Here is a 144179-nt window from a genome sequence, read left to right on the forward strand (position 1 = left end):
AGGATGGCCCAGGTCCTTGGGCCCTGCAACCATATGGGAGACCAGGAGGAAGCACCTGGCTCCTGGCTTCAGATCAGTGCAGTGTGCCAGCCGTAGTGGCCATTTCGGGGGGTGAACCAGCGGAAGGAAGACCTTTCTCTCTGTCTCTCTCTCTCTCTCACTGTCTAACTCTGCCTGTCAAAAGAATTAATCAGTAGTCTTCTTTTTAGTAACCTCATTTCTGAGAAACTACTCTGTCTCTGAAGATGTTTGTAAGCTATGATATTCAAAAAAAAGGACTCTCCCATCTGTGAGAAATTTGACCCCACTTACATAATCCAAACATATTGGGCCACACTAACAGATGTTCAAGTGTAACAACAAATGCAAATTTACTCTCATAAAATAAATCCTGACTAGATCACTTTGGAAAATTTCCTAAAACTGAATAAAAGACACTGGTATTGTATCGCTGTGACCTATGTCACTCATACTCTTCCCTAAATAAAGTTGATACCAGCTTTATCACATAGCCCTATTTATTTTAGTTAATGTTCCATTTTCCTAAAATGTTCCAATATATGTAAGTAATGTTAAAAGCAGGTATAAGGACTGAAATTGTAGTAAAATAAGTTAAGTCACTGCTTGAGATTCCACTATCCCATACAGTAGTGTCATGTTGACTCTTGGCTAAGCCACTTTTGATCCAGTTCCCTATTAATGTGCCTGGGAAAACAGTAGAAAATAGCACAAGTACTTTGGTCCTGTGGGACCCATGAGAGCAACTTGGATGGAATTCTGGACTCCTGGCTTGGCCTGACCCAATCCCAGCCATCTTGGCCATTTTGAAAGGGAAGTAGCAGAATGAAAATCTCTGTGTGTCTTCTTAATCTCTTCCATTGCTCTGCCTTTCAAATAAATTTTTAGCAAAATGAAAGCAGGTGTTCTAAAACTCACAGCATTATTTTATGATTAACTGTGTTACTTACACTCAAACCAGTAACAAAAGGAAATTTTCTCATGGTTTTAGAGCTAATTTTTAGGTATAATGGAAGTTAACAGCCAGCAAAGAAGCAACCAAATAACCATGTGCTGAGATACCGGGGATGTGGACTGGTTCCAATGAACACATGGAAGAGGAAGGAGAGGTCACACAGTGCTAGAAATTAATATGAGGGATTTCTGAGGAGTTGACACTTAAACCTCAGACTCAAGCACAGTGTACCTGGGGTGGGAGTAAATCTGTAGACAGCAGGGTAGAAACGAGCTGTGACAGCAGTGCTCCTGGAGAGAAGACTCTTGGACTTGTTTGTGTGGTTCTGAGACTTCATTCCACAGATTCATGCCTGGAGAGCTAGTGAAGCCACTGTCCAAGACTGCAGAACAGTGAAAGGACTTTTATCTGGGGGAGAATTTGATCTTCTGGACTTGATATACGACAGCATGTTAAAAAGTTCAGGTAAAATGTACAGATTAGAGACTGAAACTATCTATTTTAGTACAAGATTTTGAATTGCTTGAAGATAAAGAACCTTCAGAAAGTCCAAGAAATATATATTTAAAAAAATCAGCTGGCGCCGCGGCTCACTAGGCTAATCCTCCTCCTAGCGGTGCCAGCACACCGGGTTCTAGTCCCGGTCGGGGCGCCGGATTCTGTCCCGGTTGCCCCTCTTCCAGGCCAGCTCTCTGCTGTGGCCAGGGAGTGCAGTGGAGGATGGCCCAAGTGCTTGGGCCCTGCACCCCATGGGAGACCAGGAAAAAGCACGTGGCTCCTAGCTCCTGCCATTGGATCAGCGCGGTGCACCAGCCGCAGCGCGCCGGCCGCGGCGGCCATTGGAGGGTGAACCAACGGCAAAAGGAAGACCTTTCTCTCTGTCTCTCTCTCTGTCCACTCTGCCTGTCAAAAAAAAAAAACAACAACAACAACAACAACAAAAGAACAAAAAAACAAAAACCAAAGACTTCAAAGTATTCTGTACTAACACAAAATATTCATTTTTGGAAGTGCAGCGAGGCAGTTGATATACTACTAGGGTTGCCTGCATACAGGTCAGAGTTCCTGGGTTTCAGTACTGACTCTGCTTCTGATTCCAGCTTCCTGATAATGTGCACCCTAGAAACAGCAGGTGATGGATGAAGCAGCTGAATCCTTGCTACCTTGTCAGAGCCCAGGACTGACTACATGGCTCCTTTGACCTCACCCAGCTCTGCCTATTGTGGGTTTATGATGAATAAATCAGTGGATGTGAGATCTCTGTCTCTGAAACAATGTCTCTCAATGTCTTTTGGGCTTTCAAGTAATAAAATGAATGTTGAAATCCATGAATATATGGGATCTTCAAATACTCCATGAAATATGCAAATTACAAAAAAGTCATTTATTTAAAATATTTCATTTTTTTTGACAAGCAGAGTTAGACAGTGAGAGAGACAGAGACAGAGAGAAAGGTCTTCCTTCCGCTGGTTCACCCCCTAAATGGCCACTATGGCTGGCGCGCTGCGCCAATCTGAAGCCAGGAGCCAGGTGTTTCCTCCTGTCTCCCATGCGGGTGCAGGGTCCAAGCACTTGGGCCATCCTCACTGCCCTCCTGGGCCACAGCAGAGAGCTGGACTGGAAGAGGAGCAACCAGGACAGAACGGGCGCCCCAACCGGGACTAGAACCCGGGGTGCCGGCACCGCAGGTGGAGGATTAGCCTAGTGAGCCATGGCGCCGGCCTAAAATATTTCATTATTAACAAAAACATTTATATTTTCTGTAAATCAGAGAGGCAGAGATGTTCCACTTGCTTGTTTGCATCACAAATGTCACGAAAGCTGGGGCTGAGCCAGGCCAAAGCAAAAGCTTAAAACTCAATCTGGCTCCCCCTAGTGGACAGCACGATCCAAGCACTACAGTCACACTAACTTGCTTCCTGGGGTTTATATTAACAGGAAACTAGAATTGGGAGCTAAGCAGGAAGAGAGCCTAGGTATTCTGATATTTGATGTAAGCTATCCCAAATGATGTTTTAAATACCAGGCAAATTGCTTAACCCTAAACCTACCATTTTATTTGCTTATTTTAAAAGAGTTAGTTATTACTTATTTGAAAGAGAGAGAAAAGTAAGATCTTCTATTTCCTGGTTCACTCCCCAAATGGCCACAACAGCCAGAACATGGCCAGGCCAAATTCAGAAGCCCAGAATATCATGATGATCTCCTACGCTGGTGGCGGCATCCTAAGTACTTGGGCCATCTTCCACTGCAATCTCAGGCATATTAGCAGGGAACATTTTGGAAGCTGAGCAGCTAGAAGTCAAACTGGCACTCTGATGTGTGATTTCAGCATCACAATAGGAAACTTATCCAATATACCACCATGACAGTCCCTAAATTTTCCTTTTTATAACATTTTCAATCAACCTTTATAAGGGCCATCATTCTTATCCTAAGTTTGGAGTTAGAGGGAGGTAGTGAGTAATACCTTTGACAATAAGAACAATTAACATATAAAACTATAGTTTTCAGTTTCTTATATATAGAATGGGGGTGTGGATATATTCTCTATCAGTAGCAATACCCCAATCCTTCTGAATTTTGACAATGGGAGAGGAGAGTGTTCCCCTGGGTTTCTTGGAGCATGCTGTTCATGTGGGCTGGGGCAGGGGTAAACCCGAGGTGAAGATCTGGGGATTCCTGCCTGATGTGCCTGGGAACTGTGAACAAGCCTGGACCTCAGGCCTTCTTCTACTCTGCCTGCTCAATGCTTGAAATGTCTCTGAATAAGGATGAGGAGGAACACAGGTTGTAACTGAGTTCCTGGCAGTGAATCCTCAGGGCTAGAGATCTGTTTTTCCTAAAATGGTATCTGTGGATAGCAGATGGACATGTTTCTTCTCTTGGCTGGAATCTTCCACTGCACTCAAAAGACATTCAAGGGTCTGAATTTTTTCAGATCTGTCTGATGATTAGTGGATTCACAATGGCTCTAAAATTAGGAAAATTCCCAATTTGTATGGATTGACATATTTACATGAATTATTCTGGGCTCTATTAAAGTGATTTTGTACAAAGAGATTTCAATAATTGGCTTTTTCTTAGATCAGTTTTGATGGGGAAGAAATCTAACTAAAGAAGCAAGTTTGGGGTTGTTCCTCTCATGTAGCAGGTTGTCCACACCATATAGGTGCCAGTATGAGTACTGGATGCTCCTTTTCCAATTCAGCTCTCTGTTTCAACCTAAGGAAGCAGTAGAAGATGGCCCAAGAGTTTGGGCCCCTGAACCTGTCTGGGAGACCTACAAGAAGCTGTTGGCTCCTGGCTTTGGATTGGCCCAGCTCTGGCCACTGTAGCTATTTGGGGAATAAACCAGTGGATGGCAAACTTTTCTCTCTGCTTGTCCTTCTCTGTGTCAGTAGCTCCATTTCTCAAATAAACAAACCTTTAAAAAAGAAGCAAGTTCATAACTGGAGTGGGGTGAAGTATGTGGCAAGCACAGAATATAGAAATGAGTAAGAGAGATGAAGCCCAAGGTCCAGGTGAGAGGAAGCTACTTCAGCAGATGAGGCAGAGCAGCTCCTGGGGTGAGGGCCCTGAAGGGTTGATGAGGGCATACGGTTGGCAACTTAAATTTGAGCCAACCAGGGCTGTGATAGCTTAATTTTTTCTGTTTTAAATCTATTAAAATTTTGATAAAATATACTCAAAAGTTTTCAAAACAAAAATCATGAAATTCTCCTAAACATTCAAGTCACGTCTTTGTATGAAGAGATTTATGAAACACGGGAGACAGAATTCCAAAGATTAATCATAGGATTACTCAGAAGCATGAGAAGCAAATCCATGAATTAAAGAAATCCATGCATGACATGAATGAAAATTTTTCCCATGAAATTGAGTTTTAAAGATAAATCAAAATGAAATATTAAATGAAGAATTCAATAGATCAACTTGAAAATGTGAGGAAAAGCCTAAAAAACAGATTTGGTCATTGAAAAAAATTATCCTGGGGATTCCAAGATGGTAGATTAGAAAGCAACATTAAGGGAAGAACTATAGAAAGTGAACTCTTTGGGGAGAATTGGCGAGAAAACCACTCCGGAGGTCCTAGGAGAAGGAGAGGAATGCTGAGGACCTGTGTGGAGGGAGTAGATGCACGGCACAGCATGAACATAGCTGCAGCAGCTGAGAGCCAGAGCGGGCAGCAGTTTGAAATGTCAATGAGACTAGATTACAGCAGAGGTGGAAGGAGAGCATGGTGTGAGTTCAAACTGGAGCCCTGGGGGGCTGGTGGTTGCTAACAGCTGCCCACAGACCCTGTGGAAATAGAGGGAGCACATTTATCTTGCCCCAAGTACCCCACAACAGCACCCACTACCTGGCTGAGAAAGGGCAGGCACCATTTTCAGTCTGGGTAGAAGTTGCTGAAACCTTTGTGCACATACACAGCAACTGGCTGGGAAAGGAAGCCTTCTCGGCAGTACCAGTGGTGGTGCTGCGCAGGGAGCAGCATTCTGCCAGTGGCTCTTGTGTACACGAGTGATCCAGATATTCTAGTGGAGGTAACAATCCACAGTCTCCACTGATTTTGATCCTGGCTGAGAGGTAGCTGGGTGACCACACTGGATGTTGAGGTGTCCACAGGCACCCAGGATCAAGACACCAAGGTGGAGCTGTCTTTGGGACCATCTGCCTCTCTGTTGACAGGATGGGCTGGTGGGGCAGAGAAACCTCCAGACCACAGAATTCAAGGATGCCTTCCAATTGTTTGACCAGACAGGTGATGGCAAGATCCATTAAAGTCAGTGTGAGGATGCAATGAGGGCCCTGGGTTAAAGCCCCACTTTTGCTGATGTGCTAGGTCCTGGGGAACCCCAAGAATGATGAAATGAATGTGAAGATGTTGGACTTTGAGCGCTTCTTGCCCATGTTGCAGACTGTTGCCAAGAAGAAGGACCATGGAACCTTTGAGGATTATGTTGAAGGCCTTTGGGTATTTGACAAGGAAGGGAATGGCACTGTAATGGGCACTGAAATTTGTCACATCCTTGTCACATGGAGTGAGATATACAGAGAAAGTGACAGGGATGCTGGTGGTAGGACACAATGACAGCAATGGCTGTATCAACTATGAAGAGCTTGTTTGAATAAGTGAAGACACTTGCAGTATCCCCTGAGCCTATGACTTTTCTTGTGTTAGACTGTTTTTCAGACTCTCTAGCACATTTCCAAGCTTGCCTCTCTCTTGGATAATGTCTGCCATCAGAATTGACTAAATAAACTTGCTCTCTGTGCCCCCACAAAAGAAAAGATACATATGAATTTGTTGAGACTTGTTTTGACAAGATACATATGATTTGTTGAGACTTGAGATCTGTTATATGGTGCATCGTAGAGAAAGTATCATATGCTGGTGAAAAGAATGTGTATTCTGGAGCTGTGGGATGGAATGTTTTGAGATTATCAATTAGATCCATTTATTTTATAGTATTAGATAAGCTCTGATTTTTATTGATGATTTTTTAATCTAGGTGACCTCTACATTGATGCAAGTTAGGTGTGTTGAAGTCCCATAGTATTATTGTATTGGAATTTATGTCTCCTCTTAGATCCATTAACATTTATTTCATAAATTTTATGCCTTAGCCTTGGGTAAACATGTATTTACTCTAGTCATCTCTTGTTGAGTTAATCCCTTAAGCATTATATAATATTCTGTTCTTTGTTTCCTTTAACAGTTTTTGTCTTTTTTAATTTTATTTTTTTAAAAAATTATTAATAGAAAGATAACAGACCTCATATATTTCATAGATACAATTCTAAAACAATAACCATACTGTTTTGTCTGATATGAGTATATATATTCCTCTTCACTTTTGATTTTCATGAGCATGGAATATATTTTTCCATCAGTTGACTTTCAGTCTGTGTGTATCTTTATTGATGAAGTGTGCTTGTTGTAAGTAGAATATATTTGAGTCTCATTTTTTCATCCATTCAGTCAGTCTATATTTTTAGTTGGGGAATTTAGACCATTTATATTCTAGATTATTAAAGATTAGTAATGACTTTCTTCACCAATTTTTTCCCATAAACATTCCTATGGTTTTTTTGAATTGTCATTTTTCTTTTGGGATTCTTCTGGCTTCACCTTTCAAGATGCTGATTTTCTGTTTCTGTATGTACTACATCCTTAACTATCATGTGTAAATCTGCCCTGGTGGTGACACATTCTTTCAATTTTTGCTTGCATTGGAAGGTTTTCACTTTCATTTATAAATGAGGGCTTCATTGGGTAAAGTATTCTGGGTTATGAGATTTTTTTTTCTTTTAGAACCTGGATTATATCTCTCCATTATAGCCTGGTCTGTAGAGGTATTGAGAAATCTGCTGTCAATCTGGTGGGAATTTCTTTAAGTGACCTTGCATTTCTCTCTTGCAAATTTTAGGATACTATGTTTATGTTTTAGTTTCGAAATTTTGAATATACTGTGCCTTAGTGAGGATCCTTTCTGATCATGCCTATGTGGGGTTCTGTGCTCTTTCTGTATTTGGATGTCCATATCTCTCTCCAAATTAGAGAAAATTTCTGCCATTATTTCATTGAATAGGCTTTCCAGACCATTTGTTTTTTTCCTTTTCCATCAGAAATTCACAAGCCCCATACATTTGCACATTTGATGATATCCCATAGATTCTGAACGCTTTTTTGTTCTAATTTTATTTTATTTTTGTTTAAGATATTTCAAGAGACACGTCTTCTAGATAGAATATCCCTTTTTCCACATATAGTTTGTTGCTTTAGACTATATTTTTAAATATGATATTTTGAGTACTTTGTTTCCAATATTTGTGCTTGGTTGTTTTTCAATATTGTATCCCTTTGCTGAATTTCTCATCCATGCCAATTCCCAATTTTATTTAGTTGTTTCTCTATTTTTAGTATCCTTATAATTATTATTTTGAGATTTTTCAGGCATTTCATTAATCTCCTTTTCTTCTCAGTGCAATATTATGTTCCTTTTCTGGAGTCCTATTGCCTTCCTTGTTCATGTTCCTTCTGTTTCTACATTGGATTTTTTTGCTCCTCTGGGAGATGCCTTGTTTCTATCATTTCTGAAGGGTGGCTTTGGTTGATTGAAGACTTTATTCCTGGAGATTTGTCCATGGATATCGGTTTGGTGAAGTGCCTTATCTGTAGTACTGTTTGGATTTTATAGTACATTCTCTACATGCCATTATTCACTGTATGTGGTGGTAACTATAGTAAGGATCTGGGCTGTTCCCATGACTCAATGTGTTTATTGAGGTTCCTGTTACACAGGTCCCTAGCTATCTCTCAAGAGGTGCACTAGTGTGATGAGCTTCTCACATGTTGGGAACATGCCTTGCTGGTGTTGTGGATATCCAAGGCAGGCACTGGTGAGTGGAAGGGTTTTGAAGAAGCATCAGGTTTCTTGGGTCTGAGGAAGGAGCAGTATATAATAAAAGATGCTGGATATGTGAATTTTGACAGTGTGTATATTTTTTATTTTATTTTTAAAAGTTTATTTGTTTGAAAGAGTTATAGAGAAAGGGAAGGAGAGATGGAGAGGGAGAGGGAGAGAGAGGGGGAGAGAGAAAGAGAGAGAGAGAGAGAGAGAGAGAGAGAGAGAGAATTTCCCATCCACTGGTTCACTCCCCAGAAGGCTGCATTGGCCTGAGCTGGGCCAGGCTAAAACCAGGAGCCAAGAGCTTCTTCCAGATCACCCACATGGGTGACTTGGGCCCAAGAACTTGAACCATCTTCTGCTTTTTCCAGGACATTAACAGGGAGCTGGATAGGAAGTAGATCAGCTGAGACTCAAACTGGCAACCATATGAGATGCCAGCAACACAGGTGGAAGTTTTACTCACTACACCACAACTCTGGCCTTGACAATGTGTATATTTTTGAGTGTATTGATGGGTTTGTCTATTTGACTTAGAGGTCATTTTGAAGATATATAGCATGGAGTTTCTGTACTCCATTGACCTGGGATATTGTATATGTTTTGACCAGATGCCCAACTTTGAAAGGGCATCTTAGATTTAGGTGGACTTCTGCATCCTACATAGCTTTGGAGATGACATATCCTTACTATAGGATTTGTGTCTTTGTAAACAGACTGTAGATGGTAAGCGTGGGCATTTTATAATAGAAAACTTCAGGGCTCATCTTTTTGTGTTTGTCAGATTGTATTTTAGTACTTTGAATGGCAGAGTTTTATAGACATTCTGATACATACATATATATATATATATATATATATATATATATATATACAGTGTGTGTGTGTGTTCTCTCCATGAGAGGTATTGGGATTCATCTGCTTGGAGTGGTGTAGAGACTATGGGAAAGAGCTAATTTTTAGAGTGGGTATGAGTTCTTTGTATGATTTAAGAAAGTTTTGTGGATACCTGTATAGCTTCCACACAAAATCAGTTCCTGTGCTTTTGGATGCACTTTATTTTATAAAGTTGTTTTGGATTGAAGCTTCTTTTTTTTAGTTTTTTTTTTTTATTTTTACAGGTAGAGTCATAGACAGTAAGAGAGGGAGACAGAGAGAAAGGTCTTCCTTCTGTTGGTTCACTCCTCAAATGGCCGCCACGGCTGGCGCTGCACCGATCTGAAGCCAGGAGCCAGGTGCTTCCTCCTGGTCTCCCATGCGGGTGCAGGAGCCCAAGCACTTGGGTCATCCTCCACTGCCTTCCCAGGCCACAGCAGAGAGCTGGACTGGAAGAGGTGCAACCGGGACTAGAACCTGCTGCCCATATGGGGTGCTGGCACCACAGGCGGGGGATTAACCAAGCGAGCCATGATGCCGATGGATTGAAGCTTCTTTAGAAATAAGACTGTCACATTTCACAAGCAGATGTATCTTCATACAATAGATACTTCATATAAGCTTCAAAATGACTAAATTTGCATACAAGCTGAAACTCTCCTTTGTTCTTTTCTTCACAATTTTCCAATTGTATTGTCACTGTTTGTTAGAGACTATCTCTTTTCTACAGCATTGCTTTTGTTCCTTTGAAAGAGAAGAGTTGACTTCATTTGCATGTATCTATTATCTGTGGATTTTGTCTTCTCTTCTATTATTAATGCATCTATTCATTGCTCAAGCTCACTCTTTAAATTACTGAAGCTTAATAGATAAATATCAAAATGGAAAACTGTGACAATTTCAAATTTGTTATTCATGATTGTGTAGGGTGCTGTAGGACTGTAAGCCATTTGTAAATTTTTATAAAATAGCTGAATGGAAATTTGGTTGGGATTGCCCTATATATTAAGTTGAGAAGAAAAAATTGACATCTATTACTCAGTTTACAGGACCTAAAACATTAGTATCCATTCATTCATCTAATTTTGTTTAATTTCTTTCCACACTGCTTCATAGCTTTCCTGACATGCTTTAGGGCATATTTTGCTGGATTTACAATTTTTATTTAGAATGGTATTGAAGGCATTTAACATTAAAATTCTAACTCTTCATTGTTAGCTTAGAGAAACTCATAGAACTTTGTGTGCTGGCACTGTACATTGCTTCATGTTTCCTCCATCTACTGTAATTAAAACACAAGCTGTGGGGCCAGCACTGTGGCATAGAGTGTGAAGCTGCCCTCTGCAGTGTCGATCTCCCATATGGGAACTGGTTCAAGTCCCGCCTGCTCCACTTCCAATCCAGCTCTCTGCTATGGCCTGGAAAGGCAGTAGAAGATGGCCCAAGTCCGAGGGCCCCTGCACCCAAGTGGGAGATCTGGAAGAAACTCCTGGTTCCAGTTAGGCACAGCTCCAGCCATTGTGGCCATCCACAGAGTGAACCAGCAGATGGAAGACCTTTCTCTCTCTCTCTCTCTTTCTGCCTTTCTGTAATTCTGCATTTTAAACAAATAAATAAATTCTAAAACACACACACACAATCATGGCATTTTATGAATAACATTTCCAGTGATTCCATCAAATGTCCAGCAGGCGGCTTCCAGGAACCACTAAATAATGAGCTCTGTGCAACCTGTGCTATATGAGGTAGCCTTTGGAGGAATGTGAACCATGTTCAGGCCAATGACAGTGCCTCTGCATTCATGTTGATAAAAGCCTGTTTCTCTTAGAACTGACCTGAGGATGCACTTCCACAGCATAAAGGTAACTTGGGGATATGTCTGCTTTCAGATGGCTGAGGAGGGGGGCGTCCATGGTCTGTCCTGGATGTTTCTTTTAAGAAGCAGAACAGTTCTCATTTTCATAAATGTTGACAAATAAGTTATTATTTAAGATTTATTTATTTTTTTGAGATTTATTTATTCATTTATTTGAAAGGCAAAGTTAGAGAGAGAGGGAGAGATAGAGAGGAGAAGTCTTACCTCCACTAGTTCATTCCCCAAATGGCTATAATGGCCAGGATTGAGCCAGGCCAAATACAGGAGCCAGGAGCTTCTTCTGGGTCTTTAGCATGGGTACAGGGGCCCAAGTATTTGGGCCATCTTCTACTGCTTTCCAAGGCACTTTAACAGTGAGCTGAATCAAAAGTGGCAGCCATAGGGGCCATCAAAAATGAGGTACCTCTTTCTGAAGGGAGGGGAGAACTTCCACTTTGATTATGGCCTTGTCTAAATAAGGTCAGAGTTAGTGAACTCAAGAGGCTTCCACAGCCTTGGCAGCTCATGACAAGAGCCTAGGGTGATTACTGACGTCATAAATAAGAGTGTCAACTGTTAAATCAACAAGAGGAGTCACTGTGCACTGCTCCCCATGTAAGACCTCTGTCCTTAATGTGTTGTACTATGAGAACTAACGGTAAAACTAATCTTCAAATAGTACTTCATACTTTGTGTGTCTGCAAACTGTTGAAATCTTTACTCAGTATAGAGTTGATCTTCTATATATAAAGATAATTAAAAATGAATCTTAATGAAGAATGGGATGGGAGAGGGAGTAGGAGATGGGATGCTTTGCAGGAGGGACGGTGGTTATGGGGGGAAGAACTGCTATAATCCAAAAGTTGTATTTTCAAAATTTATATTTTAAATAAAAATTTTCTATTAAAAAAAAAAAAGAAGTGGCAGCCAGGACAAGAACCAGTACACACATACCCAGAGCTATGAATCTTATACACAAGTCAGCTTGACTTCAGTGATACTTGCTTCTTCTCAGCTTCTGGAGCAGCTTTACCCAGTACTTTGTTCTTTATCTAAGAGGTCATTGTCTGTTCCCAGAAATGTCCTTTTAAAAGTTAATCGTGGCTTTAGAAGTGAAATTGACATTTGGAGATGCAATGACTTTGAGCAGCCCTTGCTTTGACTTCTGAGGAACAGTTTTTTTTTTCTTTTTTTCATACTACTTGTTGAACTCTTTGTGTAGGGTGAATATTATGCATATAAAGTTAATTAATAATAGATCTTAGTACAAAATAAGAATGGAAAACAATAGGGAAGAGAAAGAAGAGTAGGAGTGTGGGTGGGAGGGAGGGCAGGATGGGAAGAATCACCATGTTAATAAATTTGTATATGTGAAATGCATGATGTTTATATACCTTAAATAAATAAAAGCTTTTTAATAAAAAAAGTAATCAAAAGATAAGTTCATTTTGGTACAAAGTGATTGCAAAATCCATGCATAGAGGGGTCTTCAGAAAGTTCTTGGAAAATGTGTATTATGAAAAAATAATTCATAGATTTCAAAATGTTTTTGCACCAAAATAAACTTACTTTAATTCTATTTTCCATAAAGTTCTTTGAAGTACCTTCATATTCAGTTATTATTATTGTTATGAATTCTCATTGTCAAATATCTGAGTCTTCTAATCCACACTTTTAGTTTTCTAATCCATACTTTAACTGCTCTCAGATAAACACTACTTTGCTAGTTATTTTTGTATTCAGAAGCCTTTAATAACTGCCCAGTAAAATCTGAACAACATAATTTCTATAGTGATGTTTTCTTATTTTTGTTATCATAACAACAGAAATGAGAACTCTGTTCAATGAGGACATTGCTTGCACTGTGAAACAGCTTGAAAACCATCCTTAGGGTCATTAAGGAATCCCGTGAGTGTGGATGGAAGGTCCTCTATGAAGCAAACTGCCAGGGACCACAGTTCATTGAGAACCCACTCAGAACATCAGAGCTGGCATCGAAAATACCTTAATCTAAATATATATGCGATTCAATAGTTGCACAAAAAAACCTTCTGGGAGCTTCCCTAATCAGACAAAAGGCAGGAACTTCCAGGAAATAAGATAGGCATACATTCCAGCTTCAAGATGGCTACTACTGGGAAGAAGACCAAGAATAAAGCTATCAGAAATACCCTCTCCACAGGGAGAGACTGTGAAGAAAGGAGCAGTCATCTGCATAAAAGAACATTCTCAAAAACTGGCTCACATCTCATTTGTTCTCCTGAAAAGCCATATGCCTTTCTTAGCAAACTTTTGTTCTTCCAGTGCAACACTCCCTGCACCCCTTCCTCTACTGAAGTAGATACATCAGCTCACTTCAACCATTTATCTGTCCTGCTATTTATTTTGCTAGCTCTCTTACACAATAAATACATGTTATTTTCCCCTACTAAAATTAATAATGCCAACCAGCAACCCAAGTCAGAGAGCTGTTTTAAGACTTTGCCTATGCTAATGTCTTCCAGAGTTTCCCCAATGTTCCCATCTAGTAAGTTGACATTTTAAGGTGCTAGATTTAAACCCTTGATCTATTTTGAGTTGATTTTTGTATAGAGTGTAAGGTAAGGGTCTTGATTCATATTTCTGCACATGGAGATCAGGTTGACGCTTTTGCTGCAGCAATAATATTGATTGAATGGGATCTTGCCACAGACCCTTTCAAGAAATGATTAGATTAAGTTAAAGGCTGCCAAGAAACTTGTTATGTAAGAGAAACTTTGGAAAAATAATGATCCCCAAAGGTGCTCACAATTCTCTTTCTTTTGTTCCAATTGAAGTAATATAGAAACACTCAATAAACTTCTTTAGAAATAACTTTTCTTATCAAAATTTATTAATATATAGATCAGCCATGTAAAGGGGAAAATCACTGAGGAGTATTGTAAGTTAAAAATGAGATGGGTTTGGGACAGGCATTGTGGCAAAGTGGCTACAAGCTCATCTGTGATGCTGGCATCCCATATGGGGGTCAGTTCAAGATGTGGTTGTTACACTTTCAATCCAGCTCCCTGCTATGTGCATAGGGAAGCAGCAGAAATTGACCCAAGTACTTGGTCCCCTGCAACCAAGTGGGAAATTCAGAAGAAGTTTTGAAACCTGGCTCAGAACTGGCACAGCCCCAGCCATTGTGACCATTTGAAGAGTTAACAGCAGATGGAGGTTATCTCTCTCTTTCTCCCCTCTCTCCTCATTCTCTTCCTCGCTCTGTGTAACTCTGATTTTCCAATAAATAAATAACTCTGTAAGACACTGGCATAGGCAAAGACTTCTTGGAAAAGACCCTAGAAACAAAGGCAATCAAATCCAATGGAATAGAACAGAAACTCGAGAAATCAATCCACACATCTACAACTTTTTTTTGACAGAGTAACTAAAATCACTCCCTTGTTCTCTTCAACAAATGGTACTGGGAAAACTGGATCTCTGCATGCAGAGATATGAAACTAGGTTCTTACCTTAGACTTCAGATAAAAACTCACTTAAAATGGGTCAAAGATCTCCATCAATGACCTGACACCATCAAATTACAGGAGAATATTGGGGAAGATCTGCAAGGCATTGGCATAGAGAAACACTTCTTGAAAAAGACCCCAGAGGCACAGGTATTCAAAGCCAAAATTGACAAATGGGATTACATCAAGCTGAGAAGCTTTTGCACTGCAAAACAACCCTGAGCATAATGAAGAGACAACCAATGGAAAGAGAGAAAATATTTGCAAACTATGCAACTGATAAAGGGTTAATATCCAGAATCTATAAAGAGCTCAAGAAACTTAACAACAACAAAACAAACAATCCAGATAAGAAATGGGCAAAGGCATTTTTTTAAGACAGAAAATTCAAATGGCCAACAGACACCTGAAAAAATGCCCAGGATCACTAGCCATCAGGAAAATGCAAATCAAAAACACAATCAGATTTCACTTCACTCCAGTTAGAATGGCTGTCATACAGAAATCAACAAACAACAAATAATGGTGAGGATGTAGGAAAAAAGGTACCAGAATCCATTGTTGATTGGAATGTAAACTGGTGCTGGTGCAGCCACTGTGGAAGATAATATGGAGATACTTCAGGAATCTGAATATAGATCTACCAGCTCAATTCACAATAGCTAAGATATCAATCAACCCAGATGTCCATCAATTGAAGACTGGATAAAGAAATTATGCTATAGTTACACTTTGGAGTCCTATTCAGCTGTAAAAAAAAAAAAAAAGAAAGAAAAGAAAAGAAAAGAAAAGAAATCCTATCTTTTGCAACAAAATGGATGCAACAGAGAATCATTATACTTAGTGAAATAAGCCAGTCCTGGGGCCTGACACTGTGGCTGAGTGGGATAAGACTTGCCGGAGGAGCCAGCATTCCATATGGGTCTTGGTTCCTGTCCTGAGTGCTCCTCTTCTAATCCAGCTCTTTGCTTATGACCTGGGAAAGCAATGGAAGATGTTCCAAGTGCTTGAACCCCTGCACCCAATGGGAGACCCAGAAGAAGTGCCTCACTCCAGGCTTCAGATGGGCCCAGGTCCAGCCATTGTGTCTGTTATGGGAGTAAACCAGTGGATAGAAGAACTTTCTGTTTGTCTCTCCTTCTCTCTGTACTCTGCCTCTCAAATAAGTAATTAAAAATTTTTTTAAAAAAGAAATAAGCCAATCTCAAAAAACCAGATGTCATATGTTTTTCCTGATCAAGGGTAATTAACAGAGTACCTAAAATGTAATGTATTGGAGTGAAATGGAAATTATGGAATTAGAGGATTCTTTACAGCCCTTAAATCTTCGGTTGAGGAACAGTAGTTTGTTTTGTTTTCATAATATTTGTTGCACTCTTTTACTTCATGTAGGGTTAATCTTTTTTTTTAACTTTTATTTAATGAATATAAATTTCCAAAGTACAGAATATGGATTACAATGGCTTCTCCCCCATAATGTCCCTCCAACCCGCAACCCTCCCCTCTCCCACTCCCTCTCCCCTTCCGTTCACATCAAGATTCATTTTCGATCCTGTTCATTAAGCAAACTGAAAGCAGATCTTTGTGAAAATTAAGAGTGGGAATGGGAGAAGGAGGATAAAGAACGGTTGGAGCATGAGTGGGAAGTTGGAATTATCACTATGTTCCTAAATCTGTATACATGAAATACATGAAACATATATAACAAATAAAATTTTTAAAAAATCTTTAAAAAACAAAACATGATCAAATACCACATGTACATGACAAAATATGTTTATTAATGATTAATCAGAAAATACTGACTTCAAGTCTTAATTCTGGTGAAATTTGGAACTGATCAATCTCATTCCCTGGCTTTCACTCCCTTTGTATTTACCACAAAGATTGTTCATCTGCATTAAATACAAATTAAATATTAGAAATTGTCACTAAGTCAGTGCTCAAAATAACTACAATTTTTCACGTAAGGTTTTGCTAAGATTCAGAGAAAGGAAGTGAGTTGATATAGGTCATCCAACAGTAAGTAAATCTATGTGGCTTTCTCTGTATTTATTTCTCTTCTAAGAACTCCCATGGAATCCACTTCTCCAACCCCAGTAGGAACAGTTCCTGCTGCAAAAGGTGTGTGACCATCAGTGCAAGAGAAATCATTCCTGGGAAAGCATGAGGACCCACAGCTCCATAGTATCATGGTTGCTCTTTGATTCCTACAAGTTTATTTTCTATATCAAATAAAAGGACTTTCAGACTTATGTTTTTAGTATACAATTGGTCTGAGATCTGAGGTCTGAGATCTGAGGTCTGAGGTGGATGTACCTGGGCTTAAAAGATGAAGACTGAATTTCCTGATTTACAGAATAAAGTCACTGAAGAACAATGACAGGATCAGAGAAGACACAGGAATTTGAATGGGGCAAATCATATCTTAGGCACAGAATAAAAACAAGGATAGATGTGAGCCAAGAGCCATTATAGCCATCATACACTCATTTAAGCCCACTTTAACTCTGACAGTAGAGTGATACCCAGCCCCATTTGGAGAGGAGCAGCAATAGCAGTGGAAGTTATATGAAACCCTCATGTTGAACTTCTTGCCTAGTTTGTAGTAGAAAACAGAAAGCTGAAGAGAAAGTTGAGGCCCAGCTCTGAAAACAGCAGGTGAAGATTGTTACATAGTTAGATGGACATATAGATGGATAGGTAATTTCACAAGTGATTAGGTAATAATTACCACACAGTGGAACTTCTATATGTGTACAATGATTTTGGAAGGTACCTACCCTAGGAACTGGGTATTTTATCCCAATATATGTGCTAGAATAGTTTCCCCAACTAGTAGAATATGAAATATGCATGACTTACGAATTATTTTGATAGATGAGAGTAAGTATATTTTTACAGGGTTAGCCATGCCTGGACATAAAAACATTAGTTTCTTTTTTAAGTTTCTTAAGTAGTCATTGTGATTTTTCACCATGCAGAAAGCATCTGTCATAAGTAGATATGAATTCTATGGCTACAATATTATTAGCAGAATTAAAAGTAAAAATAAAGAGATAATTATATCAACATTCTGTCCACATTTAAATTTCTCCATTCTTATAACATTTCCTTCAAATGTGAGTTTTTTAAGCCAAGAATTAATCAGAATTCTTCATGGTTAGCACAGGGATAGAAACCAATTCCAATGAACCACATCTGGCTTTCTTGCAGTTGGGTTCAATACCCAAGAAATATACAAATAATTCTTCTTGTTTCTACTGGAGAGGTGTAGCCATCTTTCCCTCCTATGACATTGCCAGCACAGAAAATGGGTAGGGATTTTCTTGGTTCCTTCTTGGCATGGATCATTATGGCCACTCTTACCCTCTGTTCAGAAATTCCAGGGCTCGCAGCTCTCCTGATGCTGCTCCCAGACTTTGAATGGATTCTGCACCCCTGAAGGTTGGTGTCAGAGGAAAAGTTGGGCCCTTAAGGCCTAATCAAGCCCTGGTGAGCAGTGTCCTCCATGATTTAGTAGCAAGAAAATCAATATATCTCAAGTGGGCATATCCTGATGAGTCAGAGGTGAATCAGAGACCCACCCTTAGCTGGCACTGGATCCTCGGGTCTGAAGCCGGGGAAAAGATACCATGAACTATATTTTCAATGATCGCTTTGTCAGAGTTGGGTGCTCTGCTAGAGGTCTAAGTGTGCTTCCAGAAATGCAGATGATTCCAGAAGCCCCTCAAATGTTATGATCAATCTAGGATGGCAGTGGGCAGTGGGCCAGCTCATGTGCTGCATGAGCTGACAGTTGTATGGTATGAGCCCAACAGGGGGGTTATTGAAATGCCCCTAAATTTACAGAGAAATCATTGTGAAATGTATGCAGGCTCTCTTAAAATGTGGAAGTTGTATCAATTAAAATGTTTAATATATTTACAGAAATATTTGTCAAGGAATTATGTACAAATGTCCAACAGGAACATTAAGGAATGCTCAACACCATTAATATTCAGAGAAATGCCAACTAAAGGTATAAATGTACCCAACATCCTTTGAGTTACAGTGGATATTATCAAAGGCAAAAAAAGAACAACTGTGGAGGAACAGGGTTTTGTATTTTTAATTTTTTTTCTCTTCATACTACTTGTTAAACTCTACTTAACAGAGTTAATCATATGTGAATAAAATCAATTGAGGATAGATTTCAGTAAGAAATAAGAGTGGGAATAAGAGAGGAAGGAGAAAAGTTTTGTAACTGTAAAGCTGTGTGTTTCTGCATACATTCCTAAGGACTAACTTCTAAGGCTGGAGTTTAAAAACTTGCCATGGGACCCCAAATCTTATTAAACTGGGTGATAAAATGTCATCTTAAGTATTGAAGTGATCATATTAAGTGTTAAAGTGGGATAGCAGGATAGCGAGGGAGCTTACTGATCTAGTCCAAGAGAAGATAGTTTAATAAAAGTGGGGATAGTATAGTCTCAGGGAAGAGTTAGGGAAAAAGCAGCAGTGGAAACTCTTCCATAATTAGGACACAGTGAGAGGCAGGAACTGTGGTGCAGTGGGTTAAAGCCCTGGCCTGAAGCGTCAGCATCCCATATGGGTGCCAGTTCTAGACCTAGCTGCTCCTCTTCTGATCCAGCTCTCTGCTGTGGCCTGGGAAAGCAGTAGAAAATGGCCCAAGTCCTTGGGCCCCTGCACCTACATGGGAGACCTGGAAGAAGCTCCTGGCTCCTGGCTTCAGATCAGCACAGCTCCAGCTATTGTGGCCATATGGGGAGTGAACCAGTGGATGGAAGACCTCTCTGTGTGTCTCTACCTCTCTCTGTAACTCTGTCATTCAAATACAATAAAATAAATCTTTAAAAAAAAAAACACAAGGACATGGTGGACCTAGGTGGAGGGCGTGGGTGCCCATGGCTCCGGACTCCAGCTGCCGAGAGCCTCCACACCAGTGCTGGAAAGTGAGGTGAGATGAGACTGCAGTAGCCCGAGACACTGGCAGAAAAGCAGCAGAAAAAGCCTAGAGGGAATGAGGCTTGAAGCCCTGTGGGAGAAAGTACACCAGCCTAACTAGAGGAGAGAAAAAAATAAAAGTAACGGTATGGACACAATTCTCTCTCTCCAATCATCTTACAAAGGTGTTCAAGCTGAAACAACAGGTGCCATTTTGGACATATGTAACAGCTGTGCCAGCTCATGTCTGTGCCCAGCAATCAGCCGAGCAGAGAAACATGACCTTGGTGGGAAGTAATAGAAGGATAAGACCTAGTGACTGTGTGGAGATTCTGAACTGGGACTGTGAAAAATAAAAATGAGGGTGTGTGGGAAAATGCACAGTGTGGTTGAGACTTTGAATAGTCCTGGTGGGAGATGCCACAAGCTTGGGTATCTGATAAATCTAACACCCTTTCATGATGAGAATTCTAAGGAAATTTGGTATAGAAAGAACATTCCTCAACACAGTCAAGGCAATTTATGACAAACCCACGGCAATCATCATATGGAATGGGGAAAAGTTGGACCCATTCCATTGAGATCTGGTACCAAACAGTGATGCTCACTCTCACCATTGCTATTCAATATGGTACTGGAGATTTTAGCCAGAGCCAATAGCTCTGAGCCATTTAGCCATTTATCCAGAGCCATTAGTCATTTCTAGAAAAAGAAACCAAGGGAGACAAATTGGGAAGGAAGAAATCAAACTATCCCTCTTTGCAGATATTAAAATTCTTTCTTTAGGGGATCCAAAGAACACTATTAAGAGACTATTGGAACTCATAGAAGAGTTTGGTGAAGTAGCAGGTTATAAAATCAATGCACAAAGATCAAGAGCCTTTGTATACACAGGCAATGCCATGGCTGAGAAAGAACTTCTAAGATCAATCCCATTCACAATAGCCACAAAAACAATTAAATACCTTGGAATAGACTTAACCAAGGATATCAAAGATCTTCAGGATGAGAATTACAGACTTTAAAAAATGAAATAGAAGTGGTTACCAAAAAATGGAAAAATCTTCCATGTTTATGAATTGAGAGAATCAATATCATCAAAATGTCCATCTTTCCAAAAGCAATTTATAGATTCAATTCAATAGCAATCAAAATGCCAAAGACATTCTTCTCATATTTGGAAAAAAATTATGCTGAAACTCATATGGAGGCACAGGAGACCTGAAATAGCTAAAGCAGTCTTGGGCAACAAAAACAGAACCAGAGACATCACAATACCAGATTTCAAGACATACTACAGGGCAGTTATAATCAAAACAGCATTTGTACAGGTATGAAAACAGATGGATAGACCAATGGAACAGAACAGAAACACCAGAAATCAATCCAAACATCTACAGTCAACTTATATTTGATCAAGGAGCTAAAACCAATTCCTGGAGCAAGGACAGTCTGTTCAACAAATGGTGCTGGGAAAACTGGATTTTCACATGCAGAACTATGAAGCAAGATCCTGACCTTATACCTTTCACAAAAATCCACTCAACGTGGATTAAATATTTAAATCTATGACCTGACACCATCAAATTATTAGAGAACATAGGAGAAAACCTGCAAGATATAGACACAGACAAAGACTTCTTGGAAAATATCCCAGAGGCATACAAAGTCAAATTAACAAATGGGATTACATCAAATTGAGAAGTTTCTGTACAACAAAAGAAACAGAAAAGTGAAGAGGCAACTGACAGAATGGAACATTTGAAAACTACACAACAAATAAAGGATTAATAACCAGAATCTACAGAGATCAAGAAACTCCACAACAACAAAACAAACAACCCACTTAAGAGATGGGCCAATGACCTAAAAACAGACAATTTTCAAAAGAGGAAATCTAAACGGCCACCCTACACATGAAAAAATGTTCAGGATCACTAGCCATCATGGAAATGCAAATCAAAACCACAATGAGGTTTCACCTCACCCCGGTTAGAATGGCTTACATATAGATATCAACTAACAACAGATGCTGGCGAGGATGTGGGGAAAAAAGAACACTAATCCACTGTTGGTGAGAATGCAAACTTGTAAAGCCACTATGGAAGACATTTTGGAAAAACCTCAGAAACCTGAATATAGCCCTACCACATGACCTAGCCATTCCATTCCTCAGGATTTACCCAAGGGAAATTCAACCAGCAAATAAAAGAGCTGTCTGTACTCAATGTTTATTGCAGCTCAATTGACAATAGCTAAGACATGGAATCAACCTAAATACCCATCAACAGAAGACTGGATGAAGAAATTATGGGATATGTTCTCTATAGAATACTACACAGTGGTAAAAAAAAAAATGAAATCTGGTCATTTGAACAAAATGGAGGAATCTGGAAAACATCATGCTGAGTGAAATAAGCCAATGCCAAAGGGACAAATATGTGTTCACCTGGTCTGTGACAACTGAGCACCTAAAAGGAAACCTGTAGAAGTGAAACTGACACTATGAGAAGCAATGACTTGATCAACCCTTGTCCTGACAGTCAAGGAACAACTTACTATTTTATTCTTTTTATTTCTTTTTCTACTTAACACCATTGGTTGAACTCTTTAATTAACACAGACTTATTCTTAGGTATTTAAACCCAACTGAAAATTGATCCCTGTTAAAATAAGAGTGGAAATAAGAGAGGGCGATGTACAGTTTGCACACACTTCCTCAGTCTTACCCCTAAGGATAAAGCTAAAAACTTGCCATGTTAATCAAAATTCCATTAAGTTGGCAGGTACTAATGCTACGTTACTAGTTAAAGTGATCGATTTAAGTTCATAACTGATCATAAAGATACAATTAAGTGTCAATGGGATCACATAAATAAGACCAGTGTCTGCTAATAATAATTTATAGAATTAAAAAGGAGGGAATGATCTTACATGGAAAGTGGGATACACAGCAGTCTCATAGTATGACAAATGCCCTAAACAGCACTTTGGCCTCAGAATCAACCCTTAAGGCATTCATTTGAATCTGGCTTAAAAGCTCATGAGAGTATTTCAGGCAAGGAAAGCCAAGACATTGTGGCAAAAAAAAAAAAAAAAAAAAAAAAATGACCTAAATGAAAGACCTCTGAGTGAGATCCCAGTGGAAAGAAGGGGCCATCAAAGAAGAAGGTACCCCTTTCTCTGAAGGGAGGAGAGAACTTCCACTTTGATTATTGCCTTGTCTAAATAAGGTCAGAGTTTGTGAACTCAAGAGGCTTCCATAGCCTTGGCAGCTCATGACAAGAGCCTCGGGTGATTACTGACGTCATAAATAAGAGTGTCAACTGTTAAATCAACAACAGGAGTCACTGAGCACCTGCTCCCCATGTAGGATCTCTGTCCTTAATGTGTTGTACTATGAGAATTACTGATAAATCTAATCTTCAAACAGTACTTTATTCTTTGTGTGTCTGTGTGGGTGCAAACTGTTGAAATCTTTACTCAGTATAGAGTTGATATTCTATATATAAAGATAATTAAAAATGAATCTTAATGAAGACTGGGATGGGTGAGAGAGTAGGAGATGGGATATTTTGTAGGTGGGAGGGTGGCTATGGAGAGAAGAACTGCTATAATCCAAAGGATGTACTTTTTAAAAATTTTATTAAATAAAAGTTTTCTATTAAATAAAAAACAAGTGGTTTGACAAAGATTTTATATATATATATTTTTTACAGGTAGAGCTATATACAGTGAGAGAGACAGAAAGGTCTTCCTTCTGTTGGTTCACCCCCCAAATGGCTGCTACAGCTGGAACTGTGCCGATCCAAAGCTAGGAGCCAGGTGCTTCCTCCTGGCCTCACATATGGGTGCAGGGGTCCAAGCACTGGGGCCATCCTCCACTGCCTTCCTGGGTCACAGCAGAGAACTAGATTGGAAGAGGAGCAACCAGGACTAGAACCTGGTGCCCATATGTGATGCCAGTGCCGCAGGCAGAGGATTAACCAATTGAGCCATGGCGCCGGCCCCAACAAAGATTTAAAACAAAATTTTACAAAACTATATATGCTGTTCTTGCAAGTGGAAAGTGAGACTGTTTGAGTCTCATGGGTGCTGGAAAGTTTGAAACCTAGGTCAGGGACAAATGACCAGGCTACTCATATCCAGCACACAACTTTGATGCCAGCAAAATCCCTTCCATCTTCTATCACAGAGGGTCCACACAAAAGTTGCTTGTGTATCCCAGAACTCTAGTCCAGCACCATAAGCAGCTGTACACATCACAGCAGGTAGAAAATACTCAGCTGGGTTGCCCATGCATCCAGGAGTTGTAACTGTTCTGTATCAGGATATAGACCATACAGCCTAGACACGATCTGAGACACCTGCCCTGTCCTCACATATAATCCAATTTTTGTGGTCTCATTCCTGATACTTGCAGCCTCAATAACTTGGAACCACAAAAAGGATGTACAGTGACCTCCCTCTCTGTGAGCAAGTTCCCAGCTATACTCAAATGCACACTTCTTTCATCAATTGATAATACTCTTTGGAGTTTGCGACATGGCAAGTAGTGGAGTTACCACAGCATGTAGAAGGCTCCTGTGTTGGAAAGCAGCTACAGGGATGGAACAGCAATAAGTCTGCAGACTGGATGGTCCTGAAACTCTTTTGTGATTGCAGGAGCTAGGTTTTGGCAAGCTCCCCAAATTCAATTTCTCCTGCACTGGGCAATGTTACTTGGTTATTTTTCTGGTTTGGTGGAAAACATTAATGAAAAGTAATATTTAGGGCATTTTGTTTTGAAGGCTACTAATAACTCAGAGGCTTCCATGTGCATTTATTCCTTTTTGTTTTACCTCTATTTCTATTCCTCCTTCACATTCCAAACCCAAAAGAGGTGACTATATCTCCTACTATTTGCTCCTTTATACTGCTTAATTTTTACATTATATATAGTAAGACTGAATTGGGAGGAGTGCAGACATTTAAATTGTTACATCACCCTGACAGATTGCTTTTTTTTTTTTTTTTTTGACAGGCAGAGTGGACAGTGAGAGAGAGAGAGAGAGAAAGGTCTTCCTTTGCTGTTGGTTCACCCTCCAATGGCCGCCACGGCCAGCGCGCTGCGGCCGGTGCACCGCGCTGATCCGATGGCAGAAGCCAGGAGCCAGGTGCTTTTCCTGGTCTCCCATGGGGTGCAGAGCCCAAGCACTTGGGCCATCCTCCACTGCACTCCCTGGCCACAGCAGAGAGCTGGCCTGGAAGAGGGGCAACCGGGACAGAATCCGGCGCCCCGACTGGGACTAGAACCCGGTGTGCCGGCGCCGCAAGGTGGAGGATTTGAATTCTTTATCAGTATTGTACTTCTGTCTCTAACAGTGCTTTGACCTCAAGTCAACACTTCTTGAACAAGTACAACTATTTTGCCCTTACTTTGGCTATTTTTTCAATAAAATGCACATAAGCATTTATCTGACTTTAGATATTTATCTTGGATTAGAGGTTTGCATGTTATGAATGGCACTTGTATGATCCCCAGGTGGCAGGTCCAAGGCCAACGAGCAGTTGTCAATGGGTAGCAATGGACAGACAGAATGACTTGCAGGACTGTCTTCAGGGAGGGATTTTGAAAAGCAGTCATTGCAACTATGATGGATCCAACATCATATTTGTAGCACAATCATCTAGGAATAGCCATGCTGCCTGAGTGAACTCTCTATCCAGAGTGGGTAAAAACTGAGATCTCACTATAAATCCAATCAGAATCCTGAAAGCACATTCTAGATGGGTAAGAGAAGTAAACACTTAAACTTGTTTTTATTTAACTTATAAAACTGAGGGGGTACCTTAGGAGGGTGGTAAAGGAACAAAAAATAATATTAAAATCAATGTAAAGCTATAATAATATCATACGGTATCGAGGTAGATAAAGGGGAACAGAGGAGCAAGATTCATTTAAAGGGACAGTACATACTCTGATAGATGGTGTGAAAAATCTCAGGAGAAAACAAGTGCTGCAATGTACAAGATTTGGAGTTATCTTTTTATAGGAAGAGGTTGTGCTGGTACCTAAATGAATATTCAAACAGTGTGAGTGGGGCATGGCTTGATTACAACCCAATCCATGCTTCTTTTTTTGAAATATGAGAACTCTCAGAGCAGCATTTTTAAAAGTATTTTTTTTTATATACAGAATACAGGAAAGTTTCTGTAAAGTCTAAAACATAATTACTATGTACATCAGTACTAGTTGTGAGGATGGGAAGAGAAGAGGGAGCCAGGGTCAAGAGAGAGAGGAGAGAAGTGGTCAGAGAATAAAAAGGAGATAAAACAGATTTATGACAAAAATGTTTTTGCTACAATAGACAATTTAAAAACGCTCTACTACATGTAGTACAGTTTTTAAAAACATTGAAAAAATGTCATCACTAGATGTATTACAACGAAGATGGTTAACTTTCATAGCATCATTTTCACATGTGCCATCCGGTACATATTAAGAGGTGAGGCTTAGCTGCCTTATAAGTATTAGGTGTACTGAGCATGCAGCCACACATATTTGTAGCTGACAAAACAACAGCAGGGTTTGGGTACATAGGAGCAGAGTTTGGGTAGTGCATTGGGTGTGATCCAGATGTTGCTTACAGTCCATTCCTAGTGATCACTAGCTACCTGTCTATATCATTTCCAAATTGCTCAATGGAGTAAAATGGGTCAGAACTGTGTCAGGTAAATAAAAAAAAAATTCAGGGTACAATTTCAAACAGGAATAACCCACAACAAAGTGGAAGAAAAGCAATACAAGAAACAAAGCAAAAGTAAACACTGGCAGAGACTTAATCTCAGGAAGAGGACTTGGATTTTAGGCCACTAGAGCACTTTGCTCACATTCCTCTTTACCCTATAAATTACACCTCTAGCAGTGTGGGTAAATTCAAACATACACACAGACAAGTCTGTGATTCTCATGAGCCGCCTGAGATTAAATCTCTAACCTGAATAAAATAATTATCATCCAGTGCTGAGGGTACAGCACTATGGATGGAACATGATCTAGATGGCATGTGTCTGGCCACACCACTGGTTGGAATATTGTGCAGAAATCATAAGCAGACAAAAAAAAAAAAAAAGCTACTACACCAAACAACAACTTTATTACTGATACAGATGGTATTTTAGATAAGTGAATGTTATAGACTGAATATTTGTTAACAAAATTCATATGTGAAAGCAGAATTCATTTACTTTCGTTGCCTTACAAAAAAGGGAGGGAAAAAATGTAGATTGTGTATCAAAGAGAAGAAAATAAACAAAACAGCACACCTCTGCCATACAGGATTACCCCCTCATGTGAATTCCCTAAACCCTGCTGATGTGGGACTTCCAGAAAGGATTTTCCCACATACCCTATGCTATCAGTTTTTATTCAGTAAAATTTTGTTGATGCTTGTTGAAGCTTGCATTTATAGTTAAAGGTGTTTCCACTTCCATTACATTTATAAGGTCTTTCTTTTTGAGTTCTTTGATAGACAGTGAGAGATTTACGGTAGAAAGTTTGTCCACATACACAGGCATTGTCATCTGTGAGGTCTTTGATTTGTGCTGAAGTCAGAGTTCTAGCAAAACAAGTTTTTGCATTCATTATGCTGATAGGTATTTTTCTTCTCTTTATGTCTTGTAATGTCTGTTAAGATCTAACTTTTGCCCAAAGGTTTTCTAACATTAATTGCATTCAATGGTATGTGTGAATTCTATGATGCCTATTGAGGCTTGACTTCTGGGAAAATGTTTTTCCACATTCATTACATTTGTAAGGTTTTTCCCCTGTATGAATCCTCTGATGTGTACTGAGGTATGACTTATGGCAAAAGGCTTTTCCACATGTATTACATTCATAAGGTTTCTCCCCTGTATGAATCCTGTGATGTGTAACAAGGTCTGACTTCCGGTGAAAGGCTTTTCCACATTTAACACATTCATAAGGTTTCTCCCCTGTGTGAATCCGCTGATGTTTAAAGAGGTCTGACTTCTGATGAAAGGCTTTTCCACATTTATTGCATTCATAAGGTTTATCGCCTATATGAATCCTCTGATGTTTAATGAAGTATGATTTATGACAAAAGGTTTTTCCACATTTATTACATTCATAAGGCTTCTCCCCTGTGTGAATCCTCTGATGCGTAATCAGGTCTGACTTCCGGTGAAAGGCTTTTTCACATTCATTGCATTCATAAGGTTTCTCCCCAGTGTGAATCCTCTGATGTATAATGAGGCTTGAATTCCGGGAAAATGTTTTTTCACAATCATTACATTCATAGCGTTTTCCACCTGTGTGCATTCTCTGATGTGTAATGAGATGTGACTTCTGACGAAATGCTTCTCCACACTCATCACATTCGTAAGGTTTTCCACCTGTGTGTATTCTCTGATGTGTGATGAGGCTTGACTTCTGACGAAAGGCTTTTCCACACTCATCACATTTGTAAGGTTTCCACCCTGTGTGTATTCTCTGATGGGTAATGAGGTTTGATGTCTGGCGAAAGGCTTTTCCACATTCATCACATTCATAAGGTTTCCCCCCTGTGTGTATTCTCTGATGGGTAATGAGGTGTGGCTGCTGGCGAAAGGCTTTTCCGCATTCATCACACTCATAAGGTTTTCTCCCTGTGTGTATTCTCTGATGTCTAATGAGGTGTGACTTCAGGTGAAAGGCTTTTCCGCATTCATCACATTCATAGGTTTTCTCCCTTGTGTGAATTTTCTGATGCTTAATGAGGCCCAACTTCTGGCTAACTAAGTCTGACTTTTGATAACTGACTTTTCCACATTTGTTGTACTCACAGGATTTTTCCCATACTTGAGTTCTGTGATGGATGGTAAGGCATAATTTACAATTGAAAGATTCCTGGTGGCATTTATATTCATAGGGCTTTCTCCCTGTATGTGGTCTCTGACTTATTTTAAGATCTGACTTGTAAGTGAGCATTTCTTCAAAAGATTCATATGGTTTCTCTTCCATATGTGATTGCTGTTGTTCAGTGACATTAGAATTTTTATGGATAGCTTTATTTTCTATCTGAGTGGCTTTTCCTACAATCACAGTTAAATTACTACAGATCTTTCCTCCATAAGCCTTTTCACATGCAAACAATAGCCTCCTTCTACTGAAGCCTTTCCATTGTCCACTCTGTTCAAAAGGCTTCTGCACAGTCTGAATCTTGTGATGCTGTCTAAGTTGCTCCCAGTGTGAGAGGGCTGTCCGGGGTGTATTACAGCCATCAGATTTCTCTTGTACTTGCATCTCATCCAGCCCACTAGTGAAATGCATATTCTGAAATGCACTGCTTGTTTCAGTTTTCCTTCCTGAACAATTTCTCTTTTTTGTAATTAGTTTTGGAATATGGCTTGAGCTTAAATTAACTGTTTTTCTTAATTTGAGTCTCTTCTGAGTTGAAGTGCTTTTTCTGTTTGCAATTTGTCCCAAATTTATGTCTTGCCTTTCCTGGTTGGACTCAATCAGATCACTCATTTTCTGGACAACTGAAATATAAGAATAAAAAAAAACAAATCCATGAACCATATCTAAGTGTTTCTTCTTGGCCACTTGTGTAACTGCCTAGCTAGTGGCATAAGATTTTAACAGCGTGGTAGACACGGAAGAAGCTCCTGGCTCCTGGCCTTGGATTGGCTCAGCTCTAGCTATTGAGGGCATTTGGGGAGTGAACCAGCAGATAGAAGATTTCTCTGTCTCCGCCTCTCTGTAACTCCACCTTTCAAATCAAATAAATAAATATTTGATCACTATGGTATCTCTCCTTGATATGTTATAATAAATTACACCAATGGATTTCCCAATGTTCAATCCTAATTTTCTATTTAAATGTTTCTTTTCATTGTGTGTGGGGGGGCGGTTATATGGTAAGGTGGGAAAGCAACTGCTTGGGATGTCTGCAACCATTAAAGTGCCAGTTTGAGTCCTGGATACTCTGCTCAAAAACAATATCCTACTAATGTATGCTGGAAGGCAGCACATGATAATTCAAGTGCTTGCATTCCTGACATACACTAGAGATCATGATGGAAATCCAGGCTTTTGGCTACAGCCTAACTCAGCTCTAACTACTGCAGAAATTTGAAGAATAAACCAGTGAATGGAAGATCTCTCTGCTTCCACTATCAACATGTCTTGCAAAAAGATAAAATAACTAAATAAGGCAGTTTTAAGATTTATTTGAAAATCAGGGTTACAGAAAGAGGAAGAGACAGCGAGAAAAATCCTCTATCTGCTGGTTCTCTCTCCAGATAGCTGAAATGGCCAGCTCTGGGCCACACCAAGGCCAGGAACCTGGAGCTTCTTCTAGGTCTCCAACATGGGTTCCAGGGGCCCAAGCATTTGGGCCATCTTCTGCTGCTTTTCCCAGGCCATTATCAGGGAACTGGATCAGAAACAGGACAGTAAGGACATGAACTACCACCCATATGGGATGACAGCATTGGGTGCAGTGGATTCTCCCACTATGTCACAACACCAGCCCAGTGTTTTACATAATATGGAAATACTTAGCGAAAATATTTCTGCATTTCTCTACTGGATTTTCAGTCATGATGATGAGACAATTTTATTGAATCATTTACTTATAGGTGTAGAAAGACTCTTGTCCCTAAGCAGGGTCACAGTTTAAGAACAGAGTCTACATCTATGGTTAATCTCATATTCAGTCTTACCAGGCAAATGGCTTTAGGCACTTATGGGGTTTGTTGGATGAAAAATCTTTTCTTTCCTGTACTCTACGATGATTGCTTTCCCTGTATTATTAAGGAAACATTATCTCTTCAGCTAATTAGAATCATAACAAAAGCAAAAATGTCTTAATACAAACATCCCAGGCATGCTTCCCCTACCAGTTTAAGAGAATTGGTTCTGCAGCCCAGGCTGTGTTCAACTTTCTAAAAAGTGTCTTCTAGCTCATTCTGAGATCAGAAGTCCTGGTATTCTCTCAATTCTTGGTACACATGTTCCTGCTTAGTAATTTGCAGTTCTGAAGACTTTTGATCTTTATGTTGGGAGCTTCAGGTGTATCCTATTTTCACAAAAACCTGAATCTCCTATGAATTTCTTATCTTCTATTGCTTTGTTCACTCCCCTAACAACAACAACAGCCAGGGCTAGGCCAGGCCAAAGCCAGGAGTGAGTAGCTTCTTCCAGTTCTCCACATGGGAGTAGGAACCCAAGCACTTGTGCCATCCTTCACTGCATGTCCAGGCACATCAAAGGGAGCAGGATCAGAAGTGGAGCAGCTGGGACTCAAAGCAGTAGCCATATGGGATGCCAGCATCACAGGCAGTGGCTTTAATTACTATGCCACAATGCTAGTCCCTACCATTTCTTATTTATTTACTTGAAAGAGGGAAAATGAGAAAGAGAAACAAAAGCAGAGAACTCCTATCCAGGGGTATATTCCTTAAATCTGTGCAATAGGCTACCATTTATTTATTTGACAGGCAGACATAGAGAAAGAGACGCAAAAAGAAAGCATTTCCATTCACTAATACAGACCTGAAACACATACAAGAATAAGGTATGGGCTTTGCTAAAATGAAGAGTATGAATACAATCTGGATAACATGTAAGAAATCAGTACTGATCAATTGAAAAAACTGAATGAACAAATACATGAAAAAATGCATAAAAAAAACCCTGAGTATTAAAGTGTAGAGAAAGAGAAGTTAGAATTTAGGGAATGTATCGAACATAGAAAAAAAAAATCCTTTAAAGTGCCAGAAAAGCATTGGATGCACAGCCCTTAAGGCATTCATTCGAATCTGGCTTAAAAGCTCATGAGAGTATTTCAGGCAAGGAAAGCCAAGACATTGTGGCAAAAACAAACAAACAAACAAAAAAAAACAACAAAAAAAACAAACCTAAATGAAAGAGCTCTGAGTGAGATCCCAGTGGAAAGAAGGGGCCATCAAAGAAGAAGGTACCCCTTTCTCTGAAGGGAGGAGAGAACTTCCACTTTGATTATGGCCTTGTCTAAATAAGGTCAGAGTTTGTGAACTCAAGAGGCTTCCATAGCCTTGGCAGCTCATGACAAGAGCCTCGGGTGATTACTGACGTCATAAATAAGAGTGTCAACTGTTAAATCAACAACAGGAGTCACTGAGCTTTTGCTCCCCATGTAGGATCTCTGTCCTTAATGTGTTGTACTATGAGAATTACTGATAAATCTAATCTTCAAACAGTACTTTATTCTTTGTGTGTCTGTGTGGGTGCAAACTGTTGAAATCTTTACTCAGTATAGAATTGATCTTCTGCATATAAAGATAATTAAAAATGAATCTTAATGAAGAATGGGATGGGAGAGGGAGTAGGAGATGGTTTGTGGGTGGGAGGGTAGTTATGGGGGAAGAATCATTATAATCTAAAAATTGTACTTTTGAAATTTATATTTATCAAATATAAAAGTTGAAAAAAAAGATTGGATTAACATGTGACAAATTAAAGAAACAGAACAGAAAGAAAAACAGAAAATGAGGTACACTGGTGTATACACAAGAGCCTTCTCTGAGACTGTAGAATGTGTGGGGTGCATGAAACCAGCTTTCCTGAGGGTTGAAACCTAAGAAACATTAGTGAGAAGAGCTCCAATCAACAATTGTCTTTCGGTCTCAGTCTCCCTGCCCAAATATGTGTTGACTTACCTGGGAGGCTCTGGTTTAGGGGTTTTTCCACTATCCATGGCTCTGCTCCTTGCTCCAATTTGTAGATCAAGTCTGGTTTGATAATGCAATGCCCTGTTAATGAGAAAGAATGACAGACTTCATCAAATCACTCTATTAAGTTTTTTTTTAAAGATCTATTTTATTTATTTATTTGAAAGAGTTACAGAGAGAGGAAGAGACAGAGAGAGGGGTCTTCCATCTGCTAGTTCACTCCCAAGATGGCCGCAATGACTGGAGCTATGCTGATCCGAAGCCAGGAGCCAGGAGCCAGGAGCTTCTTCCGGGTCTCCCACATGGGTGCAGGGTCCCAAGGACTGGGACATCTTCTACTGCTTTCCCAGGCCATAGCAGAGAGCTGGATCGGAAGAGGAGCAAGCGGGACTAGAACCTGTGCCCATATGGGATGCTGGTACTTCAGACCAGGGCTTTAACCTGCTGTGCCATAGCACCAGCCCCAGTATTAAGTTTTTTAAAGAAGGGCAACAGCGTGGTTCCAGAAGCTGGGCATCAAAAGGGCCACTCTTAATGGTCTCAAATACTATTCCTATTCAGCATTATACTTTATAAAATGTTCTTTATTTGTCAAGTAGGAAAAATGAGTTCCACTTGAGCATTACAGGGTAGTAATGGGTAGTGTCACTCACCCAAGGATAGCAGGCTGCTGTAGGTCTCCAGCATCACATCCTTATATAGGGTCTTCTGAGCATTGTCTAGGTCCTGCCACTCCTCCTGGGTGAAGTCCACAGCCAGGTCTTCAAATGACACCAACACCTGTAACAGCACATTTCTGTTCAACTCTGTTACAAAACAGAAAGACTAAAAGTGCATTCTCTGTGTGTATTTGCCACTTATATAAGATGTAGCTAATTTTGTAATTTATATGGTAACAGAAAGCAAAATCACATTGAAAATGTGTTGTACCACTTCCAGAGGGGAGTGGTTAATTAACCTGATTGGCTGGTGGGCACCCAAGTGTGGCCAGGTAGGGGCATGAGGTCACATAGGGGCATGGTGAAGGTATCAGGTAGGGCATGAGGTCACACAGGGGCGAGGCGAAGGCGTGGTCTTCCAGCTCACAAAGCTAATCAATTTTAACCTGTATGCGTGCCTACTTCAATAGGACAGAATAGATGCAGTCAACTGCCAAATGGCTCCTTTCCCCTTCCTAGGGCACACACTGCTTATTAATCATGGCTTCATTTCTACTATGCCCTCAGACTCACAGTCTTCATCAAACAGTGTTTTCTTTTGCAGCTGCTGCCATCACAGTCATATCTGACACAGAGGACTTATTTACCATCCACAATAGAAATGCCATTTATTTTACACATTGTAAAGCAAACACACTTAGAATGGTCACTTGGGGGGCAGCCGGCAGGGAGGCGGTGGGAACAGAACAGAATGCTTAAGACAATAATGAATGGACACTTTGAGACATGATTTGGCTTAAACTTAGATAAAAAATAGAGTTTCTAGGCCAGGGATTGGCCACACTGAGACAGTCTGATAAGAGGGAGGAAGTGGGAACAAGCCATCCTGCTAGTTGTGAACTAACAACTGCCTTTTAAGTACATGGGTCAGGGGCCATGGAAACGGCCAGAATTCTCACCTGGCAGCACCTCCTTGAATTGTTTAATGAGATGCTTGCAAATAGCATTGCCACAGAAGGTAACTGGGTAGTGAGGAATTTTAATTCCCTGATTTTAAATAAGTTATACTGGATCTCTTGACTTCATCATTTCAGACAAATATGAGCAATCTTTGGGGTGCCTGATTGGTGATGCTATGACTTGATTAGAACGTACAGTCAGAAAAATGACCTGGGGTTGAAATATTTAATAGAGTACAGAATTTGGTTCATACTCCTCTTTGTTAAAGAATTTTCAGAGACTGGCCCACAAAGGCTATCTAGAGCAATGCTAAGCTGTCATGGAGAATAACTGAAAAATTTCAAAATGAAATATGATTGCCTTGAGAAATGACCAACTTAATAACAGGTCATGTTTTGAAACCCCTAAGTAGTATTTATGTATTTCACTGGCTCTTGTAAGTATTCACCACAGCAGAGGAAGGGAGTTCCTATAAGTGGCCTTAAATTTTGTGATGTGTTAATTTTAAGCCCCGTTTTCTTTTCAAAACCTTTGAGATGTTACACTTGGAATATATAACAAATATAATTTCTTTGATGTCCTTTTTGACTTACTTTATTTGAAGGCTCGGGTTGTTTGAGTTCATGGAGTAGTTTTTATAAAAGGCCAAATGTAAGTTTAACTTGTGGTTTTTGGAACATTATGCAGTCCATTCCAGCAGAAATTATGCATTTTCAAATTCTTCTTTAGAGTGGTATATGAAAGTGCAAAAATGCTTTTATTTCAGAGAAAGGAAGGAGAAATAAATCTTAATTCATCTTGAGATATTTAAGAAATCATACAGTTTGCAAGATGCTTTCCAAGTCTCCAGCTTTTTTCCTAACTTTTAATATTTTCTAAAGAATTTTAATTTTTATTGGAAAGCTACTATGTATACATTCATTGCAGCAAATTTAGAAGATAGCAGAAAAAGTAAATAAAAATCTGTAAGACACCATCACCTGTAGATGACAACCATTAACATTTTGTGTACAGGTTTTTAGTTTCTTTCCTATTTCTGTGAATATTCATGCAAATATCCCCTTCCATATAATGAGTTTATATGGGATATATTATTTTTAAATATGATTTTCTCATCTGAAATATATAAATAAAATCTTCCCATGTAATTATACATTCTTTTGCATATCCTTGTAAAGTCCATATAAAACTCTGTCCTGAAAGTACCATGGTTTAATGGGTTCACTGTTCAGCACTGAATTTGGATTTTTCTTCCAGTTTTTCCTACTTCAAAAAACGTGAATAATGTTCTTGCTGCTGGTCATCTGTGATTATTGCCTAAGGATAAATTCCTAGGAATCTTGCTGAGACAAGACATTATCATATTTTAAAGGCTTTTGTCTGCCAGAAAAGTTATATCAGTTTATACTTCCATCTGCAGTGTGTGGAAATGCTTTATTTATTTTCAAATGGACTAAAAGCTTCTGCTAGTGTAGTCTAACTTTCTAACAATTTTATAGTTTTATAACATATTGTCTTATGACAGTTATCCATTGAGTTTTGAAATAGTTGCCAGTTTGTTCTGTCCACCTTTGTAGCACTGCCTTTGTTTTATTATGTCAGGTTAAAGACATTTTTGTAAACCAAGAAATTCTGAGGAAAAGGAACTGATCACTTGGTGATATTTTCCACTCATCACTTACAAGTTTATAACTCTCAGCCATGTTAAGAGGTTTTCTTGTACTTAAATGATAAACAAAGTTTTGCCCCCCCCCCAAAAAAAGAAAATGTGTTGTCTAGAATTGAAAAATTGGCCGGTGCCGCGGCTCACTAGGCTAATCCTCCACCTTGCGGTGCCGGCACACCGGGTTCTAGTCCCAGTCGGGGCGCCGGATTCTGTCCCGGTTGCCCCTCTTCCAGGCCAGCTCTCTGCTGTGGCCAGGGAGTGCAGTGGAGGATGGCCCAAGTACTTGGGCCCTGTACCCCATGGGAGACCAGGAGAAGTACCTGGCTTCTGCCATTGGATCAGCGCACTGTGCTGGCTGCAGCGCACTGGCCGCGGCGGCCGTTGGAGGGTGAACCAACGGCAAAAAGGAAGACCTTTCTCTCTGTCTCTCTCTCTCACTGTCCACTCTGCCTGTCAAAAATAAAAATAAAAATAAAAATAAAAATAAAGAATTGAAAAATTAGAGGATCAAAGATGGCAGATTAGGGAGCAGCATGCTTTGTGGGGCTAGGGATAAGCAGTGAGGAGAAAAGGGTAGGAAGTACACTCTGGGTGGAGAATTGAAGAGAAAATCACCAAGGAAGCCTCATGGGAGGGGGAAAACAATGTGAATCTGCATGGTGAGTCCTGATGTGCAGCCTACGCAGATGCCGTGGTGGAGAGCCAGAGCTGGCAGCATGTTAGAGACAGAGGGGAAGCCAGACTGCAGCAATCTATGGGGATAGAGCCAGAGAGAGTGTGGCATGGGTCCAGACTGAAGCCCTGGGGGCTGGCAGTTGCTGGTGGATGCCTGTGGTCCCAGTGAAAGTGGAGGGTCAGGACGTTTGATTTAAATCAATCTCTCCAAAACAGAACCCACGATATGACTGAGAAAGGGCAGGCACCATTTTACAATAGGGCAAAAGAATATGGAAGCTTGCAAGCATGCACATAACAGCTCACTGAGATGGGCCACATGAATGCAGTGCTGGCAGCAGTGGGGGGGGGGGGGGGACAGGCATTTAGCCAGTGGCTGTAGTGTGAGTGTGTGATCCAGAGCTTTGAGTGGAGAGAATGGCCTACATCCCCCAATGACTCAAGAGCTTGGCTGGGACATGGCTGGCAGCTATGAGAGACAGAGGGGCACCTGCACCAGCAGTGCCCTCTGGACTCTGTGACTGTGGGAGCCTTGGGTGCAGAGAACGTGGGGACTCAACAGCTACATGAGAAGGTGTAGGGTGTAGCTGGGTATTCAGTTCCACCATGACCAACTTGGGTGTTACCCTGGAAACTTGCCCCACCCTAGAGCACTGACAAGAGCACCCTGGCCACACCCACAACACACCTTCTGGTATTCACAAAGGGGAGACACTCCAAGAATCTACAGAAGCATAGCCCCAAAGATAAAAGCCATCAGAAGAAAAAATTAAAAATCAACTCCACAAATGGTGAAAAATAAGAGCTAAAATTCAAGAAACAAGAATAAGGAAGTCACCGTGACCCCCTCCCCTCAGAGGAAAACAACATTTCAATATTAGAATGCGAAGATGAAGAGATCAAGCAAATGTCACAGATTTAGAAAATTAATCATAAGATGATTTTTAAAAGTCAGAAGCAAACCCAGGAACTAAAGAAAATCATTCACAACATGAGTGAAAATTTTTCCCAGAAAATTGAGAATTTAAACAGAAATTAAAATGAATTATTAGAAATGCAATATTCAGCAGATCAAATAAAAAATGCAGTGGAAAGCCTTAACAATAGACTTAATGAGGCAAAAGAAGGAATATATAAACTAGAAGACAAATCTTTGGAAATCTGACAAAGACAAACAAAAAGACAAGAAGAAAATAGAAAACTTAAAAACATCAGAGATCTATGGGATACTATTAAACAACCCAACATACAGGTCTTAGGAGTGCCTAAAGGAGTGGAAAGAGAGAAGGGAATAGAAAGCCTACTTATAAAATAAGTACAAAAAACTTCCCCAATTTGGAGAAAGAGATGGTCAAGAAGAGGAAGCACACAGAATTCCTGACAGACAGGACCAGAAAAGATCTTCACCACAACACATTGTAGTCAAGTTTTCCAGAGTAAAATATAAAGAAAAGATTGTAAAATGTGCATGAGAGAAACGCCAAATTACTTTGAGTATCACCAATTAGACTCACAGATGACTTCTCATCAGAAACCCTATAGGCTAGAAGAGAATACTGAGATATAGTCCAAGTCTTTAAAGAAAAAAATGTCAACCCAGTATACTGTACCCTGAAAACTTTGCACTTATAAATGAAGATGAAATAAAGACCTTCAATAACAAACAGCAATTGTAAGAATTTGTCAACACTCATCCAGCCTTACAAAAGATGCTTAAGGATATGCTGCACAGAGAAAACACAGAAAGATAGCCTTCATTACAAAAGAATGAGAAGGCAGAAAACCCACCAGTAGAAGCACAAAAGAAATCCAAACTAAACAATAGGAATATTTATAGAAAAAAGGCAGGGCAAAGTCATTACTTATCAATAGTCATCTTGAATGTAAACAGCCTCAATTCTCCAGTTAAAAGATATAGACTGGCTGAATGGATTGAAAAACAAGACCCATCTATTTGCTGCTTATAGGAAACACATCTCACCAACAAAGATACATGCAGACTGAAAGTGAAAGGGTGGAAAAAGATATTGCATACTAACAGAAATCAAAAAAGAGAAGGTGTTGCCTTCCTAATATCAGACAAAATGGACTTCAACATAATAACTTTACAAAGATGAAGAGCACTATGTAACAATTAAGGGATGAATCCAACAGGAAGAAATGATATAATAACTGTATATTCACCTAATTACAGGGTGCCTGGCTACTTAAAAGAAATGTTAATGGGCCTAAAGAGACATAGACTCCAGCACAATAATAATGGGAAACATCACACTTTCAGTGATGGACAGATCAACCAGATAGAAAATCAGCAAGGAAACCACAGTTAATTGATACTATAAACCAAATGGATTCAATGGATATCTACAGAACCTTTCACCTCACAGTGGCAGAATACACATTCTCCTCATGAGTGCATGGAACTTTCTCTAGAATAGACCATATGCTAGGCCACAAGCAAATTCAAAAAAATCTAAATCATTCCATGCATCTTCTCAGACCACAATGGCATGAAACTGGGAATCAGCAAACTAAGAATCTCTTAAATCATATGCAAACACATGGAGACTGAACAATATGCTCCTGAATGAACAGTGGGTCATAAAAAGAAATCAAAAGAGAAATCAAAAAATTTCTAGAAACAAATAAAGATGACAATACATCATAGCAAAACAGCAGAAGCAGTGCTAAGAGAGTTTATAGAAACTGGTGTCTTTAAGAAGAAACTGGAAATGTATCAAATAAATGATATATCAGTGCATCTCAAGGACTTAGAATATCACCAACAAATTAAACCCAAAACTAGTAGGAGGAAAGAAATAATTAAAATTAGAGAAAAAATAAACAAAATTAAAACAAAAAATTTCAAAAAATCAGTGAAATGAAAAGCAGGTTTTTAGAAAAAATGAACAAAAAAAAATTTGATAGACCAACTTTTAGAAAAAATAAACAAAACTGATACAACCAAAAAAAGGGAAAGGACCCAAATCAACAAAATCAGAGATGAAAAAGGAAATATAATAAGAGATACCACAGAAACAAAAAGAATCATCAGAAATTTATTACAAAGAGCTGTACACCAAAATTAGGAAACCTAGAAGAAATGAATAGATTCTTAGACACATACAACTTACCAAAATTGAGTCTAGAAAACTTAAATGGACCAATAACCAAGATGGAAAATGAATCAGTAATAAAGACCCTCCCAACAAAGAAAATCCAAGACCGGACAGCTTCACAGCTGAATTCTATCAGACATTTAAAGAAGAATTAACTCCAATTCTGCTTGAGCTATTCAAAAACAATTGAAAGAGAGGAAAAGCTCCCAAACTCCTTCTATGAAGCTTTTATCATCTTAACACCTAAACCTGGAAAAAAATGCAGAGAAAGAGAGCTTTAAACCAATATCCCTGATAAACAAAGATGCAAAAATATTCAACAAAATATTAGCTGATAGAATCCAACAACACATCTGAAAGATTATTTACCCTGACCAAGTGGGATTTATCCCTAGTATGAAGGGATGGTTCAACATTCAAAAAATAATAAACAAACTGAAGAATAAAAATCATATGATTATCTTAATAGATGCAGAGAAAGCATTTGATAAAATACAACACCATTTCATGATCAAAGACTTAAGCCAAATGGGTATAGAAGGAACATTCCTCAACACAGTAAAGGCTTTATATGACAAACTCAAGGAAAACATCACATTGAAAGAGGTGGGGCCAGTGCCATGGCACAGTAGGTTAATCCTCCTCCTGCAGTGCCAGCATCCCATATGGGTGCCAGTTCTAGTCCCGGTTGCTCCTCTTCCAATCAAGCTCTCTGCTGTCACCTGGGAAAGCAGTAGAAGATGGCCCAACTCCTTGGGCCCCTGCACCCACATGGGAGACCAGGAAGAAGCACCTGGCTCTTGGCTTCAGATTGGCACAGCTCTGGTGGTTGTGCCCATTTGGGGAGTGAACCAACAGACGGAAGGCTTTTTTCTGTCTCTCCTTCTCACTGTCTATAACTCTAACCTTTCAAATAAATAAATAAAATCTTAAAAAAAAAAAAAAAAAGAGGAAAAGCTGGCAGCATAATCCCTAAGATGTAGAACCAGCCAAGAATTCTCACTGTCATCATTACTATTAAATATAGTCCTGGAACTTTTCACTGGAGCCATTGGGCAAGATAAAGAAATCAAAGGGATACAAATTAGAAAAGAGAAAGTCAAACTATCATTATCTTCAGGTGACATGATCCTTTATATAGATGCAAAAAGACTCCAATGAGAGACTACTGGAACTCATAAAAAAGTTTGGTAAAGTGGCAGGATATAAAATCAACACATAAAAATCAATAGCATTTGTATACAGACAACGTCACAGCTGAGAATTACTTTTCAGATCAGTACCATTCATAATAGCTCAAAAAAGAATCAAATATCTTGGAATAATTTAACCAAGGATGTCAAAGATATCTACTAGAAAATTACAAAACACTTAAGAAATAGAAGACATTAAAAAATGGAAAAATTTTCCATGTTCATGGAACAACCTCATCAAAATGTCCCTACTACCAAAAGCAATTTACAGATCCAATAATAATAACACCAATGATGTTCTCTACAGATCTAGAGAAAACTATGCTGAAATTTAAATAGGAACACAAGAGACCCCAACTAGCTAAAGTAATCTTATACAACAAAAACAAAACTGGAGGCATCACAACACCTGTTTTCAAAACATACTACAGGGCAGTTATAATCAAAACTGCCTCGTACTGGCACAAAAACAGACTTGTAGACCAATGGAACAGAATAGAAACTCCAGAAATCAATCCAAGCATCTACATACAGCCAACTTATATTTGCCAAAGGAATTAAAATTATTTTGACAAGGGAGGCATGCCTGGAGATAGGACTTAATTCAGTGAATATTAAGGACTGTGAACTTCAGTGGAGTATGTTTGGGGGGAATTTGAGAGCAGGGGCAGAGGTGGGGAGGAACTCACTGGCTGTTTAAGGCACCTCCAACTCTGAGCTGGTTACTCAGCCATTTCTTACTGATTGTGCCTGGCATGTCCCAGGCACTTTGCAGAAGAATTTTCTGTGGAATTTTTCTTTTTGCAAACTTGTCTCTTCATTGCTCTTAGAGTTCATAACATCACCCATGCTACAAGTCCAAGTCAGCTGCTTCCTTTTTGTAACTCCCGTGTCCAGTCTCCCAGCTGAGTCCTGTCTGTTCTACCTCAAGTCTTCCCATCCCTCCTCCTCACTTAGGCAATTTCTGTAGGCTCTCAGCTTCACTTAACCTCTTCTTAGTCCAGACTACTTTATAGACAATACTAGATTCATCTTATGGAAACAAAAGCTCTGACCATGTATCCCACGTGTGTTCTATCTCCCCACTAGACTGTAAGCTCCTCATGAGCAGGATCTATGTCTGAGTCATCTTTGTATGTCCCATAGCATCTTAACCAATAAATATTTCTTGAATGAAAAAAAAAAGGAATTAAAATCAATCCATGGAGCAGGGACAGTCTCTTTAACAAATGGTGCTGGAAAAACTGGATCTCCACATGCATAAGTATGAAATTAAACCCCTACCCTACACAAAAATCCACTCAAAATGGATCAAGGACCTAAATCAATGGTCCGATATCATCAAATTCATAGAGAACATGGGGGGAAACTCTACAAGACATCAACATAAGCAAATACTTCTTGGATAAAACCCCAGAAGCACAGGCAATCAAAGACAAAATTGACAAATGGGATTACATCGAGCTGAGAAGCTTCTGCACTGCAAAAGAAACACTCAGAAAAAATGAAGAGCAACTAACAGATGGGAGAAAATATTTGAAAACTGTGCAACTGATAAAGGGTTAACATCCAGAATCTATGAAGAGCTCAAGAAATTCAACAACAACAAAATAAACAGGTAAAGAAATAGGCAAAGAACTTAAACAGGCATTTTTCAGGAGAGGAAATTCAAATTGCCAACAGACAATTGTGAAAATACTCATGATCACTAGCCATCAAGGACATGCAAATCAAAACCACAACAAGGTTTCACCTCACTCCAGTTAGAATGACTGGCATATAGAAATCTGCAAACAACAAATGCTGGTTAGGATGTGGGGTAAAAGGTACTCTGATCCACTGCTGGTGGGAATGTAAACTGGTGCAACCACTATGGAAGACAGTACGGAGATATCTCAGAAATCTGAATATAGACCTACTATATGATCCAGCCATCTCACTCCTGAGAATTTATCCAAACCAAAAGAAATCAGTATATGAAAAAGTTATATGCACCCTCATTTTTCAATGCAGCACAATTCACAATAGCTAACATATGGAATCAACTCAGATGTCCAACTATCAACTGGATAAAGATATTATGGTATATATACACTATGGAGTACCACTCAGCTGTTAAAAAAAATAAAGTCCCTGTCTTTTGCAACAAGATGGTCACACTGGAAACCATTATACTTAGCAAAGAAAGCCAATCCCAAAAAGACAATGATCATGTTTTCTCTGATACAATGCAACTAATATAATACCTGAAATATAATGTATTGACGTGAAATAGACATTTTGAGAATGGATGGTTGCTTATAGCCATTGTATCTTCCTTTAGAAACAATCTTTTTTTGTTCTATTTTATTTTGTTTTCTTTCTCTTCATACTATTTGCTGAGCTCCTTTACTTAGAATAGGGTTAACTATATGATCACTAAGTATACTGATAATAGATCACTGTAAAAAATTTAGAATGGGAATCCAAGAGGGAGGGGGAAGGGTTGGAATGTGGGTGGGAGGGAGGGTAAGTCTATGTTCCTAAATCTATATATAAGAAATATATGAAACTTGAATAACTTAAATAAAATTTAAAAGTAACAATACCAAAATCATTACAATAAAATTTCCTTTATTTATCTGGACTTATCTTTCTCTTGATTCTGAAAGGAGTCACAGCATAACCTGTAGATATGTATACACACACATGACTGATATAACATGTTTGATGAACTACAGGGGACATATATTCAGTATCAGGGTAACAAATTTTTGCAGACAACAGAGAGAGAGCAATGATTTTTCAAATAGTTGGGTTTCTGCATTGTAGACCTGGAACAAGTTGTTATTGCCAGGATTTGTCCTACCCCAACTCCAATCACTACAGGTATTTGGAGAGTTAACCAGTAGATGAGACATTTCTTTCTAACTCTCATATAAATACATTTTAAAAGAAGAAAATGCTAAAAGGTTTGGGGTAAAGCAAAAGAAAGAAGCAAATCTGACACTTGGTGAATAGGTAGTATAAGTCAGAAAGAAATGCCTGGTTTTTTAACTAGTAAATAATTTAGCAAAACAAAAAGTCCACCACCAACAGTAACTTAAGTGAGTACAGCAATTCCCATGTATATTATCCAGGGCTACTTAGGCATTAAGTATTACTTAATATAATGGCCATTTTTGAGGTACTTAAAAAAAGGTTATGAAAAATTCAATTAGAATATAAGCTACTTTTTTTACAAAAATTTTGAAACTGATGCATAACTTTTTCACAATGCACATTTTCCATGGACTTTTTCACAACCCTTTACATGTACCTAATTACAACTGTTAGTATATAACCTAAGTGCAAATCAATTAATGCTTACCTCACTGACTTAAAGGTTTAGAAATACAGACTGGAAAACAGAATAACTGTAATGTATTACTCGGCTTGGTAGGAATAGAGGAAAATGTTGCTCTGATGAAAAAATCTCTTGGCCAGCACCGCGGCTCACTAGGCTAATCCTCTGCCTGTGGCGCCTGCACCCTGGGTTCCAGTCCCACTCAAGAGTACCAGATTCTGTCCCAGTTGCTCCTTTTCCAGTCCAGCTCTCTGCTGTGGCCAGGGAAGGCAGTGGAAGATGGCCCAAGTGCTTGGGCCCTGCACCTGCATGGGAAACCAGAAGGAAGCACCTGGCTCCTGGCTTCGGGGGTGAACCAATGGAAAAAAAGGAAGACCTTTCTCTCTCTCTCTCTCTCTCACTGTCCACTCTGCCGCCCGTCAAAAAAAAAAAAAAAAAAAAAAAAAGGAAAAGAAAAAAATCTCAATTCATACAAGCAGGAGAAAAAGGGAACAGGGACAAACTAGAAATTTTAGGGACCACAGAAATGGAAAATTCTCAAAGCAGTCTCACTTAGGCTTTTATCAATTAAGGTTGAAAAGTTTACCACCTCTAGTTCTTACAGAAAACTAATACAAGAAGAAATCATTTGAGAATCAAATGCAATCATATTCAACTCCATGGAAATGTTAAAATGAAGGTAATGAACATGGCAACTATTTTTATAAAATTGTAAATGGATTAAATTTGTTCTAAATAAGTTATTTCAACTGTTCAAAATTGCCCAAAATTGGAGAATGGGTTATATCTTTTAAAACATTGTTTACATACATAATACATAAATAATATACCTAGGAAAAAATCATGTGACATATAGTTAGAATCAATCATAAGTATGAAAATTTATAAATATTTACAGTTATACTCTCAGAAACAACCAAATTGACTTAAAACATGCTGGGGATTTAAGCTGTAAAGAGACCATCTTAGATAATAGATAATAGGCAGGAAGCATTCCAACAGGACTGATAAGTGTAAGTAGGCACATTCTTAGGGATCTTTGCTGAGTGCAGCATGGATGATAGAAGATATTTCAGAAAGCAGGCAGTAGACTTTGGATAGCAACAGACTGAGTGGCTACCAAAGTACAGAATCAAGGTCTCAGCAAAGAATGTATTCCATCCATAGGTTAGTGGCCACTTTCAACATCATTTGTCCCTATTATGGCAAGACTGCATTGAAATGATGCTCCCATTCTTCTCACTCCAGGTACTTTTTCCTTTTCAAAAAGGTATTCAAAAAAATAAAGGGGGGGGAGGAGCCTATTGGGCTAATTTTGCTAATTTTTTTTTTTGCTCAGTTTTTGACCCATGTACATTTTGTCTACTTAGGATACATGTCTAAGCATCAAGAGAAACCATATATATAACCATATGTAAACATGATATAAGTTGATGGCATCATTCAGAGAATTTGCATGTGAGGCAAAATGATGAATAGAGGAGACCTTAGATATGCCTTGGTGGGTGTGGAATAAAATTAAAGATACAGGTGGAGGGGGTCGGATCTGTGGCATAGCAGGGAAAGCCACCACCTGCAGTGCCAGCATCCCATATGGGTGCTGGTTCAAGTCCAGGCTGCTCCATTCCAATCCAGCTCTCTTTTATAGCCTGGGAAAGCAGCAGAAGATGGCCCAAGCCCTTGGGCCCCTGCACCCACATGGGAGACCTGGAAGAAGCTCTTGGTTCCTGGCTTAAGATCAGTACAGCTCTGGCTGTTGCAGCCATTTGGCGAGTGAACCAGTGGATGGAAGTCTCTCTCTCTGCCTTTCAAATAAATAAATAAATCTTTAAAAAATATATACATGTGGAAGAAGAGGAATTCTATTATGTGGGGACCACTGCCCATTCATCTTGAGTACTGCTTCTAGTGGGAAGATCACATTCCCTCTTCCTAATCTGGGAAAATTCAGACAAGGCCAGAGGATTCTAACAAAGGAAATATCAGTCAAAAGAAATTACACTGAGAAGAGCTCTACTGGACCCAGTGTCCACTGTTTTTCCCCAGTCACAAAGACAGGCAAAGTTCCAGTAAAGGGGATTCTACCAAGCTAGGAAAATCAGATTTTATACACATCCTAAAGGTGGAAGCCCTGCAGAGACTAGGAGTCACAGACTACCTAATCATAACCAAGCTCATGACCTCTGATATTCACTCAGACAAAGCATTAAAGATAGCAGTTCATCCTCAAAGATAGATGCCATTGCAAGTCTATGTGGTCACCCTGTGATTTTCAATAAATGGTGTGGAAAACATACAGAATGAAAAGTGAATACACAGTGCAGACCAAGGCCATAAAATTTTGTATGTCATATGAAGATGGAACAAGATTTGCAGGTTGAGAGGCCTCAACACAATGTCCACTCAACTAACTGCCTTGTAAAACAGAACTCATTTTTCTTCAAAAGAACAAGTAACCACAACTTCTACAATATGTGGTTTACAAATATTTCATTATCCCATATAAATGAGGTTGCTAGAAGAGAGAAATTCATCGAGATAAAGAAGAGTAGTGACTGCCAGGGTCTGTGGTAGAGGGGAATAGGATTTAGTCTTTAATGCACACAAAGTTCTATATATGGATGGTGGTAATGCTTGCAAATGAATATGAATATGCTTAATACCACTGAAATGTATGCTTTAAAATGTCCTGTGTTGGGGCCAGCATTGTAGTGTAGCACATTAAGCCTCCACCTGCGATGCCAACATCCCATATGGGCTCCAATTCAAGACCCAGCTGCTCCACTTCTGATCCAGCTCCCTGTTAATGCACCTCAGAAAACCGCAGAAGAAATCTGAAGGGCTAGGGCCCCTGAACCCATTTGGGAGACCCAGAAGAAGCTCTGGGCTCCTAGTTTCAGCCTGGCCCAGGTCCAGCAACTGTGGCGATTTGGGGAGTGAACCAGCAAATAAAAGATTTTCTCTCTCTCTCACTCTCTGTTTCTCTCTTTCTCTCTCCTGCCATTGTTTCTCTGTAACTCTGCCTTTCAAATAAAAAAACTTTAATTTTTTTTAAAAACTATCCAGTATTAGGTTATGCTTTTTATCACAATAAAATGCTTGTTTTTAAACAAGCTTGTTTTTGCAGAGTCCTCATCCATAATCATTGCTATGACTGATGCACTTATCTGTTTTCCATTACTCATTTTGAAGTTAATATATGAAATAATGCAACACAACAATTAAAACTGCATAAATCAGAGCCAGTGCTGTGGCTCAGCAGGATGCAGCACTGGCATTCATATGGGCGCCAGCTTGAGTCCTGACTGCTCCACCTCAGATCCAGCTCTCTGCTATGGCCTGAGAAAGTAGTGGAAGATGGCTCAAGTGCTTGGGCCCCTGCACCCACATGAGAGACCAGGAGGAAGCTCCAGGTTCCCGGCCTTGGCCAGGCCCAGCCACAGCTATCATGACCACTTGGGGAGTGAACCAGCAGATGGAAGATTTCTCTCTCTGTCTCTCCTTCTCTCTCTAACTCTGTCTCTCAAATAAATCTTTAAAAAAAAAACTGCACAAATCATCTTTGAGCTAGAAACATACAATTTGGTATTAGTGTAAACTGTAGAAAAAAGCATATACATATATATGAGCAAAAGGTACAAGTTATATTTAAAATCATTTACTTACATATTTAAATTTAAAGGCATAGGAGGGAGATAGAGAGGGTGACACAGGTACAGAGATAGTCAATAGAGACAGACAGAACTTGTGTTGGTTTATTCCCCAAATGCCCACAAAGGCTAGGGCAGGCTCAGTCTGAAGACAAGTGTCTGGAATTCAATCTGGTATCCCTTGTTGGTAGTAGGGACCAAGTACTTGAAGAATCACCTGTAGTCTTCTAGAGTCTACATTAGCAGGAAGCAGGAATTCGAAGCAGATTTAGGATTTAAACCCACAAGCTCCAAATGGATTCAGAAGAAGCTGGGGGTATATTTTTTGAAGTTATTTTCATTTTATTTGGAAAACAGAGAAACAGAGAGGCTAGAGAGAGGGGGAGAGAGAGAGAGAGAGAGGGAGACACAAAGATCTTCCATCTGGTTACTCCACAAATGCTCACTATTAGCCAGAGCTGAGCCAGGCCAAAACCAGAAGACTGGATTTTGATTAGGTCTCCTATGTGCTAGCAGAAATTAAAGCACTTTGGCCATCATTTCTTGCTTCCCAGGAAGCACATTAACAGGAAGATGGATGAGAAGCAGAGTATCAGGAACCCAAATCAGACAATGTGTGGGCATCCTAAGAGGCAACTTAATCTTTTGTGCCAAAGGCCAATCCCTGAAGGTAAATTATTTAATAAAAATTATTTCAATAATTAAATAATTTAGTAATTTAATAATAATAATAATTAAAATTATTAAATAAAGGTGTCTTCTCTTTCAGGTCTTTATGTTTGCCTTGACATTGGATCACATGTAACTCTCTAATTCCTGAATGTTCTCTCCCACCAAATCCTTTGGGCCAATACATCTCAGGAGGGATCAAAGCTTATCACTGAGCCAATATATTATTTCCAATTATTGACAAGAATAAAATTTTCAATATAAAAAAGAATTTTTTGTTTTTAATGAATAGCAGCTACTCATTTTTACACACTGCATGTAAGCATTAGAATAAGGATTTAAAAATAAGGAAATAGATTTAACAGGTTTTCATGCATGATGAAACTAGACATGAGAGAAAGGGAGACGTCCAGGGAAAAAACCCATTTTGGTAATGTGGGTCAAGGTTAACTGGTAGTAACACCTTACAGGTATAAAGGAGAAAAGAAGGGCTGTCACTGTGGCATAGCAGGTTAAGCTGCTGCCTGTAGTGCCGGCATCCCATAGGGGCACTGGTTCGAGACTCAGCTGCTCCACTTCTGATCTAGCTCTCTGCTATGGCCTGGGAAAGCAATAGAAAATGGCCCAAGCCCTTGGGCCCCTGTACCCGCATGGGAGACCTGGAAGAAGCTCCTGGTTCCCGGCTTCAGATCTAGCCAGCTCCAGCCATTGCTGCCAACTGGGGAGTGAACCAGAGGATGGGAGACCTCTCTCTCTCTGGTCTTTCTTTCTCTCTCTGTGTAACTCTGACTTTCAAATAATAAAAAAAAAAAACGCTTTGATTTTCATTTTAGGCTTGTTGAGCTTGAGATGCCATTGGGAAAGCTACAAAGAAGTATTCAACAGAGAGTAGAAAATGTGTCTGAAGACCGTAGAAAAGGCCAAAGCTGGAGGAAAACAGGAGCGTCAGACCACTGAGAGATAAATCTGTCAAGCAGAATTTCAAGGTGACATGATTTGGAGAGCACATGGAATATTAGATGAGTGATGATAAAGATGATAAGTGGAATTTAAAGAAAAAGACAAGGAACCATTAGTGAGCTCAGGTTGAGAAAAAGAGTATGAATTTTTTTTTCTGTTTTTTTTTGTTTTGTTTTGTTTTTTACTTTTTTTTTTATTTAGTAAATATAAATTTCTAAAGTACAGTTTCCGGATTACAATGGCTTTCCCCCCTCCCATAATTTCCCTCCCACTTGCACCCCTCCCATTCCATTCACATCAAGATTCATTTTCAATTATCTTTATATACAGAAGATTGATTTAGTATATATTAAGTAAAGATTTCATCAGTTTGCACCCACACAGAAACACAAAGTGTAAAATACTGTTTCAGTACTAGTTATAGCATTACTTCACATTGGACAACACATTAAGGATAGATCCCACATGAGGAGTAAGTACACAGTGACTCCTGTTGTTGACTTAACAATTTGACACTCGTTTATGGTGTCAGTAATCTCCCCAGGCTCTAGTCATGAGTTGCCAAGGCTATGGATGCCTTTTGAGTTTGCCGACTTCGATCTTATTCCGACAGGGTCATAGTCAAAGTGGAAGTTCTCTCCTCCCTTCATAGAAAGGTACCTCCTTCTTTTATGGCCCCGTTCTTTCCACTGGGATCTCACTCACAAAGATCTTCCATTTAGGTCTTCTTTTTTTTTTTCCAGGGAGTCTTGGCTTTCCATGCCTAAAATACTCTCGTGGGCTCTTCAGCCAGATCCGAATGCCTTAAGGGCTGATTCTGAGGCCAGAGTGATATTTAGGACATCTGCCATTCTATGAGTCTGCTCAGTATCTCGCTTCCCATGATGGATCGTTCTATCACTTTTTGATTCTATCAGTTAGTATTAGCAGACACTAGTCTTGTTTGTGTGATCCCTTTGACTCTTAGACCTATCAGTGTGATCAACTGTGAACTGAAATTGATCACCTGGACTAGTGAGATGGCATTAGTATATGCCACCTTGATGGGACTGTACTGGAATCCCCTGGCATGATTCTAACTCCACCATTTGGGGCAAGTCTGATTGAGCATGTCCCAAATTATACATCTCCTCCCTCTCTTATTCCCACTGTTATATTTAACAGGGATCACTTTTTAGTTAAAATTTAAATACCTCAGAATAATTGTGTGTTAATTACAGAGTTCAACCAATAGTACTAGAACAAACCAAAGAAAAAATACTAAAATGGATAAAGTATTACATTGTATATCAACACTCAAGACAAGAGCTGATCAAGTCACTGTTTCTCATAGTGTCCATTTCACTTCAACAGGTTTCCCCTTTGGTGCTCAGTTAGTTGTCATTGATCAGGGAGAACATATGATATTTGTCCCTTTAGAACTGGCTTAATTCACTCAGCATAATGTTTTGCAGATTCCTCCATCTTGTTGCAAATGACCGGATTTCACTGTTTTTGACTGCTGTATAGTATTCTATAGAGTACATGTCCCATAATTTCTTTACCTCGTCTACTGTTGATGGGCATCTGGGTTGGTTCCAGGTCTTAGCTATTGTGAATTAAGTTGCAATAAACATTAATATGCAGACAGCTTTTTTGTTTGCCAATTTAATTTCCTTTGGGTAAATTCCAAGGAGTGGTATGGCTGGGTTGTATGGTAGAGTTATATTCAGGTTTCTGAGCAATCTCCAGACTGACTTCTATAGTGGCCTTACCAGTTTGCATTCCCACCAACAGTGGGTTAATGTCCCTTTTTCCCCACATCCTCTCCAGCATCTATTGTTGGTAGATTTCTGAATGTGAGCCATTCTAACTGGGGTGAGGTGAAACCTCATTGTGGTTTTGATTTGCATTTCCCTGATTGCTAGTGATCTTGAACATTTGTTCTTTCTTTAAGGTTTTGTAATTTTTATCGTAGAGATCTTTAACGTCCTTGGTTTATTCCAAGGTATTTGATTGTTTTTGTAGCTATTGTGAATGGGATTGATCTTAGAAGTTCTTCCTCAGCCATGGTATTGCCTGTGTATACAAAGGCTGTTGATTTTTGTGCATTGATTTTATATCCTGCTACTTTGCCAAACTCTTCTATGAGTTCCAATAGTCTCTTAGTAGAGTTCTTTGGATCCCCTAAATAAAGAATCATATCATCTGCAAAGAGGGATAGTTTGAGTTCTTCCTTCCCAATTTGTATCCCTTTAATTTCTTTTTCTTGCCTAACAGCTCTGCTAAAACTTCGAGAACTATATTGAATAGCAGTGGTGAGAGTGGGCATCCCTATCTGGTACCAGATCTCAGTGGAAATGCTTCTAACTTTTCCCCATTCAATAGTATGTTGGCCGTGGGTTTTTCATAAATTGCTTTGATTGTATTGAGGAATGCTCCTTCCATACCCAGTTTGCTTAGAGTTTTCATCATGAAAGGGTGTTGTATTTAATCAAATGCTTTCTTGGCATCTATTGAGATAATCATATGGTTTTTCTTCTGCAGTCTGTTAAATGTGGTGTATCACATTGATTGTTTTGCGAACATTGAACCATCCCTACATATACCAGGGATAAATTCCACTTGGTCTGGGTGGATGATCTTTCTGATGTGTTGTTGCATTCTATTGGCCAGAATTTTATTGAGGATTTTTGCATCTATGTTCATCAGGGATATTGGTCTGTAATTCTCTTTCAATGCTGCATCTTTTTCCAGCTTAGGAATTAAGGTGATGCTGGCTTCATAAAAAGAATTTGGGAGGATTCCCTCTTTTTCAATTGTTCTGAAATGTTTGAGAAGTATTGGAGTTAGTTTTTCTTTAAATGTCTGGTAGAATAGAAGAGTATGAATTTTCAGATGGGGCTGGCTTTGTGCCACACTATACTAAACTGCAGCCTGTGACACTGGCATCCCATATGAGTGCCAGTTTAATTCCTGGTTGCTCCATTTCCAATCCAGCTCCCTGCTGTTGTGCCTGGGAAAGTACTTAGGCCCTTGTACCCATGTTGGAGACCTAGATGAAGCTCCTGGCTTCCACCAGGCCCAGTCATGGCCAAGGTGGTCATTTGGGGGAGTGAACCAACAGAAGGAAGATCTCTCTCACTCTCTCTGTCCTTTTCGCTCTCTAACTCTTTCACATAAATAAATAATTGAACGAATTAAGAACATGCAGTAGATTTTGTCCTCTTCACATCCTTGGTACAATCTATGAATCTAGCACCACCTCCTAGCAGGTACTGAGGATCACACTACTTCAGCAATTCCAGAGAAATCTTATTTGCTGATTTGCGTTTAGATCTGGGTAATTCTTAACCATGATAGAATGCTGAGTTTTTATTTCCAGGTTGGTACTAAACCACGTCCTCTGTGTCATCTATATGACCAATAAATGATATTTCAGACTTCATATCCTACAGGAATTTATCAAAGTCTAAGTCTCAATTTGAAACATGTAGTATGTCTTTTCATTATGGTATCAGAAAGATCAGAGACCAATTTCAATCAGCTTCGATGGCTCTAATGTCTTATAACCATGAAAACTACTATATTCTCTGAATTATAATTACTTTTACTCTTCTGTTTAAATTAACAAACCCCCATACAACTTGTAAAATACAATGTAAAATAAGCTGAGGAATAAGTAAGTAAACAACTTACTGAAGGTGTATTCATTTTCTTTGCTTTTGGAAACATGAAGAAGTCCGTAGAATTATCCTTGGAACAGAAGATGAATGGAAGGAGTTGTGAGAGACCTGGTCTGGCTTGCTCCCAGATCCTACTGTGCTAAGCCAGATCATGACAGAGATAAATGCAGACATGACAGAGATAACACACACATCAGATGAAGAAACAAAAATAATCAGTCTCTCTGTGCAGGAATAGCACTTAATGAATGAAAGAGGGCACGAAAGAACTCCTTGAAAGAGCATTCATAATTCTACTAATTGGCAGAAATTACATACAGATTATCACTAAGATACTGAAAACATTTATTTGCTACTTATTCCATAATGTATTGCAAAAAAAATTGTTAAACTGAAATATACCATAGGAAGAAACATTTTGCTATCATTAAAATCAGCACATAAAAAATACTTGGGTGTGGGGGCGGCACTGTGGCATAGCGTGTTAAGTCACTGCCTGCAGTGCCGGCATTCCATATGGGCACCAGTTGAGACCCAGCTGCTCCAATTCCTATCCAGCTCTCTGCTATGCCCTGGGAAAGCAGTAGAAGTTGGCCCAAGTCCTTGGACCCCTGCACCCGCATGGGAGATCTGGAAGAAGTGCCTGGCTCCTGGCTTTGGATTGGCGCAGCTCCGGCCGTTGCGCCAATTGAGGAATGAACCTCATGGAAGATTCTCTGTCTCTCTCCCTCTCTCCTTCCCTCCCTCTCTCTGCCTCTCCTTCTCTCTGTGTAACTCTGACTTTCAAATAAATATCTTTTAAAAAAAATACCTGGGTGATGGGGCCAGCGCTGTGGCATATATAGGACTTAACCTACAAGAACATTCCAAAAGGTAACATTTTCGGGACCCTTGACTATCCCTCTCAACTCACATCTCCCTTACAGTTCACAGAAAACTTCCCATATTCTTCAATAGACTAGAGATGAAGTGAGGTAGTGTCACTCACTCAAATCTTGATCCTTCTGTGTAGTAGAATCAGTAATTGCTGGGCCATGCAAAGCTAGGGTGTTCACCTTTCTGGGACTCCTTTGCCTCTACTGTGAAGCACTAGACAGAGTTTGGGACAGAGGAGCTGTTCCTTCTGGTGGATTCCTATTCATGCAGTCCAAGTCTTCATTCAGCATAAACTGCTTTGTTAGGAAGACAGAACCATTGTCCAGTACACTCATTTCCCTCTTAGAACCCATTTTCTTTGAAAACTAGATTGTGTACAAACTTCTACAAACTTAAAGCAGGATAGTGAGCAGGCTACACACAGGAAGCAACAAAAGGCTCAGTTCTGAGGAGGCACCACAAAACCCCAAAGTACAACTATTCCATAGTAAGAGAGGATGCATACACTTCAACTTATTTTGCTGGAATGTGGGGCATTAACTGGGTACTGTGGATGCCTCTATGCTACAGATGGATAAACCCATGTCATATAGGTCAGTAACAGGACCTACAGTGGCTGAGTTCAAACTAGACTCATACCACACACCTCCTTGCTCATGAAATACACAGACTCCCCTTGCCTCATTGCAATCTTGGACTAACCACTTCATTTGTGAAGCTTCTGGACTCAGTGCCTGCACATCTGAAAGACCACCCTTGGCTTCTGACAATATAATCACCTGAAACACAAGCCATGGTGGACCTTCCCTGATTCCAGATCTGAGAATTCTTTGCCAGTGTGTCCTCCCCAACAGACCAGGGCCTGCGGCTTACACCTGAATGTCAGGACTCACCCACCCGAGAACCACGATGTTTCTGTTCTCAACAAGTGGAGAACATACATCCCACCCACTCCCAAGGAGTCACTGCTGCCTGTGAGGCCCCACCTTTCCCCCAGGAACTATCCTTCAGGAATGCAGAATGGAACCCATGGAGCAACAGGATAGCTGCAGGGCCTGGAATTCCTGAGAAGGCAGGAGTGGGCAGGATGCTCACTCACCATGCTCAGAAGAAACCTGAAAAACCTTTCCTTGGCTCTGTGGTGGTGGTCATGGCACAGGAAGATGATATTTCACACAAGCCTCTGCACCCCTCCATTAGGAAATAAGAATGACCTGTGTAATTCTCAGGTGTTCAGCCTTGCTGTCAGACATGGTGCATCTGACTTCATCTCCATTCATGTGGAATACTAAGATTAATTCTTGGTTTGACAAACTCACATCTATAAGAGATGTGCTATTAGAGAAATTTCAATGTGGGCACAGTGTTGGATAACTATCACCACATTTAATTTCATTTTTAGCTGATAATTAAGAACATGTATCTATGTGTTACAGATGCTTGCTTAAACCATGAAGAAAGTAAAAATGATTCTACTAAAGATATCTGAATAAGAAGTTAATATTGCTACTGCAACTGAGGCCTATCCCTCTAAAAAGATGCTTGCTCTCATCTGTTAAAACGCTTGGTAATGCATCCAGGGACAACTGGGAGAACTCTTCTAGTGTATATACTGAAATAAAATTATGGATTTTAAGATGGGTACATCATTGTGCAAATACAAAACTTCCAAAGTCTTATAATGCAGGAACCTCAGTCTTGAGCTTCCAAGGCTAGGTACCCTTGAGGTAATCGCGCCTGAAATGTTAAGTATCAATGCCTTATTACTAGAAATGAAAAATGAACTTACAGGGATCGATGACCTAACTTGGCACCATGAAGTAGTAGGTCCTCATGTCCTTTCTCAGGAATTGTCCCCTCTTGTTAACATGTACCTCTACTAGCAGAAGCTGTTCCTACAGGGACTAGAGATATGGGATCGAAGAGGAGTCCTGACAAGAGAAAAAGTAACAAGCCCATACTCACTGATAATTAAGGAGTAGTAAGCAACCCATTTTTCTGTCTCTTAGGTGTAACTTCCATGTAATGATTGGAGCCCCGAATTTTGTGTTCAATCAGTGGCAAGAGTTCTAATGATTAATTTGTACTGAATGAAGAGGAATAGTCCCTGTGGTAAAGAGAAAGGAGGTGATGGCCAGAGAATGGGATAAGGCTCCCACAAGGATTATGACATGAGGTTAGTCTTTTATTTTTTCCTAAGATTTGCTTATTTATTTGGAAGCAAGAGAGACAGAGATATTTTTCTTCTGCTTGTCTAATCCCCAAATAGCGGCAACAGCCAAGTGTGTATCCAGGACAAAGCCAGTAGTGAGGATCCCTATCTGGGTTCTTTTACTTAGGTGTCAGGGACCCAAGTATTTGTGCCATCTTCCACTTGCCTTCCCAGGCACATTAGCAGGAATCTGGTTCAGAAGCAGAGTAGCCAGGCCTCCAACTGGCCCTCCAATATGAAATGCCAGCAATCACAAGCAGTGCCTTAAACTACTCTACAACAATGGTAGCACCTAAGTTTGATCATTTCTGATTCATCACAAGTAAAAATATATAGTGAGGAAACTCCAGTGCCTGACCATATTTTGTTTTGTATTAATTTACATCATATTTTTTTTTGACAGGCAGAGTGGACAGTGAGAGAGAGAGACAGAGAGAAAGGTCTTCCTTTGCCGTTGGTTCACCCTCCAATGGCCACCGCGGCCGACATGCTGCGGCTGGCACACCGCGCTGATCCGATGGCAGGAGCCAGGTACTTCTCCTGGTCTCCCATGGGGTGCAGGGCCCAAGCACTTAGGCCATCCTCCACTGCACTCCCTGGCCACAGCAGAGAGCTGGCCTGGAAGAGGGGCAACCGGGACAGAATCTGGCACCCCGACCGGGACTAGAACCCGGTGTGCCGGCACCGCAAGGCGGAGGATTAGCCTAGTGAGCCGCAGTGCCGGCCAACATCATATTTTTAAAAAGGCATACAGACGGCCGCTGCCATGGCTCAATAGGCTAATCCTCCGCCTGTGGTGTCGGCACACGAGGTTCTAGTCCCAGTTGCTCCTCTTCCAGTCCAGCTCTCTGCTGTGGCCCGGGAAGGCAGTGGAGGATGGCCCAAATCCTTTGGCCCTGCACCCACATGGGAGACCAGGAGAAGTACCTGGCTCCTGGCTTCAGATCAGCGCAGTGCGCCGGCTGCAGCGCACCAGCCGCAGTGGCCACTGAGGGGTGAACCAACGGAAAAGGAAGACCTTTCTCTCTGTCTCTCTCTCTCACTGTCCACTCTGTCAAAAAAAAAAAAAAAGGCATACAGACAAGATTAATATCTTTCCTCACAATACCATGATCCTGAATTAATCACTGTCATTCACCTAGTTTATTTGCTAGACCACTTATTGCATTTATATAAACATCAGCATATAAATATGCAATGCAGACTGCAGAGGAAAATCATATTAATATGGATTTGACTTTTAATATTACAATATTAGCTACCGCATATAAGTGTGAAAAATTCAATGCAGCATATTTACAATTAGTTGGAAATCATATTACTTTCTTAAGTAGCACAACTGACATGAATGAATACATGTATTCATTGAATAGGTATGAATTCATGAATTCAATGAATAAGCAGAACAACTGTTGTGATATTAATATAAATCATGTATTATGCAATTCATTCATTAAGAGTACACATACAGGGAATGGTGTTGTGGTGCAGTGGGTTAAGCCATCCCCCACAATGCTGGCTTCCCATATGGGCACAGTTGTGAGTCTGGCTGCTCCACTTCTTAACCAGCTCCCTGCTAAGATGCCTGGGAAAGCAGCAGAAGATGGTTCAAGTGGTTGGGCCCCTGCCACTTGGGAAATGCAGATGGAGTTGCAGCTCCTGACTACTGCAGGCATTTGGGCGAGTGAAGCAGCAGATGGAAAACCTCAGTCTGTTTCTTCCCTATCTCTCTGCAACCTTGCCTTTCAAATACATACATCTTTTTTTTAAAGAAGAGTACACATAGAATTCATTGTTTTTTCAGTTATATGTGATCATCACCAGTCAATTTCAGAGCCCATTTTATTACCTCAAAGAAAAAAGGTGAGGCAGCCCTAGAGGTTAAGATGCTGCTTGGGATTAAGACATCCAAGACTGCTCGAGTTGGAGTCCCAGCTACACAACAGATTTGATTCCACTTTCCTGCTAACGCCCACCCCGGAACCACACCATCCAAAAGGCAGGGTCTCAAGTGAATCAGAAAATGTGAGACATATTGGAGACCTAGGTGAGTTCCCAGCTCCCAGCTTTGTAAGTTTTAAAAAACTGATTAATTAATTTGAACTGCAGAGATAAGAGAATTCATCTTCTGGTTCACTCCCCGAATGTCCATAACATTTAGAACTGGGTCAGGCCAAAATCACGATTAAGGAATTCCATCCAGGTCTCCCATATGCACAGCAGAAACCCAAGTATGGAATATCATCTGTGGCCTTTCATGCACATTAACAGAAAGCTGAATTCGAAGCACAGTAGCAAGGACCTGAACTGACCCTTTGACGGGGATGTGGGCACCACAATCAATGGCTTATCCAACTGTGCTACCATGCCTGCTTCAGCAGTTTTTACTCAGTACAGCCTCACCTGAAGTGAACTAAAATAAAGAGGTGCTCTGTCTCCCTTCTTCATCTTTGTTCTTGCATCTAAAAATACATATACAAAAGGAAACTCAGTATTCTTATGCTGTTTCCTCCATATTTCCAATACTTCCAACCCAAAGCAACCACAAATGTGCTTTTCCTATACATCTGTCCACCATGGATGTTGCATGTAATGCAAGATAGGGTCCAAGTGTTCTCACACCCAGTATAAAGCTTCTGTCACTCAAGGGTAATCTGGGCCTCTTAGTAGTATTCACCAGAACATATTTCTGGTACCAGATAACTAGAGACAAGAAACGAGGATGTCTTTCCGGCCAAATGCAGCAGGCAGCAAGGGGAGCCCTGTTTTCTCAGTTGCACAGGGGAGGAAGAATCACATGTGGATTCAAATAGAACTGAGTCTCCCTGCTCTTCCAAAGTCTTAGATTGCCTACAGTTAATTTTTTTAAAGATTCATTTATTTTTACTTGAAATTCACAGTTACATAGAGAGAGGAGAGGCAGAGAGAGAGAAAGTCTTCCATCCGATGGTTCACTCTCCAGATGTCCGCAACAGCTGGGGTTACGCCAATCCAAAGCCAGGAGCCAGGAGCTTCTTCTGGGTCTCCCAGGTGGGTGCAGGGGCCCAAGGACTTGGACCATTTGTACTGCTTTCCCAGACCATAGCGGAGAGCTGGATTAGAAGTAGAGCATCTGGGTTTCAAACTGGCGCCCATACGGGATGCCAGCACTGCAGGTGGTGGCTTTACCTGCTATGCCATAGCGCTGGCCCCATACTGTTAATATTTTTTTATCTGCCATATGTACTTATGTACTTAGGGCCATTTCTAGAAACTTTACAAGAATTCTGTTTTAAAATATTTCTTATCAATTCTACTGCAAAGAGCATATACATGCTCACACTGTCACGTCAGAATTCCCTCTTGGAAATAAACTTTAATACTTGCATGTTCAGTGAATTATTAATTATGTTCATAATTACCATGTAGTAATGACATATTAGCTAAAAAAAAAGTAACAATCTCTTACAAATGAATTACATTATTACTTATGTGTCTTGGAGGCACTGCAAATGTTAAGATGACCTGTGTCATTATATTGTATAGTTTTTTATTTTAAATCCTATAATCAGGGCTGACACTGTGGTGTAGCAGGTAAAGCCACCAGCTGCAGTACCGGCATCCCATATGGGTGCTGGTTTGAGTCCCAGCTGCTCCACTTCCAACCCAGCTCTCTATGGCCTAGAAAAGCAGTAGAAGATGGCCCAATTCCTTCCACCCCTGCACCTGAGTGGGAGATCCAGAAGTTCTTGGCTCCTGCGTGTTGCAGCCATTTTGGGAGTGAACCACCATATGGAAGATTTCTCTTCTCTCTCTGCCTCTGCTTCTCTGTAACTGTCAAATAAATAAATATATATTTTTAAAAAATCCTGTATTGGTGACCCCATATTTGATAAACTGGAAATTTCAGCACATGTGTTGACAACAAATATGATGATAAGTATGAAAAACGGTTAACTATCTCAAGTGGTTGTCAAAGTTCCTAAAATCCCATAATGAGTCACTATGTAGCTAATTTAGCAGATAAGGCTGAGAAAATATAAAGCAAGAATTAAAAATTTTGCTACAATAATTCATGCTTTGGGAATGTATCTTTCCTATTTGCGATATAGCCTTAAGTATTAGTTTTTTGTTTGTTTGTTTTGATGGGCAGAGTGGATAGTGAGAAAGAGAGACAGAAAGGTCTTCCTTTGCCGTTGCTTCACACTCCAATGGCCGCCAAGGCTGGCATGCTGCAGCCGGCGCACTGCGCTGATCTGAAGGCAGGAGCCAGGTGCTTCTCCTGGTCTCCCATGGGGTGCAGGGCCCAAGCACTTAGGCCATCCTCCACTGCCTTCCCAGGCCACAGCAGAGAGCTGGCCTGGAAGAGGGGCAACCGGGAAAGAATCCGGCGCCCCGACCGGGACTAGAACCCAGTGTGCCAGCGCCGCTAGGTGGAGGATTAGCCTACTGAGCCGCGGCACCTACCAAGTATTAGTTTTAAGTAACAATAATTTGAAATTTAAGGTCTTAGGAAAACAGCCCTGATGTTGACTGGTCTGTAGTATTATAAGGTGAGTTTTTTATTTCTCATACCTCAATGTTTATCTTGCAGAAACTATAAATAACAGATATTATTCTTTGTAATTGCAGATTTTGCTATTTCTATTTTTCATCATTTTTAATGTTTGCTAATACACCATCTTATGGATTATTGTATTGATTTTACCTGTACAAACATCAAACTCATTCTAGTATGTGTATGTATATACAGGTGTATATGTGTGTATGTGTGTGTATGCATGCACCTGTTTTGACAAAGGTAAAGTGAAAATAATATTGTGAGAAGTCCTACTATTCATTTCAAAAATTAAATCCTCCTCAGAAATGGCTGCCTATGAGTAGACCACTGAGCACCTTCCCACTGTTATGAAATGAAGCATGTCTCTCTAAAATTCATATTCTGCAGCACTAACCATCACTATGACTCTATTTGGAAATAGGGTCTTTAAGCAGGTAATTAATGTTTATTAATTAAGGTCAAGTGAGATTAAGTGTGAGGCCCTAATTCAAACTGACCTATGTCCTTACAAGGAGACACACCACGGGTACACACAGAGGAAATACCATGTGAAGACACAGCAAGATAGGGAGATGGGGAGAGAGGCCTCAGGAGAGCCAGATCTGACATTAGAAATCAACCATTAGAACTATGAGAAATAAACAACCTTCCCAAACTACCAAACAGTGGATCTTTGCCAAAATTTCTTGCAGCCAACTAGAAGATCATTACTATTATCTGAGAAAGAAATTATAACTATGGCTTCAGGTGGCCAAACATCTAAAAAATAAAGAATAAAATAATTTGGAGCAGCACTGTGGAATAGTGGGTAAAGCCACTGCCTGTGATGTTGGCATCCCATATGGGTGGTAATTAGTGTCCCAGATGCTCTACTTCCAATCCAGCTCCCTGCTAATGGCCTAGGAAAAGCATTAGAAGATGGCCCAAGTGTTTGGGAACCTGCCAAACATATGAGAAGCCCGGATGAAACTCTGGCTCCAGACTTTGGGCTGGCCAAGCCCTGATCTTGCATCCATCCGGGGTGTGAACCCATGGATGGAAGATCTCTTTCTCTGTCTCTCCTTCTCTCTGTGTGTGTAACTCTTGCAGATAAATGAATTTTTTTTAAAAATACAAAGACAGGGGCTGGTGCTGTGGCACAGCGGGTTAACACCCTGGCCTGAAGCGCCAGCTTCCCTTATGGGCACTGGTTCGAGACACGGCTGCTCCTCTTCTGATCCAGCTCTCTGCTATGGCCTGGGAAAGCAGTGGAAGATGGCCCAGGTCCTTAGGCCCCTGCACCCATGTGGGAGACCTGTAAGAAGCTACTGCATTATTTGTGAAGTAATCCAATATCTGTTAATATGTCTCTCTCTCTCCCCCAAGTAAATAAACACTTTAAAAGGATACACTATAATAACACTAACTGCAAAAAGCTCAAGTGGAGGGGCTGTCATTGAAGCATGGTGGGTTAGGCTGCCACTTGTGATGCCAGTATCTCATGAGTACCAGTTCAATTCCTGGATGCTATACTGCAAAACCAGCTCCCTGCTGGTGTGCATAGGAGGGTAGTAGAGGGGTCCACTGCCACCCATGTAGAAATAAGCAAAAAATAATCTTAAACAGCATTAAAGATAAATGAAATGAACAGTTTTTTTGAAAAGAGAAACAAATTTAATAAGAAACAAAATTAATACTCCTTTAGATAGACTAAGACAAAAACTGAAGACTCAAGAAAACAAAAAATAATTATAACTGATAGCATAGAAATAAAATGGATTACCAGTAACTATTTTTTTAAGATTTATTTTATTTATTTGAAAGACAGAGTTACAGAAAGAGGTAGAGACAGAGAGAGAGGTCTTCCATCTGCTGGTTCACTTCCCAGTTGGCTGCAAAGGCCGGAGTTATGCCGATCCAAAGCTAGGAGCCAGGAGCTTCATCTGGATCTCTGAAGCAGGTGCAGGGCCCAAGGACTTGGGCCATCTTCCACTGCTACCCCAGGCCATGGCAGAGAGCTGGATTGGAAGAGGAGCAGCTGGGACTAGAACTGGCGCCCATATGGGATGCCGGTGCTTCAGGCCAGGGCTTTAACCTGCTGCGCCATAGTGCTGGCCCTGATCTCCAGTAACTATTAACAGTAACTAAAAACAAACAAATTAGACAACCAAGAAGCTACGGTTATTTTCTAGATGCATATAAATTACCAAAGTTGAACCAGAAAGATATAGAAAACCTTAATAGACCAATGAGTAAGGAGATGAAATCAGGAATTAAAAGCCTGCAAATGAAAGATCAGTATTAAATGGCCTCACTGCTAAACTCTACTAAATTAATCAAAAAGACTAACATCAATTTTTCTCAAGTTATTTCAAAAATTGAAATGGAGAGAACTTTTCCAAACTCATCCTATGAAGCCAGCACTGCCTTGACTCCAAAACCAGAGGGAATCCACAGGTAGAAGACCTCTCTTTGTCTCTTTCAAAAAAAAAAAAAAAAAACCATTATAATCATCTCAATGGATATAGAAAAGTATTCAATGAAATTAAAATTGATTTATGAGCAAAACTGTGAGCAGCATATCCACAGAAGGGGCATATTTAAACTCAGTAAAGCATATATATGACGAATACCCATTCTACTGAATGGCAAAAAGAAGCTTAAAGCATTTCCTTTAAGATATGCAATCAAACAAGGATGCCCAATCTCACTATTGTCATTCAATATCACACTGTAAAATTTGGCCAAAGAAGTAGTCAAGTGAAGAAAATAGGCATACAAATAGGGGAAAAACAAAATTATTTGTTTCCAGATGGCATAATTCTACACATGGAGAAACCTAATGATTCAATCAAGAGACTGCTAGAACTGACAAACAAATTCAGTAATGCTGCAGATACAAAATGAAAACAAAAGAATCAGGAGTACTTTTATATGCCAATATTTTTTTTTTGACAGGCAGAGTTAGACAGTGAGAGAAAGTGAGACAGACAGAAAGGTCTTCCTTTCCCCCCCCACATGGATGCTACGGCAGGCGTGCTACGCTGATCCGAAGCCAGGAGCCAGGTGCTTCCTCCTGGTCTCCCATGCCGGTGCAGGGCCCAAGCACTTGGGCCATCCTCCACTGCCTTCCCAGGCCACAGCAGAGAGCTGGAGTGGAAGAGGAGTAACCAGGAAAGAATCTGGTGCCCCAACTGGGACTAGAACCCGGGGTGTTGGCACTGCAGGCAGAGGATTAGCCTAGTGAGCCACGGTGCCGCCGGCCTTATATGCCAATATTGAGTTCATTGAGAAATCACAATAATAATTAAATCATAATACCTACAAAAAAAAAAAACCCTTAAAATAAGTTTAACCCTCTAGAAGAAAAATCACAAAACACTAATGAAAGGAATTGAAGACAAGAAAGATAGAGAGACTCCCATGTTCATGGATTGGGAGAATTTAGAAAGTTTCCATGCCACACAAAATAATTTCACATTCAACATAACTAGCATCAAAACACAAATGAAATTCTTCACAGAACTAGAAAAAAATAAACCTAAAATTAATATGGAATCAGAAAGTCCCCAAGTAACCAAAGCAATCTTGAAGAACAGAACAAGTCACAGTATCTGAATTCATGACATAGTACAGAGGTATTGTAACTACTGGCATAAAACCAGACACGGACTAATGAAACAGAACAGAGGTTCCATAAAGGAATGCACACATCTACAGGAAAAATTATCTTTACAGTGCCTTCAAAAATACAACAGAGAAAGGACAATCTCTTCACTAAATGGTCCTAAGGAAACTGGACATCCATATGCAGAAGACTGAAACTAGACTCTCTTCCTCCACACACCTTACCCTATACAAAGTAAGCCAAACATGTAAATGTAAGACCTAAATGTAACAAAACTGACAGGAAACTATAAGACACTGAAAACACAATGCTTTTGGATAAGATCCCACAAGTTTGGGCAAGAAAGCCCAAATACACAAATTTTATATCAACTAAGAAGATTTCTCAAAACAAAGGGAACAATTCCAAGTGAAGATATAATCAACAGAATGGGATAGAACATTTGCAAACTATTCATCTGACAAAGGACCGATACCCAGAATATACATGGAACCGGGAAAACTACACAATAATAGCAACAACAGCAAACAATATATTTAAGAATGAGAAAGGACCTGAATGTGCATTGCTCAGAACAAATACAAATAGTCAACAAATATGTGAAACAATGTTTAATATCACTAGTCATTAGGGAAATGCAGATCAAAACACACTGAGGTGTCTCCTCACTGCAAAAAGACAAAAATAAGAAATGCTGATGGGGTGTTGAAGAAAACCCTTGATGGGGAGGCACTATTGCTGAGCAGCTGCTATCTGTAGTGCCATCATACCATGTGGGCACCAGTTTGAGTCTCCACTGCTTCGCTTCCAATCCAGCTCCCTGCTGATGTGCCTGGGAAAGCTGTGGAAGATCGCCCAAGTACTTGGGCTCCTGCACCCATGTGAGACACCTGGAAGAAGCTTCTGGCTCCTAGCTTTGGGCTAGCCCAGCCTTGACCACTGTCACCATTTGGGGAGTGAACCAGCAGATCCTCAGATGGAAGATATCTTTCTCTCTCTCTCTGGGTGTGTGTGTCTCTAACGCCTTCAAATAAATAAATAAAATTTTTTTAAGTTAAGGGGAAAAGAAGAAAACCCTTATACACCAGTGATGAGAAAGCAAATTAGTCTGGGCATTCTGGAAAAAACTATAGTCATTCTTCAAAAATAAAATCAGGCCGGCGCCGCGGCTCACTAGGCTAATCCTCCGCCTAGCGGCGCTGGCACACCGGGTTCTAGTCCCGGTCGGGGCGCCGGATTCTGTCCCGGTTGCCCCTCTTCCAGGCCAGCCCTCTGCTGTGGCCCGGGAGTGCAGTGGAGGATGGCCCAGGTGCTTGGGCCCTGCACCCCATGGGAGACCAGGAAAAGCACCTGGCTCCTGGCTCCTGCCATCGGATCAGCGCGGTGCGCCGGCCGCAGCGCGCTGGCCGCGGCGGCCATTGGAGGGTGCACCAACGGCAAAGGAAGACCTTTCTCTCTGTCTCTCTCTCTCTCACTGTCCACTCTGCCTGTCAAAAAAAAAATAAATAAATAAAATAAAATAAAATAAAATAAAATAAAATAAAATCAATCTACCCCATGGCATAGCTAACCCACTTCTGGGTAGTTATCAGAAGGAAATGAAATCAGCATATCAAAGAGATATCTGCCCTTCCATGTTCACTACAGCAGTAGTCAGAGTACCCAAGATACAGAACCAATCTAAGTGTCTATCCATAAATGAATGGACAGCCATAAAAAAGAAAAAAGAATATTGTTATTTGTTGCAAAATGGATGGAACTGGAGTCATTAAGTGAAATAAACCAGACATAGAAAAATAAATGTCATGTGTAGTCTCTCTCATGTGCAAGTTTTAAAAATAATGTATCTGAACTTACAACTGCAACTACTAGATTGGGAAAGGTGAGGGATCTACAGAGAGGGAGATCAGCTAACAGGTACTAAAATACAGTTATGCAGAAATAGCAAGTTTGAGTGTTCCATAATACAGCATGGTTACTATAGTTCACGATATGATATACTGCATAAAGAACTGGAAGAGATGAGCTGGTATGACCTAAACAAGCACAAAAAATGGAAAGGCTAGTTGCTTGGCTTGATGAGTTTATGTTGCATATATGTGTTCAAATGTTAAACTGCATAATAATATACACTATAACTATATTATAAATAATAATATACAAGCAGTACATGTTAACAAAAATCATTTAAATAAAATTTTAAAATACCTATATACTAACAATGAGGTATCTGAAAAAGAAATTAAGAGACAACTCCATTTACAAAGCACAAAAACTAATTAGGAGTCATTATCTTATAGGACACAGATCCTATATTATATTGTCCTTAATTATAGATTAAGAAGTCAAGGTTGCCTTTCCAGTGAACTTTCAGCTCAACCCTTACATGATTTATAATTAGTTTACTTGGTATCCTTTAAATGCCAGTATTAGAAAACCAAACCTGAGGGGCTGGCACTGTGGCTTAGCAGGCAAAGCTGCTGGTTGCAATGCCAGCATCCCATATGGGCACCAGTTCGAGACCTGGCTGCTCCACTTCCAATCCAGCTCTCTGCTATGTCCTGGGAAAGCAGTACAAGATGGCCCAAGTCCTTGGGCCCTTGTACCCACTTGGGAGACATGGAAGAAGCTCCTGGCTCCTGGCTTCAGGTTGGCGCAGCTCCGGACATTGTGGCCATCTGGGAAGTGAACCAGCAGATGAAAGACCTCTCTCTCTCTCTCTCTCTGCCTCTCTTTGACTCTGCCTTTCAAATAACTAAATAAATCTTAAAAAAAAAAAAAAAAAAGAAAGAAAGAAAGAAAGAAAGAAAGAAAACCAAACTTGAACCTAGATGGAAGGCTAGTTATACTGTTTTTGTTAAGATTTCTTTGTTCAGTTGAAAGGCAGAGTGGCAGAGAAGGAGACAAAAATCTTCTGTCTACTGGTTTGTTCCCCAAAGGCCTGCAAGAGATGGGTCTAGGCCAGGCTGAAGCCAGGAGCCAGGGACACTTTCTGGATCTCCCATGTGGGTGGAATGTACCCAAGTACTTGGACCATCACCTACCTCCTCCCAGATGCACTAACATCAAACTGGATTGGAAGTGTGGAGTAGCCAGGACTTGACTGAGGCACACCGATATGAGATGTGGATATTCCAAGTGGTGGCTTAACACACTGCACCACACCACATAGTTACTTTATAGTGTTTACTCATTGTTAATACTGCTGACCAATTACAGGCAAGGTGTTCAACCCGGGATTAGTTTAAAAAACAGGCTTAGGGTTGGTGCTTAGCCTAGTAGTAAGGGTTCAACTTGTGGCTCTTCCTCCTGACTCCAGCTTCACATTAAGGCAGATACTGGGAAGCAGTGGTGACGGCTCAAGTCATTGGATTCCTGCCACCCATGTGGAAAACCTGGATTGAATTCCTATCTCCCAACTTTAGACATGGCCTCTCACTGTAGTTCTGGGCATCTAGAAAGTGAACATGTAGGTAAGACTTTTCTGTCTCTCAAATAAATAATCTACAAAAAAGAATTCATCAGACAAAAAAAGAGCAATATACATGTTGATGTCTGATCACATAAAGAGAAAAGTATTTCAAACCAATTAAATGGAAATACAACAAAATACTTTATTTCCACATGACCTAACAGAAAAATTCTAAAATATTTATTAAAATGCTAATATCAATGATGTACTGGGTTATTACAACTTCTGATCACTAAAAGGAATGACAGAAATTGTATACAGGATAGGAGGGAGGAACTGTATTATAAGGTGCCCACACTCACACTACCTAAAAAATAGTATAATGTTATCTAAAAGTGGGTTGAAGTTATCTGAAAATGTACATTGCAAACTTTAGGGAAATTGCCCAAACAATTTACAAAACACATATCCCTGATATCCTAATAGAAGAGAGAAAATGGAATCCTACAGAAATCTCAATTAAAATGAGAACAGAGGTGTTGGCATTTGGCATAGTCAATAAGAGGCTATTTTTAACTTCCATCATCATACATTACAGATACTATGTAAATAAATAAATGAATAAAGAAAGAAAGAAAAAGAAAAATAGGGAAAATTTAAAAAAACAAGCATGGGTCCTTGCTCCACTCCCATCTCCAATTTCCGCTAGGATACACCTGGAAGGAAGGAGATGATCAAGTACTTATGGCACTGCCATCTCAATCTGGGACATACATTAAGTTTCTGGCTTCTGTCGTTGGCCAGGCCCAGACCCATTTCTTGTAAGCATTTGGGAAGCCAATCTTCAAAAGGTATCTACCTCTTTCTCTTTTTCACTGTGTGTTTCTCTTTCATAAATAAAATAAATGTATAAACATTTTAAAAAAATAAAGTGAAGGGGGCCAGCACTGTGGCACAGTGGTTTAACGCCCTGGCCTGAAGTGCCAGCATCCCATAATGGGCACTGGTTCAAGACCTGGCTGCTCCACTTCCAATCCAGCTCTCTGCTATGGCCTGGGAAAGCAGTACAAGATGGCCCAAGTCCTTGGGCCCCTGCAGCCACGTGGGAGACCCGGAAGAAGCTCCTGGCTTTGGATTGGCACAGCTCCGGCCGTTGCGGCCAATTGGGGAGTGAACCAACAGATGGAAGACCTCTCTCTCTCTCTCTCTCTTTCTCTCTCTCTCTGCCTCTCCTCTCTATGTGTAACTCTTTCAAATAAGTAAATTAATCTTTAAAAAAATAAATAAATAAAGCGAGGGACTGGCACTGTGACATAGCAGGTAAAGCCACCACCTGCAGTGCTGGCATCCCGTATGGGCGCCAGTTTGAAACCCAGATGCTCTACTTCTAATCCAGCTCTCCGCTATGGTCTGGGAAAGCAGTACAAATGGTCCAAGTCCTTGGGCCCCTGCACCCACCTGGGAGACCCAGAAGAAGCTCCTGGCTCCTGTCTCCCCACCCCCATCTCTGCTTCTCTGTAACTCTGCCTTTCAAATAAAATGTATTTTTAAAAATAAATAAATAAAGTAAAAGAAAACTAGCAAAATTTAAAAACAACACAAGCATGGTGTTTGTTGCAGCAGTTAACACACCAGTTATGACCACATCCCATACTGGAGTGCCAGGTGTGAGTCCAGCTGCCAACTGTGATCCAGCCTCCTGCTAATACATACCCTGGCAGCAGGTGATGGCTCAAGTACTTGGATATCTGCCACACATAGGAGACCTGGATTGACTTCTTGGCTTCTGTCTTTAGCCTGGCCTAGCCACCGCTGTTGAAGGCATTTTAAGAGTGAAACAGCAGATGGAAGAGTTTTCTCACTCTCTGTCTTTGAATCTCTGTCTTTCAAATAAATAAAAATCCATAAACAAGACATTCTTAAACAAAGTAAAGACATAAAGTAATTAGAAGCATTTTACATATCGATCCAACTAAATTAATAATTGTTTTAAAGGTACATTAACTAAATACAACAATTGAAAGAAACTGACAGAGGAAGATTAAAGCCAAGACTCAACTCTGTGTTATCTAATGGAAAACCATTTAAATATAAAGACATATAGAGGGGATCTGAGGCCATTTTGGTCAAAGAAAAACTCATTTCATTTGCATAGGAGGAATAAGTATAAGAGGTCTGTTGAACAACATGGTAACGATAGTTAATGAAAACGGGTTTCATTGGGGCTGGCGCTGAGGCACCAACATGTCATATGGGTGCTGGTTCAGGGACCAGATGCTCCATTTTTGATCCAGCTCTCTCTGCTTATGGCCTGGGAAAGCAACAGAAGATGGTCCAAGTGCTTGGGCCCCTACACCCATGTAGGAAACCCAGAAGAAGCTCCTGGCTTCAGACAGGCCCAGCTCTGGCCAGTGCAGCCATTTGAGGAGTGAACCAGAGGATGGAAGACTTTTCTCTCTGTCTTTACCTCTCTGTCTTTAACTCCACCTCTCAAATAAATAAATAAAATCTTTAAAAAGAGAAAAAAAGCACATGAGTTAAGTACCTTTAAAAAATAGTTTCTACTATGGAAAATAACTAAGAAATGAGATTTTAAATATCCTCATTATGAAAAACAATTATATGATGTAATACACATGGTAATTGGCTTGACTTATATATCAACACTATATAAGTATTTCCAAAAATCATTTTAGTGCTAAATACATTCAATTTCTGTCAATGTAAGATACACACACACACACACACATATATATATATATTTAAAAGACAAACATAGGCCGGCGCCACAGCTCAATAGGCTAATCTTCCACCTGCGGTGCCGGCACACCGGGTTCTAGTCCCAGTCGGGGCGCTGGATTCTGTCCCGGCTGCCCCTCTTCCAGGCCAGCTCTTTGCTGTGGCCCGGGAAGGCAGTGGAAGATGGCCCAAGTGCTTGGGCCCTGCACCCCGTGGGAGGCCAGGAGAAGCACCTGGCTCCTGCCTTCAGATCAGCACAGTGCGCCGGCCACAGCGCGCCAGCCGCGGTGGCCATTGGAGGGTGAACCAATGGCAAAGGAAGACCTTTCTCTCTGTCTCTCTCTCTCACTGTCCACTCTGCCTGTCAAAAATAAATAAATAAATAAAAAAGACAAACATAAACATAGATAGACTAAAAATATGCAGAAAAACAGTCCATTATTACAGCAATCCAGTGAAGCCTGGATTGGTATCTATTTCAGATTAATCAGGATTTAAGTAACAAGGGTTATACAGTAAGACTGCAGGCCATTCTCCAAGAAAACAATGCTTTTGCCAGTAGCCCTAAAAATTTCCTATGTAAGGAAAACAAGGTTATAGAACTGTAAGGAAAAGTACAGATTCACCAGCAGTAATCAGTGAAAATAAATACAACAGAAAAATACTCAAACAACGGTAATTAATAGTTAACAGTATGTAATCATATGAATGCTACATTGGAAAAATAAATAAGGCCATTCCAAGTGTTGGCAAATCACAAAATAAATAAATACACATGAATGAATGGCACACAGTTAATTTATCTACTGTACAAACACTTCCTGATAAATTTGTATTTATCCACAACCTACAACTTAACCATATTTTCTCATTATGTGAAAAATTTATTCTGAATTAGCACATGGGGAACAAAAATCAAGAAGCATAGTGTCTCCAACATCAAAAAATAAACATGAAGTAAGGCAAGTCCCAGTGAGTGTATTGAAGCAGTGAGTGTATTGGCTGAGTCACAGCCTTAGTTAGCAGCATGTATATACACGACCAGGGAAAAGGATGGAACAAATGATTTAAGCATAATACAATACCCAATAGCAATCTCTTGAACATTCTGAATATGCAAAATCCTGTTGGGTGATATGGAAGTTAAGAAATAAAGAATATAAAAAAGAATCAGGACTTGGTCACCTCTGTGGACAGAGGTAGATTAGGAAGACATCGGAACTGACCAAGGCCCACTCCTTCTTCACCTGAGTAATCACTGTGCATGTTTACATTCATATGTAAAGAATTCAATTCTTTTTTCAGATATTATTTAATAAACAGAGGTTCAATATAACAAAATAATCCAACACTCAAGTCATGGCACATACTTTCTACCTAAGTGGACAAAGTGTACATAAAAGGCAGCAAGTTTCCACAAAGGTCGTGAAGGAGAACCAGCTCTGGGAAAGAGCCTCCCTACCCCACAGCTCACAGGGGACCCCACACTCAGGTTAACCAGATCCCCAGGCCACTTGGGCTGAGGGCCCTTGAATGCTCCCCTTCCTACTGCTTCTTTTAGGAAGAATCAGGGGCTGACACGTCACAATGCTAGGTACCTGCCCACTGGGCCATCTTTAGTCATCATCCACAACACAAGACAAGGAAAGAGAAAAGGGAGTTTCCAAGGGGAAATCTCAAGATATCTACTTTACGCACATGAAAGATGTATAAAGATTTTTAAAAATTAATCTAGTTCTATTTATTTAAAATGTAGAGTTATAGAGAGATCTTCCATCCAATGGCTCACTCCCACAAGCCTGCAACACCCAGGGCTGGACAAGGCTGAAGCCAGGAGGCTGGAATTAATCCCTTTCTCTCACGTGGGTGGTTGGGACCCAAGTACTTGAGCCATACTCTGCTTCCTCTTAGAGTGTGCATTAGCTACAAATTGGATTGGAAGAACAGGTAATCAAATCAGGAAATTCTGATAGGGATATGGGAGTCCCAGGTAGCAATTTAGTCACTAGTGCAAACACCCAGTCTGGAACAAAGATTGTTTACACTGGAGTGTCAGGTAGGCATTCTTTGTTTCTCTTATGTGAAATGTTCATAGAGAAACACTTTGAAGGGTTACTGATTTTTCTGTGGAAAAAAAGACAATATTGTTTTAAAAACAGCATTTTCACAAACTGAAAAAAATGTGTCATGGAGCAAACAGCTGATAGTGTTATGAACTTCAGGGGGCAGTGGTATTTGGGGGGTGGGGTGGGGATCTGAACATTGAGAGAGCTTTTTCCAGACTTACCGTGCTTTATTACATGGTCTATCCCCCTCTGAAACTCAAGGGGATATTTAATGCCAATTAAATTAAGAAGTGAAATTTTGCAAGGAATCGTCCATATTAGTCCATTCATAGGATTAATGTGGTAATCTCCAGGGGGTCTGTGTAGAACCCACTCTGCATCAGTCTCCAGCACGCCCTGTCTTTGGCCACGTGATCTCTGAGCCATCCTGGGCCTCTGCCAACAAGAAAGCCATCACCAGATGCTGCCTCACCTGGGACAAAAATATTGAGCCAAATCACACCGATTTTTGTATGTCTCACCCAGTCTGTTACACTTGTAATAAAGACAGAAAGACCCTAGGGAGAGTACTCTGAGAGTACTGTGTTGCAGACATCAGATCCTGTTTCCCGACCCGGGGATCGCGTCACTCCTGGGAGAGGTGGGACGGAGGCCTCCACCGCTCCCAGCTTCTCCCCGCATGAATCCCACACAGCAACCCCAGAATCTGGCTGAGGGCCCTCCCGGGCTCACCGCACAATTCGGGAAGACCGGAGGCTCGGGGACGGAGCCCAGCTCGCTGCGGCAGGAACCGACAAGACGCCAGCGTCCCGCCGCCGGCCCCGCCCACACCCTGGCGGCCTCAGGCACGGGGCCCACACTCACCATTCTCCGTTTCTGAGGCCTGCGGGCGTCCTCCTGAGGAGTCGGTCGTGCAGAGAGGGAAGTCCACAGAGCAGCAAGGACTGAGGCTCCCGGGCCGCTCCCGGGTCGGGGCTGGGAAGAGAGAATGGCTGCCGCGGAGAAAAGAGCCGTTGGCGCGGAGCTGCCAGGAGCCTGCACACAGCCAGTGAGCACGCGAGGTGGCGGAGACTCGGCCATTCAGAACGGCCCCTGCAGGAGCGGCCGCTGGGGGTTGCGCTCCGCGCGCGGATGGAGGCCGGGCTGGGGCTCAGAGCGGAAGCTGCGTCATCTTCCCGGGACCTCCCCCCCCGGGGTGAGGACCCTCTCTGATGACGTCCCGCCTCCCTGCCACTCATCCTGCCTCTGATGACGTCCCGCCTCCCTGCCACTCATCCTGCCTCTGATGACGTCCCGCCTCCCTGCCACTCATCCTGCCTCTGATGACGTCCCGCCTCCCTGCCACTCATCCTGCCTCTGATGACGTCCCGCCTCCCTGCCACTCATCCTGCCTCTGATGACGTCCCGCCTCCCTGCCACTCATCCTGCCTCTGATGACGTCCCGCCTCCCTGCCACTCATCCTGCCTCTGATGACGTCCCGCCTCCCTGCCACTCATCCTGCCTCTGATGACCTCCCGCCTCCCTGTCACTCATCCTGCCTCTGATGACGTCCCGCCTCCCTGTCACTCATCCTGCTGGGATCTTGTGACAGAGGCTGGTGGTTCACGTCCTCACCCGAGTTAGAGTTCCCCGAGAGTTTCCTGGAGTCCACGCCTTTTCTTTACCCGCGTGGATTATTTTTCTGTTGGGTTATCTGAGTTTTTTAATACTGGTTTCAAGAGTTCATTAACGTTTCTGTGTCTCATTTCTCTCATTGATATTCATTTCTTAGTTGATATTTTATGCTTTAAAATTATTCCATTTCTTGGTACTACACACTAACACCCTTAATTATATAGATTACTCTTGTACCCAGTAATCTTGCTTAATCCTCCTGTGAGTCTGTATTTGTTTTTATGTTTATATACAATCACATATGACAGTGTCATCCACATATATCGACAGTTTTCTGGCTTAAAAATTGAGCCTTCTCCCTGATATTACCTATTTCCTGTTTAGTTTTCCTGACTACACCTCCAGAACGATTTTGAAGAGAGAGTGAGAAGAGGGAACCTTGTCCAGGTCTATTCCCAGGGAAATATGTATTTCAATGTTCTGTGTTTATTATGCTGTTTGTTATGAGTTTATTGAAGGCGACTTTAATCATAATGAAATTTCTCTTTTTTATTATTCTGCAAAAAATTTCATTTGATGCTAAACACCGAATTCCATTAAATACATTGTAACATTTAATCAAAATGAGCATGTGATTTTCCTCTTGTGGTTTTCACTCACATGAATGATTTACATGATTTAAATAATTTTGCTTGTTCTGTACATATATGGCTAAACAAAACTATTTTGCTTAAAATATTTGTGTCTGTATAAAAAGATTTTTTTTATGTTCCTTTGTGTTCCATGTCCTGATCTGACCATGTCATCTATGGAATGCTGAATTCAGAAATAAAAGTCAACATATTTCCTGCTTATTGTCACTGTGAGGAAATCTGGGGAACTGAGAAAGATTTTTTTTCCCGAAAGTTTGGAAGGTTCTATAAGTCTGGACCTGAAATTTTGCTTGTGGAATTTCACTGCTTATTTCTTATTTTGATGCAAACATTGACTTATTATTTGCACACTCTGTAATAGTTTAGTAGAATTATACAAACACATTTTACCCATCCACAATATTCAAAAAAAGAGCTTGCATTTCTATAGCTTATAGAAAAAAATTGTTTATGTTCAATTATATGAAGGAGCATATTTTTCTGGTTTGAAGTAGTATGATGTACACAGTTTTCTAGCAGTTTTTCTTGTTTCTTTTTACAGCATCATCTTTGCTGAACTTTTGCAGATGGCTGCTCAATTTTAATTTATTTCCCTATTTGATAACATTAGTGAGTCTGATGTCAGCTTTTCATTTGTTTTGCTTTTGTTTTTTCTTCATGTAATATTGGTGAAGGATTCAGGAATATGACATAAAGGTGGACTGAACATTAATTTTGTGCGTTATTTCGGTTTTTGTAACTACAAAGCTGTTTTTATATCTTTATGCTGTGTTTTAACACTTTGTAGTACTTAGATTATTTTGCTAGGAAAAAAAATTGCTCAAGTATAAAAGTAGTTTCATACTGTGCACTTACTCCTCATGTAGGATCTCTGTCCTTAATGTGCTGTGTATTGAGATTTAATGCTATAACGAGTACTCAAACAGTATATTTCACTTTGTGTTTCTATGGGGGTGCAAACTGTTGAAATCTTTACTTAATGTATACTAAACTGATCCTCTGTAAAAAAAAAAAAAAAGAAAAAGAAATTATCAATTCCCAACTTGACTCTCACTGGGATTAAACATGACAATAGGTCTGATCTGATTTCATCATCATTTAAAAAAAATCATCTATTATTTTTCACTTTATGTTTCTGTGTGGGAGCAAACTGTTGAAATCCTTACTTAATGTATACTAAGCTGATCTTCTGTATATTAAGATAATAGAAAATGAATCTTGATGTGAATGGAAGGGGAGAGGGAGTGGGAAAGGGGAGGGTAGTGGGTGGGAGGGGCAGTATGTGGGGGAAGCCATTGTAATCCATAAATCGTACTTTGGAAATTTATATTCATTAAATAAAAGTTAAAAAAAAGAAAAAAAAATTTACAACATAAAAAAAAAGATCAAATCTCAAAATGCCAATTTAACCCAGCACCAGGCTGTTTGTCACTTCCATGTAGTATGCCTTCTTTGTTGTTGTTGTTTAATTGATGTGCCTATTCAGAGTCTCTTGTGTTTCAGTATAAATTTTAGCATCGTTTTTCTAGATCTGAAAAGAATGTTGTTGGCATTGCTTTGAATCTGTGAATTGATTTGGGTATTATGATATTTTAATTATATTAATTCTTCCAATCTAGAAGCATGGAAGATTCTTCCAGTTTTTATATCTTATATTTCCTCCTTTCATGTTTTGTAATTTTCATCATAGAGATTTTTCACCTGGTTGGTTAAATTTATTCCGTGGTATTTAAATGTTTTGTAGCTATTGTGAATGGGACTGATATTACAAAATTTTTCTCAGCCATGGCATTGTCTGGGTAACCAAAGTCTATTAATTTTTCTGGGTTAGTGTTATATCCTGTAACTTCACCAAACTCTCTTTGTGAGTTCTGATAGTTTCTTAGTGTATTCTTTTGTTTTTGTTTCCACTATACATAGGATCATGTCATCTGCAAATAGGGATAATCTGACTTCCTCTTTTCCAACTTGTATCCTTTTGAATCTCCTTTCTTGACTAATAGCTCTGGCTAAAGCTTTCAGAACTGCACTGAATGGCAATGGTGAAAGTGGACATCCTTTTGTGGTTCTGTATATTAGTGGAAATGCTTCCAACTTTTTCCCCCATTCCAGAGGATGCCAGCTGTGGGTTTGTCATATATTGCCTTGAGTGTGTTAATAAATGTTTCTTCTATTTTCCATTTGCTTATGGTTTTTAACATGAAGTGTGTTGGGCATTGCCTAAAATCTCCATTACAGTATGTTGCCTGGCGGATGTTTGAGGGCATGTCTGTGGCCGCTGTGGTTAAGCTATATAAGATCAGACCACTGGCAGGGATAGGTCTGCTTTAGTTCCGGACACGTGGACAGTGTGTGATCCCTGTACTTTGCTTAAGACGCCCCTGTGCATGCTCCACCCATGCCTGCTTGACCTTTTCGCTGATTGGCTCCCCTACTGTGCATGTCTTTTGTAAGCTGTATAAACCTGCATACTTCTTCAATAAAGTGGTTCCTGCTTCGACAGAAAAAAAAAAAAGTAGTTTCATTCATATTAAGACAGTATACAAAACTATAAGTAAAATGAATACAGTGAATTATCTTTAAAAAAAAAACATTGATTCAGCGTATTTAGTTCATATAGAAGTTTCCTATCATGAAGTATATGGGTTTGGTAAATTGATTTCCAAAATTTGATGGCTTTTGGTCTCTTTTTTTGAAATCTTACCCTTAGGTATTTCAGAAAATCTTCTATCTGTAAAAAAATAATTCTTTTTGACTTCTGAAATGGGTAATTGGTGTTACATTTTTCTTTAAGGGCTTTTATTATTTTTAATTAAATTTTTAAATAGCTTTTTTCCTTATTTGTTTCTGTTGAAGATTTTACTACTACAACCTTACCACAGACATTTCCTTAATGCCTGTCTCTATTTTTCCTTGCCGTTATTGAATCTTTTACTGGATAGCACATTTTCGTTCTTAAGAAGGGAGCCAGAATGATTGTTTTTCAGTCTTCTCACATATTCCCTTAAGACTATGAATTTCCTCTAAGAATTGATTTATATAACATCTCCTATTTCCAAATCCTGTACCTGCAGGCCTTGTCTGATTCCCAGGGTCCACAGTCCCACATTCCTATAGCTATGCGTGGCTTTGTGTATCTCTAATCTTGTTCTTGGAACTCATGTTATCTGTAGTTTCAACGTCTCATGAGGCTGGGACCCATGTTTGTCTTTGTATGATTTTCATGTTAAAAGTCTTTTTCATCAGGCCAACACTTAAAAGCCACTATTCCTTGTTCCAGCAGCTTGTACCAGCTGCATGAGTCTCCCTCCATTTTATCTGCAGCACTTCTTTCCTAAAGGGCCTCTTTCTCAGGTGCCTACATCCCATGCCAATCCTCATGTATCTCCAGACCCTCTGTATGTAGCTGTGATCTTTGCTGAGTGTCTGCCTCCCTGGTCCATACAGTATATGTCAGGACTCCTGTGTTGCCAATCCTTCTGTTTACAGAGTGACTTTGGTCCTACCCTGGATTAACTTAATACCCGGTTTCTAGCTTTTGGAAGCCTTTGAGTGCAACTGTGCCCTTTGCCTAAAGCTGTGGCTTCCTTCAGGTGCCTCCAAGCCATTTACCTATAGGCAGTGTCTTCCTTTGTCTCTGGAAACTGTATGATCCAGCCCCCCCCACTTTCCCTTGTACCCTGATGTCCAGTCTTCACCCTAAGGGTCTTGTGTATTATCATCCCTGTTGTGCCTTAAGTGTCCCCACTTTCTGTGACAGTTTGGTTTTCTGTTCACCAAGGACATCTTGGTTTCAGACAGGTGAAAGCTGTTATGAATAAAATTGCTACACATATATATCTTCATGCTGAATGGTGTGTAGGTATGTGTTTTCACATCAGCTATGTAAATAGATATAGACATCTTTTCTGCATTTTATGGTGATACTGTTGTAGTGTTTGCAATAACATCTCCAGATGCCTTGTGCACCACTATGCACTCTGACCAACAGTGAATGAGATTTTTGGCTATTCTGTATCCTTGCCAATTTTTGACACTGCCGTGTTTATCTGTTTATTATAGCCATCTTAAAGGTGTGTAGTTGTCAGGGCCAGCACTGTGGTATAGCAGGTAAAGCCGCCACCTGCAGTGCTGGTATCCCATATGGGCTCTGGTTCGAGACCCGGCTGCTCCACTTCCAATCCAGCTCTCTGCTATGGCCTGGGAAAGCAGTACAAGATGGCCCAAGTCCTTGGGCCCCTGCACCCACGTGGGAGACCTGGGGGAAGGAAGCTCCTGGCTCCTGGCTTCCAATCGTTGCAGCGCCAGCTATTGCAGCCAACTGGGGAGTGAACCAGCAGATGGAAGACCTCCCTCTTTCTCTGCCCCTTCTCTCTCTAACTCTGACTTTCAAATAAAATAAATAAATATTTTAAAAAAAGATGTGTAGTTGTCTATCTGTTATTTTAAGTTGCATTTTCTTAATGAAAAAGTTATTCCTGTATCTCATAATTTTTTAAAGTTCAGTATATTATGTTCTTGTTTCTAACATGTATATATTACATGTAAAGATAACTCTTCATTCATTCGCTCAATTTGAATAGGAGAATTTTCATCATATTGTTGAGTTTTAAAAGTTCTTTATACATTTTACTTTCTATCCTTAAAGATATACATTTTACAAATATTATCTCCCAGCATATGGTGTATCTTCCATTGTTTGAACAGGGTCATCTGAACAGAAAGCATTTTTAATTTAGTACAGTCCACATTTTTTTTTATGGTTCAGCATTTAGTGTTGTATGTAAAACTAATCGCTAAACTGAATTCTTAGAAATTTTCTCCTATGGTTTCTACTGGAATTCATTTATTTTTTCATTGAACATAAAAATATTTTTACCATGTTGATTGAGTTAAAAATTAGGTACAAAACGTTTGTCCTTATGCCTTTTTCTACAGTGTTATACACTGGCACCATTGTAATTTGTTGGAAGGACTTCATATTTTGAAGGGACTGCCTCTGATCTTTTGACCAAGATCAGTTAAGTATAAATAGTCACCTAAGTCTATTTATGCCATTCTACCTATCCACATGTCTATTCCTTGTCCAACATCATGGTCACTTGATTACTGTAGGTTTATAATAAAACTTGATATCAGGAATTATAGATTTCTCATGTTGCTCTTATTTATTATGTCCTAGACTTCTGAAGTTTGGAGAAGTATTTATCATTGTCTGCAGAATAGATTGCTAATTTTTATTGGATTGTACTGAACCTATTAGGAGAATGGATATCTTAATAACATTGTCTTTCAATCATTAACAAGGCATATATTCCACTGAATTAGATTTTCTTCCTTTTGATAGTTTTTCATAACTTTTGCCATAAATATGTGTATACATTATAATGATTCCTACTAGATTGTATTTATTTAATTCTTCATTATCATCTTGTTTCTCACAATATCTATATCTCTACTTATCTATCACAACGTTCTCTGTTTTTGTATTATTAATGATATTACATTCTTTCAAATTACAATTGTTTATGTCTACCATTTACAATAGTAAGCATTTTACTCAATTTTCTATGATTTCCATCATGTCTTATTATGATTGGGACTATGGGCTCTAATTCTGCTTAAATCTCAAAAATGACATTGAATTATTTTAATTTTAGTGATTTAGTGAGATGACATGGAATGAGAAGCCATAACTATCACTTAAACTAAGCCTCATATTGTCCTATACTGTGCCTCCTGCCTAGCAGAGGGTGTGCTTGTCTGGTATGGCTGGTCTGTATGAATTTGGTTTTGATCACTCACCCCATACCTAGTTGCTGCTGAATTCCTATAAAGTGGACTAAAGATTGCACCTTGTTTGCAATAATTATCTCCTACATGCAAACATTTTGAGAGTGACAATCCGGTCTGATACTTGGTTGGCGGACACTAATCTGTAAAAGTCATTCAGAAACTTAATACATTATCCCTCATAGTATTTTTTTTGTCTGTTCTACTTAATATGACTGGTTTAATTCTGTAATTATCACACAGTTATTCTTAAGTGTTGAAAATTAACTGAAATGTGATCCCTGTTAAACATAAGAGTGGGAATAAGAGAGGGAAGAGATGTATAATTTGGGGCATGCTCGGGCTGACTTGCCCCAATTGGTAGAGTTGGAAACATACCAGGGGATTCCAATTCAATCCCATCAAGGTGGCATGTGCCAATGCCATCTCACTATTCCAAGTGATCAATTTCAGTTCACAATTGATCATAATGAAAGGACTAAGAGTCAAAGGGAGCACATAAACAAGTCTAGTATCTGCTAACACCAACCGATAGAATAAATAAAGGGGAGAGTGATCCAACATGGGAAGCGAGATACTCAGCAGACTCATAGAATGGCGGATGTCCTAAATAGCACTCTGGCCTCAGAATCAGCCCTAAAGGCACTCGGATCTGGCTGAAAAGCCCATGAGAGTATTTCAGGCATGGAAAGCCAAGACACTCTGGCAAAAAGATCTCTGTGAGTGAGATCCCAGTGGAAAGAACAGGTCTTCAAAGAGGGAGGTGCCTTTCTCTGAAGGGAGGAGAGAACCTCCACTTTGACTATGACCGTGTCTAAACAAGATAAGAGTCGGAGAACTCAAGGGGCTTCCATAGCCTTGGAAACTCATAACTGGAGCATAGGGAGATTACTGATGCCATAAACAGGAGTGTCAATTTGTAAAGTCAACAACAGAAGTCACTGTGCACTTACTCCTCATGTAGGATCCCTATCCTTAACGTGCTGTACACTGAGGCTTAATGCTATAACGAGTACTCAAACAGTATATTTCACTTTGTGTTTCTATGGGGGTGCAAACGATTTAAATCTTTACTTAATGTACACTAAACTGATCTTCTGTAAAAAAAAAAAAAAGAAATTATCAATTCCCAACTTGACTCTCACTGGGATTAAACATGACAATAGGTCTGATCTGATTTCATCATCATTTAAAAAAAATCATCTATTATTTTTCACTTTATGTTTCTGTGTGGGAGCAAACTGTTGAAATCCTTACTTAAGGTATACTAAGCTGATCTTCTGTATATTAAGATAATCGAAAATGAATCTTGATGTGAATGGAAGGGGAGAGGGAGTGGGAAAGGGGAGGGTTGTGGGTGGGAGGGACGGTATGGGGGGGGAAGCCATTGTAACACATGAGTCGTACTTTGGAAATTTATATTCATTAAATAAAAGATAAAAAAAAAAGTCATTCAGAATTCCAGTTTAAATGTAGGTGCAGTCTCCTTTCAGATTTCCAAAATAAAACTTAATATTGTACAAAAATGAAGAATACATTCCCTGAAATATGGAAACCAAAATCTGTAGTTATTGAGTGGCACAACTGTGCAGAACAAGCATTTATAATACAACAAATTAGAACACCTGAGTTTAAAAATCACATGGTGTGATTCATGTTGGAAGAGTTTATTGACAAACATAAAATTTTTGTAGTTAAGTTTTACACATACACCTAAGTATGTAAATTAACTTATCATGACCTTCATATCCATATTGTTGAAGAATAAAATAGAGGGTCAAGAATGGTAGAAGAAAGATTTCAAGACTGTCATCTTTGTTTTGTTTATTTTATTTTTGCCACTACACAAATACTTGCACTTGTATAGGGAAATTTCCAGAAGGTCGCTTAGTGGAAAGTTGTCTTCTCAATAAAGGGAAATCAAATCTAAGAGAATCCTGGCACAAATATTGCACACAAATACTGCCACACATGCTCACTTTAACAAACGTACTCACAGGCTCATGCACATGATGAAGACATAATAACAGGCTAGGTGTACCCTGATGCTGTGGGTTAGTGGTGATTGTATTTGGGAGTAAATACTTAAAAACTATTTTTCGTCATAGGTGTTTGTAGTTAAGGCATGCAGGGTGATTATATGGATTCATGAGGCAGGATTATAAATGCATGTTTGCTGGGCACTGGAGTGTAGAGGGGTTATTGGAAAGGATTGGGTTTATTGTTGGATCTGAGGAGTGTGTTTTTACAGAACCAGTTAACAGGATTTTGGATATATTGATTTGACAATGTGGATGTATTGCATTGTATTATTGAGATTGAGCACATGAAGTCTTTTTAGAGATATACAGGAAAACATTTTCATATGCTTTCTAGTGACATGAGGTATATCTTTTGACAAAATGTCCAAGTTCTTTCAAACCATGTGTGGGGCAGGGGGTGGCATTGTGATGCAGCAAGTTCAAACTTGAAATGCTTGCATCCCATGTCAGAGTGACAATTCAACTCCAGCTACTCTGCTTCTGATTCATTTCCTGCTAATGCATCCTGAAAAGCAGTAGTTGATGGCTGCTTGGGCTCCTGCTACCCATGTAACAGATGTGGATTGGATGGGATTCTAGGAACCTTACTTGTTCTTCCCCAGCCCTGAATATATTTGGGTATTTGGAAATTGAGCTAGTGGGTGAGAGATTTCTTCCTGTTCCTCTCTGTCTTTCAAATAACCCAAAATAATAATTTTATTGTGGTCTAATATAAGTGTTCAAAAAGTCCATGAAAATGCACATTAAGACAGAACTATTCATGGATTTAAAAATTTTTTACCCCCACATAAGCTTACATGTCTTTGAAATATTTATTTTTTGAAAGAGAGAAAGATCTTTCAATTGCTTGTTCACTTCACAAAAAAACACAGTATCTGAGGTTGAATCTGGCCAAAGTACAACTTGAGCTACCACCTGCTGCCTCCTAGGCTCCCATCCAGAAGCTAAAATGGGGAGCAGAGCCAAGATTTGGACCAGGTATTCTGATACTGGATGCAGCTTTCCAAAATGGTGTCTTAACTGCAAGGCCAACGGCCTGTCCTAAAACTGTCATTTATTTCCATTTTGCATTAACTTTTCAAAGTGCCATCATACGTCATTTTGGGGGCCTCTGATATACACAGGTTGAGATTAGACCTTATAGTGAAAATCTCAAGTGAATCTTTAGGCATTGGCACCATAGAGATACTAAGAGACAAAACTGAAGCAATTGAGTCAGTACCTGAGAATGCCAAGATGACGTACAATCAAAGAGAACCAGAGTTGGGATTTCTCTTGTCCTGTGGCAGTAATTGATTGAGGGGACCTTGCCAAAGACACTAGGAAGGAATGGCTAGGTTAGTTAAAGAACTGGGTTGGGGTGCCAGCATTGTGGTATAGCAGGTTAAGCCACTGCCAGCATCCTATATTGGGCATGGGTTTGGGTACTGACAGCTCCATTTCTAGTCCAGCTACATACTCATATGCCTGGAAAGGCAGAAGAGAATGCCCAAGCATTTGGGACCCTGCCACCCTTATGAAAGACCCAGAGGAAGCTCCTGGCTTCATTCCATCTGTTTAGTAAAAGGGAAGCAATATGTTGAAACCAAAATATGTAGGGAGAGGTTTGAAATATTTATGCAGCATATATAATTGTTGTGGCTATCTAAATATAATATGTATAGTATATATTAAGATCACTTAGAGAATATTGAATCAAATAGATCAAGATTGATAACCTAATAAGATACTCTGTCATGTGCAGCCATGGGGTAGGCAGATATATTTATAGTCATGAAGCTCAGGTTGATAATCAGATGTGGTGAATGAGAATATGCAATGTTGGTAAATATATGGTAAAATAAGTGACTGGATTAAAATGGCAAGTAAAATTAGGAAAGTTAGGGCTGATGGAAGGAAAGTTGATCAATATAGAGGTACATCTTGGTGATGAGAAAAATGAGTCATGAGGAAGAATTGAGTGAACAATCTACTAAGTGACATTCCATGTAAGACTCAGGTCTGCTACACATCTTTCAAACTGAACTGTAATCAGTTTTGAAAGAAGGAGACCTAAATTCCGATTCTTGCCATTTCATATTGTAGGTATGTAGCTTTGTTAGAGTACAAAATCATTTTGTTAACTGCTGTTATCATTTGAAATGGGTAACTAATCCTTAAATAGCAGGTTTACTTTAAGGATTGAGTAAGCCAATGTATGTGAAGTCCCTGAGCATAGTTTGCTTTTTCTTTGTGGTATGTCAGCATCAAAGGGTAAAGATCATCTTATTCCTTATTTTGACACATGGCCATCATTGATCATGAGCACACATAATTAGTAGCAATGTATTTGAAAGAACTTTAGTTAACAATGCTTCAGACACACTGACGTGAAATGCAAAATATTGCTGCTCACACTGAATACTGATAAAGGGCAGTTTCAGCTGCGACTTCTCTGGAACAGCTTATAGAGCCAAACACATTTCCCTAGACTTCTTCACATTGCATTTATATTTGCTGCCATGCAAGGGCAGTAAGAAGAAATATAAGCTTTGAGACCTGGATGTACCCTCCATTTTCATGTGCCAGAGAATTTAGAGGTTAGACTTGCTTGATAAGATCTCTGAATTGATATTTGGGTTGTGATGCAGTGGGTTATGCTGCCCCTCGAGATGCTGGCATTCCATATTAGAGTGCCATTTTGAGCACTGGCTTGAGTCCCAGCTGTTTTGCTTCTTATTCAGCTACCTGTAAATGCAGAAGATGGCCCAAGTGCTTGGACCACTGCCACCCATGTGGAAGACCTGGACGAGATTCCAGGCTCCTGGTTTTAGCCTGGCCCCAGCTGTTCATCCATTTGAGAAGTGAACTATCAGTTAGAAAACCTTTCTCTGTCTCTCTAACACTCTGTCCTTGAAATAAATCAGTAAATCTTAAAAAATGAATCTGTGAATCTTCCAACATATTCTACCTAAATACAAACCAGATTCCATAGTTGCCCAGGCAGAAATTCAAATACAAGGTGGTGGGAAGAAGGTTGGGGTCAGATTGAGGAACTAACATCCAAACCCCCAGTATGGAAAACCAGGGTTACTGAAATCAACATTCCTCAAAAGGTAAGAACACAACTCAGTGTGTGATGGATGCAAGGCTGCAGTTCTAAGATGGATGATGGAGGGAAAATGACAGTACACGAACCCAAGAATAATGAAATCTAAAAACAGAGTAATTTCTTGGATCACTGTCCACATGTGACATTTTTCAGATTGTTCTAGGTAGGGGTTAAAGGGATGTGGTTAATATTATCTTTGAAAAATTCCTAACAGGGATAACTTTTCAGTTAAAATTTAAACACCTAAGAATAATTGTGTGTTAATTACAGAGTTCAACCAATGGTACTAGAACAAAAAAAATACTAAAATGGATAAAGTATTACATTGTACATCAACCGTCAGGACAAGAGCTGATCAAGTCACTGTTTCTCATAGTGTCCATTTCATTTCAACAAGTTTCCCCCTTGGTGCTCAGTTAGTAGTCGCCGATCAGGGAGAACATATGATATTTGTCCCTTTGGGACTGGCTCAATTCACTCAGCATGATGTTTTCCAAATTCCTCCATCTTGTTGCAAATGACTGGGTTTCGTTGTTTTTGACTGCTGTATAGTATTCAATACACAATTCTTCTTAAGTGCTGAAACTTAACTGAAAAATCATCGCTGTTAAATGTAAGAGTGGGAATAAGAGAGGGAAGAGATGTGCAATTTGGGACATGCTCAAGCTGACTTACCTCAAACGGTAGAGTTAGAAACATACCAGGGGATTCCAATTCAATCCCATCAAGGTGGCATGTACCAATGCCATCTCACTAGTCCCAGTGATCAATTTCTGTTCACAATTGATCATAATGATAGGACTAAGAACCAAAGGGATCACATAAACAAAAATAGTGTCTGCAAATACTAACTGATAGAATAAAAAAGGGAGAGAATGATCCAACATGGGAAGTGAGATACACAGCAGACCCATAGAATGGCAGATGTCCTAAACAGCACTCTGGCCTCAGAATCAGCTCTTAAGGCATGCGGATACAGCTGAAAAGCTCATGAGACTATTTCAGGCATGGAAAGCCAAGACACTCTGGGGAAAAAAAAAAAAACCTAAATGAAAGATCTCTGCGAGTGAGATCCCAGTGGAAAGAACGGGTCATCAAAGAAGGAGGTACCTTTCTCTGAAGGGAGGAGAGAACTTCCACTTTGACCATGGCCTTGTCTAAATACGATCAGAGTCAGTGAACTCAGGGGGCTTCCATAGCCTTGGCAGCTCATGACAAGAGCCTAGGGTGATTACTGAGGCCATAAACAAGAGTGTCAATTGGTTAAGTCAACAACAGGAGTCACTGTGCACTTACTCCTCATGTAGGATCTCTGTCCTTAGTGTGCTGTACATTGAGATTTAATGCTATAACTAGTACTCAAACAGTATTTTTCACTTTATGTTTCTGTGTGGCAGCAAACTGTTGAAATCTTTACTTAATGTATGCTAAACTGATCTTCTGTATATAAAGAGAATTGAAAATGAATCTTGATGTGAATGGAAGGGGAGAGGGACTGGGAAAGGGGAGGGTTGCAGGTGGGAGGGACGTTATGGGGGGGAAGCCATTGTAATCCATAAGCTGTACTTTGGAAATTTATATTCATTAAATAAAAGTTTGAAAAAAAATAATATTTTTGAAAACTAAGATAATTTACATAGAAAATTATAGTTTTTATTATGTAAACTGGGGATATGAATGTATTCTTTATAAGTAGTAGTAAAAAAAAAGCCCTTCTGAGCTTTGACATAGAGGAGGTTGAGGGTTCCCTCCGTTTATTCCTTGGAGCACTCTGCACGTGAATGCGGATTGGGGTGGGGGCCCCACTTAAGAGACAGTTTGGGGATTCATGCCTGGTACGCATGGGAACCATGGGAGGACAGGGCCTCAGGTCATTTACCTCCTTGCTCAGCTCTGCCTGCTGAATGCTCAGGCTGTCTCTGAGAGAGAGTGAGGAAGAGGAGGTCGCTGAGTTCTTGGCTATGAAACATCAGAAATTAGAGACCTGTTCATTTCCTACGTTTGCTGACAGACGGCATGTTTCTAATCTTGGCAGGAAGCTTGTAGTGCACTCAAGACATGTTCAAAGATACGAGTTCCCGTTCATTTTCTCAGGAATCTGTGATACTTAGTGAGTCACAGACGGAGTCACACTCAAAATCTCAACATTGACACTGATTCATCCTAAGTAATATAAATTTTCTTGAACACAGAATATAGCATTTGTCTTTTTCTCCTCTAGATCCATTTTAGAGGGGGAGGATACCTAAACAAATGATCTAGTTAGTGACTGTGATAGGCTGAAGAATGTGACTCTGCAGGATTCAGAGGATCAAAGATGGACACCTATACTTCTGTATGTCCAATTATTTTTCCCATTTTAAATATAGTAAGTTTTGATTTTCTAAAAACACCATAATGATAAATTAGCCTTTGCACTAATGTCATGAACAAAGTCTTGTACTAAAATTTATTCTAATTAGACACCAGAAAAATTTGAGAATGCCTTCTGGAGAATGTGTCTACACATGTGAACTGTAGGGTACAGAGATCATTTTTGAAACACCAGAAAATCTGAACCCATCAAGAGCTTTCAGTTAAAGTGTTAACAGAGACATAAAGATCCTGAAGAGATGACAAGAAATGATATTGTGAGGTCCCACAGAAAACAAGAGGAAAAGGCAGTCCAATAGTATAAGAACAGTATGGCGATCACCTCCCCTCTCTATAGCAGTTCTGGAGCCACTGGCTTGTGCTGTTACCACATCCAAGTTCTTTGGAGATGAGAAGCCTCACTTATGATCCCAAATGTGGAGGAAGCTGTTCAGGCCTGGAGAGTGATGAACAGTGCTTCAAGGTGATGACATTTGATGACGACTACATCTATCACTTGTATTTATTGAATCCTATAATATTCTACAAAATTAAAAAATTATTTTACAAATGAGAAAAGTGAAGTTGAGGCAAATTAATATTTATTAATTGTCACACTTGCTAAAAAGCAGGTAATGGTTATTGTTTGCCTATTGATTTTGTTTGCCTATTGATGAGTTTTTGGAAATTCATGGGAGATTTTAGTTATGAAATTAATCCCAAGTAAAAATTTTAAAACCACCTCTCAGGAAATCAGATATTTTAATAGATTAGGACCTGGTAAATTCAAACCAGCCCTCATGAGATTTCCTCTGTAATTGGAGCTACTTTGTGTTCAGAGTATGTGCAAGAGTGTTAACATGTATGAAAGGCAGTGTCTAAGGCAAGAGACAAACAGTTGTCTGAAATCTCAGACACAGGGGCAGATTTCAACACAAACTCTACCATCTCCAGTGCTGGCAGGTCTACTGAAATCTTCTGTGTATTGGTAGGTAAGGTTCTGTTCAAAGCAGAATGTCTGGGCCGGCGCCGCGGCTCACTAGGCTAATCCTCTGCCTAGCGGCGCCGGCACACCGGGTTCTAGTCCCGGTCGGGGCGCCGGATTCTGTCCCGGTTGCCCCTCTTCCAGGCCAGCCCTCTGCTGTGGCCAGGGAGTGCAGTGGAGGATGGCCCAGGTGCTTGGGCCCTGCACCCCATGGGAGACCAGGAAAAGCACCTGGCTCCTGGCTCCTGCCATCGGATCAGCGCGGTGCGCCGGCCGCAGCGCGCCGGCTGCGGCGGCCATTGGAGGGTGAACCAACGGCAAAGGAAGACCTTTCTCTCTGTCTCTCTCTCTCACTGTCCACTCTGCCTGTCAAAAAAAAAAAAATAAATAAATAAAAAAAAAAAAAAAACAAAGCAGAATGTCTGATCTTTCAGAAATCAATGACCTTTATGTATATAGCTGTAGACTTCACCTAAGAAGAATGGGCCTTACAATTCGCATCCCAGGGTAATGTGTGCACACTACTGTGATGCGGGACATCATCAGTCATCTTTGTGTTGGTGGGTGAGCTTGTTAACACGGATTGATTTGTCTGAATAGTACCCAAAGCAGCCTGTCTATATCCAGTTCATTCTCTGTCCAGATTCGTATTTTTATAGCACTTACAACTGCCTCCCTGTGAGTTTTCATTCAGGCACTCATGTCTGGAGCTGGCACTGTGGCATAATGAGTGAAGCCACCACCTGCAGTGACAGCATCCCATATGGGTGCTGGTTCAAGTCCCAGCTACTCCACTTCTGATCTAGCTCTCTGCTAATGTGTCAAGGAAAGCAGTAAAGGATTGGCTCAAGTACTTGGGCCCCTGCACCCATGTAGGAGACCCAGTTGAAGCTCCTGGCTCCTGGCTTTGGCCTGGCCCAGCCCTTTCTGTTGTGGCCATTGAGGAATGAACCAGCAGATCTCTCTCATTTCTGGTGTGAGACCCATTAAGATGCAGCCTCTGGATCATGACCTTGTGACTCCTGGTGACTTACCCCTTACACTAAGAACAGAGCTTGATGGGCAATGAACATTCGTTGAATGAATAAAACAAGCTGTTCAGCAAATACTTTTGTGGAGCTTAATTGGTCAGTTTTCAAAACAAAGTTCAACCACCTGGGAAGCACTTACATTACAGTGAAACACTGACGATCCTACAGTCTGCTTTTGAATTTGTACCTGAGCATCAGCAGCCAGAGTTCCTTTCTGTACTGTGAAGAATAATAAGAGTTCTTTCTGCCCTGTTTAAAGAACCCTACTGTTCTCAGCGCTCACAGATTCTCTGTTAGTGGCCTTCCACTACACCTGTTTTATCCTGTATCCATCCCTGGACCTGAGGGATATAGTTTCCAGCTCAAAAATCAAAACGGTTGTACTGGGTTATGCTCGAGTTTTCCTTTCGCTTTGTTCCTTAAACAAAAATTTGACAATGGGTAGATTAACATCTACATATGTGATTTTTTTCTCAAGGTATTGATTTCTATTTTTATTTCATTACACTTAGGAAAGATACTCTGTATGAGTCTAATTTTCTTAAATTTGTGAACATTTAATTTCTGAACAGGTGATCCCACTGGAGAATAGCAAGGAAGAGTATTGTGCTGCTGTTATGTGGAATGCTCTCTGAATGACCTAATGTGTCAAATCTGCTGTCTTACTGATTTTTTGTATGGATAGTCTCTTTTCTTTTTTATTGATTTATTTATTTATATGAAAGGTGGAGTTACAGAGAGGCAGAGGCAGAGAGAGAAAGAGCAAGAGAGAGAAAGAGAGAAAGAGAGAGAAAGAGAGAGAGAGAGGTTTTCCATCCGCTGGTTCACTCCCAAAGTGGCTGCAATGGCCAGAGCTGGGATGATACAAAGCCAGGAGCCAAGATCTTCTTCTGGGTCATCCACGTGGATGCAGGGTCCCAAGGGCTTGGGCCATCTTCCACTGCTTTCCCAGACCATAACAGAGAGCTAGATCAGAAGTAGAGCAGCCAGGGCTTGAACCGGTGCCCATATAGGATGCCGTTACTGCATGTGGAGGCTTTATCCGCTTCTCCACAGCATAAGCCCCAATGAATACTCTCTTTTCTGGGAGGTGAGGTTTTGACAGTTCCTGCTACTTAATCCACTGCTGTCTGATGGCCTTTCTTGTGTGTGAATATTCTCATTGAGTATTTCTCAAACGGCCTAGTTCTCTATAGCTGAGGTTCGGAAGGAATGTCTCTAAAGATGTATTTGTATAGAAAATGAAGTCTGTACACATAGTGGGATGTTATATAGCCACAGAAAATAGGGAATTCCTGTGACATGAACTTTGAGGACATCATGATATGCAAATAAGCCAATCAAACAAAAATTCTATAATATTCCACCAATATAAAGTATTTAAAACAGTCAAAAATCCTAGAAATTAGGGAACAGCATTGTGGTATAGCAGGTAAAACTGCTATCTGTGACACTAGCATCCCATGTGGGCACTGGTTGGCACCAGCTTCTCCACTTCTGATCCAGCTCCCTGCTAATGGCCTGGGCAAAGTAGTGGAGAATGGTCCACATTCTTGGGCTTCTGCCACCCATATGGCAGATCCAGATGAATCTCCTGGCTCCTGGCTTTGGCCTGGCCCAGTCCTGGCCATTGCAGCCATCTGGGGAGTGAACTAGTGGATGTAAGCTGTCTCTCCCTCTCTCTGTAATATATATATATATATATATATATATATATATATATATACATTTATATTTTTTTTAAGAAATTGACACCCAGAAATAGAAAGGTGGTTACTGATGGCAGGAGGGGATGAAGAGGCTCTAAGGGATCCGTTGCACTGCAGTGTTTATCTGTGTGTTTATAACTCCTGAACTGTACATGTAGATGTTATGGATGTAAAGTTAATACCATGTGCTTTTTCCACAATAATAAAGGCATGGTTTTCCTTGTGAGATGCAGTATGTGCATTCTCTTCTACCTGACCCTAGAAGAAATGACTCCCCTTGTGCTCTTAAGTTACTCTACAAGTACACGTAGGTATGGCTGGCCACAGGTCACTCCCAGGTGAATACTTGCAGATTCATCACTGGTCTATGTAGGAATATTGGGAAAGACTCTGATTCCATTTCTCCTGTTGATTTCCCAGCTTTCCTCTATTTATTTATCAAATTCTCCTTTGGTGAGGATCCAGGAAGACAGAGTGGTGTCTGCTGAGTTCTTAGCAAAGCAGCAGCAGTGGAGTAGGACTTGCTTTAACAAATGGGACCCCATTAAAAGTAAATGGGAGGGGCCGGCGCTGTGGTGTAACCGGTAAAGCTGCCAACTGCAGTGCCGGCATCACATATGGGTGCCGGTTGGAGTCCCAGTTGCACCACTTCTAATCCAGCTCTCTGCTATGTCCTGGGAAAGCAGCACAAGATGGCTGCACCCACGTGGGCGACCTGGAGGAGGCTCCTGGCCCCTGGCTTTGGATCAGTGCAGCTCCGGCCATTGCGACCATCTGGGGAGTGAACCAGTGGATGGAAGACCTCGCTGCCTCTGCTTCTCTGTAACTCTGAGTTTCAAGTAAACAAATAAAATCTGGAAGGAAGGAAGGAAGGAAGGAAGGAAGGAAGGAAGGAAGGAAGGAAGGAAGGAAGGAAGGAAAATTTCCTTAACTAGAACTTCTAAGTGCACCCAGGAATACTAGTTCTGGTTCTATGTCACTAAGGATCTGGTAGATATAGAGCAGGCCAGGGAATAATCAAGAAATGATATCCTGGCCAGTGTGGTCCATCAGTGGGTTAAGCCACTGCCTGTGATGCTAGCATCCCATATGAGTTCAGGTTGGCAGTCCCACTTCTAATCCAGCTCCCACAGCCTGGGTATGCAGTGAATAATGGCAAGTTCCAGGCTCCTGGCTTTAAAAGGCTTTACCCAATCCAGGCAATTGTGACCTTTGGAGAATGAATCACAGGATGGAAGACCTCTTTGTCTTTCCCTGTCTCTAATACTGTGCTTTTCAAATAAATAATTGTTTTTTAAAGGTAATATACTGGGACTGAAACTGTGGTGCAGCAGGTTAAAGCCCTGCAGAGCTGGCATCCCACATGGGCACCAGTTGAAGTCCCGGCTGCTCTACTTCCAATCCAGCTCCTTGCTAATGCTCCTGGGAAAGCAGCTGAAGGTGGCCCAGGTTCTTGAACCTCTGAACCCATGGCAGGGACCCGAAAGAAGTTCCTGGCTCCTGATTGGTCCTGATCTGGCCATTGCAGCCATTTGTAGAGTGAACCAGTGGATGGAAGCCCTCTCTCTTTCTGTCTCTACCCCTCTCTGTAGTTCTGTCTTTCAAATAAATAAAATAAATCTTTAAAAAATTGATATACTTCCCCACATTTATACTAACATTTCATTCTCCATTAAGGATGTTCTTACAGAGAAGGAACATGAGAGACTATGATTCTTTCCCTCTATCTCATGGCATTGGTAAGGAAATAATCCCCTCAGTGACCATGGCAGTGACATCAGTGGGTGTAGTATATGGTGAACAGCACAGACAGAGCTGAGAGAAGTTCATTATGCAGTGGGGAGGTGAATGCTCTTCAGTGAGTTAAATCAACCTAATGTTAGAGGTGTAGGGAGACGGCTGGGAAGAATTGAGTACAGAGAAATGAGAGGGTTAAATTAAAGAACAAAAAATAACATATTTATGTCCACTGATTTTTTTTTTTTTTTTGGACAGGCAGAGTTAGTGAGAGAGAGACAGAGAGAAAGGTCTTCCTTCCGTTGGTTTACCCCCCAAATGGCCGCTAAGGCTGGCATGCTGTGGCCGGCGTGCAGCGCCGATCTGAAGCCAGGAGCCAGGTGCTTCCTCCTGGTCTCTCATGCGGGTGCAGGGCCCAAGCACTTGGGCCATCCTCCACTTCCTTCCCGGGCCACAGCAGAGAGCTAGACTGGAAGAGGAGCAACTGGGACAGAATCCGGCACCCCAGCTGGGACTAGAACCCGGGATGCCGGCGCCGCAGGTGGAGGATTAGCCTAGTAAGCCGAGGCACCAGCCATATGTCCACTGATTTTAAAGTTGGAAACATCTTGTAAGGGATATAATGGAACATTTTGTTTAATTCTTAGAAAAACAAATTTACATTATCTCCCTTGTACTCAACAAACCAAATTCCCTCTTACTAATTAATGTTTATTACAATTTTAATTCATTTTACTTATTTGAGAGGCAGAGAGAAGGAGCTCCCATAATTCACTAGTTCACTCCCCAGATGTCTGTAATCACCAGGACTGAGCCAATACTGAAACTGGGAGCCAGGAACTCACATGGGCGGCAAGATCCCAGTTACTTGAGCCATAATGTCTGCCTGCTAGAATATGCATTAGCAGGAAGCTGAAGTCAGGGGCTGTAGGCAGGTATCAACCCCAGGCACTCTGGTGAAGGATTAAGGAATCTTAACTACTAGATCAAATGTTTGCCCTCAGTTATCCAATTTTTTAAAATACATGCAAGGGGGCTGGTGCTGTGGCATAGCAGCCATCTACAGCAGTGGCATCCCGTGTGGGTGCTGGTTCAGGTTCTGGCCATTCCACTTCTGATCCTGCTCTCTGCTGATGCACCTGGGAGGGCAGCGGAAGAAGGCCCCAGTGCTTGGGCTCCTGCACCCACACAGGAGACCCAGAAAGGCTCCTGGCTCCTGACTTTGGACTACTCCAGCACCAGCTGTTGTGGCCTTTTGGGGAGAGAACTAGCAGATGGAAGATCTCACTCTGTCTCTCCTTCTCTCTCTGTAACTCTGCTGCTAAAATAAATAAATGAAGTTTTTATTTAAAAAAAGTTTATGGAAAATAGTGTTTTCTTAGTTGTTGATGGGCATTTAGGAAGTAATAGAACAAAAATTGGGGTTACGTGACAATAGTTGAAATGATTAGTGAGGTGACATTGACAGCTCTCTATAACCCATTTAGCAGATAGATTAAGGTATAAGGGGAATAAAGATAACATATTTGGAACCACAGGGACGGATAAGAATGGGAGGCCTCAGCATTTCTAAACCCGTCTCTGGGGTCCAGGTCTGTCTTCTGAAATGTACCTTGTTTAGTATTACCTGGGTGGTGTAGAAATGAAGGGAGCTGGATCGGCTGCTCCCTGTGTTCTATATTTACACTGCTCAACCTGCAGAACGCTGGACACTGCTTCGTTATCCTCTGCCATCTTAACAAAAGTAGACAATGCTTGGGATGCCACCATCCCATATTGGAGTGCCAGTTTGAGAGCCAGCTTCCTGCTAATACGCCTGGTAGGGCACCAGATAAAGGCCCAAGTGCTTGGTACTTGCTATACACATGGGAGACCCACAAGGCATCCCTGGCTTCTGGCTTGAACCTGGCCCAGCTATGACTGTTGCAATCATCTGTAGAGTGAACTAGCAGATGGAGGATCTAGCCCTCTATTTCTGCCTTTCAAATAGATGAAAATAGGCAAATAAACACTAAAAACTAAAACTAGCTTTTCAGATTTTTCTTATTCTGGAGAGCTTACTTTGTGCCTGGTCCAGAGCTCCTTGTTCGTTTTCAGCAGCTGGAATAGGCACTAAAAGACTCTCTGGATGTTGTTTTTCAACTCAGTTTTCAGAAGACAAGGTTTCCATTAGAACCTTAATGACTCCTGTTTACTTTTTTTTAAAGACTTATTTATTTGAAAGGAAGCATGAGAGAGAGAGAGAGAGAGAGAGAGAGAGACAGAGAGAGAGGTCTTCTATTCACTTGTTAACTCCCCAGACGGCTGCAATGGCTGAGGCTGGGCCAAGCTGAAGGTCTCTCATATGGGTGCAGGGGCCCAAGGACTTGGCCATCTTCCATTGCTTTCCCAGGCCATTAGAAGTTGGATTGCAAGTGAAACAGCTGGGATTTGAACTGGTGCTCATACAGATGCCAATGCTGCAGGTGGGAGCTTAATTCTATGCCATAAACACTGGCCCCCATCCTTGTTTAAACCAGAGTGTTTGTGTCAGATGTAGCGCTTCCTTGGGTAATGCTTTTACACATCTGTTGCACACTTATTATACATTCATTTATATACTCCTGTTTGAGAGATTTAAAAGCTGTGTTTATCCATATAATTTAGTTGTAAGGTATAGCTCTACACATGTAAGTGTACCTATATAAAATAATCTGCACTGTGGTGTGGGGAGCAACTCGGACTATACTGTTACTGGAATTAGGACTTATTCTGTGCATCTGCTCTCCCACAATATGGTGCTGGGAGAGGAGAAAACAGCTTCTACACAGCTGCCTCCAGTTCAGCCAATAAACTGTAGGACTTGCTCCTGATTGGAGAGCAGCGTGCTCGGCGTGTGGGCAGCCGAGTTGGGATTGGTGGAGGAGGACTATAAAGGAGGAGAGAGACGGCATGCACCGGGAACATCTAAGGGGAACATCTAAGGGGAACACCTGTGCAGCCCCCGAGAGAGCCGGCTGGCGGTGTGCCGCTCCCCTGCGGAAGTGGGGAATGTGGCCAGGGGGAACTGCCCTTCCACGGAGGTGGAAGGGACAGTAGCCAACCCGGGAAGAACCAGCAGCAAACCCTGGGAGGGCCGAGCAGACGAAAGAACAGCGCAGGGTCCTGTGTCGTTCCTCCACGAAGAGGGGGAGCGACACTGTGGTATCCTACATGGTACAACAAATCACCCACAGATTGAGAAACATGTTTTTGAATAAACTGTATGCATTTCATAGATCCTCCATATATTTTCATTGTAATGTTTACATATGTTACCTTCATTTATACATACTAATATGTGAACACATACATATTTGTGTTGTTGTTACTTATTAATTTACAGTTGTTTATGTGTGAGTTTATTTACCCAAGAGGAAATTTTCGAGGGAGAAACCCGTTAAGATCCTTCACCAACACTGAAGCCCTGAGTGTTATCTGAAAGCTTCCTAGGGCTGAGAGCCCAAAGGTTCTCTGAACGGCCTGAGTCCTCTATGTCCAACTCTTTGCCTTTAGGACGCACATCATCATCCCAGCACCACACCTTTAAATACCTGGGCCTGAACCTCTTGGCCTGAAATGGAAACCCCTGTTACCTATATTCCTCATCCATCTACTTTTGAATGGGGAGGCCTAACATTCTGATTTAAACCCATTGATGTTGCTCCCTCCCAAGTCTCTCTAAACAGACATCTGATCTATCCTTGGGTCTGTAGGGTACCTGGAAAAGGAGTCCTCAAGGCACCTTGATTCCCAGCTTTGTCCAGTCTAGAAAATGAGCAGGCAACCTCCCACCTGGGGTAGTGGGGACTGTGGGGGACCATGTCTGCATCCATGTGGACATGGAAAGAAATTACTGGATAATGTTAAGTCTCCAGAGTTAGCGACTCTTACCCTGGCTCTGGGATATTTCCAAAGTTCCATAGATATCGGAAACCCTGGTAAGCTTGTGCGCTTACTAGAAGCCCTCTTCCTTCCTATGTATTCCCAGTGCCTCCAGGGCAACCTGAGAACTCACAGCAAGTTCTCCTCAAGGTAGACCCTGAGCTCCATCCTCAGCATTGTGAAGCTACACTGCAAATCCTATTACCTTTGGCTGGCGCCGCGGCTCAATAGGCTAATCCTCTGCCTGTGGTGCCGGCACATGGGTTCTAGTCCCTGTCGGGGCGCCGGATTCTGTCCTGGTTGCCCCTCTTCCAGGCCAGCTCTCTGCTATAGCCCGGGAGTGCAGTGGAGGATGGCCCAAGTGCTTGGGCCCTGCACCAGCATGGGAGACCAGGAGAAGCACCTGGCTCCTGCCTTCGGATCAGCGTGGTGCGCCGGCCGCGGTGGCCATTGGAGGGTGAACCAACGGCAAAGGAAGACCTTTCTCTCTGTCTCTCTCTTTCTCACTGTTCACTCTGTCAAAAAAAAAAAATCCTATTACCTGTTCAAAATATGGCTTCTTCTCCTCCTGCAGCTATGTGTGAAGGAAGCCAGCATCATATTGGGAATGTTTTAATTTTAGCTAGGTCTGGCGGAAGGGCCAGGCTCCAAGTGTTTATGTCAGCCAGAGGTCAGCTGGAATGATCAACAAATTCTCCTGGAATGTTCTTTGACAAAGATTTTACCAACAGGAGCTGGCACTGTGGCACAGTGTGTTAAACCCCTGGCCTGAAGCGCCGGCATCCCTTATGAGTGTTGGTTCAAAACTGGCTGCTCCTCTTCTGATACAGCTCTCTGCTATGGCCTGGGAAAGCAGGAGAAGATGGCCCAAGTCCTTGTGCTCCTGCACCTGCGTGGGAGACCCTGAAGAAGCTCCTGGCTCCTGGCTTCGGATTGGCTCAGGTCCTGCCATTGTGGCCAACTGGGGAATGAACCAGCGGATGGAAGACCTCTCTCTCTCTCTCTCTCTCTCTGCCTTTCCTCTCTCTGTGTAACTCTGACTTTTAAAGAAATAAATAAATCTTTTAAAAAAGAAGATTTTACCAATAGAGGAAAAGAGGGCTCCCTGGCCTCTCTGAAATAAACAAACATGTTTGATTCAAATTTTGTTTGTTTCTTTGTACTAGGTTTCTTTTTCTTTGTATACTGATTGTCCATTCTGTAGATTTGACTCTCTATTTTCTTTCTATTCTTATGCTTAGAAAGAATTGCTGTTACTTATTAATTTAAAGTTGCTTGTGTGTGAGTTCATTTACGCGAGAGGAAATTTTTGAGGGAGAAACCCATAAAGAGCCTTCACCAACACTGAGGCCCTGAGTTACAGTTTCTTTATATCCATATAATGTATGTGTTTATGCAGGTATAAACTAACATACACATATATATTTATGGCCTTTCTATATCCCCTATGGTGAAGTCCCATGAATTTTAATCCTTAGGAGTACAAGCATTTAGTTATATATATGAGACGTAAATGTTTTACCATATTAAATCCATACACCATAAATATACAACAGAAGCATTGCCCAAAGGGACTCACAACATAGGAAACACACACACACACACACACATTCATTCATTAAAGAGATGGACCAGTGAGGCTCTCTTGATCTTTCCTGGCAGCCAGCAGGGGAAAATACCCAGGGAGACCATTCACTTGGAGTTCTAGCTGGCTCCCATCTGCAAGGAAACGCTACAGCTTGGCCTCCTGTACCTCTGCCCAGCCAGAGGTACAACATTCTCAGTGAGATGATGGCTTCCCTGAGGTTTATTTACATCAGCACAAGAATATATCTTCTGAACAACCAATAGAATGGGGATTTTGTCTGAAAGTGCCAATTTGGCTGGAGCTAAGACTCTACCCTGAAGAAAACTCCGGCCAATTCTGAGTTCTTAGAACCCCCTGAAAAAGTTGTAGATACACAGAAGGGCAGATGGCACCAGGGTGCTTTCACTGGCTGATGCCCCAGCTGGACCAAGATTTGACCGTGGCTCCTAAAAGCACCTGATGCTCTCCAAAGCTGTCTTCAACTTTTCAGTCACATTGCAGGAAGATACGAAATCCACAGCGCCTGGGAATGGATCAGATCCTACTGCAAAAGAAAAGACTGCAGACAGTCACAAAGTATCCAAAGGTCACCTTTTGCTTCATGTTAATGCTAAGGTCTCCATTCCAGAAAAACTATGCCTCCCTGCTCTAACACACCATATACGCTGGGACATGCTGCTGAGCTGCATCTGCATGTTCTGTACACACCTGTGTGATGCCAAAGCTTCCCCACTAATATATTCATCCCCTGCCCCCAAGAATTAATGATACCAATTTTCCTGGCTCATGGAATCATGACTTCAGAAATTACTTACCATGGTCTTATTTGCAACAAGTTACTTTGCATGACAACTCCCAGTGCACTGCTAAGAACTCACTAGGAAATAGGACCAAATTTTGAGTGGCCCAGATGGGACCCCACCCCTCAGCGCTGTTGGCCTTCTGACTTCCAGTTTCTAATGAACAGAGCAGAAGACAGGGCAGAGCACGAGGCTAGCTTGTTCATGCTATTGGAACTTGGGGATCAGGCCCCATGTGTTGGTTCTCTCCACAGTGCTTGTGCGTGTGCTCCAGCGTCAGTGCCCCTCAGGATGCCCATGGGTTGCACTGAGCATTTTTGCTTGGAGGAAGTCTCAGCAGACTCCCATTGTATGGTGATAAGGGTTATATCTTTGAGTAGTCTAGCATTATCTGTGTAACCCCTGGCTTCTGAACCCTGAAGATCCCACAAACTAGGTAAAGGGATGCCCTCATAGAGCAGGTTAGAGTCCCTTTAACACATTTAACCAGTGACAAAGCAAGGGTTTGAATAGCTCCAAAGTCACCAAGATACGCCAGGGGCTGGTGTTGCAGCACAGAGGGTAAAGCTGTTGCCTGTGACACTGACATCCCATATGGGCACCAATTTGAGTCCTGACTACTCCACTTCCAATCTAGCTCCCTACTAATGTGCCTGGGAAAGCAGCCAAAGATGGCTCAAATCCTTGGGCCCCTGCACCCACATGGGGAATCAGAACAGTTCCTGGCTCCTGGCTTCAGCCTGGCCCAGTAACTGGGTCCTAGTTATTGCAGCCATTTGGAAAGTGAACCAGCAAATGGAAGGTCTTTCTCTTTTTCTCTCTCTGCCCTTCAAAGAAATTAAAAAAAAATCTTAAAACAAAACAAAGTCATCAAGATACTTATCATCATCTCTGGTTTGGAAAGTTGTCGTGGATGCTTGGCACTTTTTCCTTGTCTTTTTTTATTTTTTCAGGCTGGCCTCTCAGGCAAGGTCTCATACTTTCTGTGTTTCTTTCTTGGTACTCTCTGATGGGCCATGGCAATCTTCCACTTTCACTTCCTCATACGCTGGCTCTAGTGTTTGCCCCCTACCATACTCAGTGTCTGCACTTGCCCAATTTGCTATCTCATTTTGAGGATGTTGTCTGTCACACTCATGAATGGTGTGGTCAGAAAAGAACTGCACAGAGGGTTGCCTTTCTCCTAGAAACGCACGAAGAATTACAACTACCTTCCTCCTCTCTTTTTATTAAGTCAAAGTCACAGGGAGTCTATCCTCCTGAGTTGCTCTGTCCCAGAACTGATTGCTGGCATTAACTTCTGGAAGTGCCTGGCTACTTAAGAGAGAAATACAAGACCAAATAGACTTCTTATTTTTATATTTCAGGGACTGGAGTGACCAGTTATGTGTAAAGGGTCAGGTCAGTATCCATATTCAGAATAAATCTGGTACAACAGATAAGGTACTGCCGGAGAGGTATACATCCCAAATTGCAGTGTCATGCAAGCCCTGGTTATTCCACTTCCAATCCAGGTCCCAGAGAGTATGTCTGGGAAGTTATGTACTTGGGTCTCTGTGAATAATGTGGAAGAACCAAAAGAAGTTCCAGGCTCATGGGTTCTGCCTGGCCCAGTCCCTGCTGTTGTCACCTCCTGGGCAATGAAACAGCAAGTGGACAACACCTCCCTCTCTCTGCCTATTAAATAAATAAATCTTTTTCACTGGAAATTAAAAACAATCTCTGAGTAAGAATTCTAGAATAGAGGTGGACTGCATCCTCCAGAATTTGAAGACCTTTGGATAATCCCATTGACAGGGAAGCAGATGATCTTTCTCTGTAACATGGCCTGACTGCAGTGTTCATTAGAAGGTAGAAAAAGACGGGCAGAAATGGCACTCTACAATTTAACAGCACATTATAATTGGACTTATGCTGTGAAAAGACTAAGAGTGGGAGGAAATCCCCCATGTGCAGAGCTTTATGGCAGAGAAAATGTAAAATTTATGAACTGAAGGTAGAACCTTAGATTTTGAAAGTGTTCCCCATACTACAAAACGCTTTAGATGAAAAGAATTGCCCTCCAGGCTGCAAAGCATGGGATTAGGAGAAGCTTACGTGAGGGTAGTCCATGCTCAGACTTCAGCTTCAGCTCCTTCACAGCTGATCAGCCCTAAGAGGTCCAATGCCCACAACGTGCCCTTGCAAGTGCAGGAGGTCGGGGACCCAAAATTTCTAACCCCAGTGCACTTGGGGTCAAATCTGCTCTCTTCATCAGGTAGTCTCTTGGCTGTAAGTTCAGCCATCCCCAAACCCTTTACCCTTCCCTGCCAGACAGTGCCACTAGACTAGGAACTGACTACTAGCCTGGGATGCCACCTCTGAGGCAGGTGCTAGTGGTAGAGGTAACCTGCTAATGCCCACGTGCCCTTTTCCATAACTGATTCATGTAACTGAAAGACACACACCAGAGGGTGGAGACCTGAGCCAGAGGAATTTATTAATCAACAGAATGGATTTTCTCTATATACCATCTAACTTAGCAGACATCAAAGTCTGTTGACTCCTCTCCCTTCTGAGAAGTTGGCTGTTCTGCTGAAAGCCAAGAACAGATGATAAATACCAGCCAGAATAAGGGTTTAGGAGATCCAATAAAGAGGTTGTGTCAGGCCCAAGGGTCCCTGCCACCCATTTAGGAGACCCAACGCTGGCCGTTGCAGTCACCTGAACCAGCAGATGGAAGATCTTTCTCTCTCTCTGTAACTCCGACTTTCAAATAAAAAATAAATCTTGAAAAAAAAGGTTGTGCCAGAGACCTGTCTTAAATGGGATTCAATTGACCCTGAGGAACAAGAGAAATCCCGAAACATTAGAAGCCTCTCACTGAAGGCAATGTGGCTGGTCAGTCACCCTCCCAACAATTGAACCCTTGAGAGGTGCAGCAGGACCATGGGGAAATCTCATCATGTTTTTGCAATGGTTGCAGGACTGCCTCAGACAATACGCAAAGCAGGAGTCTGATGCCCAGAGCAGTGCACTGTTTTTTAAAAGATTTATTTATTAATGCAAGAGACAGAGAGAGAGTGAGAGACAGACAGACAGAAATCTCTAATACACTGTCATTCTAATTCTAATTCTCTAAATGACATTAGCCTGGGTCAGATCAGGCCCAACCTAGGAGGCTGGAACTTGACCTGGGTCTCCCACGTGGTTGGCAGGGACATAAGTATTTAGTCCATTTTCTACTGTTTTCCTAGGCACATTAGCAGGGAGCTGGATCAGAAGCAGAGGAGCCAGGACTTGAACCAGCATTCCAATATGGGAAGCAGCAGCTTAATCCACCGTGCACAACTCTGGCCCCAGTGCAGTGTTTCTAAATAACTACTGCACATCCAAGAGTAACCAACACAACTGGAGAAAGCCTCAATCATTGATGTTACACCCTGATGCTAAACCTACTCATTTGAGATGCCTTTTAGTATTTAACAACTGAGATGTGACTAGCAAAAAAAAGAAGGCAAAAAAGATGCAGAGACAAGCTGCCCTGTTAGCTGGGGCCCTTCAGTCTGCTGAAAGTGATACTATGGAAGAATGACAATGGCTTCCACCAAGGAACCAGAAAGAAAGCCACCAACACAGCTGGGGGATAATCAGTGTGCTTACTGCAAATAGGAAGGCCACTGGAAGCAGAAATGCTTGAACTGTCCCCAGAGAGGTGAGGATTCAGACAGGACTGGGCCAAGCCAACTTCCTTTGTCTGAAAAGAGATATGTCAGGGCTATGGGGCTCCCCAGTTGGCTCCAGACTCCGGACTATCAGATCTTGATTTCCCCTGAGGACCCCAGGTAACCTTAGTTGGAGGCAAAGTTACACGTATGATTAAGACTAGAGATACATCATTTGTATTAAATATCAAAAATGAAGATCTTCCTGATAAAAGATGTAATATAGAAATTGATGTTGTGATACAGCAGCATAAGCTGCTACCTACAATGCCAGCATTCCATATAGACACTGGTTTGTGTCTTGGCTACTCTACTTCTGATACAATTCCCTGCTAATGTACCTGAGAAATCAGTAGAAGATGGCCTCAATGCTTGTGCCCTTGACACGCACGTGGGAGACTTGGATGAAGCTACTGGCTCCTGGCTTCAGCCTGGCCCAGCCCTGGTCATTGTGGCTACTTAGGGAATGAACCAGCAGATAGATCTGTGTGTGTGTGTGTGTGTGTGTGTGTGTGTGTAATGCTGACTTTCAAATAATAAATAAATATTTTTCTTAAAATATATAATAATAAAAGAATATCAGGAAAAAGACTAAGATTTCTAGAGCCCTCGGTCTATGAAGTAGGGGTAAAAACTGTTAATGCATTCCCTTATGCTTATATCAGAATGCCCTGTTCCCCTTTAGGAAGAGACACTATCTAAATTAGGAGCCTCATAAACTGGGAATAAGTGAACATTTAGATCCAGGTTCCTGAGAGTTGAGGGTTTCTGCTCAAACTTACTGCAAATACACCAGTGCCTGAACAAGAACAAATTCCTGCAAAGGTTCTAAGCTGAATTAATCTGTACAAGTGGGCACAAGACTCAGGGGGATCAGTGACCACTGCCAGTCCAGTAAGAGTAGAATTAAAGAGGCGAATCACTGGTCCTGGGTAAACCAGTGTCCCTTGACAGCAGAATCTATAAAAGGAATCCTTGCTGTAATCAATATTCCCATGCAATACTCCCATTCTACCTGTTAAAAAGCCAAGACAACAGATGGGCCTTTGGCATAGTGACTAAGATGTTGCTTGGGGTGGGCAGGCACTGTGGTACAGGGGCCTAAGCCTTTGAGTCTCCAGAATCCCATATGGGTGCTGGTTCGTGTCCCGGCTGCTCTCTTCTGATCCAGCTCTCTGCTACGGCCTGGGACAGCAGTGAAAAATTGCCCAAGTGCTTACACCCTGCACCCATGTGGGAGAGCTGGAAGAAGCTCCTGGTTTTGGATCAGCTCAGCTCTGGCCATTGCGGCCGTCTGGGGAGTGAACCAATGGATGGAAGACCTTTCTCTCTGTCTCTCCCTCTCTCTGTCTGTAACTCTACCTCTCAAATAAATATATAAAATCTTTAAAGAAAAATGATGCAGTTTGGAAGCCTGCATTCCACATGGGAGTGCCTTGGTTCGTGTTCCAGTTCTGCCTCTGACTCCAGATTCCTACTCCTGTGCACCCTGGGGGGCACCATGTTTCAAGTAGGTACCTGCCACTCACATGGGAGATGAAGACTGAATTTCTAGTTCCTAGACCCAGCTGCTGTGGGCATTTGGGGAGTGAGCCAGCAAGTGGAAGAACTAACTCTGTCTCTTTTTATGCCTTTCAAAGAAAAATAAATAAAACCTGTTTTTAAAAGTCATTCAAGAATGAAAGACTGTGGATGTGTTCATGATCTTGGTACTTTCAGTAATACAGTCCAGGCACACATCCTGCATACACCCTAACATATCTAATCCTTACACCCTACTGGCTAGCCCACCACGGACAGCAAGTTTTATACAGTGCTGGATTTAAGATAACTTCTCTGCTTCCTTTTTCTTTCTAAATCCCAAGATACTTGCTTTTGAATGGGAGGAACCATTCTCTCACCAGAAGTAATAATACTGCTGGACTGCTGGTTTGAAAATTCTCCTATCTTCAAGGAAACCCAGGGTTGGTATTCAAAGGAATTAAAGTGTACAGAACCATATTGCAGTATGCAGATAATACCCTGATCACTGCACCTACTGAGGAAATCCCTGATGGGAACATTATAGTCATGTGCAACTTCAGAGCCAGTAAGAATATAAATTGTCTAAAGAAATAGCACACATATCTAGAGAAACTATAATGTATTGAGTTTATTTTAAAACATTTCAAAGACGTATTTATTCAGTTAAAAAGCAGAGTTATGTATATAAAGAGAAAGACAAAGAGATTCTTGTGCTGGTTCACTTTTCAAATGGGCAAAGTGCCGGGGCTGGGCCAGGCTGAAGAGAAGAGCCAGGCGCTTCGTCTGGGTCACACACATGGGTGCAGGGGCACAAGTACTCAGTCACCTTCTGCTGCTTTCCCCAGTGCATTAGCAGGGAGCTGGGTCAGAAATGGAGTAGCTGGGACTCAAAAAGCACTCATATAGGATCTCAGTGTCACAGGCAGTAGCTTAACCCACTGTTCCACAATGCCAGTCCCAGGATTTATTTTTTTGTGGACAATACAGCCTTTTTTACTAGGAAAAAAAAATGCTAAGTTGCTATTTCAAAAATCCACTAGAAGGGCCTCTGCTATAGTGCAGAGGGTTAAAGCCCCGGTCTGCAGTGTTGGCATCCCATATGTGTGCCAGTTCGAGTCCTGGCTGCTCCATTTCCAATCTAGCTCTCTGTTGTGGCCTGGGAAAGCAGTAGAAGATGGCCCAAGTCCATGGGCTCCTGAACCTGTGACAGAGACCTGGAGGAGGCACCTGGCTCCTGGCTTCAGATTGGTATAGCTCCAGGCATTGTGGCCATCTGGGGAACCTGTGCCTCTCTGTAACTCTGCCTTTCAAATAAATAAATAAACCTTTAACAAAATTCACTAGAAACTGAGGATTCTTGAGGATGGCTGTCTTTTGCTAAATTTAGATCCCTAATCTGGTCTTGTTAAACCTGAGTATGGTAAACTACAGTGCCGAAAAATGGATGCTTTTCAATTGAATAGGCTGAGTGATCAAGCATTCAGTCTTCTATTTTTTTTTTTTTTTTAAGATTTATTTTATCTATTTGAAAGGCAGTGTTACAAGGAGAGAGAGGGGGAGATAGAGAGAGGTCTTCCATCTGCTGATTTATTACCCAAATGGCTGCAATGGCTGGGGCTGAGCCAGGCCAAAGCCAGGAGCTAGGCGCTTCATCCAGGTTTCACACATAGGTGCAGGGCCCCAAGCACTTGGACTTTCCTCTGTTGCCATCCCGGGCACATTAGCAGAGAGCTGGATCAGAAGTGGAGCATTTGGGACTAGAATTGGTGCCCAGGTGGAGGCCCGTGCTGCAGGACTGGAACACAATGGTGGTTCTTCAATATTCTGTATTTTTCAAGATTCATTCTATTTATTTGAAAGGCAGAGTTACGGTGGGGGGGGGGGGGGGAAGAGAGAGAGAGAGAGATTCCTCCATCCCCAAATGGCTGCAATGGCCGGAGCTGGGCCGATCCGAAGCCAGGAGCTTCATCCAGGTTTCTCATGTGGATATAGGGGCACAAGAACTTGGGTGATCTTCTGCTGCTTTCCCAGGTGCTTTAGCAAGGAGCTGGATCAGCTGGGACTCGAATGGGCACCCATGTGGATGCCATCATTGCAAGCAGTGACTTAAACTGCTATGCAACAATGCTGGTCCCTTGATATTCTTAAAAGCCTGTTTTTGGAGCACTTGTATTAGCATTACTGCAGTTCAATAACCTGTTTGATTTTTACATGTGTGAGAAACAAAGAAATGGCTGCACGGGTATTAAAGCAAATGTTGGGGCCTCTACAAAGAGTGGTGTCCTCCTTCCCAAAGCAGTCAAGACTACAGGGCAAATGCATGGCCTTCATGTTTGTCACTTATATCTTATAGCAGAGAAGCTGACTATGGGCAATTTAAGAAGATAACGATCCTCCACCACATTTCCAGTCCACTAGAGATTAACAGATTATTGATGACTATTCCAGCACGAGGATTACAAAGGCCGGCCATGCTGATAGACTCCTCCCAGGGGAGTCCTGCCTGAATTCAATGGGTGCATTACTTATGTGTTCCAAGAGGTGATTGACCAAGGGTACAGGAACATCTTGAGTTTACTGTTACACAATGCCAAGAATATGTTTTGGGATGGTATACTGGACACTGAAGAGCACATTAGGCAGTAGTATCCTGCATTCTACTATAGAGGCCAAGGGATTCACAAAACGCACCCTATCTCAAAAAGCAGAAAAACTGTGTTAAGTGGAGCTTAAGAATAGGAAAGAGGAAAAACAAAAACAATATATACAGTGTCTAAGTATGATTTCTGTCATCCCTTCTCATGGCGCCTTTGGGAAACATAGAGCCTTCTAATCAGCAGCAGTGAAGAAATTTAAAATGGACAAGAAATGGCAACAACAGCATGGTCTGGGCTGGGCCAAAGCCAGGAACCAGGAACTCCATCAGCTCTCCCACACACTTGGGCCATCTTTCAAAGCTGGATCAGAAACAAGAATAGTTGATACTTGAGGGGGCTGGTGCTGTGGCGCAGCTAGTTAATGCCCTGGTCTGAAGTGCCAGCATCCCATATGTGTGCCAGTTCGAGTCCTGGCTGCTCCACTTCCAATCCAGCTCTCTTGTGGCCTGGGAAAGCAGTGGAAGATGGCCCAAGTCCTTTGGCCCCTGCACCCACGTGGGAGACCTGGAGGAAGCTCCTGGCTCCTGGTTTCGGATTGGCGCAGCTCCAGCAGTTGTGGCCAATCGGGGAGTGAACCATCGGATGGAAGACCTCTCTCTATCTCTCTCTCTGCCTCTTCTCTTTCTGTGTAACTCTGACTTGCAAATAAATAAATAAATCTTAAAAAAAAAAAAAAGAATAGTTGATACCTGAACCAGCGCTCTATTACGGGATGCTAGCAATGTAAGCATGAGCAAAACCCACGGTGCCACATTGCCAGCTCAAAAGTATTTCCATTTAAAAGGAAAGGTTCAACATCTAAGGTAACTGCAGAGATTCACTTGAAATTTGAACAATGTTTTTTACAAAGCAACTATCCTGGTCTGGATAGAAGACCTCTCTGACTCTTCCTCTCTATCTGTAACTCTGACTTTTAATAAATAATTTTTTAAAAAAGAAATTGATACTGTTGAGAAAGTTAGAAATAAAATTGCTTGCCCTACAGTTTTCATTAAAAAGATGTAAATTATATCCTGTGATATATAATGGCCACGGCGGCTATTGGAGGGTGAACCAAAGGCAAAGGAAGACCTTTCTCTCTGTCTCTCTCTCTCTCACTGTCCACTCTGCCTGTCAAAAAAAAAAAAAAAACTATTGAATCAATGAACTTACAAATAAATAATGCTTTCCTTTTTAAGATTTATTTATTTGAGAGGTAGAGTTACAGAGAGAGGGAGAGAAAAAGAGAGAGAGAAAGGTCTTCCATTTAGTGGTTCACTCCCCAGATGGTCACAATGGCTGGAGCTGGGCTGAGCCAAAGCCAGGAGCCAAGAGCCAGGAGCTTTTTCCACATCTCCCACCCAGGCACAGGGGCCCAAGCGCTTGGGTGATCTTCCACGGCTTTCTCAAGTAATGGCAAAGAGCTAGCTGGAAAGAGGAATAGCCAGGACATGAACCAGTGTCCATATGGATGCCGGTGCTGCTTAGCCTACTACGCCATAATGCCAGCCTTCTAAATAATGCTTTTCAAAGAATTCTTGTAAGAGAGTCCTCCAAAATACAGAAGTACAGTTCTTCCATTAAGGGACCCTTCCCTTGCCGAAAAAGGAACTAATTTCTTCAACCCTGTTGTAATCATTAACCACTTGCAAATTGTTTATTGAGAGGAAATTTGCTGTTTCTTTCAAAAGGTAATTCCTCAGGACAGATGCATGCAAGACCTGCCAATGGAAAGATATGTGATACTGAAGATCACAAGACCAGATCCCCTGAGAACTGGCAGAGGCACAGCAAGAACAGAGGTGCACCAAGGTCATTCCCCAAAGCCCAAGCTCTCGCCTGAATTTATCCCAGCTTCTGTTTCTGTACCTATGGTAAGCCCTTTGTGAGCTGGAGGGAGAGAGGTGATTTGGAGCACTAGCCTCTACCTCCTATGCTGGCCACACAAATAAATTCTTTTTACAAAAGTTGCTGTCTCTAATTTTGGCTCACAAAGACAATAGGTGACAGATGTCCTTTATTCAGTACAATACTAACTCTGACACTGAATATATGTAAGGTGAGTAACTTTAAAAATCATTTTCTCTTAAATAATGTAATTTGTGATTTATTATAAATGCCCTAAAATGAATTAGATTTCTTGGCAAAGAAATTTATTTATAAATTTATTGAGATATTATGTGAGAATACTAACAAGTAAGATGTGCTGAGTTGAGCTGCTAATTTTTACATCTGGGATCATAGACCCACTGCAATTTCTTCTCAAATGCTTAATTTATTTATTTCAAAGGCAGAGTTAGAGAGAGAGAGAGAAGTCCTCTATCTGCTGGTTCACTCCCCAAATGGCTGCAAAGGCCGGACCTGGGCCGATCCAAAGCCAGGAGCCAGGAGCTTTTCCCAGGTCTTCCACAAGGGTGCAGGAGCCCAAGGACTTGGGCTGTTTTCTGCTGCTTTCACAGGCTATACCAGAGAGCTGGATTGGAAGTGGAGCAGCCAAGACTCAAACCAGTGCCTACAGGAGATGCCAGCACAGCAGGCGGCAGCTTTACCTGCTACGCCATGGTACTAGCCCCTCAAATGCTTAATTTTGAAACACAATTAATAATTTTATGAAAGAGAAGACTAATGCTATAAAATAGATTATTTTAGAATGTCATCTTTGTTTCTTTGGAAATATAAATAAAATGCAATGAGATAATGTTGACACCTGGTAAAATCAGAAATATTGTATTTAACTTCATGTTCAGTAATTATATCAACCTCAAATTACAAGATTTTTTCTAAATCCTTGTAGTCTTTTGACCATACCAGGAATCATCAACCAGATACAATATCACTTAGGATATGAACAAATATTAAACATTTATTGTACTACGACTTTGATTTAAAACAGTTCCTTCTTTAATGTTGTTTCTGAAAGACAGAATGACAGAGACCAAGCAAGAGATCTTTCATCTGCTAGCTCACTCCCCAAATGATCCCAATAGCTGGGGCAGGGTCAGTTCAAAGCCAAGAGCCTAGAACTCCATCTGGGTCTCCCACATGGGTGCAGGGGCCCAAGCATGTGGGCCATCTTCTACTGCTTTCCCAGATGTGTTAGCAGGGAGCTGGATCAGAAGTACAGCAGCCACAACTTGAACCACTGTCCTGATGTAGGATGCCTGTCACAAGCAGCAGATTAACTGGCTCGGACATGATGAGGGACCTTGTTTTCTTTATATTTTAAGCATTATCAATTTTGATTAATATATATACAAGTCTCTGTCATGGAACTTTTCTCTTAGAATCACAAACAACATCATGCAAATGTAACATAACTATGAGTGATTCATTTCCAGACTTGACTTTGGGATAGCCGGCACTGTGGTGTGACAGGTTAAGCAGCCACTGGTTATGCCGGAGTACCATATCAGGGTGCTGATTCAAGCCCTGACTGCTTTGTTTCTGATTCAGCTTCCTGCTAATGTGCCTAGGAATGCAGCAGTTGATGGCCCAAGATCTTGAGACTCTGCCATCCACATGGGAGCCCCAGATAAAGATTCTGGCTCCTACTTTCCACTTGGGCCAAGCCCCGGCTGCTGCACTCATTTGGGGAGTGAACAAACTCATGAAGGCCTCTATCTCTCTCTCCCTCTGTCTTTGTGATTTTGTATTTCAAATAAAATAAACTTTTAAAAAACATCTTTACTTCTCTCTACCTAAATCCGGATTGCCGCCTTTAAGAAGAATGAGATAAATCACAGGGTTCAATTGAAAAGAGGTGAGTGGAAGGCTCAGGAATGATTTGGGATATTTGCAGGCTGGCGTCACACTGAAGATAAGCAATCATTGTGGTAAAATGATTTTGAATGATACAAAACTACAGTGAGACTGCAGGGAAAATACTTACAGGATGAAATATCATATGTGATCGTTTATATAAACAAATTTTTAAGTTTTACAAATCAATATATTTAAACTTTTTTTCAGAGGAATTTCTTTGATTACACTGAGTTTACAAAGGCATTTTTGATAGGCAAAGAGAAGAGAGGGAGAGGGAGACAGAGAAGGAATGAAAAATAGATCCTGAGAGCTCACATCTCCTGGTACACTTGCCAAATGCCTGCAATAGTCAAGGCTGTTTGTGGCAAGAGTCCTGTGCTGGGAAACGAACCCAGGTCTCCCACATTGGTAGCAGTGAGCCAATTATTTGAGCAGCATCCTGGACTGCCGGGTGCTCCCAGGCACCTTGGTCTTAGCATTATGGAAAGAACCGAAGTGTCTCCTCCCTCTAGAACTCTGGATGCCTCTTAACTAACGTCTTCCCATTCACCCCGTGGGAAGCTTCTGCCAGCACTGCACTCACCCATGTTATCTATCAGTGATCAGCCTAAAGTGCTTTACTGTGGGGCAGTCTCTTTGGTCCTTCCCGCTCACTGTGGAAATGCATCCTGCAGCTCCTTCCCGGCATGTACAAATTAAACAGAACAAGATGGAAGCCCATTGTAACAAACACTTGCCAAAGGACAAGATTTAAGTTTCAACAGAAACAGTTAGAAAAGGTTCCATTAAAACTGCCCCTGCTTTCACAGTAGCTAACGTATAACCACTGTATTAGCTCTTTGGAGATGACGGGTTAAAGACATACAAATACTCCTAGACTGTGAGACCTCAGTGACTTGGTATTTCTTGCTACCAGCCTTTCCGTTTGTTAGGAGATTTTCTTCTTATTTAAATAAAACTTCTACTCTTACCATTGTGTTTGGTCTCAGGACACAAACCCAGACTCACCAATTTTCCTGCAACAGTATAAAGATAAGGGACATTTACTCCAGTACTCACATGGTGCATCCTAATGAAGCTACTGTAAGTTTTGGGGAGAGGTTCAGGAGGAGCAGACATGTATGGGAAAGAGATGGCAGAGTGGATGCCCAGCACAAGGCCAGATGGGGAAGCACTCCTGGGAGTCTATGCCCCAATGACTCTCTCAGTGCATTTGTTAAGTACAACAGAAACTGAGATAAATCATTATGTGATATCAATGTTTCTGGTCTTTCTGATGAACTCATTTCCTTTTAAAATAATAGAATGATTGGCCAGTGCCATGGCTCACTCGGCTAATTCTCCACCTGTGGTGCCGGTACCCCGGGTTCTAGTCCCGGTTGGGGCGCTGGATTCTGTCCTGGTTGCTCCTCTTCCAGGCCAGCTCTCTGCTGTGGCCCGGGAAGGCAGTGGAGGATGGCCCAGGTCCTTGGGCCCTGCACCTGCATGGGAGACCAGGAGGAAGCACCTGGCTCCTGGATTCGGATCGGCGGAGCACGCCGGCTGTAGCAGCCATTTGGGGGGTGAACCAACAGAAGGAAGACCTTTACTGTCTAACTCTGCCTCTCAAAAATATAATAATAATAATAATAATAATAGGATGGTAGAACGGTGGTTACCAGGTTATAAGCAATAGAAGGTGGAGTGTCAGAAGAAAGGGGAGGCATTGGCCACAGGTTACAAAAATCGCTAATACACAGAAGAGATAAATTAATTGCTGTATTTCTCAGAATAGAAACTTTAATATTTCATTTTATATTTCAAAATTGCTAGGATTGGCCCTTAAATGTACTCAGAGAAATGACTACATGAGGTTACAGATATGTGTTTTTTGCCTTACTTGGTAATTTTAGATTGTGCACATTTATCAAATCATTACATTGTGCCCCACAAATATATACAAGTATTTTTCAGTTTACAATGAAATTATAAAGAGTGCAAAGATTGTCAGATTACAGTAAAAAGTAACATCACACAATAAACTGTGCACATGAGGAAACAAAATCAATGAGAGGGGGAGGGGAGAAGGAGGGAAGAGAGTGTGGTTATCTTCTTAGAACTGAATCTATGAGAATTTAATTTGGGAGATGCAAGATGGCAGATTAGGGAACAATGTACTGCACTCAGCAAGGGATAAATACTAAAATAAAAATGGTAGGAAGTGCTCTCTCTCAAGGGAGAATTAAAGAGAAAACCACACTTGAAATTCTACAAAAGGAAAAGAACACCATGGACCTGTGTGGAAGGTGTGGACATGCAGCACAAATACAGACACACACATCTGCAGCAGCCCAGAGCTGGAGCATGGACGTGAGGCCAGACTACAGCAACCAGTGGTGACACAGCTAGCGGGAGCACGTGGCATGAGTCCAGACTGGAGCCCTAGGGGCTAGCAGTTACTAACCGTTACCTGTGGACCCAGTAGGAGTAAAAGGGGCACGTTTATCTCATCCAATCCTCCCCCTAACGGCGCCCGCAGCAAGGCTGAGACCGGCGGGCAACATCCTGGGCTGGGGCGGCAGCTGCAGAAGCCACACGCACCGCACCTGGCTGAAACAGGATGCCGTCTTCTCAGCAGCACGAGTGGCAGTGTGCGGAGAGGGAAACATTCGGCCAGGGGCTCTTGTCTGAGCATGTTCCCAGAGATTCCAGCAGAGGGAAAAATCCACAGACCCCACTGACTGAGCCTGGCTGGCAGGACGGGTGGCTGGGCACCCAAGTAGGACTGCGAGGAGCCCCCATTATTCCCACACCCCACAGGCTCAAGCTACCTAGGCGGAGCTGGCTCAGGGAACATCTGCCTCTGTTGACTGGAGAGCCGAGCCTCTACACCCAGCAACTGTGGGAGCCTTGTGTGATGAGATCATGGGGACTTGGTGGCTTCATGAGATGGTGCAGAGTGTAGCTGGGTCTTTGGGCAATCACTGGATGTGGTTCCACACACTCAGAGCTCCTTGCTTGCCTGGGGTGGGTATTGCAGCTGGAACCACGCTCAGGGTGATGACTGTGCAGATCATTTGTGCGGTTCATACGTTGACATGGATGAGTGCTAAGCCCACTGGGGGTTAACACCAGGCATTGCTCAGCTTGGATGAGAGGAAGTGAGGGGGTGATCACAACAATAGAAGTGAACATTCCTCTTCTTCTGTTAACAAGAGAAGATCTATCAGGCCCAACATGGGTGTTACCCTGGATACCTGCCCAATGACGGAGCACTGACCAGAGCAACCTGGCCACACAAAGCACACACTTCTTGGTATTCACTGAAAGTGCAGACATTCTACTAAGCCACAGAGGTTAGTTCAAAGGTAAAAGCCACCAGAGGAAAAAGATCAACAAGCAATTCCACAAATACCTAAAAGTGCAGAAATTCAAGAAACAAGAATAAAGAACACACCATGACCTGCACCCCAAAGAACACAACATTTTAATGTTAGAGTGTGAAGATGCAGAGATTGATGGAATATAGGAAACAGAATTCAAAATTTAATCATAGGATTACTCAAAAGCAATCAGAAGCAAATCCATGAACTAAAGAAAACTATGATATGAATGAAAGTTTTTTCAAGAAATTGAGATTTTTAAAGAGAAATTAAAATGAAATCCTAGAAATGAATAATTCAATGGATCAAATAAAAATACAGCAATGAAAAAGGATATGTAACAACAAATACCACAAAAAAAGAAACATCAAGAATTACTACAAAGAGTTTTATGTAAACAAACTGGAAAACCTAGAAGAAATGGATAGATTTCTGGACACATACAATCTACCAAATTTGAACCATGAAGACATAGAAAACCTAAACAGACCAATAATCAAGATGGAAACTGAATCAATAGTAAAGACTCTCCCAACAGCTTCACTGCTGAATTCTACCAGACATTTAAAGAAAAACTAATTCCAATTCAGCTCAAGCTATTTAAAGCAATTGAAATGGAAGGAATCATCCCTGACTCCTTCTATGAAACTAGCATCATCTTCATTCTTAAAGCAGAAAAAGAGAACTATAGACCAATTTCCCTGGTGAATATAGATGCAAAAATCCTCAACAAAATACTAGCTAATTGAATCAGACAACACATCAGAAAGATCAGACCAAGTGAGATTTATTCCTGTTATTTATTTCCAAATTTGCAAATCAATAAATGTGGTAACATCACATTAACAAACTGAAGCACAAAAATCATATCATTCCCTCAAGATGTCGAGAAAGCATTTGATAAAATACAACATCCTTTCATGATGAAAAAACCTTTAACAAACTGGATATAGAAGGAACAGTCTCCACACAATCAAGACGATTTATGACAAACCCATGGCCAGCATCCTATTGAATGGGGGAAAAGTCAGAAGTATTTCTCCTAAGATCTAGAACCACAAATGGATGCCCACTGTCACCATTGCCATTTAATATAGTCTTGGAAGTTTTAGCAGAGCCATTGGCAAGAAAAAGAAATCAAATGGATACAATTGGAAAGGAAGAAATCAAACTATCTGTATTTGCAGAGAACATGATTCTAGACATAGGGGATCCAAAAGACTCCACTGAGAGACTATTGGAACTCTTAAAACAGAGTTTGGTAAAGTAGCAGGATATAAAATCAACACAAAAAAGTAGTAGCTTTTATATACACCAACAATGCTATGGCTGAGAAAGAACTTTTAAGATCAATCCCACTCACCTAAAAAAAGAATTAAATACCTTGGAATAAATTGAACCAAGGATGTCAAAGATCTCTACTAGGAAAATTATAAAACATTAAAGAAAGAAACTGAAGAAGACACACACACACACACAAAAAAAAAAAAAAAGGAAAAATCTTCCATGGTCATGGATAGGAAGAATCAATATCATCAAAATGTCCACACTACCAAAAGCAATGTATAGATTCAATGGGATACCAGCCAAAACACTAGCAACATCCTTTTCAGATCTAGAAAAAAAGGATGCTTAAATTCACATAGAAATATAAGAGACCCTGAATAGCTAAAGCCATCTTATACAACAAAAACAAAGCCAGAGGCATCACAATACCAGATTTTAAGATATACTACAGGGCAGTTATAATCAAAACAGTCTGGTATTGGCACAAAACAGAAGTACACACCAGTGGAACGGAACAAAAACTCCTGAAAGCAATCCACGCATTTACAACCAACTTACCTTTAACAAAGGAGCTAAAATCAATCCCTGGAGCAAGGACAGTCCGTTCAACAAACAGTGCTGGGAAACTGGATGTCCACTGGATGCAGGCATATGAAGCAGGACCCTCACCTTACATCTTACACAAAAATCCATTTAAAATTGATTTCAGACCTTAATCTATCAACTTATCATCAAATTACTGGAGAGCATTTGGGAAATCCTGCAAGACATTGGCACAAGCAAAGAGTTCTTAGAAAAGACCCCAGAAGCACAGGCAATCAAAGCCAAAATTGACAAATGGAATTACACCAAGCTACAAGGTTCTGCCCTGCCAAACAACACTCAATAACATGAAAAGACAACCAACAGAATAGGAGAAAATATTTTCAAACTGTGCAACTGATAGAGGGTTAAATCCAGAATCTATAAAGAACACAAGAAATTCGACAACAAAACAAACAATCCAATTAAGAAATGGGCAAAGGACTTGAACAGATACTTTTTATTTATTTATTTATTTATTTATTTATTTATTTTTATTTGACAGGTAGAGTTATAGACAGTGAGAGAGAAAGACAGAGAGAAAGGTCTTCCTTCTGTTGGTTCACTCCACAAATGGCTACTACGGCCTGCGCTGCGCCAATCCGAAGCCAGGAGTCAGGTGCTTCTTCCTGGTCTCCTATGTGGGTGCAGGGGCCCAAGCACTTAAGCCATCCTCCTCTGCCTTCCCCAGGCCACAGCAGAGAGCTGGACTGGAAGAGGAGCAGCTGGGACTAGAATCCGGCGCCCATATGGGATGCTGGTGCTGCAGGCTGAGGTTTAACCAAGTGAGCCATGGCGCCGGCCCCCAGACACTTTTGCACTTAAAAAAGTGCTCAGGATCAGGGCCAGCACTGCGGTGTAGTGGGTAAGGCTGCTGCCTGCAGTGTTGACATCCCATATAGGCACAGGTTCAAGTCCTGGCCTCTCCACTTCTGATCCAGTTCTCTGCTGTGGCCTGGGAAAGCAGTGGAAGATGGCCCAAGTCCTTTGGCCCCTGCACCCATGTGGGAGACCAGGAAGAAACTCCTGGCTCTTGGATTCAGACTGGCACAGCTCCGGCCATTGTGGTCAATTGGGGCGTAAAGCACTGGATGGAAGACCTGTCTGTCTGTCTGTCTGTCTCTCTCTCTCTGCTTCTCTTCTCTCTGTGTAACTCTGACTTTCAAATAAATAAGTAATTCTTAAAAAAAAAAAAAAAAAAAAAGGTGCTCAGGATCACTAGCCATTAGGAAAAGGCAAATCAAAAACACAGTGAGTTTTCACCCTACCCCAGTTAGAATGACTCTAATACAGAAATCAACAAACATCAAATGCTGGTAAGGATGTGGCATACAAGGTACCCTAATCCACAGTTGGTGGACATGTAAACTGGTGCAGACACTCTGGAAGACAGTAGGGAGATACCTCAGAAATCTGAAAATAGACCTACCATATGATCCAGCCATCCCACTCCTGAGAACTTACCCAAAACAGAAGAAATCAGCATCAGAAAGAGTTATCTGTACTCCCATGTTCATTACGCAGCTCTGGCCTTTGCAGCCATAGGAAGAATGAATCAATGGATGGAAAACCTCTCCCTCCCCCCCCCCTCTCCCTCCCTCTGCTTCTCTGGAACTCTGTCTTTCAAATAAATAAATAAATCTTTAAAAAAAAAAAAGGACATAAAGAGAATAGTGTTCAACAGTACATAGAGATAACACTATGTAATAATGAACGGATCAAGTACAAAAGGGCAGAAAAAAGACTGAGATCATATGCATATACATCTTACACCATTCAACAAGAGAATACCCATTCAGTTCAAGTTCCCAAGCAACATTTCTAGAGAATATGATTCACTCGTCCATAAAAATAACCAAAATAAATGAGGTATTCTCTGATCATGCTGGATCTCAAGTGAAAATCAGGGATGAGCATTTGGTGTAGTGGTTAATATGCCACATCAGATGCCCATGTCCTGTATTTAGTGCTTAGATTTGGGTCCTGGGTCATCTCCATATTTGAGCTTCCCGCAGATGTGTACTCTGTAGACAACAGTTGATGACTCATGCAGATGAGTCTCTTCCACCCATGTGAAAGACCTGGATGCAGTTCTAGGTTCTAGGCCTCACCCTGATCCAGCCCTGATAGTTGTGTGCAATGGGGAGTAAGCCAGTGAATGGGAGATTTCTCTGCCTATGTATCTCTCACATTTTCAAATGGAAAACTAATTTCTTTAAAACCTGGAAACTGGAGCCAACATTGATACCAGAGGATAAAGCCACTGCCTGCAATGCTGCCACCCTCTATGAGCACTGGTTCATGTTTCAGCTGCTCCATTTCCCATCCAGCTCCCTGCTAATGGCCTGGGAAATGTAGCAGAAGATGGCCCAAGTGTTTGGGCCTTGGCTACACATGTGGGAGGCTTGGATGAAGGTCCTACATCCTGGTTTCAGCCTGACCTGGGATTAGCCATTGCAGCCATCTAGGGAGTGTACTAGTGCATGAGAGATCTTGCTCTCTCTTTAATTCAGACTTTCAAATAAATATGTAAATCTCTGAAAAAAAAATAAAATCTGGAAACCAAATACAGAAGGGTACTGAATACCACACACCTGTGGAAATTAAGCATCATAATCTCAAATGTCTAATGAGCCATAGAAAAAAACAGGAATTTAGAAAATATTATGAAATTATTGAAAATTAAAATAAAGCATACATAAACTCACAGGATGTAGTTAAAATAGGATTTAAAGCAGAATGAATGGCAGTAAAGGTTTAAATTTTAAAAACAATATGTGAAATCAATAAGCTACCTTTCCACCTTAAGAAACTAGAAAAATCAGAGAAATTAAAGATAGAGTGAGAAAGGAAAAGGAAATAATGGTGTATGGCTCCCAACTTGCAGAGAGGGAACATGGGGGAGATGATGGCTCACGTCAAGGGATCCCTATGACCACCAAGATCCTAAAGTCTCTCAATCCAGCCACACCCCACAGGCTTTTTTTTTTTTTTTTTTTTTTTTAAGATTTATTTATTTATTTGAAAAGCAGAGTTATAGAGAGGCAGAGGCAGAGAGAGACAGGTCTTCCATCTGCTGGTTCACTCCCCAAATGGCCACAATGGCCAGAGCAGGCTGAACCAATGCCAGGTGCCAGGAGCTTCTTCTGGGTCTCCCACATGGGTGCAGGGGTCCAAGGACTTGGGCCATCTTCTACTGCTTTCCCAGTCTACAGCAGAGAGCTAGCTTGGAAGTGGAGCAGCCCGGACTTGAACTGGCATATGGGATGTTGGCACTGCAGGTGGCGGCTTTACCCACTATGCCACAGCGCTGGCCCCCTGACAGGTTCTCTCTTTACTTGAGTCTTTCCTATTCATTCCTGCCCCATTTCTAGATTTTTCTGATTTCTCTGAGACAGCCACACTATGTGTTGTGAATACAAACTTTATGCCAAATGCAAAGAAGGCCCAGACCAGATATACCCACTTGCTTTTGTCTACCCACCTCTTGCCAGACCTGTTTGGCTTGCAGCATAAAGAAATGGACACCAGGGCTGGCGCCGCGGCTCACTAGGCTAATCCTCTGCCTTGCGGCGCCGGCACACCGGGTTCTAGTCCCGGTTGGGGCGCCGGATTCTGTCCCAGTTGCCCCTCTTTCAGGCCAGCTCTCTGCTGTGGCCAGGGAGTGCAGTGGAGGATGGCCCAAGTGCTTGGGCCCTGCACCCCATGGGAGACCAGGAAAAGCACCTGGCTCCTGGCTCCTGCCATCGGATCAGCGTGGTGCGCCGGCCGTGGCGGCCATTGGAGGGTGAACCAACGGCAAAGGAAGACCTTTCTCTCTGTCTCTTTCTCTCACTGTCCACTCTGCCTGTCAAAAAAAAAAAAAAATGGACACCATTTAGACCAAGTGCACTTGTAAGCAGAGAGTATGTGTGGATCCTCTGGATGCTAGTAGTATATATGAGACCTAGATCAGACAAAGGGCTATGCTGTTCACTGCTAAACACACAATTTCTTCATCAACCAAATGATCCCCACCTCTTCTCTGGAGACCCAGGGTAGCTAGATGGACACTATATGAGGTGGTGGGCAAGGGAGACAAGAAACCCAGAAACTCAGTCTAATCCCATGATCCCAGAAAGCAGCAGCAGCAGTAAGTAAGGTCTTTTCCAACCACCAGTGGTGGTCCCTGCGCCTGTTGGGATGCTCAGGTAACCAGGAAATGAAACTGCTCCATGCCAGAGACAGGCAAGACTGCAACGTGGACAGGATGTGTGAAGCCTGATCTAAGCTCAAATCTGTAAGCCAGACTGCATGTATAGTGAGTGGGTCATATCATCATGTCACTCCCTCTATCTCCCTGACCTAATTTTTGAGGCCTGCAGGCCCAGGAAGGAGGCTATACAGTCACCACCTCAGCTGTAAGCCTGGCTCCAGCTGTGCCCAAATGTCTACCTCCCTCCAACCCACTGCTGGTCCCCCTTGGAGCCCAGGTCTTTTCCCAACTGCCTGAAAGAAACTCTAGGGGAAGTGAAGAGTTACCGTAGCTTGCAAGGCACTTATCTGTTGGAAAGGAGCTCTGGGATGAGACCAGGAATAGGTCTGCAGGATGGATGGGCCCTGCAGATCCTGGGCTCTGAAAAGCTCTCATGTGCTACTTCAGCTCAGAAGTTCATTTCTGCTGTACTCTGTCATTTGTTCTGCTTTAGAATCACATTTTCCTGGCTGGGTGGAACGCATCAGTGAGAGGCAATATTTGGGACATTCTGGCTTGAATGCTAGTAAGGTAATAACTAAGATTTCCAAGTCCATCTCCACTTTTATTTCCTATGTGCCTTTCCTCTATTTGCTTGCCATATTCCACTTCTGAACCCAACAGAGAGAGGTGACAAGGTCTCCAAGTATGATGTGTCTACTCCCTTACAGTGATTAATTTTCACTTTATATATGCTAAGGCTGAGTTGGAAGAAACATAGAAATTTAGAACTGCTTGATCAACTGGAGTAATTAAATATTTTACTGCTTCAGATTTTTCTCATTCTCTAAAACTTTTGCTCTTAAAAAGAATAGCAATTTTACCTGTTATTTATTTACCTGTTATTTAATTTTATGTAAAATGTACATAAGCATTTACTTACCCTATAATCTGTGTTCTTTGTTGTATTTGAGGTCTGCATCTCATGATTAATATTTGAGAGATCTCCAGGGTGCATGACTAGGCTAATGGGCTTTCCCTGATGGGTAGCAGTAGAGGCGGGAGGGGTGATTTCCAGGCCTGTCCTCAGGATGGGAAGTAGGAAGAATGACTGCAGCTAGAGCGTCTTTCACCACATCTGTAGCCTGGTCACCAGGGAAAGGCCATGACACTTGGGTGACCTGTCCATCATGAGCGGGAATGTGCTGAGATATGAGCTAAATTCAAGTCCAACCAGAATTTAAAAAGAGCTTTGTGGATGGGAAATAGAATTTCAAAGAGATTTTAAACAAACCTGATGACCAAAATGAAGGGGGAGAATGAAGCCAAAAAATTAAAAGTAATGTGAAGCTACTAGAATTTTAGACACTATTATATTTATGTAGAAGGGTCTCCAAATAGTGCAACAAAAGTGAAAATAGGTTAGGCATAGGCCATAAGAATCCAATTAAGTCAGGATTCAATGACAGACAGCAGTAATCTACCTCAAGAGAGTAGGATTAGCTCACTAGGCTAATCCTTCGCCTGCGGCGCCAGCACCCCCGGTTCTAGTACCGGTTGGGGCGCCGGATTCTGTCCTGGTTGCTCCTCTTCCAGTCCAGCTCTGTGCTGCGGCCCGGGAAGGCAGTGGAGGATGGCCCAAGTGCTTGGGCCCTGCACCTGCATGGGAGACCAGGAGGAAGCACCTGGCTCCTGGCTTCAGATCGGCGCAGCGTGCTGGCAGTAGTAACCATTTGGGGGTTGAACCAACAAAATGAAGACCTTTCTCTCTGTCTCTCTCACTGTCTAACCCTGCCTGTCAAAAAAAAAAAAAAAAAAAAAGAGAGAGAGAGAGAGAGAGAGTGTGTACACAAGACAATCATAAGGTTAAAAAATAAAAAGAAAAAAAGAAACACTTAACATAGAATAAATTAAGAAAAAACAAGAAAGTTGGATGTATACGTGACAGCCTATCATGGAGACTATAGAATAGCTGTGTGTGGTTCATGTTCTCAGGACTGGGACCTCAGAAATAAATGGGGGATGGCGCTGTGGCATAGCAGGTAAAGCCGCCATCTATAGTCATATAGCCAGCATCCCATACGGGTGCCAATTCAAGTCCTGGCTGCTCTACTTCCGATCCAGTCCTTTGCTATGGCCTGGGAAAGCAGTGAAAGATGGCCCAAGTCCTTGGGCTCCTGCACCTGGGTGGGAGACCTGGAGGAAGCTCCCAGCTCCTGGCTTTGGATTGGCCCAGCTTGGCCTGTCGTGGCCAACTGGGGAGTGAACCAGTGCATGGAAGATCTCTCTCTCTCTCTCTCTACCTCTCCTCTATCTGTGTAACTCTGACTTTCAAATAAATAAATCTTAAAAAAAAGAAAGAAACAAATCATAAGAGCTTAATACAGCTGCTCATCTCTCCTTGTTCCAGCCTTCCTGCTTACAATGGGCTGACTGACCTCGGAGTCTCTGGTTTTAGGATTCTTCTACCAACCACAACTCTACTTCTGTTCCAACTTAAAGATTACCTCAAGGTTAGTAATGCAGAACCTGTTAAGAAGAAATAATGTGTAGGCTGGCATTGTGGCATAATGAGTTAAGCTACCATCTGCAATGCTGCCATCCCATATGGGCACTACCTCGAGTCTCAGCTGCTCCACTTCCAGTACAGCTTCTTGCCAATGCACATGGGAAAGCAGTGGAAGATGGCCCAAGCCCTTGTGCTTCTACACCCATGTGGGAGACCCAAATGCAGCTTCTGGCTCCTGGCTTCGACTTGGCACAGCCCTGTCATTGCAGCCACTAAGGGAGTGAACCAGAGGATGGAAGATCTCTCTCTCTCTCTCTCTGTAACTCTGTTTTTCAGATGAAAATTAAAAACAAACAAACAAACAAAAAAAACGGAGAATGTAGTATTTTTCAAATCCCTAAGTCCAGTTCTAGAAAGACTATAGCTTGGCTTCAGGAACTGTGCAACAAGTGTGAGTCCTTTGCTGGAGGGTGGATTACTCACATTCTGCATGGACTCAAACCCTATGCCTAAACAGAATTATACCTTATAAAGTATCCACTTGTTTAACAAATGGGAAGAAAGCTTCACTGGGGAGTTTCACTCACCTAAGGACAGTAGGCTGCGGTAGGTCTCCCGCATCACATCCCTGTATAGCATCCTCTGAGCACCGTCTAAGTCGCATCAGTCCTCCTGGGAGAAGTCCACAGCCAGGTCTTCAAATGACACCAACATGTGTAACATCACATTTCTCCTCACCATATCAGCTCTGGTCACAAAACAGGAGGACAGGGTGTGCAATCTCTGCGTGTCTCATATGTCTCTTACAGAAGATGAAGCTTATTTCGTACTCCATATGTCAACAACAACAAAGAATTACAAGGAAAATTCCTTGCTTCTTTAGCCATTTACAAAACTACCATGACAGTTTCCCTTATGTATCCACAACCATCCCTTCCCGGTAAGGTTAGGAAGGATGGACTTCCGATTCTGTAAGATCACAGTGTAGTCTGTACACATCAGTATTCACACATAACTGAAATCACATATTGGATCTATTGAGACAAACTCATCCTAGATTTAAACACAAAGTGTTTCATCAGGTCACACTTTACTGAAAAGCTGAAGATGGTTATCAGTGTGTTCTCATGAATGTGAAAATACAGAAGTCACATTGCAAAAGCACAAGCACAGAGACCAGGTGAAATGGAACTACAAACATCACCTCTAGTGAGTGCTCCTGGCTGTAAGGAGAGGAAGGCAGGAAACACGCTCCAGGAGCTGACAACTTAGTGATTCTTTACTTATAGAGTTGGCCTGATTCCAACAATAAAATGTGCTCTGCTAAGTAACTGTGAAAACTGCTTATACAGTGTTCTTAAGCACCCATATATTGCCTTCAAAACCAACACAATTGCTAATGTTCCCATGAAAACGACTGCCTGCTTCATAAAACCCAAGGCATAAAGTATGATAAATCAATAAAAACTAGAAGCTATTTAGCAATTTGCATTTTTAAGTTACACCCCAGAGGGAGCATGAGAAGGAACCAGAGGGACAGAGGGGAAGAAGTTAGAGCAGGACATGACCACTGACCATCAGGACACAGAGCAATAATACTGATGAAGAAATTCATTGTGAAAAAGAAAAAAGTAAAAGAAAAAGAAAAAGCAAGAACAAAATTCATTTCTAATTTGTTGTGTTCAGGGTAGACAATGGAATTTAATTTGATACTATGTGCATGAGGTGCAGGTAGACACAGGTACAATAAACTGTAACTGAAAAAAAGGAAAAAGAGTATGATGAGATGAAGCGAAACTGATCGTGGACACAATGTTTTTAAAATTTCAAATATCTGGCTATGTCCAGTCATATAAACTAGAGCTCAGAGAGAGCTGTAAACTGCAGATAAAGATTTTGGAAGTAGCAGAACTTCCGTTAAGCCTTAAGCCAACAGAGTGAATGTAATAAGAAGAGCTAAGAGAAGAAGGCAGAAAGGAATGAGTGCAGAATCCGAGGAAACACTAACATTTACTGCTAGAGGAAGGGAAGGAAAGCCTAGTAGAACCAGACAAAGCAGAACGAATTTCAAAGTATTCCAGGAATAAGAAAAAGCTCAACATTACAAAACCTATTAATATAAGTATCTATGAGTTCAACATTTCCAGCACCAAAATGAATTTATATTTTAATTCTATCCCCCACAACCTTTTTAAATTACTTTAGTATATTTCATCATAGTCACGGGACAATGGAAAGAAAATTCTGTGATAATCCACAGACACTGCAAAAGTATATTTTAAAATATTTGCAATTATAAAACAGATCCTCAGTTAGAGATATCAGTATATTCTTCTTACAATTAAATTCATTTTTAACTATTTCTAAGTCAGAATAACAGGGAGAGAGAAAGAAAGAGATTTTAAATACATTGGTTCACTCCCCAGATGGCTGCAACAGCAAGGTTCTATGCCAGGCAAAAGCCAGGAATCCAAGCATTTGAACCATCGTCTGATACTTCCCAGGATGCATTGGGAGGGCACTGGATCAGAAGCACAGTAGCTAAGGTTCAAGCCAGGCATTCTGCTAATAGATGTGGGAATCCCAAGCACCAGTTTAACCCATTGCACCACAATGACTGCCCCTAATACATTCTTCGTAGCATTATAAACTATATACATTTTAGCCTAAAGGCAGAAACAGAGTTAAAGGGCAAACACTGGAAAATAGGGATGCTCCATCATCACAATTATTAAACACTGGATAAGAGGTGCTAGTCAATTCAAGAGAAAAGTAGATGAAAATGAGTATGATTTGCTTATAAATTATACCTACATGACCCAGACGATCTACTGAAAACGACTCTGATTATGATGATTTAGCAAACTGATAGAATATAAAAATAACATAAAAGTGATCAGATAGGAGTGGGCATTTAGCACAGCAACTAAAATGCCCATACTGCACATTAAAGTGCCCAGGGTTTTATTCCCACACGGGGGCCCTGACCCCAGCTTCCTGCTGCTGATGCAGGCAGGGCTGATGACGCCAGTGATGGCCAAGCAGAGGTGCTACAGACCAACTTTCCAGCTCCAGGCTGTTCCAGCAAAGTCCCAACCTCTGCAGGCATTTTGGGAGTGAATCAGCTGATAGCAGCTCTTTCTGTCTTCTTTTAATATCTAAAAAAGAAAATAAACAAACATTTTAAAGATTACTTATTTGAAAGGCAGTTAGAGAGAGAGAGATTTTCCACACACTGTTTCACTCCCTAAAGGACTACAATGGCCAGGGCTGGGTCAAGCTGCAGTCAGGAGCCAAGAACTCCATCCAAGTCTCCCACATGGGTAGCAGGAGTGTAACCACTTAGGCTGTCTTCTGCTGCTTTCCCAGGTGCATCAACAGGCAGCTAGATCAGAAGCAGAGTAACTGGCATTTGAGCTGGTGCTCTGATATGGGAACACCAGCAGTGCATGCGGTGGGTAAACCAGCTGTACCATAATACCAGCCCCATCAATACATTTTTTTAAAAAATTTATTTATTTGTATTTGAAAGAGCTACGGAGAGGAAGAGACAGAGAGAAATATCTTGCATCTACTGCTTCACTCCCCAGATGGCCACGATGGTCAGGGATGAGCCAAGCCAAAGGCAAGAGCTTCATCCAAGACTCCCACATGGGTGGCAGGGACCCAAACACTTCAGAGTCACCTTCTACTGCTCTTTTCCCAGGCCACTGACACAGACCTGGATCAGAAGTGTAGCAGCCAGGACATGAACCAGTGCCCATATGGGAAAACAGCATCACAGATGGCAACTTTTTTTTTTTGGATTTTTATTTATTTGAAAGGTAGGCTTAGAGAGAGATCTTCCCTCTGCTGGTTTATTCTCCAGATGGCCATAACAGCCCCATATATGAGCCAGGCCAAAGCCAGAAACCAAGAGTTTCTTCCAGGTCTCCCATGTAGGTAGCAGGGGCCCACACACTTTTGGAAAAGCTTTGGAAAAAAATTGTAGCACAACTGTTAAGGGAACTGGAGAGCAATCAAAATAAAAGGCAGAAATTAGATTGAGGGAACCAATAAAGGGGAAACTCATATATTTTGTGTATTTGACCAGAGGACATTCTGCTGCTTACATACAAATTATGGAAGTAAAAGCTGCCGTTTTACTTGCTCAGGATGTAATAGAGAAAATTTCAGGGCTTAGCGGACAATCAAAAATAGGAGAAGAGAAAATTAAGTCCTGTAAAGAAAGCTAAAGAAGTTAAGTGTCTAAATTTGTGAGCGTAATTGACCAAAATTACTGGCTGACTACTATGCTACTTGTAAAAATTTCAGCGGAATCAATAAAAAGCAGCCAATGAAAGCTAAAAGAAATAGTTACTAATCACTGCAAAAATAAAAAGCATGGGATTGGAATGAAGCTAGTTAACAGCCTTGGAGAACAGAAATCATTCTTCTAAAGACTTAACAGTATCTGCAAATTCTGCATCACATGATTTACAATATTGAGGATAAAATTCAGAATCACTACACATGTGGTGACTCATACTCACAAGAGAAAAGTCTTTAGAAAGAAACTCAGATTTAGTCAGATATTGCAAGAAGCTAACAAAACATCTGAAGTATCTCTAAATAGCTTTCAGTATTTAAAGGGGGATATAAAAATAATATAAAGGATGATAGACAAGATTACCAAGAGAAGACTAGGAAAAAACTGCAATTTAATTTCTATAGCTATAAAATAGAGTAACAATAATAAAAATCTATTTATAGGCTAAACAGTTTGGAAAAGGAACAAAAAACATAATAGAGGGGCCAGTGCTGTGGTGTAGTGGGTTAAGCCACCAACTGCAGTGCTGGCATCCCATATGGGCGCCAATTCAAGTCTTAGCTGCTCCCCTTCCAGTCCAGCTCCCTGATAACGCACCTGGGAAAGTAGAGGAGGACGGTTCAACTCATTGGGACCCTGAACTCAAATGTGAGACCTGGAAGAAGCTCCCAGCTCCTGGTTTCAGCCTGGCCCAGCTCTGGTCATTGCGGCCAGTTGAGGAGTAAACCAGTGCATGTGGAGGAAGATCTCTCTCTCTCTCTTTATCTCTCTTTCTCTCACTGTGGTTTTCAAATACAATAAATAAATCTTTAAGAAATAAACACAAATAATATAATTTGAAATATGGTCTGGCTTTGATGTGTCCCCCAAGAGCATGTGTTGGAAACTTAATCCCCAAGACAATAATTTCAGTTCTTAGGAACTAAAACACCAATTTTAAAAGGGCCTGAGGCTATGAGATTTATCTCTTACTCTCTCACCATGTAATGACTTCTGTCATGCTAGGATGATAGGAGATAATTTAAAAAATTTTTTTATTTATATCCTATCCATTTTATGACATTTTTATAACAACATAAAATGAATAAAATAGATTAATACATATTTTCTAATTTTTTGAAGATTTTATTTGTTTATTGGAGAGGTAGCATTATAGAGAGAGGGAAAGACAGAGAAAAAGGTCTTCCATCCACTGGCTCACTCCCCAAATGGCTCCAATGGCCAGAGCTGAGCCAATCTGAAGCCAGGAGTCAGGAGCTTCTTCCATGTCTCCCACATGGGTGCAGGGGCCCAAGCACTTGGGTCATCTCCTAATGCTTTCCCAGGCCATAGCAGAGAGCTGGATCAAAAGAGGAGGAGATGGGACTAGAACCAGCACCCATCTGGGATGCTGGCACCACAGGCAGCAGTTTTACGTGCTATGCCACAGCACCAGCCCCTTTTCTAATATTTTAAAAAACGAGTTAATTATTTATTTTAAAAGGCAGAGTGATAGAGAGAGATCTTTCATCAATTGGTTCACTCCCTAAATAGCCACAATGGCCAGGGCTGATGTAGGCAAACTAGGAGCCTAAAACTCCACCTAGGTCTTCCAAATATGGATGGCAGGGGCCCAAGCATGTGGGCAGTCATCTGCTGCTTCCAAGTGCGTCAGCAGGGAGATGGATGGGAAGAGGAGGACCCAGAGATTTAGGCCAGCACTTAAGCCAGCACTCTGATATGAAATGCCGGCATTGCAGCTGATGGTTAAACCTACTGTGCCTCACAGGCCCTAATATTTTCTAACATTTGTGAAAGAGAGAAGGAAAATGAAGAAGGCTTTCAAAACCTGCTAACGGAAGTTCTCCAGGATGAAAGGAAAAAGTACAAGGTTCTAATATGGATTTACAGGAAAGAATCAAGATCACTGAAAATGGTAAACATGTGGGGGTTGAGCAAGCATTGTGTTGTACCAGCATAAACCACCCCCTAAAATGCCAGCATCCCCTGTGAGCACGGGTTCAAGTCCTGGCTGCTCTATGTCTGATCCAGTTCTGTATTAATGCACCTGGGAAAAGCAACAGAAGATGTCCTGAGTACCTGGGCCACTACCACCCATGGGGAAGACCTGGATGAAATTCTAGGCTCCTGGCTTTGGCCTTGCCAAGCCCAGCCCTGGTTGTTGTTACCTCTTCCTCCTTATCTCTGTAACTGTCTTTCAAATAAAAATAATAATAAAAAATTGTGTGGGAAAGATAGAAAGCTATATACCTGTTTACTTAATTTTGTCAAAAGAGGTATGATCATTCGAAGAAAAGCTATAAGTATAAAAGTAGTAAAATGTACAGGTGTCAAAAATAGAACTTACAGGGGCTGGGGCTGTGGAATAGCAGGTAAAGCCGCTGCCTGCAGTTTTGGCATCTGACATGGGCATCAGTTCAAGTCCCAGCTGCTCCACTGCTGATCCAGCTCTCTGCTGTGGTCTGGGAAAGCAGTGGAAGATGGGCCAAGTTCTTGGGCACCTGCACCCACCTGGTAAACCTGGAAGAAGTTCTTGGCTCCTGGCTTCAGATCAGTGCAGCTCCAGCTGTTGTGGCCATCTGGGGAGTGAACTGATGGGTGGAAGACCTTTCTCTCTCTGCCTCTGCCTCTCTGGAACTTTGCCTTTCAAATAAATAAATAAATCTTTTTTTTTTAAAAAAGGAACTTATCTATTGAACAGTTCCTATATTGTATATGAAGCAGTACAGTATAATTATGAGAATATTGTGATAAGTTCCTCATAGTTTAAATCTTTGGAGCAATTAACAGCAAATTCATGCACAATCAGAAAGTTAATGAAACAAAGCAGTGTATGTGTTTGGTAGCACTGCCACAATGCGTACTATAGACTGGTGGCATAAGCGATAAAACATCATTTTGTCATAGTTCTGGAGGATGAAGTTCAAAGAAGAAGCTGCCTCCAGGGTTGGTTTCTACTTTCCTACTGATGCCTTTCTCTTTGGTTTGAAGGTGGCCAAATTCCCACTATGACCTCATCTGATCTTTCCTGTGTGCTCTCTTCCCTCATGTATCTTACAAAGTCACAACTTGGATTGGATTAGGATCCACCCATAGTCTTCAGTTAACCTTAATTGCCTATTTGAAGGACTTAGGCTAAGAGATCGGTTCAAATGCCTTCACACTACACAGGGGTCCCTGGGCTTGATATCTGGTTCTGCCTTCTGACTCCAGATTCCAGGATGGATAAATTCTAGGCAGTAATGATGGTTCGAGTAATTGAGTTCCAGACACGCATATGGGAGACCTAAATTGAATTCCTAGCACTTGACTTCAGCCTAGCCCAGTTCCAGCTATTGCAGGCATCTGGAGAGTAAATGAGTGGATGGAAGCACTCTCTGTCTTTGAAATAAATTTAAAACATTTAAATAATTAAAAAATATTAGATGAGGCAAAAGTAAGGCAATAAAGAAAAAAGAGATAGAAATCAGATGAGACAAGTAGAAAGCAAGTATATGTACTATCATAAATATGACTGATAAAAAGTTCCATTTCAGACTTCATGTTCTATAAGAATTTAGCTTATTTTCGTCTAAGTTTCAATTTGAATCATATAATATATGTCTTTTTCGTGTGGTATCAGAAAGAATAAAAACCAATTTGTAGGCTGGCACCGCAGCTCACTTGGTTAATCCTCCGCTTGCAGTGCCCGCATCCCATATGGGCGCCGAGTTCTAGTCCTGGTTGCTCCTCTTCCAGTCCAGCTCTCTGCTGTGAACCGGGAAGGCAGTGGAGGATAGCCCAGGTGCTTGGGCCCCTGCACCTGCATGGGAGACCAGGAGGAAGCACCTGGCTCCTGGCTTAGGATCAGCGCAATGCTGGCCATGGCAGCCATTTGGGGGGTGAGCCAACAGAAGGAAGACCTTTCTCTCTGTCTCTCTCTGTCTCTCTCTCTCTCTCACTAACTCTGCCTGTCAAAAAGAAAAAAAAAAAAAAACAACAACAAAAAACAAAAAACAATTTGTACTCAAATTGGACAGCTCTAATGTCTTGTAAGTATGCCAATTTTACCTTGTTCATGTATATTCTCTGATGCTGAATTATATCGATTATTGTGTTTTCATTTTAAGTAATAAACCCCCTTGGGGCTGGCATTGTTGTGTCACACAGACTAATCTGCTGCCTGTGATGACAGTATCCCATATAGGCACAGGGTCACACCCTGGCTGCTCTACTTCCAATCCAGCTTCCTGTAATGTACCTAGAAAATCAGCATTAGATGGCCTAAATACGTGGACCCTTGTCACCCATGTGAAACACCTGGATGGAGCTCCAGGTTCCTGGATCTAGCCTGGCCCAACCCCAGTCATTGTGGCCATTTAGGAAGTGAACCAGATAGAAAATTTCCCTTTATCTCCCTCTTTTGCTGTAACTCTGCCTTTCAAACAAATAAATTAAATAAATAAATCTTTAAAAATAATTAATAAAGCTTCATAAATTTCCTAAAATACAGGGCTGAAACAAGCTGAGGAATAATTAGGTAATCAACTTACTGGAGACACATTTGTTTCTCTTGTCTTAGAAACACGTGGAGGTCTCTGTAATAATACCTGGAAGAGAAGGTGAATGGAGCAAGTTCTGAGTGAAGGGGCTGAGGTTGCTTTGAGATTCTGCGTGCAAAGCAAGATCATAACACAAGCAAATTGGGAATAACAGACACATTAGATAAAAAAACAAAAACAATCAGATTCCCAAGGGGGAATACATCTTTTCAATGAGAAGGGGCAGGAAAACGCTCCCTGAAAGAGCACTCACAATTCCATTAATTGGTAGAGATTAAACTACAACTTACCAATAGGTTACTGAAAAGGTTTATTTGCTATTGATTTTGTAAGATTAATACTGCTGCAAAGAAGTGTAATAATTTGGAAGATTCCAATAAATTGTAGTATAACAAGGAAAGAAATAGCATGGTGTGGCTAAAATTTATACTACAGAAAATACTGAGTAGAATTAGTATTTTTCTATCAATATAGATGTTCTACAAAGGATTCCACATTTGTATTTCCCCCAGAACTTCTCTTGCTGTTACACATCTAATAGTCCATAGAAAGTTTGACTCTTACAGATTGATTTTTTTGCCCAACAATGATAAGGAAATTAGAAATAATATATACTTACGTTAATATACTTTTCAAATAATTGATCTAAATAGAATGCCTTTTTGTATTCAAGCCTTTGTTATTCCTTCCCCACAGTGACTATTGATTTTGGTATTTTCCTTACATTAGCACACAGCAAAACAGGAAATATGATGCAAAATGTTAACCAGAATTTGCCAAATGGGGTTTCCCTTATTGGACACAATTATTTTGTGAAGATGCTTGGTACCTGCCTGTTGGAGACACAGGGCCTAGCCAAGGGCCAGTGCCAATCACCACACAAATGAGTGAAGCCATTAGCAAGGCACCAGCTTCAGGACAGGCCCCAGGTGACTACACGCTCATCTGTGATCCCAGAAAACATCCACTCAGGAAACGACTAGCTGACCCATCTTAAAATGCTGAATCAGGATTACAAATAAAGTGCTTGATTTTAGCCCTGCACGTTTTTGCTTTTTTGTTACATATCAAATGCTGATATGTACTGGTTAGTAGGAGAGAAAAAAATGAATTACATGCCCAATACAATTATCAGATCTTCAATCACACACAACATTTATGAGCATGATATATGGCAATCAGATGGATGCCAGCAAGGTCAGTGACACACACAGTAACTGGAGATCATAAGACAATTCTTCAATTTTTACATGTATTTTGCATTGTATGACATTTCATTTGTATTGATCAAAACAATTAGTAAAAAGTGATTCCCATTTTAAATGTTTGAAAAAAGGCTAATACTAACTTTCTACAAACTTCATGATTATCAACAGTTGATAACTAACATTATGCGACAATAATCTGCATTACACTTTTGGGCTCACACGATCCATTTACAGTATGAGGGAGAAAGGATAGTCCTGGGTCAAGTCAAAGTTCTCTAAAATAGTGCTTGTTTTAGATTGTGGTTCCTAAAATATATCTCAAAACTAACCGTGAGTTTTGAATTGTGGCAAGAAAGACAGCACTACTCAAAGTCAAGTGTGCTTTGGACTGGTGGTGTGGCACACTGGGTAAAGCTGCCACCAGCATCCTTCCATGAGTGCTGGTTCCTGTCTGGGTTGCTCCACTTCTGCCTGAGCTCCCTGCTAATGGCCTAGGAAAAACAGAGGCATATAGCCCAATACTTGGGCCCCTAATACCCACATGGGAGACCTGGAAGAAGCTCCTGGCCCCTGGTTTCAGCCTGACCAACCCCCAGCCATTGTGGCCATCTGGGGAGGGAACGGGTGAAGTGAAGACCTCTCTGATTCTCCCTCTCTCTGCAACTCTGACTGCCAAATAAAGCAATAAATCTTAAAAAAAAAAAAAAAAAAAAAAAAAAGTGTGCCTGACATCCAGAAATCATGTGACGCTGGTCAACTCACATATCTCCTAAAATCTACTTTGTTTCATCTCTCTTCAGGCAAACAGGTCCTGTAACCCTTCTTGTACTGCCAGGAAGAACTCTCAGGACAGAGAGCATCATCACCTCTCTGGTACCAACTGTGACAAACTAGGTTTCAGAGCGCTCCAGCTCTGGAAATAATGGGGGTAGAATGAAGGAATGGGAGTGGATTAGGGAGTGATGTAGATACACTCCCAGATAGGATGGGTTCCCCTTCCACTGAAGGCCACATCTTTCAGACCAATGAGTAATATTTTCTAGGGCCTTGCTTCTCACAGATCATATGAAATTTCCAATATCACCCAGTCTTAGTAGCTTATACAGGAGGTAAGATAACATCACTCCAGGCTGGCACTGTGGCGTAGCGGGGAAAACCACCACCCGCAGTGTTGGCACCCCCCATAAGGACACCAGTTTGAGTCCTGACTGCTCCACTTCTGATCTAGCTCTCTACTATGGCCTGGGAAATCAATAGAATATGGCCCAAGTCTTTAGGCCCCTTCACCCATGTGGGAGACCTCCTGGCTGTGGATCGGTACAGCTCCGGCCATTGTAGCCATCTAGGGAGTGAACCAGCAGATGGAAGACCTATCTCTCTGCCTCTGCCTCTCTCTAACTCTGCCTTTCAAATAAAGAAATAAATCTTTTAAAACAAAAAAGATAGGCCGGTGCTGTGGCTCAATAGGCTAATCCTCTGCCTGCGGCGCCGGCACACCGGGTTCTAGTTCCGGTTGGGGCGCCGGATTCTTTCCCGGTTGCCCCTCTTCCAGGCCAGCCCTCTGCTGTGGCTCGGGAGGGCAGTGGAGGATGGCCCAAGTGCTTGGGCCCTGCACCCCGTGGGAGACCAGGAGAAACACCTGGCTCCTGGCTTCGGATCAGCATGGTGCACCAGCCACAGCGGCCATTGGGAATGAACTAATGGAAAAAGGAAGACCTTTCTCTCTGTGTCTCTCTCTCACTGTCCACTCTATCAAAAAATTTTTTTTAAATAAAAAATAAAATAAATAAATAAATAAAATTAAAAAAAAAAGATAACAGCACTCAAATCTCCATCTCTCTGGGCAGTAGGATCAACAGTTGCCTCAGCCATACAATGCTACAATCTTAACCTTTAAAAGGGATTCATTTGTTCCACTATGAAGCGTCATGGAGAAGGTATGAGCCAAAGGGTTATTCTTTCATGTGGATTTCAATTCATGGAATCCGCTCTTGCTTACAGCAAACTATTGTATTCTAAAGAAAATAGGATTGGGACGGGCATTGTGGCATAGCAGGTAAAGCTGTTGCCTGCAGCACCAACATCCCATATGAGTGCTGGTTCAAGATTTGGCTGCTCCATTTCTGATCACCTCCTTGCTAATGCGGCTGGGAAAGCAGCAGAAGATGGCTCTCAACTGCTTGAGTTCCTGCACCCACATGGGAGACCCAAAGGAAGCTCCTGGCTTCAAATGAGCCCAGCTCTAGCCATTGCAGCCATTTAGGGAGTGAACTAATGGATGGAAAATCAATCTCTCACTCTCTCTGTAAACTCTGCCTTTCAAATAAATAATTCTTTTTAAACAACAAGAAAGAAGAGAATAGGATCATCCTTCAGTACTCTTAATTTCCCTCAGAGTTTCAGTATTCTTGGAAACTAGAATTTGTGTGAGTGTCTATACACTCAATTAAAACAACATACTAGGCAGGATACACGTGCAGCAGGGGGCAGGAAGCTCCACTTGCTGAGGAGATGCAACAAACCCCACAAACACAACTACACTGTTGTAAACAGCCTGTACGTGGGCTGACAATGATTTCTCCGGGAAATCAGGGCTATGTCACTGGTACTGGGAATGCCTTCAAGTTACAGATGGATAAACCAATGCCATATAGGTCAGTAACAGGATCCTCTCGTGGCTGAGCTGGAACTAGACTCACTGCAAACACCTCCCGGCTCATACAATCTGCATTTGCTCCTTGCCCCACTGCCATCTTGGATTGACCACATCATTTGTGGAACCTGTGAAATCAGATTCTGCATGATGGAAGAACTCAAGCCATCTAGCAAAGCACCTACCTCCAGCAGAGTAATCACTGGAAGCTCAGCCCATGGTGGGCTTCCTCACCCTCAGACCTTAGGTTCTAATGACTGTGCTGTTCCCCACAGGCCCAGAGCTGTGGCAAGCATCTCTCTATCAGGCCTCACCCACCTGAGAGCCACCGATGCTTCTGCTCCCAACAAGAGGAAAACAATGTTCCACTCCCCAGAGACCCCCATGGTCTGTGGGCCGCATCTTTCCCTCTGGCACTTACCTTCAGGAACACAGAATACATTCAGTGCCTTTGAATCAGCATCACGACAGTTGCAGGGCCTAGAATTTCAGGGAAGAAGAGGATGGGAGTGAGCAACATGACCCACGCTGAGAAAGACCTGAAAAATCCCTTCCCATGGATCTGTGCTGGTGCTGTCATGGGAGGGAGAGACTTCATTTCCCCCAGGCCTCTGCACCCCTTCACAAAGAAACAAGAAAATGATGTGTCTATTTCCTGGGCACTCAGCCCTGCTCCCTTGAGACCAGATGTGATGCATCAGAATTGGCCTCTATAGAATTCCAATTTCTAATTTATGGCTTAACAAACTCATATTTGAAAGGAATGTGTTTACAGAAATCTACCAACAATAGATGCTGGCGAGGATGTGGGGAAAAAGGGACACTAACCCACTGTTGGTGGGAATGCAAACTGGTCAAGCCACTATGGAAATCAGTCTGGAGATTCCTCAGAAACCTGAAGACAACCCTACCGTTCGACCCAACCATCCCACTCCTTGGAATTTACCCAAAGGAGTTTAAATTGATAAAGAAAAAAGCGGTCTGCACCCTAATGTTTATTGCAGCACAATTCACAATAGCCAAGACCTGGAACCAACCTAAATGCCCATCAATGGTAGACTGGATAAAGAAATTATGGGATATGTATTCTTTAGAATACTATACCGCAGTAAGAAACAACGAAATCCAGTCATTTGCAACAAAATGGAGGAATCTGGAACACATCATGCTGAGTGAAGTAAGCCAGTCCCAAAGGGACAAATACCATATGTTCTCCCTGATCGGTGACAACTGATTGAACACCAAAAAGGAAACCTCCTGAAGTGAAATGGACACTATGAGAAATGGTGACTTGATTAGCATAGCCCTGACTGCTAATGGACAACTTAATACATTATCCCTCTTAGTATTTTTTTTGTGTGTGTTCTACTTAATATGACTGGTTTAATTCTGTAATTATTACACAGTTATTCTTAAGTGTTGAAATTTAACTGAAATGTGATCCCTGTTAAACATAAGAGTGGGAATAAGAGAGGGAAGAGATGTATAATTTGGGGCATGCTCGGGCTGACTTGCCCCAGTTGGTAGAGTTGGAAACATACCAGGGGATTCCAATTCAATCCCATCAAGGTGGCATGTGCCAATGCCATCTCACTATTCCAAGTGATCAATTTCAGTTCACAATTGATCATAATGAAAGGACTAAGAGTCAAAGGGAGCACATAAACAAGTCTAGTATCTGCTAACACTAACCGATAGAATAAATAAAGGGGAGAGTGATCCAACATGGGAAGTGAGATACTCAGCAGACTCATAGAATGGTGGATGTCCTAAATAGCACTCTGGCCTCAGAATCAGCCCTAAAGGCACTCGGATCTGGCTGAAAAGCCCATGAGAGTATTTCAGGCATGGAAAGCCAAGACACTCTGGCAAAAAGATCTCTGTGAGTGAGATCCCAGTGGAAAGAACAGGTCTTCAAAGAGGGAGGTACCTTTCTCTGAAGGGAGGAGAGAACCTCCACTTTGACTATGACCGTGTCTAAACAAGATAAGAGTCGGAGAACTCAAGGGGCTTCCATAGCCTTGGAAACTCATGACTGGTGCATAGGGAGATTACTGATGCCATAAACAGGAGTGTCAATTTGTAAAGTCAACAACAGGAGTCACTGTGCACTTACTCCTCATGTAGGATCTCTGTCCTTAATGTGCTGTACACTGAGGCTTAATGCTATAACGAGTACTCAAACAGTATATTTCACTTTGTGTTTCTATGGGGGTGCAAAGGATTGAAATCTTTACTTAATGTACACTAAACTGATCTTCTGTAAAAAAAAAAAAAAAGAAAGAAAAAAGAAATTATCAATTCCCAACTTGACTCTCACTGGGATTAAACACGACAATAGGTCTGATCTGATTTCATCATCATTTAAAAAAAATCATCTATTATTTTTCACTTTATGTTTCTGTGTGGGAGCAAACTGTTGAAATCCTTACTTAAGGTATACTAAGCTGATCTTCTGTATATTAAGATAATCGAAAATGAATCTTGATGTGAATGGAAGGGGAGAGGGAGTGGGAAAGGGGAGGGTAGTGGGTGGGAGGGACGGTATGGGGGGGGGGAAGCCAATGTAACCCATGAGTCGTACTTTGGAAATTTATATTCATTAAATAAAAGATAAAAAAAAAAATCCTCGTAAAAAAAAAAAAGAAAGGAATGTGTTAGGAACACAGAAATGTGGACATGGATGATCACTGTCATTACACTTACTTTTCAGTTCTGACAACTGTACTGTGTTTATAGAACACATATGTATTTATTGCAGATCTTCCATAAAGCATGGGGAAAACTGCAATGACTATTCTATTTCAAGATACTTGAACAAGAAACCGATATTACTATGGCAACTCATGTCTAGCCTTTAAAAAGAGGCTTGCTTTCATCTACTAATGTAACTTGTGAGGCACCCATGAATCAAATTCCAGAGTTGGGAAAACTCTTCTAGTGCATACACCGGAATAAAATAGTGGGTCCTAAGGTGGGTGTATCCCAAATTAATTGCATAAATACAAAAATATCAATGCCTGGTAACTAGTTGCCTAGGAACTCCTGAAATCCCTCTGTCCATCTGTGTCACAAATTCCCCCTCTCCCCTTATTCTTTTGAGAGCAGGATCTCATCTATCCCTGCCATTTGCTGCTTTCCACCACCAACTAGGCAAGTAGCTCAATAAGTAAGGGTTTCATGGAGCTCCCACGGCTATAGTGGCTCCTCTCCAAATGGGGAAGGGCGTGGTTCCTGCTGTGTACTTGAGTGGAAGTGCTGTCTCAGCTCACAACCTATCCATGGTTTCCTCTTAACCTAAGATGAGATTTGCTGTGTTCAAATTCCTGTCTTCCCTGATTCTGCCCTTGCCCTGCAGTGACTTTATTCTGCAAATAAGGAAGCTCAGTCTCAAACTTCTAAGCCTAGGTACCTCCATCTTGGACAAGAGAAGCAACTGCGCCATGAATACGTGGGTTTCAAAGTTATACTCCCTGATATAGAAAATGAACTCCCAGGGGTCAAAGAACTAGACTGTACCAAAGAGTATTTGGTCTTCGTGTCCTTTCCTAGGAATGGTTCCTCCTAAATAGGTAGTCACATACTTCTGCCAGCAGGAGCTGCTCATACTAGGATTGAAGGTATGGATTTTGAGAGGATTCCTGAAAATAGAAAAAACAGTAAGATCATATTCACTGAAAGTTTGCTGTCCATAAGCACTCATTTTCTCTGTCTCCCAGCTACATCCTCCATGTGTTACAGGACTTCACAATTTGGAGCAGTCAGTGTCAAGATTTCTAATAGTTGCCTTTAACCGAATGCAGAAAGAATAGCTCCTGTTGTTAAGATAAAGGGGGTGATCATCAGAGTGAGGTTGACTAGCTCAGAATCCAACAGATTAAGAGAGCTGAGGTCAGTCTTTTCTGATTATCACTATTAAAAATAGTTAGTCACGTACCTGTGTTAGCTGGTCATGTTTGATATGGTATTAATTTACTTCACAAATATATTCTTAAAAAGATACTCAAATAAAATTAATATCACCTTTCCTCACAATCTGCTGCCCTGAATCAATCACTGTGATGTACAAGATACACCATACTGTCACTTTGTTATATTTATATCCACATCTCTATAGAAATGTGCAGTGTAGCCTACAGAAGGAAAGATTTCGTGTGGAATACTACAATATAAAACATTACACAAAACTCTGAAATAATCCAATATATCCTCTTAAAAATTGTCAGAAATCATATAACTTTCTTAAATAGTATAACTGAATTATGAATATAGCTCACTCACCATCCAATTCATCCACCGAAAGTACACATACAATTCATTCCTTTTCAGTTCTGGATAGCCATATCTGCTGCTGCATTGGAACATATTATCACCTCTAAAAGCAAGTAGGAGGCGGGGCATCTGGCCTAGTGGTTAACACTCTCCTGGGGACACCCATATCTCAGAATGCCTGGGTTTGAGTGCCAGTTCCACTCCTGACTGAATGCCAGCTTCCCATTAATAACACCCTGAGGACACATCATCCAGCAGGCAATGGCTCCAGTGGCTGGGACTCTTAAGCCATTTGGAAACCCACCTCTCAGCTTTTTAAAAGTTGTCTCAAAATAATCAACTTGTTTAAAAACACATACAGACAGAGAAAGAGGGGAGAGACACAGTCCACCCACTAGTTCACTCCCTAAATGCCTACTACATCCACAGATCGGTCAGGCTGAGGCCAGAAATCTTGGGGTTCAATACGGGCTTCCATGCAGGCTGCAGGGATCCAAGTACTTAAACCAATCACCTACTGCCTCCCAGAGGGTGTACTAGCAAGAATATGGAATCAGAAGAACAAGGTTCAAACCCCGGTACTCTCGGATATGAAATGAGGACATCCCCAAAATGTAACGGCTTCACCAATCACCCACCTCAGCATAATCACTTTTTATACTGGAGGATCAGGCAGATATCCTCAGCTTTCCTCTCATGGAAAATACTTACAAACAGAAAAACGTCCTTTAAAATTTTATTGGTTTTTCCATGGAAAAATAACAACAAGAATACTGAATGAATGAACTGCATCACAGGAGAAGACAGCTCTTGTGCTGTGAGTTTCAGGGTAGGAGTTGGCATCTGGCTACTTGGGGAGATCTCTGCACGTTTATGGGTTTGTTGTCAGACTTAGTGCTCTGGATTGGAAATGATTTGTCCCCTCTGAAACTCACGGGGAAATTTAATCCCAGTTGTGAATATTAAAAAGTGGGTCCAGGTCAGACTTCAGAAGAGGTGACTAGAATAAATCCACTCACGTGATTGATGGGTTAATGGCTGATCTCCGGGGTCTCCCATGAAATCCACTTCGGATTGGCCTCTCTCTCCCGCCCCGTGTTCTTCCCCGAGCCACCTCAGGCCTCTGCCAACAAGAGGACACCGCCAGGCGCCGCTCAACCTCCGACCAAAACCTTGAGCCAAATAAACCGCTTCTACCGCCCACCCGGCGTGGGACGCTGTGCTCAGGTAACAGGAGAAGGACTCGGTGCCCCAGGAAGAGCTACTCCGAGAGAACCCGGCGGTGTACCTGAGACTCCACTCCCCGTGTAGTTAGAAACTCAGGGCAATCGGGCACCCTGGGCAGAGAGAGGGGCAGGAGGACCCGCAGACCACAGCTCCTCCCCACAGTGCAGTCCACAGCCTCCCTGAGGACCGGCCCGCCCTAACTGCACAAACAGGGCAGACCTGGGGCTGCGGTCCCTGGGCGGAGTCCTCACGGGCGGAAGCCCGGGTCCTGGCCACCAGCGCAGCTCCCACCCGGTGGGCCCCACACTCACCATTTCCTCGCTTCCGCGGCATTCTGGGGTCCTTGGGCAGCTCCTGCGGTGCAGGAAGGTCACACAGCGCAGCCCCTGAGGCACCCGAGCCCGCTCAGCAGCAGCCCCGGGGACCCCTCCCAGCGCTGCCACAAAGAAAGATCCCGCGGGGCTCCGCAGGGTCACCCTGACGTGCCTGATTGGACAGTGGCCGCAGCCGGCCACGCGACGTCACAGAAGGTGCAGCCAATCAGAATCCCCTAGGCTGGGGCGGTTCCTTGGGGCGGTGCCTGGTAACAGGGGAGGTGGGGCTCAGACTGAAGCCACCGTGTTCTCCGGCCCGGGTGCTCCGGCAGCAGGGGGCGCTGTCCCTGCTCTGGGCACCTCAGCTTCTGGGCGCCCTCAGCTGTCTGCGGTCCTGCTGGATCCTGTGAGCCCAAGCTTGCTTCCTGAGAACTGCAGTTTACAAGGTGCTTGCTGAATGCGTGCCTTTCCCGCAGTCTTGGCTTGCTGTTGTTAGCTCATCTGAGGGTTTGTAAAGCTGATTATCTGAATGTAGTTAAAGATATGCCATGGACTATTTCATCTTTCATTTCTCTTACAGGGATGTGTTTGTGAGTCTCTGTTTTGTCCTTCAGGTCGTGTTCTGTTTATTTCTTGCTGGTGAATAGTATACCAGTTGATGGCATATATTGACTTTCTACCCAGTAATCTTGTTTAGTTTTCTTAATATTTTCTGTTATATCTGAATTATGATGGATTATCTGTTGATAATGGCATCATCCACAAATATTGACAGTTTTGTTGCTTAAAAGTTGGTCCTTTCACTCATTATTTCCTTTTTATTAATTTCTCTGACTACACCTTATGTACAATGTTGAAGAGAAATAATGAAAACAAACAGCTTTGTCTAGGTCTGCTCCCAGGGAAAAAGATTTCAATGTTCTGTGTCAATTATGCTGTTTTTAATAGGTTCATTATAGTAGGTAATCTTAGTTGGAATAATGAAGTTGCTATGATGTACTATTCTAACAGCTTCTTATTTAAGGTTAGGTACTAAATTTGATTAAATCTTCTAAGTGATTATGTAACTTTTTCTTATATTTTTACTCACATGGATAATCGACATTCATTTTGAATTGTTAACCACCTTTGCATCTTTTAGTATATCCAGCTTGTTATTAATATATGATTTGATATATTAACACAATAAATTTTCTTAGAGTATTTGTATTGCTTTTTATTAAAGAGATGTTCCTTAAATTCCTTTTTATTTCATGTCCTTATTTGATTATGCCATCAATAGAATGTTGGATGTACAAGGGACATCTTTACTGCATTATATGATGATACTACTATAGGCTTCGTAAGAGCAGGACAAGGTATCTTTATTTTCCTGAAGAAATTTTATTTAATGAGTACAAATTTCATAAGGAATACAGTAATTCTTCTGATCATGCTCACCCTTTACCTCCACTCCCACCTCACATCCTCCTCCCTCTCCCATTCTCACCCATTCTCCATTAAGAAAAAAAAGAACTCTCTCTACAGTCAAGAAAAGTGCTATTCAAGCCATTGCTTCTTAAAGTGTCAATTTCACTTCTACAGATTTCCTTTCAAGTGATCTATTAGTTATCACAGATCAGGGAGAACATTTAGTATTTGTCCCTTTGGGAATGGCTTATTTCACTAAGTATGAGGATTTCCAGATTCATCAATTTTGTTTGCAAATGACTGGATTTCATTTTTTTTACCGCTGTGTAGCATTCCATAGAGTATATATCCCATAATTTTTTTATCCAGTTTTCAGTTGACAGACATTTAGGTTGATTCCATGTCTTAGTTATTGTGAATTGAGCTTCAATAAACATAGCGGGGGATGCAGATAACTCTTTTATTTGCTAATTTCATTTCCACTGAGTAAATTCCCAGGGATGGGATGGCTGGATCATAAGGTAGGAGGAGTATATTCAGATTTCTGAGGTATCTCCAAACTGATTTCAATGATGGTTTTACCAGTTTACATTCCCACCAACAGTGGATTAGGGTATCTTTTTCCATACATCCTGACCAGCATTTGTGGTTTGTTGATTTCTGTATGAAAGCCATTCTAACTGGGGTGAAATGAAACCTCGTTGTGGTTTTGATTTGCATTTCCCTGATGGCTAGTGATCCTGAACATTTTTTCATGTGTCTATTGGCCATTTTGGAGTTCCTCTTTTGAAAAATATCTGCTTAAGTCTTTGGTCCATTTCTTAACTGGTTGTTTGTTTTATTGTTGTGGAGATATTTGATCTATTTGTATATTCTCGTTATTAATCCTTTATCACTTGCATTGTTTGCAAATAATTTCTCTCATTCTGTTGGTTGCCTCTTAACTTTCCTGAGTGTTTCTTTTGCTGTACAGAAGCTTCTCAATTTGATATAATCTAATCTGTTAATTTTTGGCTTTGATTGCCTGTGCCTCTGGGATCTTTTCCAAGAACTCTTTGCCTTTGCCAGTGTCTTACAGGGTTTCCCAAATGCTCTCCAGTAATTTGATAATATCAGGTGATAGATTTAGGTCTGTAATCCATTTTTAATTGATTTTT

The 144179-nt window shown here is 41.3% G+C and overlaps 1 protein-coding gene, 1 long non-coding RNA gene and 1 pseudogene across 29 annotated transcripts; 1 reads left to right on the forward strand and 2 right to left on the reverse strand.

Moving 5' to 3' along the window:
• Positions 1-5761: 5761 nt before the first annotated feature.
• Positions 5762-6105, forward strand: LOC149122174 (myosin light polypeptide 6 pseudogene; annotated as a pseudogene).
• A 20569-nt stretch (positions 6106-26674) lies between these two features.
• LOC100358028 (uncharacterized) lies at positions 26675-73240 on the reverse strand. Its single transcript, XM_070058169.2, has 6 exons — positions 73114-73240; positions 58289-58347; positions 52811-52867; positions 32910-33036; positions 32245-32337; positions 26675-29082 (listed from the first exon to the last, which is right to left on the reverse strand). Exons 2-6 carry the CDS (start codon positions 58331-58333, stop codon positions 27275-27277), a joined length of 2130 nt encoding a protein of 709 aa, XP_069914270.2. The 5' UTR covers positions 58334-58347; positions 73114-73240; the 3' UTR covers positions 26675-27274.
• A 14626-nt stretch (positions 73241-87866) lies between these two features.
• Positions 87867-141855, reverse strand: LOC103351305 (uncharacterized). 28 transcript variants are annotated; one of them, XR_016221212.1, is made up of 9 exons: positions 141518-141839; positions 141091-141194; positions 139319-139440; positions 136221-136279; positions 131930-131986; positions 129909-130040; positions 126147-126246; positions 123676-123836; positions 87867-99292 (listed from the first exon to the last, which is right to left on the reverse strand). It is a non-coding gene; the product is annotated as an uncharacterized LOC103351305 (long non-coding RNA). The 28 variants fall into 28 exon arrangements; XR_016221216.1 differs by lacking the exon at positions 129909-130040 and having other exon boundaries at positions 139384-139440; XR_016221209.1 differs by lacking the exon at positions 129909-130040 and having other exon boundaries at positions 141518-141838.
• Positions 141856-144179: the final 2324 nt, after the last annotated feature.

Source organism: Oryctolagus cuniculus, chromosome 15, assembly GCF_051225735.1.
Source record: "Oryctolagus cuniculus isolate XC-2025 breed Fujian yellow rabbit chromosome 15, ASM5122573v1, whole genome shotgun sequence".
Classification (NCBI taxonomy): domain Eukaryota; kingdom Metazoa; phylum Chordata; class Mammalia; order Lagomorpha; family Leporidae; genus Oryctolagus; species Oryctolagus cuniculus.

Excerpts from the sequence above, each read along its gene's own strand:
- LOC100358028 (XM_070058169.2), bottom strand. The coding sequence starts at position 58,333 with ATGAAGAAGGGAGACAGAGCACCTCTTTATTTTAGTTCACTTCAG. Across the intron at positions 52,868-58,288 it reads TTTATTTTAGTTCACTTCAG|GATAATTCTACGGACTTCTT; the intron begins GTGAGGCTGTAC and ends TTCTGTTCCAAG. Across the intron at positions 29,083-32,244 it reads CCTAAACCAGAGCCTCCCAG|TTGTCCAGAAAATGAGTGAT; the intron begins GTAAGTCAACAC and ends CTTATATTTCAG.